The 137,500-nt window shown below is 38.4% G+C and overlaps 4 protein-coding genes across 13 annotated transcripts in view; all 4 read right to left on the bottom strand.

Moving 5' to 3' along the window:
• Window positions 1-15,084, bottom strand: part of pkp1b (plakophilin 1b) — a 30,975-nt gene extending 15,891 nt beyond the window's left edge. The window contains exons 1-5 of one of the 2 annotated variants that reach the window (XM_067458572.1): window positions 14,668-15,084; window positions 8,891-8,988; window positions 4,423-4,856; window positions 3,316-3,457; window positions 246-450 (exon numbers count right to left, since the gene is read on the bottom strand). In XM_067458572.1, the coding sequence (XP_067314673.1) occupies window positions 246-450; window positions 3,316-3,457; window positions 4,423-4,856; window positions 8,891-8,988; window positions 14,668-14,860 (1,072 nt within the window). In that variant the 5' untranslated portion in view covers window positions 14,861-15,084. The remainder of the gene's footprint in view (window positions 1-245; window positions 451-3,315; window positions 3,458-4,422; window positions 4,857-8,890; window positions 8,989-14,667) is intronic. The other variant, XM_067458573.1, reaches the window with a different exon arrangement.
• A 5,270-nt stretch (window positions 15,085-20,354) lies between these two features.
• Window positions 20,355-44,908, bottom strand: smpd2b (sphingomyelin phosphodiesterase 2b). The gene is made up of 11 exons (XM_067458571.1): window positions 44,621-44,908; window positions 41,483-41,550; window positions 36,217-36,313; window positions 33,359-33,435; window positions 33,180-33,273; window positions 33,014-33,103; window positions 27,374-27,456; window positions 27,164-27,296; window positions 23,903-24,007; window positions 22,481-22,649; window positions 20,355-20,842 (listed from the first exon to the last, which is right to left on the bottom strand). Exons 2-11 carry the CDS (start codon window positions 41,530-41,532, stop codon window positions 20,430-20,432), a joined length of 1,311 nt encoding a protein of 436 aa, XP_067314672.1. The 5' UTR covers window positions 41,533-41,550; window positions 44,621-44,908; the 3' UTR covers window positions 20,355-20,429.
• Window positions 44,909-48,438: 3,530 nt separating this feature from the next.
• On the bottom strand, window positions 48,439-124,236 carry tead3b (TEA domain family member 3 b). 9 transcript variants are annotated; one of them, XM_067460483.1, is made up of 15 exons: window positions 124,084-124,236; window positions 123,657-123,723; window positions 89,668-89,919; window positions 72,889-72,953; window positions 71,118-71,180; window positions 64,814-64,825; window positions 60,680-60,808; window positions 60,549-60,592; window positions 60,410-60,466; window positions 56,297-56,361; window positions 56,045-56,181; window positions 55,319-55,492; window positions 52,698-52,841; window positions 52,465-52,617; window positions 48,439-49,259 (listed from the first exon to the last, which is right to left on the bottom strand). In XM_067460483.1, exons 3-15 carry the CDS (start codon window positions 89,789-89,791, stop codon window positions 49,146-49,148), a joined length of 1,281 nt encoding a protein of 426 aa, XP_067316584.1. In that variant the 5' UTR covers window positions 89,792-89,919; window positions 123,657-123,723; window positions 124,084-124,236; the 3' UTR covers window positions 48,439-49,145. The 9 variants fall into 9 exon arrangements, with proteins under 9 accessions (XP_067316584.1, XP_067316585.1, XP_067316590.1 ...); XM_067460484.1 differs by lacking the exon at window positions 71,118-71,180 and adding an exon at window positions 70,942-71,004; XM_067460489.1 differs by lacking the exon at window positions 60,410-60,466.
• Window positions 124,237-131,782: 7,546 nt separating this feature from the next.
• LOC137094639 (tubby-related protein 1-like) overlaps window positions 131,783-137,500 on the bottom strand; it is a 28,067-nt gene continuing 22,349 nt past the window's right edge. Inside the window, exons 14-15 of the mRNA XM_067460497.1 lie at window positions 135,775-135,946; window positions 131,783-132,703 (exon numbers count right to left, since the gene is read on the bottom strand). Of these exons, the coding sequence (XP_067316598.1) occupies window positions 132,570-132,703; window positions 135,775-135,946 (306 nt within the window). The 3' untranslated portion in view covers window positions 131,783-132,569. The remainder of the gene's footprint in view (window positions 132,704-135,774; window positions 135,947-137,500) is intronic.

Genomic DNA, 137,500 nt, shown 5'->3' with positions numbered 1-137,500 from the left:
CGTAAAGCGAGCATTCCGCACCCGTCAGGTGTTTCTGTGTCTCAGAGTTGGTGTGTGTGTGTGTGTGTGAGACGTAAAGTGTTCGCTCCGCACCCGTCAGGTGTTTCTGTGTCTCAGAGTTTGTGTGTGCGCGTGTGTGTGTGTGAGACGTAAAGCGAGCGCTCCGCACCCGTCAGGTGTTTCTGTGTCTCAGAGTTTGTGTGTGCGCGTGTGTGTGTGTGAGACGTAAAGCGAGCGCTCCGCACCCGTCAGGTGTTTCTGTGTCTCAGAGTTGGTGTTGCTGAGCAGCTGCACGGCCTGAGTGATTCCTCCACAGCGCTGCACTTCTTCTTTATTTGCCTGGTTTTTGAAGACCGCGTTCCTCAGAGCCGCAGCCACCGTCTCCAAAACCTGAGGGCTGGAGCTGCTCAACAGGCCGACCAGCGGAGGAATGCCCTTCAGGGTCAGAACCTGCGACGGAACCAGAACCAGAGGGTCAGACTCGGAGAGCCCGTATTCATCGAGCATCTTAGAATTACTCTGCTAAGAATTGACTTGAGTAAAGAAATGATTGCCTCAAAGCTGCACTTAAAGGGATAGTTCGCCCAAAAATAAAAATGTGATGTTGATCTGCTGACCCCCCCCCAGGGCATCCAACATGTAGGTGTGTTTGTTTCTTCAGGAGAACACATATGAAGATGTTTAACTCAACCGCTGCTGTGTCGGTCATATAATGGGGTGAATGGGGAACAAGTCTATGAGAGTAAAACAACATGCTTAGACAACATGCAGAAAGAGCCCTGCGGCTCATGACGACACACTGATATCTTAAGACACAAAACGATCAGTTTGTGTGAGAAATCGAGCCGTATTTATATCATTTTTTACCTCAAATATAACGCTATATCCAACAGGCTGGAACGCGCTTCAATTCCAGTAAGGTCAAAAAATACACGGATATACGAATATATATACGATATAAGATATTTGGATATACGAGCCAGATCGTGTATATTGACCTTACCGGAAGTGAAGCGCGTTCCAGGCTGTTGGATATAGCGTTATGTTTGAGGTAAAAAATGATATAAATACGGCTCGATTTCTCACACAAACTGATCGTTTTGTGTCTTAAGATATCAGTGTGTCGTCATGAGCCGCAGGGCTCTTTGTTCATGTTGTCTAAGCATGTTTTTTTTTTTTTATCTCATTGAATTGTTACCCGTTCACCCCATTATATGACCTTCACACAGCAACGGTTGAGTTAAAAATCTTAATTTGTGTTCTGCTGTCAAGAAACAAACACATCTACATGTTGGACACACTGGGGGTCAGCAGATAAACATCACAGGCTCATTTTTGGGTGAACTATCCCTTTAATTCAATTCAACAACTTTATTTGTCCCCAAGGGGGGAATTAAGAAGGCCTCGTAGAGTAACACACTACTAAACATAAAATCATACAATAAACAAATAACACAATGTGCACAAGTGCAGATATATTAAAACAAGTTCAATCATATATAAGAAAGAATAAATACACTAATATATACATATAAAAAAAAAAAAGATTAAAAAAAATAAAATAAAAATCACTGCAATGTGAAATTGATGGTACTTAAGGACGGCTGTGAATTTAAAAGCAGCACTGATTTTGGAACAAAGGTTGCCCTCCTCCTTTGTGTCCTACAGCCCGGACAAACGAAGACGTCGCCCCGAGGGGAGCCACTCAAAGACAGAAAAAAGGACATGTGACCGATCTTGTAAAATCCTACAGGACAACCTCAATGTTTGCTGATCACTTATGATAGAAAGAGTCCTCATTGCAAGTCCAATAATTTTAGAACAGACTTAAACGTTAGTTATCAAGCATCCCAATCATCCTTTAAGTAAAGTGTAGGACTAAGTCTTAAGTGTCAGTCTTAGAGTTGATCACGACTCTGCTGTGCCACAAACAGGATTTTGGATGATGTCATAGGCATGAACCAATCACTGAAGAGATGTCCTTATTTAAGAATATTCTCAGATAAATTCACACTGAATGGTGAAATTTCTAAGAGGAGTTTACAATCAACACACATTTGACAATACATCATAATATACACATTTGAAATGAAAGATAATCACGATTTTCATCCATGTCTTAATTCCTTTTTTTAAACTGGTGTGCTGTTAGCGGACCTGCCTATATATAGCCTAGATCTCATGATATAATCAGCCACCATGGGCTCCAAAAGAAAACCAAACTGGAGGAAGAAGCGATCAGTGTTGGCTGAATTACTCGAACGGCAGAATGTTATAAAAGGCAAGTTCAGTCCAACATTATCCAGCACTGATAAAGATGATGCCTGCTCTGTCCAAACAATACCGTCTGATGAACTGCTCATCGTCAAACATTTCACAAACATTCTTCCTCTTCTAAAAATGTGCGCACGTCTCAGTCTCCTCAGTCTATCACAAGCCCCTACTGGACACTCCTGACCACTCTCAAACTCTTAAATAACTGGGAGAGTAAGAGTGAATCTTAGCTTTAAGAAATTTGATAACTTGCTTTTATACTTAAGTTTGAAATTAGGAGTACATTTCATGAATTCTCAGCACTTAAAGGGTTAGTTCACCCAAAAATGAAATGTCTGTCATTAACTCCTCTCCCTAATGTCGCTCCACACCCGTAAGACCTCCGTTCATCTTCACACACAGTTTAAGATATTTTATATTTAGTCTGAGAGCGTATGCAAGTGTATGCACACTATACTGTCCATGTCCAGAAAGGGAATAAAAACATCATCACAGTAGTCCATATGAGACATCAGTGGGTTAATTAGAGTCTCTTGAAGCATCCAAAATACATTTGGGTCCAAAAATAACAAAAACTACGACTTTATTCAGCATTGGCTTCTCTTCCGCGTTTGTGTTCAATCCTCAAATAAAGATTCAAACGGTTATGAGTCAGTGAATTGATTCATGATTCGGATCTCGTGTCAAACTGCTGAAATCACGTGACATTGGCGATCCGAATCATTGATCGATTCGCTGATTCATAACCGTTTGAATCTTTATTTGAGGATTGAAAACAAACGCGGAAGAGAAGCCAATGCTGAATAAAGTCGTAGTTTTTGTTATTTTTGGACCCAAATGTATTTTGGATGCTTCAAGAGACTCTAATTAACCCACTGATGTCTCATATGGACTACTGTGATGATGTTTTTATTCCCTTTCTGGACATGGACAGTATAGTGTGCATACACTTGCATACGCTCTCGGACTAAATATAAAATATCTTATCTTAATGGCACTTTAAGAAACTTGATAAAAACGGGTCCAGGTTCTGGTTCTGACCTCTTGCTTGGCCTTGTCATCAGTGAAGGTGCTGTGCTGAATGTAGGCAGCTCCACGTTGTTGGACACTCTCATCCGTGCTGTACAGACTGTCCACCGCCTCTCGCATCGTCATATCGGACAAAAGCTTCTCGGCGTTCAACCTGTGAGACCGGTCATAAATCAGCACATCAGAATCAAAACACTACTGAAGTATTAGCATCATCGCTATATCTAGTATTATTATTTCTGTTGGTATTATTATTATTGATACAAATGTTGTTAATATTATTATGGATTTTATTTTTATTTTTTATTTTTTTATTAGTGCCACTACTGTTATCATCATCATTATTATTAATGTTATCTATCATTGATATTACTATTGCCGTTAATATAACTGGTCACCATCTTTAGTATCATTATTGCTATTGTCATTATTATTACTGATATTATTGTTGCGTCATCACAAAAAGGAGGGAAGAAGCAAGGAAGAGAAGGGAAAGAAAAAAAAGAAGTAAATAATTCAAAATTATCATAATATTTATTATACATGCTATCACTATTTAAATACTTCTCCTATTACTACACTGTAAAAATGATTTAAAAAATAAGTTGCCTGGTTGCCTTAAAATTTTGAGTTCATTGAAATTAAAAATGTGAGTTAATGCAATGAACCTTTTTGAGAATCGACAACCTTTATTAAAATATTATTAAAAGATTTTGTAAGCATATTGGGTAATTGTGTGTGTTTTATTTGTGATGACGCAGCCAAATTGTGCTATTTTCATGATTTATCAAATGTTTTATGTGGTTCAGATACAATAATATTTCGAGTTTCTATTTAATAAACCAATTTCCTTCATTGCATCAACAACTTTTTTATTTCAATAAACTCAATTTTAAGGCAACCAGGTTACTTACTTTTTAAGTTAAACCAACAAAAATTAGTTTACAGTGTACAATTATTTGTAATTTCTGCTTATTTTTGTTTTATTGCTGTTATTATTATTGCGGTTTTATTGTTGTGTTTGTGTTTTGTTGTTGTGTTCTTTGTTTACTCTGTTGTAAGTTGTGCACTCCTAATAAAAAAAGAGGAAAAAAAGGAATTAAACGGCACACAACTCACCCAGATATATTCTGGACCTGTCCAGTCCGGATCACAGACATCCTGGAGTCTCCGTTGGACTGCAGGGAGGACGGGCGTCTGCTGACCGCCTGAAAGTTGCCGACCGGATAGCTGTTGGTCATTCTGCCGAGAGTGCCGTTGCCCAGAACCGGGTTTGGCTGGCTGATGGTCCGGTCTATCCCGATGGTCTTCCGGCCGGTTTGGCTGCGTTGAGTATTGCCGGCTCCGTTGGCGAAGGGCTGGAAGCCGAGGTCTGGAGCGCTGCGAGTGGCTTTATTGTTGTACAGCTGATTAGCGGGCCGAGGCTGGGTCGGCAAAGTGTTGGTCGGGGAGAACATGGACCGGTCCAAACGGCTGTAGCTGCTGGTCACTCGCTGACCGCTCGAGCCGCGGGAGTTACTCGGATTGCGCATTACATTCTGCCTTTGCATGTTCTGCACAAGGAAACAATGGTGTCAAAGGGTTAGTTGATCCAAAAGTGAAAATCTGTTTATTACTATTACTTCCGTCTGGTAAGGTCAAACCGACGCGATCATAGATATACCTTATGTAGATGCCTCATTCGACCGATCCGCGCAGGCACTAATGAGGTATATATATATATATATATGATCGTGTCAGTTTGACCTTACCAGACGAAAGTTACAGCCGATGGGAACACTAGATGAGATTCGTCTGATATGAGGTAAAAAAATAACAAATACTGTTGTGTTTCTCACAGAAACCGATCGGTTCGTGTATTAACAAACCAATGTGTCGTCAGGAGCAGCAGGGTTTTTGTGCATGCATGTTTTTTTTGTTTGTATGTTTTGCTCTCATAGACTTGTTCCCCATTCACGACATTATATGACTGGCACACAGCAACGGTTGAGTTAAAAATCTTCTACTGAAGAAACAAACACGCCTACATCTGCACTGGGGGTCAGCAGATAAACATCTAATTTTTGGGTGAACTATCCCTTTAAAGTCAGCTCTTCTCATTACAGTTTTAAAGTTTTGTTTCTTATTACAAATTTAAATGCAAAAAGTCAATTCTTCACTTAAATTATTTATTATGATGCACAAAAATGCTATGCAAAGAAATCATGTGCAACAATATGCACATGTTTTATTTATAATTAAATGCAAAATAGAGCATTTTAACTGGTGCTATAATTCACTGTTTAAAGTCAATTCTTCACTCAAAATATCATTTATTATGAAAAATGTAAATGCAAAAAACAATAATGCACAAAAATGCAATACAAAGAAATGACATGCAACAAAATGCATGTTTTAATTTATGATTTAATGCAAAAAAAGCATTTTAAACTGGTGCTTTAATTCACAGTTTAAAGTCAATTCTTCACTCAGAATATCAAGGGGGTGTCATAATTTATCATTTTAAAAAAATATGCAAAGAAATCACATGCAAACAATGCACATTTTAATTTATGATTAAATGCAAAATATAGCATTTTAACTAGTAATTTACTATACGTGTTAAAGTCAATTTCACTGACATTTACTAGGAGCTGATGCCATCATTTCTAATTAAAACATTTAAATGCAAAAAAAAAACGAATGCAAAGAAATCACTTGCAAAATGCAAATTTATGATTAAATGCAAAATAGAGCATTTTAACTAGTGCTAGTTAATCTAGTTGTCGTGGCTTCAGTGCCGTTTGACAGAAGATAACACGAGTATGTTCATGCAGAACTGACAGTTTTACACCGTCTGCCGCGGTCGCTTGGGCTTGCCTAGTAATCAGTGATGGAAAGAGAACTGAAAAAGCATACTCAAGGAGAAGTACTGTAGTAGTAGAGTAAAAGTACCTGTCCTAAATACTACTCAAAGTAGCAGTAAAAAGTAGCCCTCGAGAGTATTACGCTATGAATGTTCTTCCTCCTTATACCCTGCTAATTAAAAACACAGCTTACTGTTTTATGGAGGATTCTCAGTAAGAACAAAAAACATCTCCAACAGTATTTCAATATTTCTTTGACTATTTATTTGTATTTTTTGACTGCTAGCATTAAAAATACAGCCATGTAATATTTGAGAAAGCAACCAATAATCTGTTAACATTCATGACAACCATTCTGTAGAGGCTTTCTTGCGGTTAATTTTAAAAGGTTGCAAAGCGTTGTACATAATTAAAAAAGAAGAGCTCTTTCTTTTCAAGACACATTCATTGTACTGCTTTAATTTCAATGGATTTCTCTTTTAAAAAAATACACTTAAGAAATCAGAATCGAGTAACTTTCACCACTGATTATTTGCTTGCAATGAAAAAAATAACCTGATTTAAATATTAATCTGGTGTTTTATTAAAGTTATTTGCTATATACATGGACTACAATTTTAAATCGCCATGTGAGAAGACATTACATTAAAATATGCACTTCAATAAGCTGACAGAAAGCAGGTTAACGCATTAACATGTTAAACGAACTCGAAGAAAGGCACAGCAACCCCATTTCCTAAAGCACGCGCGTGCCTCACTTTAGGCTGCTCGCTATCATGGGTGATTTGACGAGTCACGCATGGAGACGCAGGACTGATTATTCGTCTTAGCCAATCACGTTCAACGGAAACCTACCACGGAAAAATAAATAAACATAATTTAGCGACGGCAGATTTAAGGAAAATATCGCAGTAAAATGACCGATACATCACTTAAAATGTACTCAAGGAAAAGTGCACTGTTTTTAAACTAATTAAAAAAGTACAATTCCTGAGAAAAACTACTCAATTACAGTAATTAGAGGATTTGTGATTCGTTACTTTACACCACTGCACTTAATATTCATCTTTATTATTGATTTGACTGAGACCACTGCACTTAATATTCATCTTTATTATTGATTTGACTGAGACGTGAGCTGAGCTGGTTATTGAGCCGAACTGAAGTATATTAGAGCGGCTCATTGATCGTGACGTCTTTGCTTTGACACCGTCTGTAGTGTATAAAGCTCTCTAGATTGGACTGGATGTCAAAACACGGTTTATGCACACACAAAAACGACAACACGGCTGTATTACACACTCCATTATAGCCAAACACGAGGGCTTTAGGAGTCCTGCGGAGACGCCCAAATGCAAAGAAATGTTGGCAGAATACCCAGAAAACAACACTGAGATGAGTCATGAAGGAGAGGAGTGGCGTCCCTTTCTCCCTTGCATAACTCACTAGAAAACGTGAATTGAGTAGCATTTACATTTAATCATTTAGCAGACACTTTTATCCAAAAGAGGAGAGCGATAGAAGCAACGAAACAAACAAGTGCAACCGCCTGCAAGAGCTGTGAGAAGTCTCCGTTAATCGAGCACACCACACACATTTATTTAATTTTTTTAACTATTTGTTAGTAGCAAATGTTACGTTTTTTAATGGGAGTAGAAGTGAATGTGTGGATATACAGACACTGTTTTCCCCGTTCTCATGTCCGGCTGTTTGTGTAATAATATCAGGGAGATACAGTACAGGCCAAAAGTTTGGACCATAGACCGTAAAAAAATATGGACGACTCGACATCATCCGTTTCCGCTTGTCATATTTGAAGCTTTCAGGCGGCCTTGCACGGCGCGGACATCTTGGGACCGAGTCTGCGCAGTAGCGATTTCGGGACCGGCGTTGCGCAGTAGAGCGCAGGAAGTACAGCAGGAAGTACAGTCGCGATATCAAAAGCCCGCCCACACTCTCGCAGATGCAGAACAATTAATTATGTTGGTGTGAAATAAACAGTTATGGAAATGTAGAAATTAAAGCTAAAGCTCTAATCTGCTCCCAAAAATGTCGAAAAAAGTCCGTTAGTGCCTCAGTGACAACTTCACTCAGAGAAGCCGTCAGTCTCAGCTGTCAATCATGACGTCACACCCCCCGTTTTTATAGCATCAAATAACTAACTCAAAGTAAACTTATTTTTAAAACGAACACCTGAAATGAAATCATCGTGATGATAACTGCCTTCAGTGACATAAACTAACTTTGGGGAAACATTTTTGAAGAGTAATTTTATTATTTAGTTTGCCTCGCGTCCATTAGAAAACACAGAGGGGCGGCTATACTGGGACCGGTCACCGGGGGGCGATCGAGGCGCGAAAGCTTCAGTAAATGAGAGGGAGACTGCAGGCTTGGTTTGGACACACTACTATCTGTAATGTTTTTTTTTAAAAAAAAAGAAGTTTCTTCTGCTCATCAAGCCTGCTTTTATTTGATCAAAAATACAGAAAAAAAATGTAATATTGTGATATATTATTACAATGTAAAATAATAGTTTTTCAGTGTATTCTCCTTTAAATGCTGATTTATTCATGTGATCCTGCATAACCAGGCTATTAGTTACAAACTGAAGAGCGTTTGACATTTCACAAGTTTCCATAGTTATGTTGAATAGCTGACTCAAAGAGAAGTGTGTGTTTAACTGTGGGAAACTGAGCACTCGGCATTAATAACACAATGACGGATTAATAACATAACTTTACCCCGTTGGTCATGGTTCCTCCTCTGCTGAACGGCACACTGGGAGAGAACTTGAAGTCGTAAAACACGCCGTCACTTTCAGGGCCTGCCATTGAAGAAACTGTTTTTAGGTTAACAACAATAATAACACACATTGCAGTATTAAAATATACATATAAAACCTGTAACTACTAATGTATTATAGTAAGGTACATTACATTCTTAAGATCAACATATCTTCACTGTAAAAAAATTGTTTAATTGTGTGTGTGTTTTATTTGTGATGACGCAGCCAAATAGTGCTATTTTCATGATTTATCGCTTTTTTATATTCTTACGATACAATAATATTTTGAGTTTCTATTTTTTAAACCAATTTCCTTCATTGTATCAACTCAAATTTTTTATTTCAATAAACTCAACATTTTAAGGCAATCAGATTACTTACTTTTTAAGTTAAACCAACAATATTTTTTTTTGCAGTGTATAGTAACTACATTTAAATATGTAATGGACACTGTAAAATGAAGTGTAACCTAATGTTCTTAAGATCTTTTGGTTTTAATAATAATAATAATATGCCATTTAAGTTAAGGTTTTATGCATCTCAATATCAGAAAGCCAAAAGTAAATATTTCTCAAAGCAATGTGAAACATTTTTACTTAAATTATCTGAGAGATAAAAATCTAAGTAATTAATTATTATAAAACACATTTGTAAGTAAATTATGAAAGGACTGTTTTAAATGCAAGCGTAACATTCAGGAACAGGCATCGACATCTCCATTCAAATATTGATCAGGATGAGTTTCAGTATCTACACTGTAAAACATTATTAAAAAAATAAGTTGCCTTAAATAAGAAAGTTGCCTAACAATGGTTGCCTTAATTTTGAGTTCATTGAAATTAAAATTTTTAGTTAATACAATGAACATTTTTGAGAATCGACAACCTTTATTCAAATATTATTAAAAGATTTTGTCAGCATATTGGTTAATTGTGTGTGTTTTATTTCTGACGACGCAGCCAAATTGTGCTATTTTCATGATTTATCACATTTTTTATGTGGTTCAGATACAATAATATTTTGAGTTTCTATTTATTAAACCAATTTCCTTCATTGCATCAACTCAAAGTTTTTATTTAAATAAACTCAAAATTTAAGGCAACCAGGATACTTACTTTAGAAGTTAAACCAACAATTTTTTTTACAGTGTGGGAACAATATATATTTTTTATTTAGAATATGCATGAATAAAATAATATGAAAGTGATTTTTTTAAGAGAAAGAAAATTTTCAGTTATACAGTATTGGATTGTCTGACACACACTGTAACTTAGTTACCTGGTTGCCTTAAAATTTTGAGTTCATGAAATTAAACATTTAAGTTAATACAATAAAGGAAATTGGTTTAATAAATAGAAAGGCAAAATATTGTGTTATCTGAAGCACGTTATGTAAGTTGAATAGACAAAAGATCAAATGTTGGGTAACACTTTTTTTTACAGTCTTATTGTTACACACGTTACTATCCGGTTGTTAAAGCTGACGTCACGCGGCGGCGCTTCCGGGTCCAAAGGCTCAATCTTATACCACGAGAAAAACTACAAACGGTGCTAATATACACACACAATGTGGTGTAAGAATACAAAAAAGTTATAATCATAACCTTATTCTCCATACAAAATTCATTGTGATTCATCTTCTATAAATCGTTAAAATATTAATGTCTGTGAGCACAGAGACTGTTGTGTAGACTGTAAGTATTTAAAATGTTTAACTTTTTTAAAGGTTTGATGTTTAATATGAATAAACAGCGCTCATAAACGGGCGTCAATGGCATTCTCAAGTGAAATGAGTTGAGGCTTGGAACCAGAAACGGCGTTCCTTACGTCACGACTTACCAAGCGGATAGTAATAATTATATTATAATAATAACTCACCCTAAACCAATCCCGATAGTAATTACATGCAGTTACTTAATATTACTCAGAGCTTAAGTGTGTAATTACTGTGTAACAGAGACACCTTAAAATAAAGTGTATCCAAAGTTGTGATGATAAATCATGAAAATAAATGTTTACAGCCGGACCTTTATATATATATATATATATATATATATATATATATATATATATATATATATATATATATATATATATATATATATATATATATATATTAGTGCTGTCAAATCAATAAATCACATCTAACATAAAACACAAAAGTACACACATGTTGTGTAAACACAAACTAATACAATTTATTTATTGATTGATTTGACAGCACTATTTATATTGGGAAAACGCTTTAGAAAACACAAAAATAGGGCATATTTTACATTGAGTGTCTTGAAAAACACCAGAATTTTACTTTATAGGTTTTTGGTTATGGAAACATTATTATGGCACCTTATATACAACAAAGAAATCCTTCTAAGAACACCATGTCAATATTTTGTAAGAGCGCCTACCATAAAAATTAGGTAATAGAAAAAATATGGTAATATTTTAACAAAACCCATTTTTACCCCTATGTAGGTGCCTTGGATGTCTTATTGACCTTAAATATATACTATATTATATATATATATATAAAAACTGAATATGCAAACATTTACTGGGGGAACAGTTGCACTGCCTGTAAAATATATTAGTGCTGTCAAATCAATAAATCACATCTTACATTAAAGGAAAATGTACACACGCATATACTATATATACACAAACGTATGTGATTAATCGATCATATATATAGGCTATTTATGGTGATGAAGCGCTTTATAAAACACTAAAACAGGGCATTTTTTACATTGAGTGTCTAGCAGAACACCCCGAAACATTACTTTATAAATTTTGGTTATAGAAACATTATTATGGCACCTTACATAAAACAAAAAAATCCTTCTAAGAACACCATGTCATTATTTCGTGAGGGCGCCCCAATAAAATATCACAGAAAAAATGTGACAATAGAATACAACTCATTTCGTCTTATTGAGCTATCAAAGACCTTAAATATATACTTTTGAATATATAAAATAGTATAAATGTGTCTGAATACACCTGGGGGAACAGTTGCACTGGCTAGAAAATATACAGTGCTGTCAAATCAATAAATCACATCTGACAAAAGTACACACACATATATTATATAAACACAAACTTATGTGATTAATTGATCATATTGAGGCTATTTATGGTGGGGAAATAGGCCAAAATATACAAATATTTTACATTGAGTGTCTTGCAAAATTCCCCAAAACATAACTTTATAAATTTTGGTTATGGAAACATTATTATGGCCCCTTACACAAAACCAAAAAACCCTTCTAAGAACAGCATGACACTATTTTGCGGAGGAGCCTACCTTAAAATATCAACGAAAAAATGTGCCAATTGAAAAATTGCGTTTGAATGCCCCTTTAAATGCCAAATACATTAAATATATATATATATATATATATATATATATATATATATATATATATATATATATATATATATATATATATATATATATATATATATATATATATATATATATATATATATATATATAAACAGTATAAATGTGCCTGGATATACCTGGGGGAACAGTTACACTGGCTATAAAATATATAGTGCTTTCAAATCAATAAATCATATCTGACAAAAGTACACACACATTTATTATATAAACAACTTATGTGATTAATCATAGGCCATTTATTGTGGTGAAACACTAAAATAGGGCTAAATATAAGAATATTTTACATTGCGTTTCTTGCAAAACACCCCGAACATTACTTTATAAGTTTTGATTATGGAAACATTATTATGACGACACACATACAACAACAAAAAAATCCTTATAAGAACACTGTGATGCAATTTTGTAAGCGTGCCTACCATAAAATATCACAGAAAAAAAATGTGGCAATAGGGTAATGTGGCAAAATTGGGTAACACTTTATTTTAGGTTCAGTAATTAACAAGTTGCTTATGATCATGGATATTACTAGGATATTGGCTGTTTATTAGTACTTTTAAAGCTCATATTAATGCCTTATTCTGCATGACCTTATTCTACATCCCTTAATCCGACCCAATACCTAAACTTAACCGCTACAGAAACTACCTTACTAACTATTAATTAGCAGTAAATTAGGAGTTTATTGAGGGAGAAGTCGGAGTTAATAGTGAATATGTGTTCCCCATACTAAAGTGTTACCAAAACAAATTTTTGCCCCTTGAATGTCTTATTGAGCAACCAAATACATTAAATATAGATAAAAACAGTATAAATGTGTCTGAATATACGCAGGGGAACAGTTGCACTGGCTATAAAATGTGTTTTTGTTCCAGTCTACACTGTCAGAAAAAAGGTACATTGCTGTCACTGGAGCGATACCATAAGGTACAAAACTGAAAAGGTACTAATACACACTCTTAAAGTACTGATATGTACATTTTTTAAGGTACTAATACACACTCTTAAAGTACTGATATGTACATTTTTTAAGGTACTAATACACACTCTTAAAGTACTGATATGTACATTTTTTAAGGTACTAATACACACTCTTAAAGGTACTAATGCACACTCTTAAAGTACTGATATGTACATTTTTTAAGGTACTAATACACACTCTTAAAGGTACTAATACACACTCTTAAAGGTACTAATACACACTCTTAAAGTACTGATATGTACATTTTTTAAGGTACTAATACACACTCTTAAAGGTACTAATGCACACTCTTAAAGTACTGATATGTCCCTTTAAGGTACTAACACACACTCTTAAAGTACTGATATGTCCCTTTAAGGTACTAACACACACTCTTAAAGTACTGATATGTCCCTTTAAGGTACTAACACACACTCTTAAAGTACTGATATGTCCCTTTAAGGTACTAATACACACTCTTAAAGTACTGATATGTACATTTAAAGGTACTAATACACACTCTTAAAATACTGATATGTACCTTTAAGGTACTAACACACACTCTTAAAGTACTGATATGAACCTTTAAGGTACTAACACACACTCTTAAAGTGCTGATATGTACCTTTAAGGTACTAACACACACTCTTAAAGTACTGATATGAGACTTTAAGAAACTAACACACACTCTTTAAGTGCTGATATGTACCTTTAAGAAACTAACACACACTCTTAAAGTGCTGATATGTACCTTTAAGGTACTAACACACACTCTTAAAGTACTGATATGAGCCTTTAAGGTACTAATACACACTCTTAAAGTACTGATATGAGCCTTTAAGGTACTAATACACACTCTTAAAGTACTGATATGAGCCTTTAAGGTACTAACACACACTCTTAAAGTACTGATATGTACCTTTAAGAAACTAACACACACTCTTAAAGTGCTGTTATGTACCTTTAAGGTACTAACACACACTCTTAAAGTACTGATATGAGCCTTTAAGGTACTAATACGCACTCTTAAAGTACTGATATGAGCCTTTAAGGTACTAATACGCACTCTTAAAGTACTGATATGAGCCTTTAAGGTACTAATACGCACTCTTAAAGTACTGATATGAGCCTTTAAGGTACTAATACACACTCTTAAAGTACAGATATGTACCTTTTAAGGTACTAATATGTACTATGTAGGGGTGAGTAAGGTACAAAGATATACCTTTTCACTTGTGTACCTTAGGGGACTGCCCCAGTGACAGCACTGTACCTCCAAGAGTGTATGACAATACCATGGAAGTTTTGTTATTCAGACTAAAATATCAATGCACTAGAAGTGTAACCGCATGTGTGTGTGTACTCACTGGTGGGCGAGCCGAGGCCGGACACACTCTTGCTGCTGCTGCTGCCGTGTTTGGACTTGCTCCTCTTTATGGTATGGACCTGGTCCAGAACTCTCTGCTGCGCGGACCTCAGGTCGCGGTCTGACGGAACCGCGAGGGACGTGTCTTCCACATGTCCTATCGACAGAGCCGAATATAAAGGTTCGGGCATCATTTTGGCTTTAGTCTCTCCTGGTGAGACAGGTGAGGTCCGATGCGTAAAGCTCCAACTATCTGCTCCGTCGGGCTGTCGTGTGTTTGATTCAGGGTTTGACTCACGGAGAGATCCACCTGGACCAGCCCTCGTCCACGCCCATATGACGGCTATACACAACACCTGCTCCTCCTAATGATAGCACAAAGTGTCACTTTTAATGCGGATAATAGATACGCTTTTAACGCCTGATGTGCTGTGTAGAGGGCGTTGTAGCTATAAGGCTGGGTGCGTTTATTCTCAAAGCAGCCGTTTCTCATTGTGTTTTCGCTTTTACACACTACAGTACATAATTACATTTAAATGCCTCATACACATTTCGAAGAACACACTTTCCGATTAAAAGCATTTTATACACGCAATTAATATAAGTGAAACCCTTCCGCTAGAAAATATAGTCCCTATATGTAAACAATGACAGATCGACTGGTGCTGTAAAACAAGAGGGCCAACAATATTGATCATCAAGTATAAAATAATACAATCTGATGATTTTTTTGTTTAGTGCTGTCACAATTAGCGCTTGTTTTTGCTTTAACATGCCCCCACCCCCAATATGCATTTAATACGGAGATGCTTTATAAGTGTAAGGTTGTGTAAAGGGTGTTGTAATGGGTATTTATTTACAAAACAGCCGTTTCTTATGGCGTTTCGCATTGGTTTTTTTGTTGTTGTTTTTTGCTTTTACACACTATTTAAATAGATATAACTATAGTCAGACATAATTTCCAATTAAAAGCATTTTATACACGCAAATAAGGCTTCCGCTAGAAAATATAGTCCCTATATGTAAACAATGACAGAACGACTGGTGCTGTAAAACAAGAGGGCCGACAATATTGTAATGAACATCCAGTACTATAAAAGTTACAAAATCTGATGATTTTTTTATTTAGTGCTGCCACAATTAGCATTTTTTTTTTTTTACTTTATGTGGGCAGCAGCAGATCTTAAAGTGACAGCAGACTAATAAACCATTCGCTGTGATCTATATTTAATTTATTATTCATGCAGTGCAGACAAACATTTTTTTGATAACTTTATTTGGTATATGTCTAACAGGAAGGCCACAGGTAAATATGGAATGTATTAAAATGGGTTAATATGAAGCCTAATAAATGTTGAAATGTAATGTTGAATGTCTATCATTAATGTTTCACAGACATCAGTATCAGTTTTAGTGTCAGTGATACTGGCCTTCATTCATAAAAAGATGCCATTCCAACAAGTATTTAAAATATACTGTCTTTAAGTTATTTCTACATTAGTTTGGAGAGTAACTGTGGAATTATTACAATATAAAATTATGAAATACTGTGATAAATTAGATAATGTTTTTGAATGGATTGACAGTACCATTTTTCAAATACGAAATCAATTGGTAACACTTTACCATAAGGTCTCATGTGTTAACATTAGAGATCAATTGTTTATTAAGCGAGCAGGGCAACCACCCAGTAGAGCATTATAATAATCTAGGCTTGAGAACATGAACTAATGAACAATATATCAGTTATCAGCTTTCAAATATGAAAAATTATCGGTTATTGGTCAGAATTGTCATATTGGTGCATCCCAACACAGTGCATTAACTAACGCTAACAACCTTTGATTAGGCTACTAATGGATTAGTAAATGTTGGAAATTAACATTATCAAAGACCAATAAACTAATTTCTATATAAAAACCTTATTGTGAAGTGTTACCAATAAATGAAATGCTGCACAAGAGAATTACATTGATTTATATGCAAGAATTACTATAATCAAATCAATTAAATGAATATTTCTCTCATTGGAATCCTGATAACTACAATTTGACAAAACGTGTAACACTTTATATTATGGTCCAATTCTCGCTATTAACTAGTTGCTTTTTATGCATATAACTAGGATATTAGCTGTTTATTAATAATGCATAATGCATAATTCTGCATTTATATTAATAGCCTACCTAAACTTAACAAATACCTTACTAACTATTAATAAGCAGTGATTAGGAGTTTGAGGTCAAAGTTGTGGTTAATAGTGAATGTGTCCTCGTACTAAAGTGTTACCGCACAGGTTGTGTTTTGCCCACACTCGAAAACATACTGGGTTAAAAACAACCCAAGTTGGGTTGAAAATTGGCAAACCCAGAAATTGGGTTGTTTGAACCCATTGAAAGGACCCATTCAAACAACCCAATTACTGGGTTTGTCCATTTTCATCCCAACTTGGGTTGTTTTTAACCCAGCGTTTTCATGGAGGTGTCTTGAATGTCTTAGTGGCCGATTACAGACCTAAAATATCGTTCTGAGTAGTTTTGAGATATTGAACTTCAACGTTTTTTTAAAATTTTAAATATAGGAAAATGTATATATTTACTTTAAATGAAGTTTCTTTCAAACATGAAAATAACAGGGACCCTAAATGTATTCTAAATATACAATATCAAAATCCTCTCAAAATTTTTCGCTTAGAATTATAAGGTTCTATCTGCCAAAACATTATTTAATTAACATTAAATATAAAATGAATGTTGTAACAATGTCTCAACATGTTAGAAAGTAAATTTTGTCCTTTCTATGACATTTATGTCATATTTTTAGCACTTCCATGTAAATAGGACATTTCAAATTAAGCAAGGTAGGCCAAATATTTTGTCCAGTGCAAACCTTTTTCTTTTTTCGATAAGACCCAAAATGTACACAACTTAAAAAAAAAAAAAAAAACATTACATAATGTAAATAAGTTGTCAGAATAAGAATATGTGAATAACTCAATTTTGAAAAAAACGTCACGATAGAACCTTATAATACGAAGAGGACGATAAATACTATTGGGTTCTTAAAAGTTGAACATTTACTATAGGGGAACAGTAGCCAGTCAAGAAGATCTGAGCAGCTCCAAATGTTGAAGAATCAATGCAGAACACACTCTGTATTTGAGATATTATCCTGCTATCGCAGCCATGAGAGCAACTGCTGAGAACCTCGGTGACTAAGGTGGAGACTCATCAATGTCAGCCCGCAGACTGCATTAGTAACAACACAAGTGCAGACAGCAGGTCGGACCACACCCATGCCAGAACAGCCTGGAATCATCTGCATGGGCAGGTCTCGCTCCACAAATGTGTCATCATCAATGTGTCAACAGCAAATGACAGCGTACTCTTTTAGACAATGAGTGCTTGTCCTGAAGAACAAAGCCGAGGAGAGGTCACTTTCTCTTCTTAAGAATAAATAACCATATTAAACACCAATTTAAAAAAAACATGAGGGGAAAAAAGTCAAACAGAACTGCTCCCGATATCTACTAAACACTGAATATTTAGGTAATAACAATAATAGCAACCATGAAACTTTTTCTTCCCTCACCAAAGATTGTGATAACCAACACTGCACTCTTGTGGCAAGCAGATGACATTAAAACCGACATAAAACATGATGAAAAAATATAATCAATGTGTTTCCTTTAACTCATTTTCTTAAGTCAGATTAATGTAATCTAAGTTCAACTTACTTGATTGATAGTACTTCATTTAAGAGAGCAACTTTTGCTGAAGAAATGATCTTTTTTTTTATTATTTTCATAAAATGTGCAACAAAACTGTTATATCAGAGATAGATGAGGTTGTCGACATGGTTAAACAGAAGGACAATAACTTTACAGACAGTTATGGAGTGGTTTGACCGAACAAACATCCAAATGACAGCATCGTTTAATCTTCCTCCGCTTGACTTTCCCACGGACTAAATATGAGTTTGTTTCTATCACAGACATAAGCGTACACAGTGAGAGCAAACTTTAAAAGCAGATGATTGGAAAGATTTGACATATAAAGGACAGAAACACCTGCTCAGCAGGTTAACATATATATTCAATAAGCAAGTGATTATGAGCTGTCTTATGTGATTCATAGTGGTCCATTCTTCTCAACCTACACACACACCACACTCACACACACACACACACACACACACACACACACACACACACACTTACATAATGATTGCAGATGTTTCAAAACGTGATTTCAGTTTATGCTCTAAAGTGCCCCTAATATGCGTTTTCGAATATTATCTTTCATATAGTTGTTTGTGAATGTAAACGTTCTGTTTTGTTATTGTCCCCAAAAAAAGAAAGGATTCACTCTGAACCGCCCAAACGAGTCGACAGGAATTCAGGTCTCACTTCGTTCTTACTCCTTTGAGTAATTGAGCAAGTGTTTATTACATCAGTCATTGCTGGGCTAATGTATGCGCTTTTATTGACTCAGTTCCCGCATGCGCACCGCAGTAAATGAGAAATACACACGTGTTTGTTGATGGATGTGTTCTTGTTAATGCTGATGAGGAATTACAGCTGAAACATCTCATAATGAACCTCAATATGAGTAGCGTATCACTGAGAATCATCCTGCTCGTATTTATATGGTCAAATCAACGCCATCTTTACCGTCTTCACGGTGTGTATAATCATTGAGCTTTAGGAAGCCTCCAGAGCTGAAGTGAGCGTTTCACTTCTGACACGCGATAGACCAATCACAACAGACCGGGCCATTTGACCAATCAGGGCAGAGAGATTAAAAAGGACTAATTTATCCATCGAGTCGTTTGAGAATCATTGAACAGTGTGGTGTTGTGCAGTGTATATAATGAGAAAAAGAAAGCGTATTTTTTTTTCCTTTGACACGTGTAAACCTGTTGTAGGAGACTCTAAAGCAACATTAGGAACCTTTAAAATAGCATAACAGGGGCACTTTAATGTTGTTTTGTTTTTGTTTGTTTTTTTGGGGGGGTAATTGTTATATAATTAATGTACATAAAAATTATCATTAATGATATTCCTATTTTTATTGGCCTCATTTGAAGTTCGCTGAGGTTCGGTTGAGAACAACTGAAGTAGATCTGTTATGGAATCAATGATTTTATTAGCTAATCTTCTGGTTTCTTTTTTCCCAGAAGAACTATCCTCAATCTCTAGTCACAAAAGAATGATAATAATAACTAATCAGTGTGAAAAAGCGAATAAAAGCGGTTGTGATGAGTTCAGTTAAGACATTATAAAAGAGTGACCCAGTGTCCTTCTCAGATCAGGGTTTCATCCAAAAATAAAATGTCAGTCATTAACTCCTCCCCCTAATGTCGCTCCACACCCGTAAGACCTCCGTTCATCTTCACACACAGTTTAAGATATTTTATATTTAGTCTGAGAGCGTATGCAAGTGTATGCACACTATACTGTCCATGTCCAGAAAGGGAATAAAAACATCATCACAGTAGTCCATATGAGACATCAGTGGGTTAATTAGAGTCTCTTGAAGCGTCCGAAATACATTTGGGTCCAAAAATAATGTTTTTATTCCCTTTCTGGACATGGACAGTATAGTGTGCATACACTTGCATACGCTCTCAGACTAAATATAAAATATCTTAAACTGTGTGTGAAGATGAGCGGAGGTCTTACGGGTGTGGAGCGACATTAGGGAGAGGAGTTAATGACAGACATTTCATTTTTGGGTGAACTAACCCTTTGATTCAGTCTGGCTACAAACGCACAGAATCCTCGCCCTCTAGAGGATTTGGCAAATGGTCCGAGGACAGAGCCTTGGGGAACTCCTTAATCCGCTCCTGAAGGCTGCTCAGAGCCAGCCTCATCTGGTCCTCAGTGCCTTGCAGAGCCTTGACCTCCATGCTGTAGAAGATGTAGAGCATCAGCGTCGAGAGCAGGACGGCGAAGCACAGCGCCCCCAGCAGGTAGAACGAGGCTTTAGGAAAGGGCTGCTCCGCTCCCAGAGCAAACAACGGGACCGCGGCGATGGCTACCTCGAGCACTAGCAGGACGAGACCCATGATGCCCGTACGGGCCGCGGTGTGCCGCATGCGCTCAGAGCAGTGCAGACCCACCTTTACTTCAGTTCGAGCTTCATTCACTGTGTTGACCAGCTCAGGAAGCTTATCTGACAGAGAAACACAGTGACAGAATGGAAATATCTTTAAAAAGTTTTTCCATTTTAAATAAATACTGTTCTTTTCAACATATAAAAAAAAAAAAATCAACATATTATAATGATTAGTGAAGGATCATGCGAGACTGAAGACTGGAGTAATGATGATAAATTCAGCTTTGATCACAGGAATAAATTACACTATGCATCAATCAGGCATAAGATTATGACTGGTGAACTCTTAATCGAAAAAAAAAAAAGAAAAAAAAAATGGGCAAGCGTAAGGATTTGAGCGAGTTTGGCCAGATTGTGACGGCTAGACGACTGGGTCAGAGCATCTCCAAAACTGCAGCTCTTGTGGGCTGTTCCCGGTCTGCAGTGGTCAGTATCTATCAAAAGTGCTCCAAGGAAGGACCAGTGGAGAACCGGCCACAGGGTCATGGGCGGCCAAGGCTCATTGATGCACGTGGGGAGCGAAGGCTGGCCCGTGGGGTCCGATCAAACAGACGAGCTACTGGAGCTCAAACTGCTCCAGAAGTTAATGCTGCTTCTGATAGATAGCGGTCAGAATACACAGAGCAGCTCAGTTTGTATGGGGCGGCATAGGTGACCAGTCAGGGTGACCTCTGACCCCGCCGAAAGCACCAACAGTGGCACGTGAGCATCAGAACTGGACCACGGAGCGATGGAAGAAGGTGGCCTGGTCTGAGGAATCACGTGTTCTTCTACATCACGTGGATGGCCGTGTGTGTGTGTGTGTGTGTGGCTTACCTGAGGAACACATGGCCCCAGGATGCACTATGGGAAGAAGGCGAGCCGGTGGAGGCAGTGTGATGCTTTGGCCAATGTTCTGCTGGGAAACCTTGGGTCCTCCATCCATGTGGATGTTACTTTGACACGCTCCACCTACCTAAGCATTGCTGAGACCATGTTCAGCCTTTCATGGAAACGGTATTCTGGCGGCTGTGGCTCTTCCAGCAGGATAATGCTCCTGACACAAAGCACAAATGCTTCAGGAATGGTTTGAGGAGCACAACAACCAGTTTGAGGCGTCGACTCGGCCTCCAGATTCCCCAGATCTCAATCCAATCGGAGGCTCCACCTCGCAACTTACAGGACTTAAATGATCTGCTGCTAACGTCTTGCTGCCAGATACCACAGCACACCTTCAGCGGTCTAGTGTAGTCCATGCCTCGACGGGTCAGCAAAAGGGGGACCGACACAATATGTTATGCTTGATCAATCGTGTATATTCACATAGAAACCGGTTATTTTAAAATGCAATATTTCAACATTTTTGATTAAATGAATGCAGCCTTGGTGAGCAGAAGAGACTCTTTCAGAAACATCTTTTTAAAAACATCTCACGGTCTCCAACTAGTTCACCCTAAAAGGAAAATGATTCACTCACACATCTAATCTGTTATTTTCTCCAATAAAACACACCTTCTCAGAGAAATTACTTCTTTATACTTTTCACAGAAAAATGTTTGGAGTTTGGAACAATATGAGTGCGAGTACATGAATATTTTTGGGTCAACTGTGTGATATCCCCCCTCAAAAGAAACAGTCAATTTCCCATCTCTATTATGAACAATGGCAAGATGTTTATTAGTCTATTTCAAGAGTTAAAAACTGAAGCGCAAGTACCTGAAACACAGCCAGATTCTCTCTCTGAGCATCCGTTTCCCTTTTTAGTTGGTGTAAACAGGAAGTGGGCAGTGAGGGCTTCGTGGTCAGAGTAAGGAAAGGGCTGACCAGGAACTGGACCTTTAGTGGTGGATAAAGACTCGCAGCTCACATCTACTTCCCCTGATCCCTGCGGAGAAACAGCACTGTCAGCAGAAGCTAAAGCTCACTACGAGACCCGTATCTCATGTGTCATTAGGGACTTTAAGCAACAGCCACTGATGGAACGGCAACAGCGACCGGAAATAAACTTTTAACTGCCGTAGCCAAAGAACGCAAAAATCACTAAGCAACAATAAAGAGACGGCGTAATGGTTCATTTAACATAATTTGACCAAATATAAAGAAACATGTAACTTAAAAAGCAAGGAAATGGTTGCTTTTGGCATTAAATTATAAACAGATACAATTAAAATGCCACATAACTATATTTACTTATCTAATCTGTCACGTATTAATGACTACGGCAAATCAGCTGTTCTCCCGTAGTAGACGGTTACAGTAGAACGTCACGAAGTAGCAGTTAAAGTCGCGCATGCGCAATAGAACGCCAGAACGCCGTTGCCGTTCCATCAGTGGCTGTTGCTTAAAGTCCCTATTAAAGAGGAGTTATGTGTCAGTTTGCTCAGATCATTACACCAGAGAGAAAACAACTCTTAAAGGGACAGTTGACCCAAAAATGAGCTTGTGATGTTTATCCGCTGACCCCCAGGTCATCCGAGATGTAGGTGTGTAAGAATAAACTGGTATAATTATAGTTTATTAGTTTTGAGTTTATTTGATAGGAACGATGTACAAGTACAGCAAATCCTGATCTGATAAGACCCAGAAGATGCTTAACAATATTATATATACATATATATATATATATACACAATACTCACAATATTATATTATATATATGTGTATGTATGTATGTGATCATAGATATATTATATATATATATATACACAGAATCCTCATTAATGCCTATGCCGATCCGTCGAATGAGGCATCTACAGTAATATATCTATGATCACACCGGTATTTTGACCTTCTCCGGCAGAAGTAATGGCGTTGGGAACACTAGATGAGATTCGTCTGATATGAGGTAAAAATAACACAAATACTGTTGTGTTTCCGGCAGAAAGCGATCGTTTCGTGTCTTAAGACATCAGTGTGTCGTCACGAGCCTCAGGGTTTAATATGGATTCGTATGTCTGTGTGTTTTACTCTCATAGAAATACACCCCATTGACATGCATTATACAAGCAACGGCTGAGTTAAAATCTTCATTTGTGTTATCCTGAAGAAACACACACACCTATGATGCCCTGGGGGTCAGCAGATCAACATCACAGGCTCATTTTTGGGTCAACTATCCCTTTAAAATCTAACGTTTACCTTAAACAGGATGTAGTCGATCCGGATTCCTCCTCCAAAGGGAGCGAGACCGTCGGTGTGTGTGTACGGGTTTTCAGATATATGGGTGAATCCTTCCTCACACCCCTGGGTATTAATAACAGCAGGTCATTATAAATCATATCATTAAATCATAACTGTTTTGCTATCAGTGTTGGGTTATGGTGATTTATATGCATGGAAACCTATCTTTACTTAAAAAGTTGGACTGTATATATCATGCTGTAATCATGGCAAGCCTTTCTGATTTTTATCAATTCCCAGAATTTGAATGATTGATATCAACAATTAAACTTTCAATCGCAGAAATTCAATTCTTGATATCAGGAGTTAAATTTCCACTAGTAAAAACTATAATTCTTGAGATCTGTAATTGTTTTTTCTCTAGATAGTGTCACTATAGGCTGCCATTCAAATTTCTATTGATATCAAGAATTATGATTTCTTACTAGTTGAAATTCCAATTACACACATCAGAAATACAAGTCTTACTAATAAACTTTATACATCTTCACGCCCTGATGAAACTTACAAATTCACAAGATTAAGGGAATGCATAGCTGACATAAAAAATTGGACGACCAGTAATTTCCTGCAACTTAATTGAGAAAAATCAGAATTTTTAATTATTGGACAAAAAAACTCCACAAGAAGTAACCTAGAATACTGTCTAGATTTACAATCTGATGACTGCTCTGTCAAGCCCCCGTCAGTGAGGAAACATGATGTGCTCTTTGATACCAATCTCTCATTTGAAAGCCCCGTTTCTAGCATCAGTAAAACCGCATTCTACCATCTTAAAAATATGTCTAAATTACGGCACATGCTTTCAATGCAAAATGCTGAACAGTTAGTTCATGCGTTCATGAGCTCAAGGCTAGATTATTGTAATGCTCTACTGGGTGGTTGCCCTGCTCGCTTAATAAACAAACTCCAGCTGGTCCAAAACAGATGATGGATGGATGGATGGATGGATGGATGTATGGATGGATGGATGGATGGATGGATGGATGGATGGATGGATGGATGGATGGATTATTGTAGTGCTCTACTGGGTGGTTGCCCTGCTCGCTTAATAAACAAACTCCAGCTGGTCCAAAACAGATGATGGATGGATGGATGGATGGATGGATGGATGGATGGATGGATGGATGGATGGATGGATGGATTATTGTAGTGCTCTACTGGGTGGTTGCCCTGCTCGCTTAATAAACAAACTCCAGCTGGTCCAAAACAGATGATGGATGGATGGATGGATGGATGGATGGATGGATGGATGGATGGATGGATGGATAGATTATTGTAGTGCTCTACTGGGTGGTTGCCCTGCTCGCTTAATAAACAAACTCCAGCTAGTCCAAAACGCCGCAGCTCTAAGTAGGAAGTATGATCATCATAGTCCAGTTCTGTCAACACTGCACTTGCTCCTATTAAACATTGCTGTGGCAAGCAGCGGGGCGAGGTACCGTGAGAGCGGGCCAGTGACGAGTGGTAATGAGTACCAGCTGCGTGACACACCGGTCTCGTCTCGCGGCCAAGGGACGGGAGCATAAAAGGAGGGGACTAAAATCTAGACTAAAAACACATCTCTTTACTATGGCATACACACAGAACATTATCAACTTCTATTATTCGAATCAGATAAATGATTGTTGGGAACCGGGAACACTTCCCAAAGCACCTGATGTACTCGTTACATCATTAAAGTAGCAGAGGCTGGGGCAGATTTTAAGTATCACCTCAAGATGTGATCTAATCCTGTTTACATGAAATAAGATGCTCCAAGCAGGTTTAAGCTTATGGAGCTGTTACTATGACAGCAAGTCCAGAATTGTGCGTCGACGAACTAAACAATCCAAGACCATGCCAAATCGTCAACAATCAGCTAACTGAGTTAGCGATGTACGAAAAATGGGCTCCAGGTGTGTGTTGGTCAGTGGTTTTCAGTTCCTCACAATAGCAACACTCCAACAATGCTTCTGAACACACCTGGTTTAGACCAGACACCCATGGGGGAACACACACACACACACACACACACACACACACACACACACACACACACACACACACACACACACTCTCTGATGGGGGAACAGATGCGGCAGTGCATTTGATATTTAAAGGTCCCGTTCTTCGCGTGTTTTCGAAGCTTTGATTATGTTTACAGTGTGCAATATAACATGAGTTCATGTTTCGCGTGTAAAAAAAACAGTATTTTTCACACAATTGACTTATCTGTACAGCGCTGTTTCCTCTGTCCTAAAAGCGGCCTGATGATTTCCTTATTCTATGAAGTCCCTCCTTCAGAAACACGTAACGAGTTCTGATTGGGCCAGCTCTTCCCGTGTTGTGATTGGACAGCAGCTTAGCGCACTTTGCCTGAAAAGGTCCCGCCTCTTACCATAACGGGGAGATGCAAGCGCTGAATGCGTGCTCTTCTCCACATGGGAGAGCAACGAGACCACGCCCCCTATTTTGCATATTCCTGTGGGCGGAGCGTTAGTCAGCAAACAGTTCCAGTGACGTCATCACAGCAGGAAGTGCAGCGCTGTAGTCCAGACCGGCCGCTCGCTGTCGGCTTCGAAAGGGAACTTCTGTTAAATAAAATATCTCGCTTGGCATTGAACTTTGAGCTTTATAATTTTACAGGTATTATTTATGCTCTAACAGCAACATTACACACTAACTAAAGTTTGAAAGATGGAATCGCGAAGAACGGGATCTTTAAATAACGTGGAGCTGACCGTGAACATGAGAACTGAACCTAGCAGAACAAACTTGCATCGCTTCTGCGGCCGGGACTGTGACAGGACCCTTAAACTGCAATAAATCAGTTATCTCAAAAAAATGAGCTTTCAGTCAGAGTTTGTTTGGGCGCAGAGGACATTCATTCTTTTAACCATGAGGAACACGTGACTTTGAATCATGTCCATGATTTTTTTGCCAGTCACAAAACATTTTTTGAAGGGTTAGATAACTTTTAATTGTTCCTAGAGCAATCGCTATTTCCTCTGGAATGAAACGCAGAGTAGTTTGATGTTAGAAACACTCCTATCTTTAAATATTTCTACCTTATATAATTTTCATATGACGTTCCCCCTTTGCTGTGTTATGCAATCTGTTTATGTGAAGATTTTGTGCTGGCCTTTTGTCCAGGACTCCCCGATAGAAGAGTTTCATATCTCTGGGATTTTTCCTGGTAAAGTAAAGGATGAATGAAGGTGAGGCTGCGGTACGAACGTCGAAGTGTGCGGCCTCGCTGAAGCTGTCCAGGAGTCCGGTGTAGTTTCTCAGCAGTCGGGTCCCAAGATCCTCCGGATGCATGTTCAGATCTCCGGCCAGGATCACCACATCTGCTCCAGCACTGGTGTGTCTGTGTTCACACACATTCATGAGCACTGACAGCAGAAACATCTGAGCGGATAACGTTTCAATGGCACATTTAATGACCTTATGAACTGTAGCAGCTCCCAGGCCTGAACCACTCGGTGCGGCAGATACGAATCCTTCTCTCGGGAATATTCTGCGTGAAGCTGTGAGGAAAACACACAGTGTTGGGCAAGGTACTGAAAATTAGTAATTAGTTACAGTTACTAGTTACTTCTTTTAAAAGTAATTGAATTACTTTACCAATTACTGTATATCAAAAGTAATTAGTTACTAGGGAAAGTAACTTTTAAGTTACTTTTATGTTTGCTTTTTAAATGTAAATATGAACGGTACTGAACAATCAAGCACAATAAACATAATTTTTAGACCTATTTATTGTGATCAACAGGGCAACAGGCCTTCAAATCAAGCAGTAGTGCGGAGAGTTATGGCCGTTTTATACCTGGTCACTTTATTCGTTTTCTCTGACCAGATATCTCTCAGATTGTGAACAGACCAGAAGTATTTGGTTGTTTAAACCATATTTGTAAATTTTACTCCTGGCAAATTGTTAAAAAATAAACGTGTGAGCATATTACATGTTGTAGTCAGATATGGCACGCTACTGCAACACGCATCGCCGCAAATAAGTAAAGCCAACACGCAAACGACCGCGAGGAAAACTGAAAGTAAGTGTTAGATGCTCAAAAACACAATCATCTTCATTAATAATGACACTCAATGATCTTACCGGTGCTTAGGTCGCTCTCTCACGTTGTGGTGTTTGATCTTGAGCTGATGATAAGATGCAGCTCGAATCTTTTGCTTTATTTCGTTGACGTGAACTCCATTATATATTATATTAATTAAATGTTATATTATGTTATATTATAAATGTTACATTATATATATTAAATGTGCATATAGCGTGGGATCTGAAGATCTGATTTATATTCATTTTGCGGAGAAGTGTAGCACAAGGTAAGAGAACCTGCATGTTTTTATTAGTTTAGATTGTGTAGAGCGTTTCATTTGCAATCGCCTATACGATCAGCCTAACCTCAACTTATTAAAAATGCCTTTTTACTGTGGTGGTGGTGGTGGTGGTGGTGGTAATAGGCTAAACTCTTAAACTAAATTTGTGATGAAAAGTGTTTTACTTTTTTTTAAATATATTTTTATTTCAGGCAAGACGAGTCCAGTGTTGATTTGAGAGACTAAAGTTGGGCTATTCAATTACAAAATCAGCTGGGCCAGTTATTTCAGCGGCGAAGCAACTCGTAAAGACACATTTTAAAACCAGCACAAACAAATTTATTGAATACATGTAATGTTTATTCATTGTTTCTCTTTTAACTTTGGTCAGTTTGCACATCAAAAGGTGCATAAAAATACTATAAAAGAGCTTACTGAACAGAATCTGAGGTAGCCCCTAATTTTTCCAAAAAACTGACCTAGGCACGTCTTGCCTAAGCCTACCTAGGCAACATATCTCACTTATCTGATCACAAAGTGCATAAACAAAATAGTGCACAGTAGTAGATAAGCAATAACATTAAGTTTCCTTTTGAAACAAAATAAACATTTTGCTCAAATTTGACCCAGGAACATCTCAAAGTGCATAAAAAAGTGCACAGTATTCACAACTAACACATGAATACAACGTGGACTACTGCACATATTGCACAAACTGAGGGAACATATTTGAAATCACCACATTTGTGATTAGGCATGCCTCTGTTACACATCCAACATTATACTGATGTAGGCTACAGTTATTCAGCTAATTTAGTGGGAGAAGTGGGATTTTTTGTTTTGAACGAGAGCAGTGACTTTAGGCTCATAAGTTGTCAATGCAATCCGAAGGCATTGGTGGAGAGTACGGTCTGTCAGGGAGCAACGAGAGTTGCTTTTTATGGAGTTCATGTGTGAAAAGCTTGACTCACATGTGTAAGTTGAACCAAACATACTGAGCATGACGATCGCTACTTTCTTAATGTTAGGGAACTGATGTACGTTGACATCAGTCCAAAACATTGTAGGTTGGTTAGTGCGAAGCTCCTGTGCCATGGTTACAGATGACGGCATGTCAACGAGTGTGAATTTCCCCTCGTCAATGGAAGGAACCACTTGCTTTGCTCTGGCGGATAAGTCCCCTTCTATTGCAACAGTGAACGGGTCTCTGACAAAAACGGCCACCTCTGTGGGCAGAACAAGTCCATCCAATCGGCCAGCAAAGTTAATTTTCAACCTCGCAATAAAATCTGTCATCACATCCGTGATTTGTGCGGGGGATGAGATGCATTTGCGGAGTGTCGGAAAATGCAGCATTCGGCCTGTGCTCAAATCAGTTGCGAAAAGGTCCAGTTTAACTGGGAATGCACGCATATGTTCCACAAGGTCGATGACAGTTTTGTCTCTGCCTTGTAGTGCCAAATTGAGATCATTCAGGTGTTTGAATATGTCGCACAGAAAGAAGGCATCAGCCATGAAGTTGTCCACTCAAGTGCGTTTCTGCCTTTTTTTTGCTTGCTGCTGTGGAGGAAAGTTATGATCTCCTCTCTGAGACCACAGAACCGCTCCAGTGCTTTGCCTTTGGACAGCCACCTCACGTCATTATGCAAAAGCAGGTCGTGGTGCTCAGCAGACAGTTCTGACAGCAGCATGCGGAACAAGCGGTGTTGGAGGCTTGATGTGGAGCGAATAAAGTTAATTGTAGCCATCACGTTGTCCATGGTCGTTTTGAGCGCCCCACTTAGTTTTGCGCACAACACCGCCTGATGCACAATGCAGTGTAAGGAGATCAACAGCGGACCAACGTGCTGCCAAACCATTCACTTTACCTGTCATGGATGGAGCCTCATCTGTCACAAGCATGCACACACGCGTCATATCCAGACCATTGTCTTTAAAAAAAGAGGAAATTTTCCCAAAGACTATATCGCCCGTTGTGTGTCCTTCTAACGGCAGAGCAGCTCCTCTCTGAAGCATTTGCTATCAAAAAAACGGACATATATGCACAACTGAGCAGTATCAGTTTTGTCTGTGGACTCATCTACTGCTATAGACATAGTATCAGCTTTCATCAGGTCTCCTAACAGTGTTTCATACACATCTGCAGCAAGAATTTCAACCCTACGAATGTTGGAAGTATCTGACAAGGGTACGCTTTTTATAGCAGATGGCACGCTTGTTTTAATTTTATCGTCATTTATCACCTCATCCACGAAAGGCCAGCATAGAGCCCGGCACGGGCCTCAAATCTAGGCCCTAGCCCGGCCCTGGCCCGAGACGCTGAGGCCCTAGCCCGGCCCTGGCCCGAGACGCTGAGGCCCTAGCCCGGCCCTGGCCCGAGACGCTGAGGCCCTAGCCCGGCCCTGGCCCGAGACGCTGAGGCCCTAGCCCGGCCCTGACCCGAGACGCTGAGGCCCTAGCCCGGCCCTGGCCCGAGACACTGAGGCCCTAGCCCGGCCCTGGCCCGAGACGCTGAGGCCCTAGCCCGGCCCTGGCCCGAGACGCTGAGGCCCTAGCCCGGCCCTGACCCGAGACGCTGAGGCCCTAGCCCGGCCCTGGCCCGAGACACTGAGGCCCTAGCCCGGCCCTGGCCCGAGACGCTGAGGCCCTAGCCCGGCCCTGGCCCGAGACGCTGAGGCCCTAGCCCGGCCCTGACCCGAGACGCTGAGGCCCTAGCCCGGCCCTGGCCCGAGACACTGAGGCCCTAGCCCGGCCCTGGCCCGAGACGCTGAGGCCCTAGCCCGGCCCTGGCCCGAGACACTGAGGCCCTAGCCCGGCCCTGACCCGAGACGCTGAGGCCCTAGCCCGGCCCTGGCCCGAGACACTGAGGCCCTAGCCCGGCCCTGACCCGAGACGCTGAGGCCCTAGCCCGGCCCTGACCCGAGACACTGAGGCCCTAGCCCGGCCCTGACCCGAGACACTGAGGCCCTAGCCCGGCCCTGACCCGAGACGCTGAGGCCCTAGCCCGGCCCTGGCCCGAGACACTGAGGCCCTAGCCCGGCCCTGGCCCGAGACGCTGAGGCCCTAGCCCGGCCCTGGCCCGAGACACTGAGGCCCTAGCCCGGCCCTGGCCCGAGACGCTGAGGCCCTAGCCCGGCCCTGGCCCGAGACGCTGAGGCCCTAGCCCGGCCCTGGCCCGAGACACTGAGGCCCTAGCCCGGCCCTGGCCCGAGACGCTGAGGCCCTAGCCCGGCCCTGGCCCGAGACGCTGAGGCCCTAGCCCGGCCCTGGCCCGAGACGCTGAGGCCCTAGCCCGGCCCTGGCCCGAGACGCTGAGGCCCTAGCCCGGCCCTGGCCCGAGACGCTGAGGCCCTAGCCCGGCCCTGGCCCGAGACGCTGAGGCCCTAGCCCGGCCCGTGTCCGACAGCATATCAAAAATCTCGGCCCGAGTCCGACTGGAGCCCGTTTTTTTTTTTTTTTTTTTTTTACATTATTGCAGCCATTAAAATAGTTCTGTTTTGTTTTTAATGTCAAAGTAGTTATATTTTTTCGTTTCGTTTCTTTATTAAGTTAATTTAGAAAAATGTTTAGAGCATTTTTTTGTTTGTTAAATTAAAGTTTTAATTTTTTTAAGTGACGACCAAAAGCGGCCAGCGGCCGACAGTGAGTTAACCGCATATTTAATCGATTTAGTCTTAGATTTATTTTTGACGAGCTGAGGCAGGCTGATTCTGCTCGCGGCTCTCGCAAACGGAGCCAAACAAATAAAATAAAAAAAGCACATGCAGGTTGTCTTATAGCCTACCTTACACCTACGCAAATGAATATAAATCCCATCTTCAATTCCCGTGGTATATGCTCATTTAACGGAGTTTACAGCAACGGAAGCAAAAGATTCAAGATGCGTTTTATTCAGCAGCTCATTTCAAATTCAAAGACCACATAAGAAAGCGCGCACTGGTAAGCTCATAAGTCTCATTCATTTTTATTGAAGATGATTGTGTTTTTGACCATCTTAGACTTATTTTAAGTTTCATTTACGGCCATTTGTGTTGGCTTGCATTAGTCATTTGCGGCGATGCGTGTTGCAGCGTCATCATATCTATCTGACTCATATATAGCCCATAACACATTGTGACACATAATGACATTTTCATGTTTGAAAGTCTGTAACATAAATGCAGATAGGCCTAATTGTAATAATAAAGAACAACATAATTATCGACTTTGAAATATTAAACCAGTCAATACAGAACGAAATATTCTGTAGCCTTTTGCCGTCAATACCATGGATATGGCATGGGCCGGCTACTGCCGACGTTGTCTTTGCTGTATCAATAGGCAATATATTTATATTTAACATGAAGTATAGGGCTTCCCTGTACATTAATAGCAGCAGACGCCCCGCGGATGACACGCAACAGAAACGCCACGCTCACACCACGCTTGCAGTGTGTCTCCGGCCTTAACTCTAGCTGCGCTGAAGAAACGCGCGCTGCTGCTGGCGCGGACTCTGAACCCATCTTGACAGTTGCGTTAGCTATTATGGTCTCGTGTTGTTTCCACCAGCGCAGAACTCATTTTTCCTTTTAATTGATAAAAATATAAAACGAAGGAGATGCCTAAAATGCACGGGTGACGTCATGGACACTACGTCCATATTTTTTTTACAGTCTATGGTTACTCCCAACACTGGAAAACACACAGGCCATGATCACATGACATGGATAACCATACTGAAATCAGACACACACTTCATAAACTCACATGAGTTACAAACACATGAACCGTCAGCCCGCTGATGTTGAGCAAAACCTTCCCCACGGCCTTGCCTCCGAACCAGTCGCCATGTTGAGCCTGACACAAGATTACATCATTATCATCTTTATTAGACCAGCCAATCAGCTCTGAGACTGAAACGGGTTGAAGTTACCATGTACGGGTATCCGTTTAATGAGTATCGGTACAGAAAGGTATCGTGGATTCGATGTCTGGAAAACACGGCCAGTCCGCTCCCTATAAAGCCACTGAGGGCAGAAGAAAATGCATTCATAACTGTGTCCATGTGCATTTATTCCCACAGAACGTCACGCTTTAAAGATCATGACTTACCTTTTAAAGTAATGGGAAAACGGATAGACGCTCACAAGCTTCTTCTTTAAAGACAGGAAGTCTTTCTCACACCAGACCTGCAATCAGCCCCAGAAACACATCAAACAAAGACAACACGCACGCACGCACGGACACACACGCGCGCGCACGCACACACACACACACACACACACACACACACACACACACACACACACACACATCCATCCTGTGTTATAACAATCAGCTCACACACGTCACTCAGTTTAACACTCATATGGTCCAATCAGAGCCCATTTGAGGTTACCCTCATTAAGAACAATTCATCTCTCTTTATCTCAGTGGTATAAGCTTTTGTGATTTTGGGAAGGTATTTAAAAAAACGAATTAAAAAGAAGTGATCGGGGTCTTCGAGGTTGAATGGAACCCACATTGAAAATGAATGGGAAAGACGGAAAAAAATTTGTTTTTGTATTTTTCAATAAATTAAAAAATCCATTATAAACAGAAATAAAGGCCTGGTACAAACACGCTCTCTCTCTCTCTCTCTCACACACACACACACACACACACATGCTCACACACATATGCATGCACACACACTCACACACACACGCACATGCACACACACACACACACACACACACAAACATTTGGTCAAACACATTCCCCCAGGTTTCACAGACTAGACTTAAAGGGTTAGTTCACCCAAAAATGAAACTTAAACCATGATTTACTCACTGCTCCACACGGCTCTGGGGGTTAATAGAGGCATATCCATATTTAAAACTACGCAGACTAAAATAACTAGCTTCCAGCGGTCAGTGGTACGCATGTCGACTTGTGCTACATACGTTTGCGCCGTGTGGAGCAGTTTTATGATGAATAGATGCACTTTTATGGACTTCAAAAATGACAACCATTCACTTGCATTATAAAGCTTGGAAGAGCCAGGACATTTTTACTATAGCCCCGTTTCCACCGCAGGAACTTTACCCAGGAACTTTGGGTGGTACTCGATGTGTTTCGACCGCATGGTCTAAATGAAGTTCCGGGTAAATATTTCCCCCTCCAAACGGCCCTGCTCGCGAGGTAGTACTTTTTCAAAGTTCAGGAACTTTCGAGGGCGGGACTTGGGCGCTGAACATGCTGATTGGTTGAGCTCAGGCAGCATTTTATTTCAACCGGCATTTTAAAAGTCTTTTGCGAGGTTCGTTCTGCGTTCAGTAAATATCAGTCTTGCTCTCTGTCTGGTGGCGCGCGGTCGTCTCAGCCAGCTCACGTTCAATGTCCGTAATAGCTGATAATAATATACATTGTCATTTTAAATCTAGCTTTACAAGCTTTCTGAATATGCTGCTGAATCTGCATATTAGTGCTCTTTTCTGTCATTGTTAATTACCTCTTTAGTAAACCGATACATAACCAGCAAAAGTGGCACAGCTTGAATCTCTTCCACACTCGTTATTTTTTTTTTTCACCATGTAAACGACCTGACCGATTACTTTTAAGTGTGTGTCCTTACATGACGTGACAGCGCGCCGCGCTTATGTTGACAAGAGAGGAAAGTACATTTTTCTGAGGGGTAACGTTAAACTTTTTATTTCGTAAGTTATGAAGATAATGTTGGAGTAATGACACAGCGTATATTGCCCCAGGCAGTTTTTACTTTAACTGCACCTGACAGAAGATTTTTTTTTTTCTGAGATGATTATTACACTTTACAACAGATAAATATCTTATAATACTGTATTAGTCCTGGTGGCCGTTAAGAGTTGCTATGGCTACAGTTAACACACTCCAGCTGCTGGAGAAAACAGCGGCGACATTTCTGATGCATCAGACAAACTGCATGTGACAAAATGATTGCGATTGAAAGTCATCACATGCAAACACCAGATCGGTTTAGATAACGTCTCATGTAAACAGTTCACTAAATCTTTCAATCGGTACACACAAAAATGATTACTGTCCATCACTGACTTGAGGAGCAGTCGCGCGCAGTCCTACATCACCGGACTAATCTGCCTAATCTTCTCGGTACTTTAGATCGCGGTCGAAACGCAGACAGCTGCAGGTCTGGGGGGAGAAAAGTTCCTGTAAAAAAGTTCCTGGTACAAATTGTTCAGGGTAATTTTGGTGGAAACGGGGCTTATAATTTAGATTTTATTGGTCTGAAAGAAGAATGTCATAAAGGATGACTTGAGGGTGAGTAAATCATGGGGTTTAGGGTGAACTATCCCACCCATAAATGAGCCTGTGATGTTGATCTGCTGACCCCCAGGCCATCATAGGTGTGTGTGTTTCTTCAGGAGAACACAAATGAAGATTTTAACTCAACCGTTGCTCGTATAATGCCGTCATTTTGACTTTTTTTGACGGAAGTAATGGCGTTGGGAACACTAGATGAGATTCGTCTGATATGAGGTAAAATAACACAAATACTGTTGTGTTTCTGTCAGAAAGCGATCGTTTCGTGTCTTAAGACATCAGTGTGTCGTCACGAGCCTCAGGGTTTAATATGGATTCGTATGTCTGTGTGTTTTACTCTCATAGAAATACACCCCATTACACCTATGGAATGTCCCTACTTTTCACAAAAACAAACGTGTGTGTGTGTGTGTGTGTGTGTGTGTGTGTGTGTGTGTGTGTGTGTGTGTGTGTGTGTGTGTGTGTGTGTGTGTGTGTGTGTGTGATGGGTAGGTTTAGGGGCAGTGTAAGGGGATAGAAAATACGGTTTGTAAATTATAAAAACCATTACAGCTATGGAATGTAATGTGACATTTCACAAAAACAACCGTGTGTGTGTGTGTGTGTGTGTGTGTGTGTGTGTGTGTGTGTGTGTGTGTGTGTGTGTGTGTGTGTGTGTGTGTGTTCACCTCCTGCAGTAACACTATATCCAGCTGTTCCTGGGTCAGCAGGTCTCCGATCAGAACGAAGCGCTCGCTGCAGTTTTTACTGAGGTATCTGATCCCCCTAAAACAATCACAGCACACACAATTGTATTAATTTATTAGTTATTATATTTATTCATACATGGTTACCAACAGTTTTAGTTCTAATTACTAAAGTTCTATCATTAAATAGTGCTTGATTATCATAATATCATAACATAATCTAATGCTTGATTGACTGATGTTAAAGGGGGGGTGAAACACTCAGTTTCAGTCAGTGTCATGTCAATCTTGAGTACCTATAGAGTAGCATTGCATCCTGCATATCTCCGAAAAGTCTTTATTTTTTTATAATTATATAAGAAAGATGCGCTGTTCCGAGTCTTTCCGAAAAAAGCCGAGCGGGTGGGGGCGTGTCGTGTGGGCGGAGCTAAATAATGACGTGTGCGCGCCGCTGTTATTGTGTTGAGTCGAGTGCGTCGTAAAGCTGTGTCATCCCTAACAGCGGGAAAAAAACTTTATTCAAAATAAAAATATGGCTTTTAATCAGATACAGCCATACATCTATGATCCGGAATCAGACCCAGAGGCTGCAGTTGAACAGGAGCAGCAGCAAAAACGACTAGAGCAGGACGTCTCTATGTGGTACAAGTTATACACTAACTATATAATATGCTTAGCGGCTTGTGTTATTTACATATTTATACTTGAATTATATCGTCGTATTTTTGTCTTTGAAGGTGTACATGTGGGAAGTGCAGTTGTGCACGTGTGTGTGTGTGTTTACGCGTGGTTTGTGTAGACAGTAAGCGGACCGGTTTTGCACAGCAGGATTAGTTAGTGTTTACATAGAAAGACACGGAATAGCAGCGCATTTGAATGAAGAAGCGTGCTTATTTAGTTCAACATATTTCCCCCCTCTTTGTGTATTGTTGTTTGGAGTGCTTTTACAATGCACAAACATAAAGTTACACATATAGTGGCCAGCTAAACAAATGTACACGCACTACACATCGCATGCTCCATTGATCAATTTCTATATATAGTAATATATATAGTAACTATACGTGATCATGTTTGGGCTACTTGATGAGCATAGACACAGACATTTGAAGCAGTCTAGAGCCCCGTTTCCACCACAGGAACTTTACCCAGGAACTAGGAACTTTGGGTGGTACTTCGTGTGTTTAGACCGCAGGAACCAGGGTATAAATGAAGTTCCGGGTAAATATTTCCCCCTCCAAACGGCCCTGCTCGCGAGGTAGTACTTTTTCAAAGTTCAGGAACTTTCGAGGGCGGGACTTGGGCGCTGAACATGCTGATTGGTTGAGCTCAGGCAGCATTTTAGTTCAACCGGCATTTTTAAAAGTCTTTTGCGAGGTTCGTTCTGCGTTCAGTAAATATCAGTCTTGCTCTCTGTCTGGTGGCGCGCGGTCGTCTCAGCCATCTCACGTTCAATGTCCGTAATAGCTGATAATAATATACATTGTCATTTTAAATCTAGCTTTACAAGCTTTCTGAATATGCTGCTGAATCTGCATATTAGTGCTCTTTTCTGTCGTTGTTAATTACCTCTTTAGTAAACCGATACATAACCAGCAAAAGTGGCACAGCTTGAATCTCTTCCATACTCGTTTTTTTTTTTTTTCACCATGACCTGACCGATTACTTTTAAGTGTGTGTCCTTACATGACGTGACGGCGCGCGCCGCGCTTATGTTGACAAGAGAGGAAAGTACATTTTTCTGAGGGGTAAACTTTTTATTTCGTAAGTTATGAAGATAATGTTGGAGTAATGACACAGCGTATATTGCCCCAGGCAGTTTTTACTTTAACTGCGCCTGACAGAAGATTTTTTTTTTCTGCGATGATTATTACACTTTACAACAGATAAATATCTTATAATACTGTATTAGTCCTGGTGGCCGTTAAGAGTTGCTATGGCTACAGTTAACACACTCCAGCTGCTGGAGAAAACAGCGGCGACATTTTTGGTGCGGCAGACAAACTGCATGTGACAAAATGATTGCGATTGAAAGTCATCACATGTAAACACCAGATCGGTTTAGATAACGTCTCATGTAAACAGTTCACTAAATCTTTCAGTCGGTACACTTAAAAATTATTACTGTCCTTCACTGATTTGGAGGAACAGTCGCGCGCAGTCCTACATCACCGGACTAATTTGCCTAATCTTCTCGGAACTTTATCGCGGTCGAAACGCAGACAGCTGCAGGTCTGGGGGGAGAAAAGTTCCTGTAAAAAAGTTCCTGGTACAAATTGTTCCGGGTAATTTTGGTGGAAACGGGGCTTAACTCACCGCCCGCGGTTCTAACGTTGGGACCTTTATCGTTGGGACTGCTCCATCCTTCAGCATTAGGCGATCGGAAAATCCGGCGTCGAGCTGGGCCTTGTTTATGAAACAGTCGGCACCGAAATGCAGCGAACAGATATAAACATTCGCGCAACTCAGTTGCTGATCCGGAAAAGCAAATTCCATCCACTGTTGCCTTACCGCGGGGTTTTTGGGGAATCTGTGCAGGACTGTCTTGGTCTGGCAACCAAAAACGCACTTTTTGATGTCATTGTTAATTGTGCACATCACCTGTGCAGCGCAGCCTACGAGCGCTTTGATGGGCGTAGCCTGTTGCTTTCGCTCTCTCCCTTTCTCTCTCTCTCTCTCTCTCTCTCTCTCTCCCTTTCTCTCTCTCCCTCTCTCTCTCTCTCTCTCTCTCTCACGCGCTTCCGGTAGAATTGTCCGTAAGGCCCATACAAGGAAATTCCGCCCCCATTAACGTCAAAGGGGACGCATGATCTCAAAAAACTTGCCGAAACTTATGACTAACCGGAAGTAGTATTTTTGACAAAGAAATACTCCCATCAAACGTCCACCTTAACTTTTGAAACTTTGTCTATGTTTAGTATGGGATTCCAAGTCTTTAACAGTGTAAAAAGATCAGTATGCATGAAACAGCATTTCACCCCCCCTTTAAGAGTGTACATTCAGAAATGTAAAAAGCTGGCAACTCTTCTGTTCGCGCATTCACAAATTCAAGGCAGCATTTAAAGGGGTACTTCAGCGCTGGGAAGATGAATCTGTATTTAAACTGGGTCATTAATGTAGTAGAAATGTGAAATTATTTTTGAATTTGGTGCTTTCTAGACTGAGAAAAGACAGAAAATGTATTTTTGTCTCATGGGGATGAAAGACTACAATTCCCAGAATGCTTCGCTGCCCTGTGAGGCCATTCCCAAATTACTGTGACTGAGTTGGAGAAGACACAATTAAATACTGAATGTGTGTGTTCAATATAATGAGTGAGTCGCCGCGTGAGTATCACAGCCAGGGCCGGCGTTTGCCTAGGGCGACAATTGTGTTTGGGGCGCGAGCGCGCTCTAGTGCCGCCCATTACTTCCCATTAAGCATAGAATCGGAACAAGCGAAATACAACATAATGTTTATTAAACATGATCATCATAGGGCGCCCCCTCAGCCACACGTTTAATTACTTATCAACCTGATTATTAGATTGAATTGATGGTGATTATTGATTATTAGTTCAGGCGTTAGGTCAGGCAAGGGCTCATCTTGTGCGTTCATCAAAAATGAGGCGCCTAAACCACGCACAGGGACGGAAAAAGAGAAAGAAGGAAAGAAAGAAAGGAAGAAAATCGAAAGAAAGCCCAGTATAGAGGTTAGTCTTCTTATCTCAGCCAATAAGTTGTCAAACAAAATAAAATTACTTAGTATTATCAATATTATCAACTAATATTTATTTTATAAATATTATTAATATGGTCACTAAGCTATCACTTGCTAGTTTTCTACATAATTACTATACGTATTGCAAACATAACTTCACTGACAACAATCTACAATAACCTACATGGGTGTCATTTAAATATCAAAAGTCCAGTTCGTTATAAATATGGATAACGTATGCACGTTAGTTATGAAAAGTATGCAATCTACATGGGCGTCGGGAGCAAATAAAAAGTGGGGCCTCTCGTTTTTTTATATAACGATAGATGCCATATTATTGACATTAAACACAAATATGATGTGTTTTAGGCTACTTAAAGATTGATGGGGCTAGACAAAATTACGGAAATCACCGAACTCTCTACAGTGGCTGTAGTCTAGGGGTACGACGCATGTCTTGACACATATCGATCAGAGGTTCGAATCCGGCTTTTGCCACACTCGCTCTATTCCCTTTTCCCATCACATATCAGTGCAGAAAGGCATTTATTTTCAATAAAAATTGAGAAAATATTAAAAAAGTGGAAATAAAGCGTCTAACGTGTTTAATAATAAGTGCTTCTCGGTTAGGGGTAGGCCTAGGTAAACAGACGTGTGCTGAATTAGAGACGATAAAAGTGAGGGGGGGGGGGGGGGGGGGGGGGGGGGGGGCAAAACTCCATCTCGCCTAGGGCAACCAAAGAGCCGGCCCTGATCACAGCACTGAGCACTGACTGCAGGAGTCAGATAAATGAGCTGATGAGCTCTCGTGATGAGAGCTGAGGTAATCACGACTACACTCACAGCATTCATTCACAACGCCAGTTCAGTCTGGCGCGTTTCAGTTCATGCCTTTGCAAGCTTAACTTTCATAGAAATTAATTTGAGAAGTTAGAAGACTTCCATTGCTCACCATAGCTCCGTTTAAATGAGTGCCTGTAGCTGAGCTGAGCTGTGAGTGTGATCTCCATCCCCGCGGGTTAAACATGCGGAAATGGCGCCCTCTGCTGGCTGTAGTCTTTAGCCTTTGGGCAAACATTCCTCCTATTATGCAAAAATCGTCAATTTGCATCATAGGAGGAATTTTTCCAGAAATAAAATGCATAAATCTCTTGTCTCAGGGGGATATGAGGTGGGGAAGCACAATCATTTGAATATACTCCAGGGTTTCTACTGATACAAAGCCATATGCTAATCGCTGAAGTAACCCTTTAAGAGCTGTCAATATAAATCACCATGCGATGTATTTTCTTGTTTTCACTTGAAGAATGACCACAGTGCTGACATGATCTTATCGCTTTAGCACTCCTTGGACACGTGAGTTATTGCAGGCGCATATCAACACGTTATCATATCGGCAAGGCATATCGGCATAATTTTTTCATATCGGGCCGATGCTGATTTTTCTATTTTAAGTGTTTATCGGTGGATTCCGATGTCATACCGATAATATTATCCATCTCTAAATTTAACATGAGGAAAGGTGTATCGATGTAGAGAGTGAACCTACCAGCAGTTGAGAGAGAAAACACGCAATCTGATTGGTGCTGAGGTTGTCATGGCGATTCGTCTTTTGGTCTGTAAGGATAAATAAGAGGATTCAGTTTGAGCTCAAACTCGTTTAACACACCAAACATTCAGTTTCTCAGAGCGAGCGTTACGGTACGCTTGAAATGTTTACACAAAATAGTGCAGTACAAGCTTACGGTACTGGTTTGCCTTCATCAATGTTTTGAAACAGAAATATAAAAATAATAATAATCAAATACATTCATATATATTTTAACTCCCAGTCACCTCAACTCAACATCTAAAATAAAGTATATTTCATATTTACCTGACCTGGCTAACATCTGCAGTAAACCAAGACTTTCTAACAGGAATTGAGCAGCTGGACAAGACGTTTAAAAACGTTTTGACTGAGAGTAAATCCACGGCTCAGACACTCAGCGCTCATAAATCATAAACCTGGCGCCCATGCTGGATATCATTATGGCTCCACCTCAATCCTGAGGGTCAAAGGTCCACTTACTGTGTTGTCATGGTGAGACATATACACACCGACCAGGCATAACATTATGAGCACTAACACTGATGATCTCTTCATCACGGCTCCTGTTAGTGGGTGGGATATATTAGGCAGCAAGTGAACATTTTGTCCTCAGAGTTGATGTGTGTGAAGCAGGAGAAATGGGCAAGCGTAAGGATTTGAGCGAGTTTGGCCAGATTGTGACGGCTAGACGACTGGGTCAGAGCATCTCCAAAACTGCAGCTCTTGTGGGCTGTTCCCGGTCTGCAGTGGTCAGTATCTATCAAAAGTGCTCCAAGGAAGGACCAGTGGAGAACCGGCCACAGGGTCATGGGCGGCCAAGGCTCATTGATGCACGTGGGGAGCGAAGGCTGGCCCGTGGGGTCCGATCAAACAGACGAGCTACTGGAGCTCAAACTGCTCCAGAAGTTAATGCTGCTTCTGATAGAAAGCTGGCAGAATTGTTACCAACACTTCTTTCTGAGGGACGGCACTGTAATGGCATCACACTATAGCAGATCATTCACTACTGAAATGAATGCACTCGGTATTCAAATCCCTTCTAACATAAGCAGCAGTTTTACAGACTCCCTGACCGGACTCGTAACGGTGGTGTGTGTGTGATGACAGTAAATCAGTCTGTGTTCATATTACCGCAGTAAACTCCAGCGTTATGATGATCCAGGGACAGTAAAAAAAGTAAAAAAACAGATACAGCTGCTCCACACGAGCACTGACGGCGCCAGGAGGATCTGTGTTTACTGACCGGCTCTAGCGCAAGACATGAGACACACACACACACACACACACACGTCTGGTGCGCTATCTTTCTGGGTACTTAACATAGACGTAATGGTTTTTATACTGTACAAACCATATATTCTGTCCCCCTACACTGCCCCTAAACCTAAACCTACCCATCTCGCACGCACGCACGCACGCACACACACACACACACACACACACACACACACACACACACACACACACACACACACACACACACACCCTAAACCTACCCATCACAGGAAACTTTCTGCATTTTTACATTTTCAAAATAACTCATTATGTATGATTTATAAGCTTTTGTACCCATGGGGACCTCAGTTTAGGTCCCCAGAGTGACACGAGCCCCCATGAGTCCCCACCAGGCTAGAAAAACATGCACACACACACGTTTGTTTTTGTGAACTGTGGGGAAATTCCATAGGCATAACAGTTTTTATACTGTACAAACCGTATTTTTTAACCCCGTACATTGCCCCTAAACCTACCCATCTCACACACACACACACACACACACACACACACGCACACGTGCACACACACACACACACACACACACACACACACACACACCCATCACAGGAAACATTCTGCATTTTTACTTTCTCATAAAAACTCCTCCTGTGTGATTTATAAGCCTTTTGTAAAGTGGGGCCATGGGTAATGTCCTCATATTTCACCCTCTCCTGTAATACCTGTGTCATACCCATGGCATTATACACATTTGTGTCCTCATATGTCACAAAAACATGCCCACACACACACACACTGCATTTTTACTTTCTCATAAAAACTCCTCCTGTGTGATTTATAAGCCTTTTGTAAAGTGGGGCCATGGGTAATGTCCTCATATTTCACCCTCTCCTGTAATACCTGTGTCATACCCATGGCATTATACACATTTGTGTCCTCATATGTCACAAAAACATGCCCACACACACACACACGCATGGTTTTCTGTTTTAATATACTTTTAAAAGTAGGCTATTGTATTCCAATGATCAAAGCTGATTTTACAGCACCGAGTGTTACACGATCCTTCATAAATCACTCTAATATTCTGATTTATTATCAATGTTGGAAACAGTTGTGCTGATTAATATTGTTTATAACCTGTGTGATACTTTTGTCTTTGATGAATAGTTAAAAAAAGAACAACATTTATTTAATATAGAATTTAATACTTTTATTCAGCAAGGATGCATGACTTGATAAAACGTGAAGTGCTAGAAAATATTTATAGTTTGAATGTTTCCAACGTTGATAATAAATCTTAATAAATCATAATCCTTTTGAAGGATCATGTGATACTGAAGACTGGAGTAATGATGATAAATTCAGCTTTGATCACAGGAATAAATTACACTTTAAAGTAGATTAAAAGAGAAAACCATTATTTAAAATTGTAATGATATTTCACAATATTACTGTTTTTACTGTGATCAAATAAACGCAGCCTTGGTGAGCCGAAGAGACTCTTTCAAAAACATTAAAAATAGTAAACTTTTGACTGGTACACACATTAATAAGTGACATTTTTAATGTTTTTGCAAAGAGTCTCTTATGTTCAGCAAGGCTTGCATTTCTTTGATCACAGTAAAAAAAACACAACAGTGACGATATTATTGCAATTTAAAATATTTTTTTTTATTATATGTGAACGAGAAATGTATTTATATATGGGTTTACTAAATAAATGAGCATGTGTACTGTGCATTACTACTATAACAGCATTTTAATGCTTTTAAAAGATCCTGCATCATTTGAACACATGATACTATATCACACACATCCTATCAAACGTATTGGCGCGTGCTGGAGATCCGATCTTACCTTTATTCCTGATAATGTTTCACTCGCTCAATCATTAGTTTCCGGCGTTATAATCTCTGTTATAACATTTTCCTGAGCAGTGAGTCTCATATCCTGTGCATTTCCTCAGACCGCTACTTCCTCATCTGACACTGGCCTGATGTCGTCTGTAGAAGAGTCTTTCGGCTTCATCAGACGCGTTTCTGCGACATTATACATTTAACTTTAAACTTTTAATCTAAGTAAACGCTAGTTTGCAGCAAATGCATTAAAGTTGGGCATACGCGTGACGTCAGCACGCCGACCTTTGACGTAACGGCGTCGTCATGAACAGCGCCGCGGTGACTGGAATGCTGGGAAAATGAGTTTTCTTTGGGAAACGTTCACTTATTATAATGGTCCTATTTTAACTATTCACTGCCTGATTTTATTTAAACAACTATTAAATCATTATTCGGGTTTAAATTATTGTCATATTAATCACATGCGTTGGCTCATGATATTTCTAATCACATGATATATCTAAATATATCAATTCCAAGCATTCTTATTTTCCCAAATACATTTTAAATGATCATTAACGGCATTAAACGGCCATTATTCGCCAACGCATGTGATTAATATGAGCTATAATATATATCTATATCTATCTATATATCTATATCTATATATATATATTTTTTTTTTATTATTATTTTTATTTTATTTTATGAAACGCCCTTTGGAGGAAAAACATCAGCTACTTGGACATTTACCACAGTATTACTTAACATTACCTACCTATAAATATATCAAAACACCGAAGTACTTTTTTTGTGAGAGGAATGCTATATCTTCATTATGCACTGCCCACTTACAATTAAACAGCGATTAAATCATTATTCTTGTGCGGTCATGTTCATACAAATACGCTGTTTCTTTTCTCAACGTTTTCCTAGATTGACCAATCACATGCGTTGGTGAATAACGGCCGGTGGGTGTGGAACATTTTAAATGTATTTGGGCGCGATAAATAATAACGAATGGAATTGGTATAGCTACTGACACAAAAGTACTATCTACAGTAAAAATAATAACATTTTTCCTTAAGCTCCCTCTGAACAAAGAACTTCCACAACCCGTATTAAAGTTTTTGGACATGTCTTGAAGTACTATGATGAGTATACATTAAAATACCATAGTACTTTTTTGTGTGTGTGAGAGGAATGATATAGCTTCCTCAGCCAGTTAAGCTGTAGTTGGTGAGAATGTATAACAAAACACCAAACACGAACCTTCTCGCATGCTTTCATTACAGGCACGCACTATGTAGTTTTTCGCCGCTAGAGGTCAGGCGTAGTTTGATGACGGCGAGATTGGGCGCGGAATCCTGGGAGTTGTAGTCTTCACCTCACAGCCGATGGAAAAGAATCAGACTGCAACCTCCCGCGATCTTCATTTTTTTACAGTCTATGGACGGGACGGAGGATGGATGAGTTTATTCAATTACTGTAGTATAAAGTAAAGCAGGACCGAGTGGTGTGAAGCGATTGCTAATGAGAGATGAGCAGCTCGAGAGCTTTTATTAGCTCTCTTTTTAGCCATATAGGCATGGTAAAACACGGTGATCTATGCGGTAAATCAACAACAGCAGATTTAAACAATAAAATTAACTGTTGAGCTGGAGAACAATCATTCGTTTCTGTCGATCAATGATCCAAGGAAGGACCAGTGGAGAACCGGCCACAGGGTCATGGGCGGCCAAGTGCATTGATGCACGTGGGGAGCGAAGGCTGGCCCGTGGGGTCCGATCAAACAGACGAGCTACTGGAGCTCAAACTGCTCCAGAAGTTAATGCTCACCGTCTAATAAAACACATCAGATATTAAAGTTGTTTCCATGGTTACTACACAATAACATCGGAGGCTAACGCTGGTATGACGTCACTGATGGGCCACGCACACACACGGCCCGTGTCACGGTTAAAATCACTTATTTCTCTGGATTTAAATATTCTAGCAAACATTTGGGATAATGCACATACGTCAACAAAATATATAACACTGTTCTAGTGGTTTTTGGATATTTTAAACCCAAAAATCATGCCTTTAAGATCGTCCACCTCGTTGATGTGACAGAGAATAAGACACCATTATAAAGTTGTGTTTTAAGAAATACGGTCCAAGGAGACCCATGCCATTTTATTGGTATTGCTATACATGGTTTTGATTATATCATACAAACCCCTAACATTGAAGATATTCGATACATAACTGCAATGCACAACCAACAAAAGGAACTGTTAAAAACGGGGAAAGCTTTTGCCAACACCACTTAGATTATGGCATAAAATAACAGAACACACAGAATTGTTCAATGTATAGGATCAATCAATAGGAGAAAACATACAATTAATAATCATAACAATAATTATAAAAAAAAGCCTGTAAGGAAAAAAAAATACAATTGAGGAAACTCTCGTCAAACATGAAAACGAAGGTTAAGATTGTACCAATATACATTAAGGTGTACCCAAGAATTAGCAGTACCTTCACAACTGATCAAAATACATAAAACTGCTCTCAGCGAGTGCCAACTCATGACTAAAAACCATCCCAAGGACATCTGTCATATAGAAACCGTGCCATCTCTCAATTTAAAGGGCGAGTGGGACGAAACTGCTACGTGGCTTCATTAAGTACGGCATTAAAACATCAAATCAGATCTGAAATTCAAGTTCTCCGAGGGGAAAATAAACATGGTTCCATTTTCAGTAGTAGCAAAAGATACCCATGATCTGTAAAAAACGGTGCATTCGTGACGTAATCGTGACTTTACACATAAAGGGAGTAAAAAAAAAGAAAAGATGCACAAACATTAGGAACTCTAACACACAGTTGTGTCGACGTATATGGAGAAATCAACGACTTTCCCTTTGACGCAACAGGAATACTAGAAAAGAAATCTGATGCTTGGGTAAATGCGCTTGTTACCCTCGTTCGATTTCTGAGGCTTCAAAGCACCAGAAAGTACGACAGCAACTCTATCGAGGTATTGTTCCAGGATTAAAACCTCGAAAGCCGTTCCTCGGTTCACACATCTCCGATGAACAGCAGAGTCCAATACTTTGTCACGTAAGGAAATTGATCGCGTTATCTAATCCTAGAGAGGTAGTCAAAAGGCACTTCAGAGTATCAATCAACTCGTGTTCTTTGAAGAAAGGCACTCACATCTGGGTCAGCTACTCGAAATCCTTTCGTACCCGCAAAACGCTTTCTGACGCCTCTTGTGTCGTTCGAACATTTCTAACATCTGCAGAGCTGAAGTCTTGTGTTATTCGGTTGAAGGCCAGGAAAAGAAAATCTAACTGCAGCGTTCGGTCTGTCCTTGATTAAAATCAACGCAAACCCTCCGCTGTCCGAACCTGGTCCTCGTTTACAAATCGGGCGAATCTCATGTCAGGTTTCACCCTAAAATCAAATAAAAAAATTAAATAATAATAATAATAAAAAAAGTTTTGTTGCATTATGACATCAATCAATTCTGAGTAATATAATGCTAGTAATAATAGTGTTCTTGTATGCCAATTAAACAAATATTTGCATTCATGATTTCTTTCTTAGTTATGAAAATAACTGTTGCATGATAAGAATTTAGGAAGGCAACGTGCATAATGAAAATCCAATAATACCATGTGCATTATAAACCATATGCACCATACATAAGGTTTATAATGCATATGGTACATATTTTATACCATATATTCAATGCATATGCATATTTTATATGCATTATAAACCATATATTTGCATCTAAAGGGAAACAAAAGAGGGGGGGGGGAAGAGCAAACATACTATAAGCCATACATAAGGTTTATAATGCATATGGTAAACATCTTAGACCATATATTACATGCATATGCATTTTGGTATTTTTTATGCATTATAAACCATACATTTGCATCTAAAGGGAATTTAAAAAAAGATGAAAATAAAAAAAGAGCAAGCTTATACCATAAATAAGGTTTATAATGCATATGGTAAACATCTTATACCATATATTACATGCATATGCATATGGTATTTATATTTTTCTTTTGATTTTAGAGTAAAATGAGATTCTTCATGAGATTCACCCTTCTTATAATCACTGTAAAATGCTGCATGCACCACTTATAAACGGCACACATTGTCTTCCATGACATTCTTTCCCATCCACACATTCACAACATTCCCTCCATGGAGACACAACCACGCTTAAAAGGCATCTATGATCTGTATAAGCAACAAAACCAACGTGACCCATTTTGTATTTAAGGCATTTAAAAACAATTACAAAAACTTTTTTTTCTTTAAAACAGAGTAATACTATATATTTTTTATGTCCTCAAAGGCTCTTAATTAAATTCTGCACCAGGATCAGAACAGAAGCAAAACATTTTTGGTTCTGTGTAACATTTTGGCGTATTCCTCCGATGTTTGGACATTTTGGCGTATTCCTCCGTGTGTGTGACGGAGGGACTGTGCAAAGCAACAGAAGTCTGTTGACCAAACAGCTCGTGGCCGTGCTAGTCCTTAATGAGCCTATAGACGTGGTACTGAGCCCCATGTTCACTCGTAGACACTTCAAATACAAACGCTATACACAGTAGAGTCTCCTGGGTTTCCCTGTTGGTCACCACCTGACAAGACAAAAGTGCAGAGAATTACCATCACAGAAAACACTGATTTAAAAATAACAATAATGTCTTAAAATGATCAAATCATCATCATCATCATCATCATCATTATCAACTTTATTCCAGACTCATGGTCCATTTAGAGACAGACATAACAAACTACTGAGAGTTAGTTTAACAAAGAGTTAGTTTACCCCAAAATGAATTATGTCATTAATGACTCTTAAGACCTCTGTTCATCTTCAGACACAGTTTAACCTCTTAATCCTCGCCCCTTTTTTTGAGAATTAAAAAAAACGACATACCCCAAAAAAAAAAAATGTCTGCAGCTCTTAAACCCTATGGTCTATATCCATAAATTCGGCCTTATTTCAAACTAGACACCTGAAATTATGTTACCCAAAAGTCATAATAACTTAAAGTAGTATAGGGACAGATTAAAACAAGGGGAAATATGCATGTAAGTGACTCACGTTTTTATTTTTTTATTATTCCCTTATGGGGAAAAAATATGAGATTTAAAATAAATATAAAACTGAATGTCTGATCATGTTTTGCTTCAAATTTGAGGACGATTCTCTCAAAAATGTAGCTTCTGTAAGCTTTTATGTCATAAAAAGACTAGGCGTCCTTTCAAAAAAGGCCAATTATATATGAACATTTGTAATAGTAAAGAGTAGTTTTTATTCAAATAAATCTGCAATAAACTGCTAATTATAATGCATTTGCAGTCCCTGAAAACTAAAGCAACTATTTACAGAATTTACAAGTGTAAAAAAACTCATTTAGTTGATAAAAACAGTCTGTCATTTAGTCTACGCGTGTTTATTAGTGTGTGTGCTTACACTGGCAGGCCGCGCTGGATACTAATGGATACTATGGAGACGTTAAGCACGAGGTATTTATCAATGCTTCTTACAAACACTGCGCAAAATAATGTCTTTTGATTCGTTACTACATCCATCAATCAAATCTATGCTGGCTATGCATTGGCTAGGCATTGACTGGCTTATCCAACTAAAAGCATGGGCGCATTTGACTGACAGCTTTAGCAGCCAGTGACGAGCTCCCTTCCTATCATGTGTCCTCAGAGAGCCTGTGATTGAAGGAGAGAGACCTGGGAGGGTTTAATATGACCGGAACAGTCCACAGTACAGGGGAGATTGTCAAAATAATGATTATAATCGCTATTTCATTTAAAATGGACATGATTGACTACTGTAACGCAAAACGCTCATGCAAACAACGGAGGATTTTTAGTTTTTTCCCATTATTTTTTTATTGTTTTGGATTAAAAAGTGAGATGCATTTTGAAGAGTGGACTCTTACACAGACATGTATGCTGTTGTTTCGTGGATTCGTCCGATCTGATCTGAACGTCAGGAGATGAAAGATGAGATTTTGATTTTGGTCCAAATATAACAAAAACTACGACTTTATTCAGCATTGGCTTCTCTTCCGTTTGTTTTCAATCCTCAAATAAAGATTCAAACGGTTATGAATCAGCGAATTGATTCATGATTCGGATCGCGTGTCAAACTGCTGAAATCACGTGACATTGCCGATACGAATAATGAATCAATACACTGATTCATAACCATTTGAATCTTTATTTGAGGACTTAAACCAACCCGGAAGAGAAGCCAATGCTGAATAAAGTCGTAGTTTTTGTTATTTTTGGACCCAAATGTATTTTGGATGCTTCAAGAGACTCTAATTAACCCACTGATGTCTCATATGGACTACTGTGATGATGTTTTTATTCCCTTTCTGGACATGGACAGTATAGTGTGCACACACTTGCATACGCTCTCGGACTAAATATAAAATATCTTAAACTGTGTGTGAAGATGAACGGAGGTCTGACGGGTGTGGAGCGACATTAGGGAGAGGAGTTAATGACAGACATTTCATTTTTGGGTGAACTAACCCTTTAAACGCCGCCGTCCCTCCCCAAACCTGCATAGCTCATCTTACATTTCATAAAGCTGATGGTGACAAACATGAAGCAGGGTAACAAATCGCTATAGAATACAGCTAGAATGACCCTAAAATTCAAGATATTGAGTCAAAAATGCCCCTGTATGAGTTTGTCTCATTTATATCATATGATACAGCAATATCACACGAGTTACAAGCTCAATATCACACGAGTGCTGTTTTTGTCCTGAATTTTGCAAATGTGAAATTGATTGTTTTTTGTTTATACAACAGTTCAATAAATAAGAAGCTAATATTGTGTTATATTTTAGACACAATATTGACTTTTGCTCAATTTTACCAATGAAAATATAACTTATAAAGCCAGAACAGAACTGTTGTGTCTCTGAGCAACAGCGGTGTGAATGAATCAGCATTGTGAGCGAATCAATCAGATGAACCAATGATTCAATGACTCATTCAGAGAGTCATTCGCTTCAATCCTGAGTGAATCAGCTGTTTGAATGAATCAAATGAATGAATGACTCAATTAGACATTTATGGCACCTACTGGCAATTTTCATTTCTTGTTTAGAGTATCATATTTATTTTTTTCTTCATATTTCTATATTAATAAGAAAACCTATTAGAGGTATAGTTCACTCAAAAATGTACATTCCATCATCATTTACTCACCCTCATGCCTAAACGTTTGTGTAATAAATTATATGATGAATCAAATCAAATAAAAAATTATTCTCTAAAGCTACTTTTTGTAATGTCCATTTTATTATTTTCTCATTTATAACAATAAAGACTTCAAATAATCTGTTTGGAATAATTTCTCAGCCAAATTTGATATGTGATTAATTTGCGATTAATTAGATTAAATATTTCACTCGCTTGACAGCCTAAATAAAAATAAAACACTGTATAGTCTTCACTTAATTAGTGAATTCAATCATATACATGTAATTAATTTTTGTTTTGTAAATTAAATCATATATATATATATATATATATATATATATATATATATATATATAAATATATATATACACACACGTTTCACATAAATTATAGAAAAAAATATCTACAAACTATATTTTTTCTCACTATTATCTCACTATAAACTATTTCTTCTCAGTTATTAATTCTAGACCACTGAAATGCCTATATTTGTATATACTTATTTCCTTAGGTGGAAATGAAACCTATAAAACAACACAGATGAATATGAAAGCTTAACTGTTATCAATCAACTATGAAATATTCTTGGTCATTTTACCTGTAAGATGGTGAAGTTTTCTAATACGCTGTTCATCATGTATTTCTCAGGCAGATGCTTGAGCTTGTGGATGAAGTTGATCATATATTCGCACATGGGAGAGCGATGGATTCGATACAAACACTTTCCTCCCTCAACTCGAGCGTACTCCGTCTGTAAATCAACACAGGGTTTTTAGAAGAGAAGCACTGGCACTTTTCAGTCATTTTAATCCTGTTGGCGATCAGACTCACCTCCACTTTTTCCACCACTTGCTTCCCGAAGGAGCAGACTTTGGTTGAGACGGTGATGGTCATATTCTCTGAGCTGCTGTACTGACTGCTGACTCCGTAGAAGGAGCCCGGTCCATCCTGGACGCCACTGTTATTCAGATCCGCCTGAGAGAAGAAATAAACTCAGTACTGCAGTGCATGAGATGCTCAACCAACTAGATTTAATGAGGAATCCTTCATGTCCTCAGAAATAACACAAAAACAAAACAAGGCAGGTATGGGTCATGCAAAAATCATGCTGCCACCAAAGTAGTTTTCTGTGAAAGTTATGTGATTATTCACATAATCATTAATCATTAAAGATCTCGATTCCAACACCCACATGATCGCACTGCTAAATGACAATGAAAATGCTAAGTCTATTAAATAGAGATGCACTGATGTATCTGCAAAAATATCGGTATCAGCCGATAAAAGCAATTATTTAAACTAAAAACACAGCTGATGATCAAGGGAGATATTCTGAAAAAACAGTTATCAGAATCAACAGGTATCATTCTGAATAATCGGCTATCATATCGGCAGATTTTCTGAAAAACAGCTATCAGTATTGGCAGATATCATTCTGAATTATCGGCTTTCAGTATCAGCAGATATAATTCAGAATAATCGGCTACCATATCGGCAAATATTCTGAACAACCAGCTATCGTTATAGGCAGATATTCTGAATAACCAGTTATCGGTAGACATCATTCTGAATAATCATCTACAGGTATCCGTAGATATAATTCTGAATAACCAGCTATCGGTATTGGTAGATATTCTTCTGAATAATCAGCTATCAGTATCGGCAGATATTCTTCTGAATAATCAGCTATCAGTATCGGCAGATATTCTGAATAACCAGCTATCGGTATTGGTAGATATTCTTCTGAATAATCAGCTATCAGTATCGGCAGATATTCTGAATAACCAGTTATCGGTATTGGTAGATATTCTTCTGAATAATCAGCTATCAGTATCGGCAGATATTCTGAATAACCAGCTATCGGTATCAACAGGTATCATTCTGAATAATCGGTTATCATATCGGCAGATATTCTGAATAAACAGCTATCAGTATATGCAGATATCATTCTGAATAATCAAATATCTTATCGGCAGATATTCTGAATAAACAGCTATCGGTATATGCAGATATCATTCTGAATAATCGGTTATATCGGCAGATATTCTGAATAAACAGCTATCAGTATATGCAGATATCATTCTGAATAATCAAATATCTTATCGGCAGATATTCTGAATAAACAGCTATCGGTATCAACAGGTATCATTCTGAATAATCGGTTATCATATCGGCAGATATTCTGAATAAACAGCTATCAGTATAAGCAGATATCATTCTGAATAATCAAATATCTTATCGGCAGATATTCTGAATAAACAGCTATCGGTATATGCAGATATCATTCTGAATAATCGGTTATCATATCGGCAGATATTCTGAATAAACAGCTATCAGTATATGCAGATATCATTCTGAATAATCAAATATCTTATCGGCAGATATTCTGAATAAACAGCTATCGGTATATGCAGATATCATTCTGAATAATCGGATATCATATCGGCAGATATTCTGAAAAACCAGCTATCGGTAGCTATTCTTATGAATAACCAGCTATCGGTAGATATTATTCTGAATAACCAGCAATCGGTAGATATTATTCTGAATAACCAGCAATCGGTAGATATTATTCTGAATAACCAGCTATCGGTAGATATTATTCTGAATAACCAGCTATCGGTAGATATTATTCTGAATAACCAGCTATCGGTAGATATTATTCTGAATAACCAGCTATCGGTATCGACAGGTATCATTCTGAATAATCGGTTATCATATCAGCAGATATTCTGAATAAATAGCTATCTGTATATGCAGATATCATTCTGAATAATCGGTTATCATATCGGCAGATATTCTGAATAAACAGCTATCGGTATAAGCAGATATCATTCTGAATAATCAAATATCTTATCGGCAGATATTCTGAATAAACAGCTATCTGTATATGCAGATATCATTCTGAATAATCGGTTATCATATCGGCAGATATTCTGAATAAACAGCTATCAGTATAAGCAGATATCATTCTGAATAATCAAATATCTTATCGGCAGATATTCTGAATAAACAGCTATCGGTATATGCAGATATCATTCTGAATAATCGGATATCATATCGGCAGATATTCTGAAAAACCAGCTATCGGTAGCTATTCTTATGAATAATCAGCTATCAATAGATACTATTCTGAATAACCAGCTATTGGTAGATATTATTCTGAATAACCAGCTATCGGTAGATATTATTCTGATTAACCAGCTATCGGTAGATATTATTCTGAATAACCAGCTATCGGTAGATATTATTCTGAATAACCAGCTATCGGAATCGACAGATATTCTGAAAATTTAATTCAGTGATTAACATTTTGTCAAAACCTCTAGTAATTTTCTTTAGTTGTCTATTGAGAATCGTGTAAGAATAGTGATCTAGATTTTTTTTATAGTCATGCTTCTAAATGCATCCAGAATTTTGTAATATAATGAGATATAGCTGATGTGACGCACCCAAAATTTGACGAGGAAGAACGCGTTTTGAGGGCCCTTCTCATACAGCTCCTTGAGTCCTCCCTTCTTCTCAGGAAACTTGTCGTAGATCTGACGGATGTCCACAGCCTCCAGCAGAGGGTCACTGTAGGAGGGGTTGGTCTGGCCAATGTGAACAAACAGGTGTTTGCTGTACTGTAAAGAGAAATGTGAATATATTGTTATTAAAATTAATTAAATTTAGGAGCCGTCCGAATTTCTGTATGCAACTTCACAACAGGTTTTAATAAAAGTGTTAAACTAATCACCCCATCTGCTTTATCTGTCATAACCGTTCAAATCTTTGTTTTGAAATCGGCCCATCACTATATAAGTCGATATTTAGTTTTTTTGCACACAAAAACTATTCTCGTCGCTTCATAAAATGATTGTACAGCCGCTGTAGTGAGATGGGCTTTGTAACGACGTCTTTAGTGCCTTTATGGGTCTTGAGAGAGGAAATGACATTGGTGTCAATGAAGGCCTTTCTGAGCCATCGGATTTCAACACTAATATCTTCATCTGTGTTCCGAAGATGAATGGAGGTCTTAGGGGTGTCCAACAACATAAGGGCAAGTAATTATTGAGAAAATGTTCATTTTTGGGTGAACTAACCCTTTAATTGTAATCTAGATAAAACGCTCCAATTAATCAAGGTTTTTATTTTTGGTGAAATCGTTACAGCCTTAAGGGCTCTTCTCTACTCACAGAGTCCTGGTCCTGCGGGACCTCCATGAATGCGGAGTACTCCAGAAGACGCAGTTTGGAGGAGGCGATGGTGCGATCCTGCCACACAGGCACTGCAGTGGCAACCGGCGGAGGAGGCGGAGCCAGAGGCTCATAAGCTGGACAAACACAAGAGGGCGCTAGTTAGACTCAACCACAGACATAAACAGAGAAGAAATGGTGGCAGACGTGAGCTGTGCCCAAAACGGGCTACTAGTGTACTAGTACACTTACATGATAAGGGGGGTTGAACAGGTCCTGATAGGTTTGGGTAAGGAGGTTGTGCAAATGGCTTGATGCTGAAAAAGTGTTTAGGATTTGTTAGAATCAAATTCAAGTTATTATTTAAAGTTATTTACTTGGGTTAGACATTCTCTTATTAGGGTTCCAACACTTTTTGACCATTTCCAATAATTTGTGACAATTTTTGTTAACTCTTTCCTTGCCAATGATGAGTTGTCTTGTCTTTTATGAGAAAGACACCGATTTCATTGTTATATGATAGGGGGCGCTATTACGCATCTTCTAAAATTGTACAGATTCTCCTGGTCCAAGAAGACGCAAAAACAAAAACAATATCAAATGTAAGCAGACGTATATAAACTATATTGCCAAAAGTTTTGGGACACACATCCAAATCACTGAATTCAGGTGTTCAATCACTTTCATGGCCACAAGTGTATAAAATCAAGCACCTAGGCATGTAGACGCTTCTACACACAGTTGTGAAACAATAGGTCAGTAGAGTAAAGCAGCCGCCACTGGACTCTAGAGCAGCGAGACGTGTTCTCTGGAGTGACCAATCACGCTTCTCTGTCTGACAATCCCATGGATGAATTTAGGTTTGATAGTTCCCAGGAGAACGGGACTTGCCTAATTGCATTGTGCGATTTTACTAAAATTTTGCTTTTTTACCCACTTTTAGAAACTTACCCACATTCAAGTATTGAAAAAAAAGAATGCATGAAGCTAGAATAAAACGTGTGCATAAAATGCATAAGTGTAAAGTTTGGTGGAGGGGGATTATGGGGTGAGGTTGTTTTGAAAGGAACTCATACTGCTTCAGCATACCAAGACATTTTGGAAAATTTCATGATCCCAGCTTTGTGGGACCAGTTTGTGGACGGCCCCTTCCTGTCCCAGCATGACTGCGCTCCAGTGCACAAAGCGTCGGTCCATAAAGACATGGCTGAGGAGTTTGGTGTGGAGGAACTGGACTGGCCTGCACAGAGTCCTGAGCTCAACCCGATAGAATAGCTTTGGGATGAATTAGAGCGGAGACTGAGAGCCAGGCCTTCTCGTCCAACATCAGTTCCTGACCTCACAAATGAGCTTCTAGAAGAATGGGCAAAAATCCCCATAAACACACTCCTAAACCTTGAGGAAAGCCTTCCCAGAAGAGCTGGAGCTGTTAGAGAGGGTGGGCCGACTCCAGATTAAACCCCACGGATTAACAATGGGATGGCATTAAAGTTCATGTGCATGTAAAGGCAGGCGTCCCGAAACGTTTGGCAATATAGTGTAAAATAACGCGATCATCAAACATTAAACAGCATCTGCCCAGGACGAGCTATAGGACTGTGAAGCTTCGGCGGTGTTGACGAACTCGATCTACTCCATCTGTGTTTTGATCTTTGTTCTGAATCGGATCTGGATGTAGTATTTGACAAAAATGCGATTTTATCAAAATGGTACTTTTTTTAAATGAAACTTACCCACACTCAAGTGTTGAGAAAAAGGGGGGGAAAAAGATTGGATGAAGCTAGAATAAAAAAAATAAATAATGTGTTGTTGTTTTGGTTACGCCATGCAACAACATATTCTAGGGGCAATTACATTTTTGTGAAAGCGATCAAAAATGCTGGCGGGAAAGAGTTGGTACAGCCTATATTTCCTTTATAAATTTAATAAAACTAAAGACTTTTCGGAGATATGAAGGATGCAATACTACTCTACAGGTACTCAAGATTGACATGAGATTGACTGAAACTGAGTGTTTCACCCCCCCTTTAAGCACAGAGATTGTTTTTGGTTGGTATATTTCACACCTTGACATTTCACAACTGTTTGTTTCGTCCGTATCAGCCAAGCGTAAGTTCACCTACTTCAGTGCGGGAATGCAATGTGACAAAACAAGTAATGTGTGCTAGCTCACGTCTGATAACACACACGCTCCAGAGATCTCAACAAAGGCTGAGACAACAGAGAGTTTAGCATGTTGCCAATGTTTTTATGGACATATTTCATATACTCTAGTCCTCTAAACATTAACCAGCAGCATGTATGGGCACATATTTCAACACATCATCTTCAACTGAAATATATATGATGTGCGCATGTATGTTCAGCAGGTGTAGAGATCCGCGGCATTTAACATATTTCAACATCATATGACTAAAATTCACATTAGATCACGATCGGAAGTTAATACAAACACCTAATGGTGGTTTAAAGTGAGTTTTGAGTAAAAGTGTAATATTAATCTTTTAAATTGTGTAGCTTGATGCTAATCGTAGCTTTAAAACACCTGTCGTGCCAGGAGTTATTCTATTCCATAAACTAACTTCACATAAGGTCCCAAGAATACCACATTTAAAAACACTTCAGATAACAGGAGGATTAATGTACAGTGGGATGAAAGTGGTGTCGATGGGCAAGCCATAATGCCAGAATAAAGGCTAATAATGGCTGAACACAAACTGAAGAATAATGAAGATTAAGATCATACCGGCAGAGATATGAAAGGTTTATCGAGTGAGAACAATAGAAACGTATATTGAGCAGTTCTCCTCGCCAGACTTTAGATAATAGACTGCAAATGGGTGTTTACAGGGCAAGAAAATATGACTAGCATCTCATTAGCCTTCTGTAAAAACTCACGTGACACGATCTTATAAAAATGTTTTATAAAATGCATAGTTTAGAGACTTCATCCTCAGATTTGAAAGGAAGCATCAGCAGATCTGTGGCTTCACCTTCATTGAGTGCCTACGTTTCTACGAAAGACGCATCATATTTATACATTTAACAAATATATTCTTAATTGTTTTTATGTTTGAGCTTATACATCTCCATATTAATAACAATCTGAGTCATGAACTGTAAACATGTGTTGGCTTTCTAAATAGATGTTGGTTAAGTGTTTATTCAGAATGACTTTATATTTTGGGTTTGTTATTTGCATCCCACTTGGGAAATGGGGTTGTGCAGTAAGGAGTTATAATCCATCAAGGTGCTCTCAACTCTGCTTTTGTGCTTTTAGATTAGATTAGATTAGATTAGATTAGATTAGATAGAAGTTTATTGTGGTTACAAATGTGCAAGTACACTGCAACGAAATTAGTTTTTCCTCAGCTCATATTTTTAATATTAAAGGGATAGTTCACCCAAAAATGAAAATTAGCCCATGATTTACTCCCCCTCAAGTCATCCTAGGTGTGTATGACATTGTTCTTTCAGACGAATAAAAGTTGCGTTATATTAAAAAAGTCCTGGCTAATCCGAGCTTTATAATGGCAGGGATTGTTGCTCCGTTTCTGAAGTCCATAAAAATGCATCTGTCCGTCATATAACTGCTCCACACGGCTCTGGGAGGTTAATAAAGGCCTTCTGAAGGAAACCATTGCGTTTGTGTAAGAAAAATATCCATATTTAAAACTTTTTGAATTAAAGTGTCGGCCGATCGCCATCCGTGGAAAAGTGTTGACAGTGCTTCTTAGAGTTCAAGATGCGTACGTGACGTCTGACGAGCGTAACTGGTCACGCAAACCTTTGAACTGCAGAGGCACTTTCAACACTTTTCCAACTGAATACAGAAGGCGATCGGCCGAAACTTTACTTTATAAAGTTTTAAATATTGGATGAATTGGGTATCAATTCAATTCTAAAGGCATTTATTAACCTCCCGGATCTGTGTGGAGCAGTTATATGACGGACAGATGCATCTTCAAAAACAGAGCAACAACCCCTGCCATTATAAAGCTCGGATTAGCCAGGACTTATGTAATATAACTCAACTTTTATTTGTCTGAAAGAAGAATGTCATACACACCTAGGATGACTCGAGGGTGAGTAAATCATGGGCTAATTTTCATTTTTGGGTGAACTATCCCTTTAATGTGTCTGAATTATGTGTTACAGGTCTGTTTTATTGGTTGTTTTCCCACCTTCTACTCTCCCACTTTTCCACAGCTCTACACACCCATTTCGTGAAACTTTTTAGGCTCTGTAATGTGAACGACACTTTAAGTATAGCTTGAATCTGAATTGTTACGATTGCCATCTCTAGCAGTGAGGCATCGCTAGCGCTAGCTAAATATCAGTTCAGGCTCTGTAGAGAGAACTTACGCGTAGCTGTTGCGGCCAAGCCCAGGACTTCTCCCTGGGTTGTGCTTAAGAACCAGCCTGATGCATAAAAACGTGATCCATTAAATGTGCCAGAAACACAAACACACCGAGAAACAAAACGTATGAATGAGTTACTCACTCCTGAGAGGGTCCAGGTTGACCTGGGATGGGGGTCGGCCAGAACTGGAAAACAAAATAAAAGCAATCAAATCAGTTCATAATGTTTTGAAATAGTTGCATTTGATCTGGAAGTAACCGTCTAAAGCGTACTCGTGCAGATGGAGGGTAAGGCGACTGCGGGAGAGGCGGAAGCGAGGTCTTGATTAGACTCGGAGACACGATCTGAGCGGAAGAGAGAGCCGCCATGTTCTGGAGAGCCTTGTCTTTGGATGCTTGATCCTGAGGAGAGGGAGAGCCAGGTGAGCCGGACAATTCGGGAGAAAATACAGACACAATCATGGCAAGAAATACTGCACTGCAAAAAATGTTCTTACTCAGTATTTTTGTCTTGTTTCTAGTCGAAATATAAAAAACATCTTAGATTAAGAAACATTTACAAGACAAGTAACAATGATTGTTTTGGGAAAAAATAACATAAATAAAAGAGTTTTTGCTTAAAATAAGATAAATAATCTGCCAATGGGGTGAGATAAATAATCTTGTTTTCTGTTTGAATTAAGATTATTTTCCTCCCCCCATTGGCAGATTATTGATCTTATTTTAAGCAAAAACTCTCTTCATTTAGAGTTATTTTCCCCCCAAAACAAGACGATTACTTTTGCTTGTCTAGAGAATACTTCTTGTTTTTAGATGTTCGGACTAGAAACAAGACAAAAATACTAAGTAAGGAAAGCTTTTTTTTGTAGTGTGTTAATTCTAATGCGAAGCAGCCTGCTGATTTATGATAAAGCAAGATAAAAGCATTAGAAGAAGGGGAAATAATAGGAAATCAGAGATCACCAATTGATTTGCATTATGACTGTTTGCAAGACAGCAAAGAAAATGTGTTAAAGTTTCAGGTAAGTTGATGTTTTAGGCTTCACATGTTAGGGCTGTCAAGTTATAATTCAATTGTCAAATTAAAAAACGGTGCATTCGAGTGTTAGGTGTGTGTGTGTGCGCGTCAGTCAGCGCATCAGTGGCGCACAAGCTCTCTAATGCTGCTTTCACACCAGATGCGAATGAAGCGATAAACGCAAGTGATTTACATGTTAAGACATTGCAAAGACGCAAATAGACATTCTGCGGTGCGAATGACGCGGATTGAGCGTTTGACGTGTGATTCGTGCGAGTTGAGCGTTTGTAAATTACAGACAACTGTAAAAATCTGAACTTTGGTTGATATTCGCGCTGTGTTAACCAATCAGGAGCTTGCTCTAGTAGTGACAACAATAAGGACAAAATCATATGTGGAGACCCGGAGCTGTACGATACATCATCATACTTTATAGAAACGGGAATAAAAAGGATCTTACTTGAAAGAATGTGAGTGAGGAGGTCGGACAATCTGGTAAATTGTAAAAAACACTCTTCACTCAATTTGAGTGACTTGAAAAAGTGTCCCAATCACCCTGAATTTACCATATTGAGACTACAAGCTAGCTAAAGCTGGCAAATTTATATATATAGTTTTATTCGCTTCATTTGTGTCTGGTGTGAACGCCATAATGCTTTTGTGAGCCTGTCCAGTTGAACCACCACTTGATGCGCCGCTGCTCCATCGTTTATCCAAAACAATAAATGCAGAGATGATCTTGGTAACATCAAAACCGTAACCAAACTGTGCACACAAAATGCATTTTCTATGCTAATGCTGCACTCGTGAGCACATGGTTAGAAAGATGTATAAAGTTCAACTTCTAAAAAACCTTGTGGGGATTTTCCCCCAAAAGTAGTGTGTGATTGCCGCTTCTGCCATTTGTATTAAAGGGGTCATGCGCTGCATTGTTTTATTGTTTTACGATGTTTCCTGGGGTCTGACATTTTTGCATATGCAATAGCTAGTATTATATGTGGAACTCTCTCGATAACTTTTAGCACCTTGTTACTATTACAGCTCTCATGATTTAATTGTAAAAAGTGTTGATTATAGCATTATATTTAGATCTTTTTAGTCCAGTGATCCTGTATCGCTCTTCTCTCCTCGTCATCTCACTAACACTCCAGTGGGCGGAGCCAAAGCTGCGATGATGAAGTGGGCGTTGATCTTATTCTGCTTTCACCGATCTATAATGTCATAAATAGGCACATTCAACAACGAGTCGTTCTCTGAGATTGGTTACAATAAAATCTGCTTTTGGACTAACAAGGACATTTTCAGATCTGAATCCTATAGTACGTCGAAGGCTCAAGGAAAATGTTATTTCTCAGTTCATGACCCCTTTTAAACTATGCATAACTACAAGATGCTGTTTTGATTATGTATATGCGTATTTGAATCATAAATGTTGTTTTAAACGCTATGCAGTTTAATGCAGTGCATTAATATTGTGCTCACTGCGCCCTCTTGTGGCCATTTTTTGACAGCCCTATCACGTCTTGTTTTGTTTCGGCTGTACACAAAAAAAATCAACACACATCTCTGAATCTCTGAAGCATAAAGGCGGATATAGATGATTAAATAGATGCAAGAATGAGGGGGAAAAAATCCCAAGTATGCAAACATATCAGAAAGAAGACCAAGTAAATCAGCTCGTAAATAATACGATGATGTTGGTTAGATTTTAGAACATCCTAACAATGCAAGTCAGGTCTATAAAAATGTCCTTATACAGCGCATCTAAGGCTGAAACTATCGTAAAAAGGATTAATTCACTTCCCTTCTCACCCCCCATCTCATCCCAGATGTTCACGTCTGAACATAGTTTCCTCATCCCATCTCATCCCAGATGTTCACGTCTTTCTTTCTTCAGTGGAAAAGAAATGAAGTTTTTTGAGGAAAACATTCCAGGATTTTTCTCCACATGATGGACTTCAATGGGAACCAACGGCTGAAGGTCCAAATCAATGAGGAAGAGCTTCAGAGACTCTGATGATCCCAGAGGAGTAGAGTCTGATCCAGACAAACCAAAAGACATTTACTAGAAAATAAACATTTATAGACTTTGGTGTTCTTCTTTTGCATGATGTATGATGACATCACGTAGGAAAGGTCACATGACGTAGGTGGAAGTGCCGACCCGGTGTTCAAACGAATGTGCAATCAGACGCTCTTTACACAAATAAAGGGAAAACAACGATGACGGACGATTTTAAAGTTGGAGGAGAACATGACATGGAGTTTTTCGGCACTGGGTCGGCTCTTCCACCTGCGTCACATGACCTTTCTGACGTGATGACATCACACGCATGAAGAAGCACAACACCGAAGTCGAGCATTTGAGGTTAAAAAGTTCATGAATGTTTATTTTCTTGTAAATGTCTTTTGGTTTGTCTGGATCAGACTCTACTCCTCCGGGATCATCAGAGTCTCTGAAGCTCTTCCTCATTGATTTGGACCTTCAGCCGTTGGTTCCCATTGAAGTCCATCATGAGGAGAAAAATCCTGGAATGCTTTCCACAAAAAAACGTCCTTTCTTTTCCACTGAAGAAAGAAATACGTGAACATCTGGGATGAGATGGGATGAGGAAACTATTAGGACATTTTCATTTTGAAATGAACTAATCCTTTAAGCTGTTCAGGTTTAATTAAGCCTGAAAGTTTAATAACAAGTTTAGAACAAACCCTAATAATGTTTAAATAATATCAATTCAGTGCTGCCTTTAAAAAAACACTAACTATGTCGCTATTTCAATAAGCAGTCCTTATAAATGTATATTGAACATGGAGTTTTTCCATTAAGCCGGTTTAATTAGCATCTCTGAAAAATGCAAAAACAATACTGACATATTATATTAATTATAGTACAGCCAACACACGTTTTTGAACCAATTTCTAGTTTTTTCTTCAAGCTCACAGTCATTCACCTAAATCATCCTGGTCAAGCTCCTTAATCCCGGATATTAAACAAGCCTTACGAATGAAAGCAGAATTTAACTATACGTTTGGCATAAAACTCCCGTTTTCCAGAGGCTGAGCGTGAAGCACGTCACTTTGCATCACGATGAATGAACGAGGATAATAAAAAGACTCGGAAGCATGACCACAATAAGTGGTGGGATTATAATTAAGTGTCTTGAATTTAAAAAGCCTGCAATACATCATAAAACGGAGGGGGCGACATGGAAATTTCAGAGAGCAAAATGGCCAGGCACATTATTTACACAGGAATTATGAGCAAATCTATGCAGACCGCAGGGCCAGAGAAGTGCTGGATGTAAGCTGAACCTGTGCAGGACAGCCAAGCAAAGCCAAGCAAAAATAAAGAGTCAACAATAATGCGCACAATTCAAATCCACACTTACCAAGTTCATGGCCTGAATCAAGAAAGAAAAAAAGACCATTAGTACAATATTTTGAGAGCAACTTTACTAAACCTAAGTCTCTAACAGAAAATCTTTGGATGTATGTATGTACAAACTAGTCAGTCAATTATATTCTAGAACGTATATATATATATATATAAGCTTGCCAGGCAGAAATGGCTGTACTTTACAGGAAAACAAACGCACCACATACTGAAAGGCCAATCTTTTTCATAATCTATCTGAACAAAAACAAACTAATACGCACTCATAATAAAAATATGCATCTCTGAAAAGATTTCAACTGCTGTCTTGTAGTTCATACATACACTGGCAGGTGGAGCTAAACGCATCTAAAATGTAATTAGAATAAAACATTAAAAAAGAAATACTGCAAAATACTGCATGGCTATTAATGCAAATTGTGCACATTAATGTTTAGTATTTATTATGTTTGTGAAAATTATGAACAATTATATCCTCAGTGTAAGGCGGCAACAAACAAAAAAAACTGTGTTTAAACTTTGTTTTTTTCAATTGAATTAAACATGGCTCTATTAATATTAACAGGATTTCTTTTATTTTAAAGTCATTTAAAGACCTGTGCACAAACTGCAAAAAATGCTTTTATTACTTAGTATTTTTGCCTTGTTTCTCACTTTTCCTTTTGCCAAAATTTCAAAAAAGTCTTACACTAAGAAACATGTACAACTGTAAAAATTATTGTCTTGTTTTGGGGAAAAAATAACTTAAAATTAAGAGTTTTTGCTTAAAATAATGTTGTTTTAAGATTATTTAACTCATTTTAAGCAAAATAACTAAATTTTTGAGTTATAAAAGTAATAACTCTATTACTTTTGCTTGTCTAGTTAATACTTCTTGTTTTAATAATTTTTAGATGTTTGGACTAGAAACAACACTGCAAAAAAATGCTTTTCTTACTCAGTATTTTTGTCTTGTTTCTAGTCAAAGTATCTAAAAATTCTTAAAACAAGAAGTATTTACTAGACAAGCAAAAGTAATTGTCTTGTTTTGGGAAAAAACTCAAAATGAAGAGAGTTTTTGCTTAAAATAAGATAAATAATCTGCCAATGGGGTGAGAAAAATAATCTTAATTCAAACAGAAAACAAGATTATTTTTCTCACTCCATTAGCAGATTATTTATCTTATTTTAAGCAAAAACTGAGTTTTTCTTCACTCATTTTGATTTTATTTTCAACAAAACAAGAAAAAATATCTAATTTAGTTTTACTTATCTAGTAAATGCATCATGATTTAAGAATTTTTAGATATTTAGACTGGAAACAAGACAAAAATACTAAGTATTTTTTTGCAGTGCACCAGGACGATTATCACGCCCGCGTGAGTTTATCGGCAGCGTTTTTCGGCACGTCTGTGTATTCACACCCAAGCAATTTTCACTGGCCGAATAAATGTGTAAATTCAGTAGATGGCTCTCCCGCTACACAAGGTGGTGCTGCGCCAGTTTACTCCTCTGACACTCGCTTGTCACACAGAAGAAGAAGAGACAGCATTTACATGAAACCATTCACACACACACTGGCTGAGTCCGAAATCGCCCCCTAAACCCTCATTCATGTGTGCTTGGCAAGACCGTTTTGTAGAGATGCACTGAATATTCGCCCAGCGAAAATGGCCCAAAAGTGGCCCAGAAGACTTTCATCAATGAAACAAAACGGCGACATTTTTGTGATGACGCAAACAGAAACCGCGACCTGCACGTGCTTGTCTGAAGCAGCATGTATGCGGTGTGGATGTATGTGGTTCATCTCATATCTGATGACGCTAGGGTAACCAGACGTCCAGAAATCTGGCCCTAATTGTCCCGAAAATTATACTAAAGCAAAATCTTGAGTAGTTATTGTCTGATAAACATTAATTTTGCAGGAGTGGTCCTGCAGCCCCCGCCGGCTGTAGCATCTTTTTTCTAAGTTCTAAAAAATATACCGTATAGGCCGCTTGGTGCGAATTTAGATACGCTTTGTAAAGCTAATTTTTATTCATTCATTCCATTGGCATGGCTGGTGTACCAGAACCCCAACACGCTGCTAAAAACCAAAAATGACTCTGCTCTAATACGCAGCAGTTCGAATCGATTCACTGATTCATAACGGCTCCGAAGCTTCAGGAAGACGTGTTTTGAAATCGGCCATCACTATATAAGTCGTTATTTAGGGTTTTTTTGCGCACTAACTCTATTCTGGCCTCTTCATCAATGATTGTCGAGCCGCTGTAGTGAGATGGGCTTGGTAACGACGTCTTTAGTGCCTTTATGGGTCTTGAGAGAGGAAATGACATTGGTGTCAATGAAGGCCTTTCTGAGCCATCGGATTTCAACACTAATATCTTCATCTGTGTTCCGAAGATGAATGGAGGTCTTAGGGGTGTCCAACAAATAAGGGCAAGTAATTATTGAGAAATTGTTCATTTTTGGGTGAACTAACCCTTTAATTATAATCTAGGTAAAACGTTCCAATTAATCAAGGTTTTTATTTTTGGTGAAATCGTTACAGCCGTAAGGGCTCTTCTCTACTCACAGAGTCCTGGTCCTTCATCTGTGTGTGAAGATGAGCGGAGGTCTGACGGCTGGCCAACCACAGGAGGAATTAATCACACAATGCACATTACAGGGTTAACTAACCCTTTAAGTCTCAGGCACCCTGCTCACAAAATAATCTGCACAAAGCATTTAGTTCAAGCGCTAATACGCAGTACGTCATGTTTATATAGTAATTTGATTTAGACGCTTGTAGCGATGCATATTTCATCTCCTCACCTGAACTGCAATAGTGAGGCATTTCAAAATAAGAGTCCTGGTGTATTTCCAGCTTGATTATAAATAAAGTTACGCATTATATAAACGCTTATGGATACACAATAAACTGTTTAATTTATTTACCATTTAATTCATAGTCAGGAGAAAAGACTAAGAACAGGATTTGATACATTATTCAATAAAGTATTAGAGTTATAATAGTTCACTAAAATAATTAAAACATATTCATTACTGAAATTAAATAAATAAACAAAGTTATCTGAAGCTTTAAATTAACCTGATATACTAACTAAAACAGAAATTCAACATTATAAAAACTATAAAGATGCTTTAAAAAAGCTCATTCGTTTATTTTTAATGTCAAAAACTCAATTATGTCCAAATATCAGTTTTGTCATGTATTCAGTAACAGTCGGTTATGTAATGCTGAAATTCTCAAGTAATGCATTACAATTGAACTAAACTAGATTTTAGTCGACTTAATCTAGACTAAAACTTAAAACAATTCAGGCGACTAAAATATGACTAAAAATAAATCAAACTGCTTAAAATTAAACTAGTGGGAAAAGATCAGTAGAAAATCTGAAGATTAGGGCTGCACGATTTGGGGTGGGGGGAGGGGGCGTGGCTACATTTTAGAATTGCAATTTAAAATGTGAATTTAAATTTATTTTACAAATTCAATATATATAAATATATGTGTGTGTGTGTGTGTAAGAGAGAGAGAGAGAGAGAGAGAGAGAGAGAGAGAGAGAGAGAGTGAGAGAGTATGTGTGTTTGACAGATAAAGAGTGTGTGTGTGTGTGTGTGTGTGTGTGTGTGTGTGTGTGTGTGTGTGTGTGAGTGTGAGTGTGAGTGTGTGTGTGTAAGAGAGGGAGAGAGAGAGACAGAGTGAGAGAGTATGTGTGTTTGACAGAGAAAGTGTGTGTGTGTGTGTGTGTGTGTAAAAGAGAGAGAGAGAAAGAGACAGAGTGAGAGAGTATGTGTGTTTGACAGAGAAAGAGTGTGTGTGTGTGTGTGTGTGTGAGAGAGAGAGAGAGAGAGAGAGAGAGAGAGAGACAGAGTGAGAGAGTATGTGTTTGGCAGATAAAGAGAGTGTGTGTGTGTGTGTGTGTGTGTGTGTGTGTGTGTGTGTGTGTGTGTGTGTGTGTGTGTGTGTGTGTGTGTGTGTATATGTGTGAGTGTGTGTGTGTGTGTGTGTGTGTACCAAGAATAACTGGTTTGTTGTGCTTGTTTGTAAGGTTGCACAATTTTGTGCTTATATATTAATATGTCTAATCATTATTATTATGATTATTATTGCTAAATAAAATAAAACAAATTTTTATTGCAAATAACACTTTCATTATTTAAAATAAAGAGTATTCAAGAATAAGTATAACAATATAATAAGAAAATAATAATAATAACATTTATATTTTACATAAAACTTATTTTATTCATTATTTTTAACATGACTATAAATCATTAGAAAGCTCTACGGATTTATTATAAAATATTATATTATTACAATAAAATCTGTGACAATAATGTCTTAATTTTTGTCAGGGGGTATGAAAAATCAAAAACTGAGTCTGTCTTTAATATGAAATATGAGAGCATCTACCGTTGGGAAAAAAACTTCTGTACATTGGATAAAAACATATGGATTATTATATACATTTCTTTACAGAGAAGTAAAATGTCTCCAAATTTTTACAGCAAAATAGAATTACTGAGCGTTAAACACACGTGTCATTCCTACTGGACGCCAGAGGGCGCCCTCGCACAGAAACTCCCAGTATGCCTCAGACAAGTGATATATCCCTAATACAGCCATCACTGAATAAAAAGAGTGAATGAAAACAGGTGAGTGAACTCGGACATCCGTTGTGTGTTCATCAGCTGTACACTCGTTATTGCAGTGCATTGTGGGATTGAATGAGTGCACTAAATCACGTCCACAATGGTTTCGGACACCACTACAAATGGCTGTCCTCTCAAATAATGCCATATTTAAAGGGATAGTTCACCCAAAAATGAAATGTCTGTCATTAACTCCTCTCCCTAATGTCGCTCCACACCCGTAAGACCTCCGTTCATCTTCACACACAGTTTAAGATATTTTATATTTAGTCTGAGAGCGTATGCAAGTGTATGCACACTATACTGTCCATGTCCAGAAAGGGAATAAAAACATCATCACAGTAGTCCATATGAGACATCAGTGGGTTAATTAGAGTCTCTTGAAGCGTCCAAAATACATTTGGGTCCAAAAATAACAAAAACTACGACTTTATTCAGCATTGGCTTCTCTTCCCCGTTTGTTTTCAGTTCGTTTACAAACCCGGAAGAGAAGCCAATGCTGAATAAAGTCGTAGTTTTTGTTATTTTTGGACCCAAATGTATTTTGGATGCTTTAAGAGACTCTAATTAACCCACTGATGTCTCATATGGACTACTGTGATGATGTTTTTATTCCCTTTCTGGACATGGACAGTATAGTGTGCATACACTTTCATACGCTCTCAGACTAAATATAAAATATCTTAAACTGTGTGTGAAGATGAGCGGAGGTTTTACGGGTGTGGAGCGACATTAGGGAGAGGAGTTAATGACAGACATTTCATTTTTGGGTGAACTAACCCTTTAAGGGTACAGGGGGCGATTTCAGATTCAGCCCCTGAACGCTTTGACTGATTAAACATGAAAACAATAAACACACGACTGCAACAATATATTAGAATACTTATACTTCAATGCTAATCAACATAGCCTTTATCACTACTATAAAATAATATTCTGTGATGAGAAGCCACATCAGCTCACAAAAGGACATTTCAAACACTCGACTGACGATATGAAATGGAAAAAAACATTTTATAAAGAACTTTCTTAAGAATTAAAAGCTTAAAGTCATTTGAAATCGTGTATGCCTATTTACATCATTATTGTGCTGACATATGATTATGTATTCAGTGGCATAAAATGGTTTTAAAATGTCAATTATAAAGTTTACCAGCCTAGATTTTACAGGTGGAAACTGTATTGGTGACAGACATGGAGTCCGGATGCAAGGAAAGGAAGGGTTGAGAAAACAGTGAGCCTCAGGAAAGCCAACAGGCGAAGATCTCAGCCAATCATGCACCTACGACATTCAGCCGCACCAAACGCAAAGCACTATGCTAATGAACACACTAGCCTCCGTAGCTCAAATACTGATGCAAACACTCATTCTCAACTCAGGATTGCATTCAGCCATCAGTCTCCTGGAACTTATAGCAGTCTCTCATTGGTTTGTGCAAAGGCAAATGCCATTAAGCCCCGCCCCGCCCGCAGGAAAGCGCATACCTTCAGCTTTGACTGTATCTCGCGAGATTTTCTCCGGGCAAGAACCTGCAAATGGCTAGAAACCTGCAGAACAGAAAAGCCAAAGAAAAGAAAAAGAGGAGGTAGAAGAGGAGAAGGAGAGAGAGAGAAAGAGAGACGCCGTAACCAAAGAGGGAAACGATGCGTTTCAAACCTACCTTTATACCTGCTTGATACTCTCGAACTTTCTTCCGTGCTAACACCTGTATGTGACTAGATACCTGAAGAATTTCCAGAAAGTTTAAAAAAAAAAAACACATCACAACACACCATTTCTCCTACAACAGAAAACAAAAATGACCCCATGATTTACTCCCCCTCAAGTCATCTTAGTTGTGTATGACATTCTTCTTTCAGAACAAGTTATAATAAAATATCCAGCTCTTCCAAGCTTTATAATGGAAGTGAATGGGGTTTGAGATTTTGAATCCCAAAAATAAAATTAAAGTGCATCTATCCATCATAAAAGTGCATCTATCCATCCTAAAAGTGCATCTATCCATCATAAAAGTGCATCTATCATCATAAAAGTGCATCTATCCATCATAAAAGTGCATCTATCATCATAAAAGTGCATCTATCCATCATAAAAGTGCATCTATCATCATAAAAGTGCATCTGTCCATCATAAAAGTGCATCTATCCATCATAAAAGTGCATCTATCCATCATAAAAGTGCATCTGTCCATCATAAAAGTGCATCTATCCATCATAAAAGTGCATCTATCCATCATAAAAGTGCATCTATCCATCATAAAAGTGCATCTATCCATCATAAAAGTGCATCTATCTATCATAAAAGTGCATCTATCATCATAAAAGTGTATCTTTCCATCATAAAAGTGCATCTTTCCATCATAAAAGTGCATCTATCATCATAAAAGCGCATCTATCCATCATAAAAGTGCATCTATCCATCATAAAAGTGCATCTATCTATCATAAAAGTGCATCTATCATCATAAAAGTGTATCTTTCCATCATAAAAGTGCATCTTTCCATCATAAAAGTGCATCTATCCATCATAAAAGCGCATCTATCCATCATAAAAGTGCATCTATCATCATAAAAGTGCATCTATCTATCATAAAAGTGCATCTATCATCATAAAAGTGTATCTTTCCATCATAAAAGTGCATCTTTCCATCATAAAAGTGCATCTATCCATCATAAAAGCGCATCTATCCATCATAAAAGTGTATCTTTCCATCATAAAAGTGTATCTTTCCATCATAAAAGTGTATCTTTCCATCATAAAAGTGCATCTTTCCATCATAAAAGTGCATCTATCATCATAAAAGCGCATCTATCCATCATAAAAGTGCATCTATCCATCATAAAAGTGCATCTATCTATCATAAAAGTGCATCTATCATCATAAAAGTGTATCTTTCCATCATAAAAGTGCATCTTTCCATCATAAAAGTGCATCTATCCATCATAAAAGCGCATCTATCCATCATAAAAGTGCATCTATCATCATAAAAGTGTATCTTTCCATCATAAAAGTGCATCTTTCCATCATAAAAGTGCATCTATCCATCATAAAAGTGCATCTTTCCATCATAAAAGTGCATCTTTCCATCATAAAAGCGCATCTATCCATCATAAAAGTGTATCTTTCCATCATAAAAGTGCATCTTTCCATCATAAAAGTGCATCTATCCATCATAAAAGTGCATAAATCTCATCTCCCATTCACTCCCATTTTAAAGCTTGGAAGAGCCAGGATATTATTAATATAATTAGATTGTGTTTCGCTATAAGAAAAAAGTAATTTACACCTAGGACGAGTAAATCATGGGATAATTTTTATTTATGGGTGAACTATCCCTTTAAATCCCACTATTTGTTTTATGCAAACAAATATTTAATAAGATCAGTTGTGTATATTTATATATAAAGGTCATATTGCAAGAACACTGAATACCTGTTTTCGTGTGCGGGTTTTGCCTGTTCTCAGCTTGATGTATCTGGCAATAAGTTCATTACGACCTGAGAAAGAAAAAAAAGTTTCAATGACCAAAAGGTGGCGACAAAAGCAATGAAAGAGACGCACATATCTCTCAACAACACTTGCAGACTTCATGAGACTGAAAACCACACATTTAAATAAATGACAACTACTACTGTGTAAAAATGATTATATTTCAACAAGGAATTGGAGTAAAAACATAAAAAAAAAATTATTACATAGATTTAGAAGTTAACGCAAAAACTGTTAACGCAAAAAAAATGTGAAGTAGACATGTTTGCACACAATGTGATATTTGAGTGTTGATTATTATATCTGAACATGAATATCAAATGAATTTATGGTAATAGTCTGTGCTCTGTCCTTTAATATTACAGTAATGTGTGAAGTAAGCAAGTTTTTTTTTAAACTCTGAGGCGGAAACAGGCTTCCACGGCACAGATTTGAGTTTGGTGTCTGCACACCCTTCCCAGACACACCCTCTCTCTCTCTCTCTCTCTCTCTCTCTCTCTCTCTCGCTCTCTCTCTCTCTTTTTCCTTCTCTTGCTCGCTCTTTGTCTCTCTCTCTCTCTCTCTCCCCTCTCTCTCTCTCTCTCCCTCTCTCTCTCTGAGCCTCCGCATTCCTCACATTCCACTGTGCCTGTGACATCTGCCCCACACAACTCGATTTGATGAGGGCAACAGCCTGGAGCATGCGTTCAGAGAGCGAGAGAAACAAAGAGCCCTGCTGTCTCTGCCAACAACTGGCAGCAGAAGATCGTCCCGTCCCCCAAACGGACTCCCACACCTGCCTCGGACCATCCCAAAGAATAACACAGACCCCCTGTGTCCCGTATCCTCTCATTCGCTCATCGGGTTTCATCTCAACCTTTGCTCTTAGAGTGTGTGTGTAGAGGAAGCTCTTAAAGTGTGTGTAGAGGAAGATCAAGCAGGAGTATTTAGTGTAGAAGCCTAAATGCAATTAATAAATTAGTTTTTATTTTACATAGTTAAATAGTAATTTACCTTTTTATATGTGGAGGAAATTGAAAGGGATATTTACATTAGGTTGACGCAGTTAATGTTTACAGTAATGCAAGGAGCTAATTGCGTAATTATTAGGGCCGGGACTTTAACGTGTTAATTAAGATGAATTAGCTACGGGATTTTAAGGAGTTAATTAATTACGCAAAAAAAAACCTAACAATTTTAACCACACTTATTTTTGCACCGCCGAACGTTTTTAATAAATGAGTTTCGACGGACCGATTATACTGGAACACCAACTAGCGCTCACGACGAGTCACGACAACAACAAACCATAGTAAACATGAGCAGAGAAGCGGATGAGAACGCTTTGCTCGGCCCCTTGGATGGGACATTTTGTTTTAAAAAACGAGAGGATGGAAGCGTCGACAAGAGCACGGTTGTGCAAGCGATACAACAAGGAGTTAGCGTATCACCGCAGCACATCGAGACTCAAATATCACAAATATGCTTTTGCTACACTTAATGGCAAACATTGCACTGCTGGACTGAAATAAAGAAACTATATTTTGTTGATTAAGCTTATGTATCAGGGATGGAAATTAGCACCCGCCACCAGCCAAATGCGGGTGATTTTGAGTTGTGGCGGGTAAACTCGCTTCACCTACCGGCCACCGTGGCGGGTAAATAAAAATAGCATACTGTTTCCCCTCTTTATAAACTGTGTTCAGTGCATGCGAGTGCGGCCGTATGTCCGAATATGACCAGTCGTTTTCGCCGTCATTACCCGGATGTAGTGCCAGAAGACGCGAATAAGAACTCGCGCTCGCGCTGAGAGAAGGTCCGTCACTGTCATCCGGAAGCGCGCACTCGTCCCACAGCGCGCAAATATAGAGTTATCTTTCGAGTCTTGTGCTTAAACGGACCAACTCACACAAAAAGTATGCCAACACGTCCATCTTGATGAGTATTCTAGCAGACATAGTCTGAATATGCCTTAAGAGGACTTTATACAGTCGAGAAAGAAGAGCATATCCTTCTATTAGGTCTTAAAGGGGAAGTCGCCTTTACTCTGTTTAATGTCAAACAAAAGGACATCACTCACTGCTCTTGATTGAATAGCTTTTGTAAGTTTATTAAGGATTAATCTTTCATTTAAACAGTTTAAATATGCAGTTATTTTACATTTGATTACTTTATTCAATTTCTGTACCTTTCTGCAGGTCAGTAGACCTGTACATTATTATTTAATACACACATGAGTGAGGTCAAGTTAAACATTTTAGTTTGAATTTTATTTTATACTGTGGGTTGTTGCAATGTGCTAAATAAATATTTGCATAATTTGTAATTGTAACTTTACTAAAAATCAAGGCATTGCAATTGCATTAATTAATATTAAAGTTTCAAATAATGAATCACAGTCATAGCATTAGCCATAAATGCAATGGATAATTGGCATAATTTCTTTTAGTGTTTCGGTTTCAGCCAATAATTTTTATTTCTGTGCATCCCTACTGACAATGTTCTGCTCGGTGTGTCTTCAACACGCTTCAGGAGATGCCAAAACTAGTAGTTTCATTGTTGGGACTAAAAACCTAAAACTGGAAGCCATAAAAGACCACAAATCATCCAAATGCCACATCCAGGTAAAAAAAAAAAAACAAGAGCACACAGAGCCCTACTCATTTAATGAAATGTATATCAGTTCATGGTTTGTGTGTGTATTAGAGTGAAAGAAAAACATTTCAGTATTTCATTGAGATTTGAGATTAAATAAACAGCTTAAGTATTGTAGAGCTTGTAGTATTAATTTTTCACGTGAAGTTACACATTGTCGGTTATAAACAAGAAAGTGGCTGGTAAAAACATGGAGTGGCTGGTAGATTTTGAAATCCACCAGCCACTGTGGCCGGTGGACAAAAAAGTTAATTTCCATCCCTGTTATGTATTCAGTCATTATTCAGTGGTATACTAAAAATACATGTGAAAAATTACTTCTCATTGTTCTCAGGTCAAATATTTATATGCAAATAAAATGTTATTAATTTCGATTAATTAATTACAAAGCCTCTAATTAATTAGATTAATTTTTTTAATCGAGTCCCAGCCCTAGTAATTATCTAAAATGTGTGTATAATTTAGGCCGTGTGTCCACCAAAGCGTTTTTAGCCGGCTGAAAACGACTCGCTGGGAGCGCTTGAGAGCGTTTTGGCAGGCAGCGTTTTTTCTCCTCAGTTGAGACTCTGCTTGTTGTTATGATACGGGAAATCCGCGGAGGTCTTTCTAATTTCACAGGTAGTTTGTTCCTGTATTGATTCTATATAAAATTGCAGATCCAATGTAAAGTATTTGCTCTGGCTCTTGTTTTAAATCATTTTGTTCAGTTATTATTGATTGTTGTCATCTGAGGACGACACGCAGAATGTGGCGGTTGGTCTGTGTGGTGTTTGTCCCGCCCCTTCTCCACTGTGATTGGACGGTTGGGTGAAGAGTGACAGTGATGAATGCATGATGGAAATGCATAAATTATATCTGTTTATTAAAATATATGGTTGACTAACTACAAGGGAAGAGAAGTCCCATATATAGACTCAAAGTCACAGTTCATCAGTTAGCACAGCGTTCGTGGCTCGACTCTTCGAGACTGTTTTCCAAGATGGCTGCCGTCTGTAATCGCGTAATGCACTGTCTTTATAAAGTATCTTCTTATTAAACTGTTTGTACTCTTACAAAGTTCTCAATGCTTCGGTTTGCATGTGGGGACCCTCATTATGCTGCCGTGTTAGTGTGAGGCTATTTTGAGCCTTGTTAGTGGTATTAACTAGCGGTTTAATTGTACTTATTCTGTGCCCCATAAACTACCGTTATAAGCTAATCTGTTTTTAGAGATAAAACTCTTTACATTAGATTTTCATGAAAAAGCATGAAAACGTAGCCATGTGTTAATTACCCCTAGGTTCATTATTCACCAGAGTGTTCCTTTAAAGCTCTTGGGGGCATTTCCTGCTGGAGGGATGACAAAATGACATTTCATTCAAGGCATGACAACTCATAAAAGTTGTCTCAGTGCGACGCACTCATGTCCACCCATCAATGTTAGTGGAATTAAACAAAAAGATAAAAAAAAGAAGTGGTAATGTACTGCAGGCTTCTCATGGCTGAAGCATACGCGTTCCCGAGGCCTCACATCAGCAGGGGTATTATGAGCACTGATGTCAGGCTCCTCGTGAGTGGGCTTCTTCAGTGGCAGATGACTGCATGTAAATGGATAAGGTGTTTACAGTCGCTCTTTCCTGGACATGGCGAGAGCAAGGAGTGTCAATGGATACGTTTACAACTTGATTTATTAATAAATCCAATCTGTGGAACTTCACATTACTGGCACAATGACTGAGGCTAGAGGACTTGCTTAAACAGGGGCCTTATTTACACTGTTAAAGAATTGATTCTCATGATGAACAAAGTTTTAAAACACAAGTTGGACGCATGACGGAGTATTTCTGTGCCGTATACACTCACCAGGCCATATTCGAAAACAACTTTATGACGTCAGAAAGGGCGGGATTGCTTGTATGGACACTTCTCCTGGATGAGCGCACACACACACACACACACACACACACACACACACACACACACACACACACACACACACACACACTAGGGATGTCAATTTTCACAAATTCCCATGATCGATCGTCGTTTAAATTAACAATCAATTAATCGATTAATCGTTAACCATAATACTGAAATATGCGTCTACAGCATGACAGTAAGCCTATGTGCAATGCTGCTCAAAACGCCATGTTCTTCACCAAATGAATGAGAAGGATTTTTTTTATCTAAACAAAGGGCTATGGGATTGTAAAATTAGTCGATGTTATTTATAATTTAATTTAATTACTTATTTAATAACCGAATATAACATGTAATACAACACGAACGCCGCCTCAGATCTGTTATTCAGAATTTGTGGACGCACTTGCAAGAGCAACGTGCCGAAACGTCACCTAAACCCAGTTAATTCAAAACGATTTATTAAAATATTGTTTTCATTAATGTTATGTAATGTGACAGTCCCAATCATAGTTATTATTAGTCGTGCGTTGCTGTTTGAACAGCGCGAGCTGAAGCTGATAGCGCTGAATCAACACTGGTAAGTTACATTGAAACTTTGCTAGCGCGTTATTTAACTCAACAAAAAGCTTCCTATATGAGATTAATCAGATTTATATAAAGTTAACAAAATGTTACAAATTATATATCTTCACAAAATGATGCGAATGGACAAGTGAACTTGAATTGAGTTGCTGATATTCATATTCAGAATGGGAGACGCGTGGTGTTCACGCGCTCTAGGAACAACGCTCTGAACACGGCACCTAAACCCAATGACTTTACAACCATTTATTAAAATAGTGTTCTCATTTCTGTTATATAATATGACCGTCCCAATCATCGTTATTATGCATTGCTCTGTATGCGCTAAAGCCGAAGCACTGAATGAAAACCAGCCATCACTGACTGAAGCCATTTGTTAGTGCGTTTTATTTCGCTGAAAGAAACGCATCCTATATGATTGATCACATATATAACGTTACAAAATAAATGTAATATTACAAATTACTTCTGCACAATCTGACGCGAATGCACAAGTGAACTTGAACTAAGTTGCTTGCGCGAGTCAGAATGCGTGACTCATGTGCACGCGCTCTTCCTGGATCAACGTAATGAAACACGGCAAATAAACCCAAATACTTAACAATCACAATGTTTTATTACAATAGTGTTCTCATTAATGTTGTGTAATATGACCGTCCCAATCAGTCATTATTAGTGCTGTTGGAGCTGCACGCTGAAGCTGATCACCGCCACGCTTTTACTACCGCTCACCTCTAACGTAATTATTAACCAAATGCATCCTTATGAGATAAATCAGCTAAAGATAGGCCTGAACAAAATAAACACAATATTACAACTTACATTTGCACAAAACAAAAGGCTGCGAATGCACATGCAAGCTTGCAGTCATGATGAAGGTGTGACTCCAGCTGTAAAATGGTTCCAAATAGAACTCGGGCGCGCTCGCATCATTTTTCCTCCCGTTTCCTCACGCACGCGCATGACCCTGCTTAATCGATGATCGATAAGTCTTATCGATCAAATGTCTTATCGACAATTAATCGATCATCGATTAATCGTTGACATCCCTAACACACACCCACACAAACTTGGTTCGGGTTACAAGAGCCGTCGACGGCACTGGCGTTGCGTTGCTGTGTGTGTGTGTGTGTGTGTGTGTGTTGGGTAGGTTTAGGGGCAGTGTAGGGGGATAGAAAATACAGTTTGTACAGTATAAAAACCATTATGCCTATGGGATGTCCCCACATTTCACAAAAACAAACGTGTGTGTGTGTGTCTCTCTCTTTAGCTCCGCCCATTGCCGCCTCCACAGACTCGGCTGTTTTCAGAAAGAATCGGTTCAGTGTATCTGCCTTTTATAAATATGATAAACTAAAGACTCTTGTGAGATATGAAGGATTAACACGAGACTGGCACAAACTGTGTGTTATGAGCCTTTAAACAGCAAGGCCTCAAAATCAACTCCCACATCAGTTTTCCCATTTGAAATACACCACTAAACCTGCGGCGTACGAGTCAAACACACCGTGACTGACGACAGCAAACAGCACCAAGGATGCCAACATAAGGCCACACGGTTTCAAAGGAATCCCTCAACAATAAGAGACAGATATAAAACAGATACTATGCATAGGCTTTCAGAAAATGCTAACAATGTCAATATTTCAGTATTTTCTTATCAACCTGCACCACACAGTGCAATGTCCTTCATAGTGAGTCAGTATATGTTTACCGGCGAGAGGAGGATAAAGCCTGGATGATGAAATCCCAGACTGAAGAGGAGACTCTGGAGGCAAGATTTAGCACAATGTGTCTTCGTCTAGTCAGCACAAGCGGCTCTGCATCTTCTAAGGCACGCTAAGAAACCGATTGACTTGCTCTACAAAAGGCAGGAGCTTTGTTGACAATCACTCACATAAATGAAGAGACAATTAATTCTGATAGTTAAAGCAATACTAAAAGGGTTAGTTCACCCAAAAATGTATCTCTTGAAGCATCCAAAATACATTTTGCTCCAAAAAATAACAAAAACTACGACTTTATTCAGCATTGTCTTCTCTTCCGGGTTTGTTTCCAATCCTCAAATAAAGATTCAAACGGTTATGAATCAGCGAATTGATTCATGATTCGGATCGCCAATGTCACGTGATTTCCCCAAATGACCCAAATGTATTTTGGATGCTTCAAGAGACTCTAATTAACCCACTGATGTCTCATATGGACTACTGTGATGATGTTTTTATTCCCTTTCTGGACATGGACAGTATAGTGTGCATACACTTGCATACGCTCTCAGACTAAATATAAAATATCTTAAACTGTGTGTGAAGATGAACGGAGGTCTTACGGGTGTGGAGCGACATTAGGGAGAGGAGTTAATGACAGACATTTCATTTTTGGGTGAACTAACCCTTTAATTACTCACCCTCATGTCTTTACTAGAAGATATATATGGTTTGTTTAACCCTCTGAGGGTCTTCGGGTTGTTTTTGACCCCAAGTGACTTTCGCTTAAATTAAACCTTAAATGCATGACTCGCCAAACATTCTTACACATTCGGGTCTTTAGCGACCCGGATCTATACCTAACACTGGATCTCTACCTGTCGTGATAATATATAAAACTACTGACATTAGAGTAACAATTACAGAAGAATAAAATTAGGCATATTTCGTGACCTTTTGGAGCTTGTAAGGGTTCGGTTTGAGATATTTTACACAAAAATCATCATCATCAAAACTCATTTCCCAGTACATTCAGCATCTGCATCATATTCGGCATCTCACGCATATTCTCAAAACTCCTTTTCAACGTCTTTAAAATCAATATTTTGATCGCTGACAGCTTCCACACCAGATCCATCATCAGGTGACAGTGACTCTAATATCTGAATGTGTTCAGTTCTTGCTCTGCTGTAAATCGCTGAGCCATTTTAAGTTTGGCAGATTATATTCATTATAGTTACGTTTTCTGTCTGAGGTGACCATGAATGAAACGTCACTTCATCATTGCGTATCAGACATCGCCACCTTGTGGAATAAAGGTGAATTGCACTTATTTCGTCATTCTAGATTCATTTATTTTTGTGCAGAAAAAAAAAAAACATACACTCTTACACACCTCGGATTGATAGCGACCCTATACAATTTTGTGGAAAAACAGGCATTCAATTATAATTTTATGAAAAAAAAAAATATTGTTATATTGTTTAAAATGGATTGATTGAGGAATACTAAGAAGGTTGATGTCTAACTTAAAAAAATGAATGAGGAGGATGAGGAGGAGGGTAGTGAATGACGTCCCGGGTCGCTAAAGACCCGAGGTATGCATTTAAGAGTCAAAAAAAAAAAAAAAATCTGTCCAAATGGCATTAGACGTTTTCAAGAGAATCAACTGAACTACATTCGTAAAAACAACTGTAAATCTCAACTCATCTTCATTTATTTCTTTAGACTGAAACCACAACTAGAAAATATAAAGGTGCAATTCTGCGATATAGTCGACATTACAAGAGTTAAAAATAAAGTTGCTATTAGGCGATAATTTGGAAAAAAACTAGTGCTGCACGATTATGACAAAAACCCTAATAGTCGATTATTCTCTTGAAATTGCGATTATCATTACAATTATCACAATACGTGTACCGTTACACCCCTAGTAGCCAAACATAAATGTTTTGCATTAAAAACAACTTTGTTTGAGTAATGCACGAGAAATGAGAATGAATATCATCACAAGAGTTGCGTTTAAAGCTCCACTGTGTGATATTTTTCCCCATCTAGCGGTGTAAAGGTATCCAGTGAATATTAGTTTCTGTTCCTCTCAATACTGATTTCGTTTTAACTCCTACGGTGGCCGATTTAGTCCAAGATTAACATGGCTTCCAGTTCGACCTCATCCATGAGTACCATCGAGTGTTAAAACGCGAAAGGCGAAGCTTGAATTTACGGGTATGTCCCTCTTTGGCTACTGTACTTTCAAGATGGAGGAGCAACATGGCGACCGGCATTCGAACCCCTCACCCGTATGTGTTTTCAATGGCATATTATAAACTTACCAGAATACTTTATTACTAGAAAGAAGTAAATATACATTAATGAGCACATATATTGTTGAAAGAACTAAGTGTTTTTAGCTAAGAATAAACTAAAAGAGTTACACAGTGTAGCTTTAACGTCGGGTTCTCCAAGGAAACACAACCAGCAACCCTTGAAGAAAGTTAGCAACACTGGGTTGTGTTCAGGACGCGTCCTGTCAGTTTGCCATGCTCTCTCGCGGTCTGGTTTGTATCGAGGCTTGTCTTGCTAATTCAAACCAGCGCTTGGGTTTTGTCTTGTCTGTTTCTCTGAGGAGAAGAAAGGAGAGCAGACAGTTTGAGGAGGAGGGGACCAACACCAAACACCTGGACTCTCCCAATTCCAGCCAAATTCGAGCGTCCATCTGCCATTATGAACACACAACCGAATAAGAGACGTATCCCTCAAGACAACAGTTTACCAAACCGATTAGGTCACTCAACAACTTGAAGCAACTAGTCCTGTCCCGCTAACTTTCTGATATAGCCATTTTATAATCAGTAAACCAATTGATTCTAATGAGCAGATTTAGACAAGAAACAGGAGGCCATCTATAGTTTAACAAACTTGCTAAGCCAGATTATCTTTGAACTGTTGCCCAACAATGAGAGAAAACTCACAGTAGTAGAGCACTATGAAATCCGTTTCATTTTATTTTCCAAATTCTGTTTTTTTCTGTTTACATTTTTTTAACAATTTGAATGGTTAAATAAATAGTTTTAGTAATCAAAAAGCTTTTCTAATTGAAATCATTAAACTAAATAAACATTCGGTTTTATTTTTACCAAATTCTGTGTTTTCTATTTTAAGTTTTCTGGATTTAAATTAAAATGGTTTTCAACCATTTTAATGGTTGCATTAAATATTACAAATCAAAAAGCATGTCTAATTAATTGAAATCATGAAAATTATATAATTTAACAACAGTTTATTAAAAGTTTAACAAAAATTACATTTATAATTTTTTTTTTCAAATTCCGTTGCAAATTTTTTTTCTTCCAGATTCTATGTTTTTAATTTTAAGTTTTCTGGATTCAATTTTAATGGTTTAAATCAATTTTTAAAAAAAAAAAATCAAAAAACATGTCTAAATTAAATTCATAAAACAACAGAATGTACTTATTTTCCATAAAATAAAACATTTAAAAAAAATTTTTTTAAACATTTATTTTACATATATATATATATATATATATATATATATATATATATATATATATATATATATATATATATATATTATAATTATTTTTATTTTTTTTATTATTATGTTGTGTATTTAAATTTTCTGGCATTCAAATAAAGGCCTAAAACATTAATTTATCCTTTAATCATATGAAATTAAGCAAACTTTTTGGTCAAACAAAGTGCTGCACAATAGAGCTTTAATGTTAAAATTAAAACATGGGAAAAAAATGTTTATCATTTCTTTTTTATTATTATTAGTGTTATTATAACATTGAGGCATCTCTAACTTCTACTGTACAACAGTGATATATTTCTGTCATAGTTTCTTCAAGTCAAGCCAAACTTTTATTTTGACGGGTTGCCGTAAAGAGCTTTGAGTGTGTGTGTTTCTGATATTATGCTGATAGTTTTTGAAAACGGTAAAATCTGCTGAAATGACTCTGGAGATAAAGTTCATGCGTTCATGTCCTCATTTAGAGGCTGAAAACACAGCGAGTGTCACGTGTGTGTGTGTGTGTGTAATTGTAGATGGAGTTCATCTTCTCATATAGAGGCTGAAAACACCGCAAGTGTCGTGTGTGTGTGTGTGTGTGTGTGTGTGTTTGTGTGTGTGTGTTTGTGTGTGTGTGTGTGTAGATGAAGTTCATGTCCTCATATAGAGCTGAAAACACCACGAGCGTCATGTGTGCTTCAGTGTGTGTGTGGGAAATCAAACCGACAGACAGACAGACAGACAGACAGACAGACAGACAGACAGACAGACAGACAGACAGACAGACAGACACACAGACAGACACACAGACAGACAGACAGACAGACACACACACACACACACACAGACAGACAGACAGACAGACAGACAGACACACACACAGACACACACAGACAGACACACAGACAGACACACACACAGACACACACACAGACACACACACAGACAGACACACAGACAGACACACAGACAGACACACACACAGACACACACACAGACACACACACAGACACACACACATATTTAAATATGCGCTTTAATATTCCAAAGAAATCATAGGGCCCTTTAGTCGGCAATGTTGAGAATGCGTCACATACCTGGTCTGTGATATTTTGGAAGATTACACCTCTAGAAATGTTTGCTTTCACATACTTGAACAAATTCAAGTCTAATGAGAGTTTAACGCTTTAACACTGGAAATACTACTTTGCACCTGGAGTCATTAAAGGCTCTGCCTCGGGGGAAGTCCTACCTTGTTTAGGAGGAAGAACTAGAGGGGAAAAAAGAGGAGTAAAAGAAAATGGAAGAGGGAGGAAGGGTGAGATCTTGTGGGGGAAGAAACCTTTGATTGAGCAAGACAAACAGAGCTGGTTCTGCCACTTTATAAACTGGGTGAGAGGGAAATAAACGACAGCTCTCTCATAGTGCTGGGGGAAAAAAAGAGTTTGATCGGATATGATAAATAAAACCAGTTTGAAGGCGAACGAAGGAGTTGAAAGACACAAAAACGAGAGGAGGGGACAATTAAGCAAGCAGTGACAGAGCCAACAGAAAGAGAGATCTGTTCTGGAGAAACCGGTCTGATTCTGGGCCTGTAGTCCACAGCACCGCTCCTGGACAAGTGCAGGCCTGTTTAATGAGCTCTGAAAACACACAACCGCTGGCGGAGACATGCACAGACCGCGTGTGTGTGTGTGTAAGATGCGTGGGTGTGCTCGTGAATGAGAACCTGTGCCGATTGTACGATTTTTAATGTTTTTCGAAGTCTCTTCTGCTCACCAAGGCTGCATTTATGTTATTAAAAATACCAAAAAATATAGTAATATTGTCAGATAATATTAAAATGTAAAATAACTGCTTTCTATTTGAATAAGTAAAAAAATATATATATATTTCTGTGAAGCAAAGCTAAATTGTTTTTGTTTTCAGTGTCACATGATCCTTCAGAAATCATTTTCATATGATTTGAGGCTAAACAAACATTTATGATTATTATCAGTGTATTTTTGAGGATTCTTTGATGTATAGAAAGTTCAAAAGAATAGCGTTTATTTTAAGGCAGCAGCTATTAGGGTTGGGTACCGAACTCAACCCTTAAGAGTACCGGTCAGTGTCCAGTACTTTTAAGGGCACTGACCGAATTTCGTCGGTACTACGATTCACATTAAATCAATCAGTTTAATGAGCTCTGAAAACACACAACCGCTGGCGGAGACATGCACAGACCGCGCGCACATGTGTGTGTGTGTGTGTGTGTGTGTGGTTGTGAGATGCGTGGGTGTGCTTGTGAACGAGAACCTGTGCTTATCAAACAAAACTGCTGTTCAAAAGGTTTTGATCTGTAAGATTTATTTATTTTATTTTTTTATTAAGTTGTCTCACCAATATGGAAGCCCATTTCCACCACTAAATTAAAAAATAGAGTAACTGGAACTTTTTAATCGCACAATTCTGACTTTTTTTTCCCACAATTGTGAGTTATAAAGTCAGAAATCTGAGATATAAACTTGCATCTGTGAGAAAAAAAGTCAGAATTGTGACTTTATATATTGTTAGATAAAAAGTTGCAATTACTCTTTTTATTTTTTTATTTAGTGGCAGAAACGGGCTTCCATACACGAAGGCTGCAAAAAATAAAAAAAATAAAAACTTTAATATTGTGAAATATTATTAAAAATGTAAAATAACTTTTCCATTTTAATACGTATTAAAAAAATCATTTAATCCTGTGATGCAAAGATAATTTTTTTTGGCTTCAGTGTCACATGATCCTTTAGAAATTATTCTCATATGAGGATCTGATGCTCAACAAACATTTATGATTATTATCAGTGTATTTGAGGATTCATTGATGTATAGAAAGTTCAAAAGAACCGTGTTTATCTGATAATATATAGTTATATCCACCTAAATCTTAACATCAAGAACATCCAGGTAAACAAAGACTCCTGAACCAGGGGTGGACAACTTCCGCGCACGTTCCGCGCAAATGTGTGTGTCAGACAACGCGAGACTGCAAGGAGTTTTTTCGCAATTTTTGCGTTTAGTAACTATTTTTAACGTGAAATAAATCACATAAGAAACAGTCAAGTGCCCTGTGGATTCTCTGCTATATGCGTTAGTGTTGGGCGATATGCCTAATTTTCCAATCGTCATATCGTCAGCCTGTGAGATCGCCGATACACGATCTTATCGCGTCGGGGCGGAGCAATCAGTGGCATAACTTTGTTTTAAAAAGTGGGTGGGACAGTCTCACGAAAATGCTTAAAAATAGTACGAGTGTGCAATCTGGTGGAATGTATACGTCAAAATGAGCTTTGGCTTACAAATGGTAGGCTACGCAGTTTTTTGTGTGCATATGATACACACTTTATGGCGTATTATAAGGGGATGCATTTAAACACAATATAGCGTTAGTGTCCAGATTTTTCACGTGAATAAAGGCATAGATTTGCACCCTTTAAATCCTCGTATTTTTTTCTCATTAAAACCGAATATCATCAGTGATTTACATCAAGAGCAGGGACAGTTTTTGTGCATTTTGTTTCGTGATTTTACCGGAACGAATAAAAAAGTTAGATTAAAGTGCTCTGCACATGCACGAGCCACGAGAGAAATCTGCAGCACTGAAAACGGCTACGAGCGCCAGATCGCCTCTTATTTAACAAACGAAATTATGCTCTTCTAGTTAACCAGATGTGTTGTGTTTGTATTAGTTAGGTTCATCCGTGAAGCAATCCGTGTGCAACTGGTCCGCTGTTGCATACCACAAACAGCATTTATTCATTATTTTTTATTGAAAATCCAAAAGTTTTTACTGAACATGGCTCGTCAGAATTGCAATTCTCTTTGTTTACTCTTCTAAGTCAGGTTAACGTACTAGCCTGCATAAACAGCATTTTATTAAAATCATTTATTCATATTTAGATTTAGCTCACACAAGTGGCAAAACATTTAAACATAGGTTATAGCCTAAATCACAAACATTTTAAATTAGAAACTTACAATAGTCTATTCAAAAACAGCCGACTCTCGTCTTTTCTTTCGTTTTTAAACCTTTTAAAGGAAATCCTGCAGTCTAGTTTCCTTGCTTAACTTGAGAAAAAAAGCCATGTGTTGACTTTGAAACAAGAGTAGGCCTATATTTTAAATTATATGCATCTGTGGTTAAATTACTAGATTTTCGCGTCAGTACATGTTTATTTTAATGCGAACAATGTTCTGTTCTTTAATGCAGCAACGCAGCGCAGCAAAAAATAGACTCGGTATGAAAACGATCTGTGCACTGCTGCAGATGCAATGCACCTGGAACGGACTGACGGACCGCATCCGCGTGCAGTGAAAGCTGTCACCCGTTAAAATGGGTACGAAAAAAATACGCACTGCAGACGGAGTATGTGTGAAACGGGCTCCATCGGAACGCGTGTTCAGTGCAGCGGGCAACAATTTCCCACCGCAACCTTCTCAAACCCGAGAGAGTAAACCAGCTGGTTTTCTTTATACAAAACATTTTTGGGAATAGATACCTGAATTGCATAACAATAATTGTTGTCTTTAATTGTTTCTGGCCTTGTGTTTGTTTTAGCAATAAGATCATTTGAGTAGCCATATACATTTGAGGTGATTTAATTGTTTTGCCGTTTTATTTGAGTTATTTCATTGTGTTTTTTATTTATTAAAGCCTATTTCGTTATTTATTATTTTTAGGCTACCGTCAACCTCGTGTCGCAGCCTGTCTATTTTAACGGACTATTTATTTCTGTAGCCCATACAGCGGGCAAGGGCTAAAACAAATTATTAGAAAATACATTGTCTGCTGACATTTAAGTATTTCACTGCACTTTAACAAGAAATCTTAGCTTAACGGCCAGTGCAATATTTTTTGTTCATTGTTGTTCAGTCGTTAAGTCGTTTGAAATCAAGCTGCTTTTACTTTTTGACTGATTGCTCTGTTCAAATTTATAGGCTATAGCCTATAATTATAATATAGCAATTTGTTATTGTATTATTATAAGTATAAAATAAATGTACATTTATGAAAAAAAAATGCTTTAGCCTGATGATGATGCCGTTTTCGCCGTGGCTTATGTGAATTTGTGAATAGGGCCGCTAGGTTGATCACCTTGCAATTAAATTCTGAAACTACGTAGTTTTTTAGTCTTTAAAAAAAACATTTTTTCACTGAAGAGTAACTCATTTTTACATTTTAAAAGCGTGTGGTGTTGCACTCGCAGTAGCCTATATATGCGGCACAGCCTGTGAGTGCAACACCACACGCTGTGATGTTGATGTGAATAGTAGGCTAAGCAGAATAAGTACAATTAATGTAATGATGATAATAATAATAATAACTATGATCATAATATTTTCATTTAATAATGATTTTTTTTTTTTATTATATTCATGGGGAGCGAGCCAAATATCGCCTTGAAATCGCCAACACTTTCAGCTTTCGGCGATCTCTCTGCCTATCGTCGATACACGATACTATCGTCTATCGGCACAACCCTAATATGCGTCAACCTAAAATGTACACTTTTCACAATGTTAAAGTACCTATTAAAATTATTCAGATATTGCGTGCCATTGCAATATGCATATTGCGATATTTCGATAATTTCAATATATTGCACAGCCCTATCTCAGTCCATCAGTGACTAAATACAGTTCCTTCAAAATACTCATTGGGCGGCACAAATTACAAAAGCCAATTATTACATCCCTCAAAATCACTTTAGTTAAAATCACAAAGACTTGACAACAGGTAAGAGCACAACGGCAGGTTTTCATTTTAAACGAGCATTTATGAATTTATAAAACTGGTAATAAAATGCATATCATGGCCGATGTTCTTACATTTATATTATGATGGGTTGCCGTGAAAAGCTTTAAGTGTGTGTGTTTCTGAGATTATGCCGATAGTTTTTCTCAGATGAAACGGTAAAATCTGCGTAAGTGACTCTGGAGATGAAGTTCATGCGTTCATGTCCTTATATAGAGCCTGAAAACACAGCGTGTCACACGTGCTTCAATGTGTGTGTGTGTGTGTGTGTGGATGAATTTTACACGTTCATGTCCTTATATAGAGCCTGAAAACACCACAAGAATCACGTGTGCTTCAGTGTGTGTGTGGGAAATCAAACCATTCATTCACACTGACACCACATGAGGATTCATATTTAAATATGAGGTTTAATATTGACACACACTAGTGTATATCGCCGTCTGATGTACGTGTGTCGACCTGCTTTTGATTTATTCATCAAACATTGGACAAGTTCCATGAATGTCCAAAAATAATGGCCCCATGTCCGAAAAACCATGTGAACTTTCCTTTCCACATTAACGCATTGCAAGCTCACTTACCGTACATCTTCCCCTCGTCCGACAGGATAATCTTGCGGCGTCCGCAGGGTGGATATATAGCCAGAGCCTCCTGAAAACTCTGCTCGATGTCTGGGCTCCACACGCCCTCTGCGTCTCCATCCATGGCCTTGTCCAGCTCATCACCCCCATCCTCCAGCCCCTGCTCCGGGCTGCCGTTGGCACTCCACTTGTTGGACGCAATGGTGCCGGCTCCGACCGGGCCCTTCCACGAGCCCCCACGCTACACAAGTACTGAGAGAAGGAGAGAGGGGGGGAGATCGTTACTTTATTGTAGGAATAAAGAAGATGGGGGGAGATGAGTTGAAAAACATGAGTTGGAGTTTTTCTGTGCCAAATACACTCCTTCAGGATTCAAACAAGTTTTGGAAAGTTTTTTTTAGAGTATGGCACTGTATGATGTCATAAAGGGCGGGATTCCTTATATGGGCATTTCTCCTGGATGACACACACACACATACACACATGCACACACACACACAACCGCATCCACGTACGCAAGCTTGGGGTTACGGGAGACGTCGGCTGTATTGGCGTTGTGTTTTTAGACACAAGATCAACATTGAGCAGGTTTACATGCACAAATATCAGCTTATTAAAATGACATGTTTTCCCCGTTTACATGCAAACCAGTAAACTGACAACGCAAGTAAACCGCGTTGACATGACTTTATTAATAAACCGGGTTATTTCCATGCAGTGACGTCAAAAGTAATAAAGTCTGCATCTGACTCGGAGTACTCCAAATGTAACGTCAGTTGTGATGTTAATAAAGAGTGTCAGCGTCAGATTTATGGCTGATATTAATGCATTTAGATGCCGCAAGAAATCGAGGGTAAGAGGCAAAAAACTCCCTATTCCGACAGTTTTATGCTCACGCCGTTTATGACCTTACTCCGATAAAAGAAAACGGGTTGCCGCGTTTACATGGCCATGATCATTGTCGGATTATTAGGCATAATCGGCTTAAGAACGTGCATGTAAAAGCACTCAATGTCACTAAAGAAGTTGTTTCTGCTGTGAGGGAAAGATCACCTTGTTCAGCTTTACAAATAACCCAGCTTTAAGGGAACAGTGGATGCAGTTTGTGTTTCTGGAGTTCTGCGTGTGTGTGTGTGTGTGTGTGTGTGTGTGTGTGTGTGTGTGTGTGTGTGTGTGTGTGTGTGTGTGTGTGTGTGTGTGTGTGTGTGTGTGATTCCACGGACTCGGCTGTTTTCAGAAAGAATCGGTTCAGTGCATCTGTCTTTTATAAATATGATAAACTAAATACTTTTGTGAGATATGAAGGATCAACACTACTCTATAGATACTCAAGATTAACCCCAGACTGTGTGTGTGTGTTCCCGGTCATGAGTGGAAACCGCAGGCGGTGAGTGAAACTGCATCAGATGTGTGTGTGCGCATGTGTTCTGTTGGCAATCATCGCATAAGTACATATAATGTGAACAACACCAACGTATAGTGTGTGTGTGTGTGTGTGTGTGTGTGTGTGTGTGTGTGTGTGTGTGTGTGTGTGTGTGTGTGTGTCTTTAGCTCCGCCCACTGCATGCCTCCACGGACTCGGCTGTTTTCAGAAAGAATCGGTTCACTGTATCTTTCTTTTATAAATCTGATAAACTAAAGACTCTTGTGAGATATGAAGGATCAACACGACTCTATAGATACTCAAGATTAACACCAGACTGTGTGTGCGTGCGTGCGTGCGTGCGTGCATGTGTGTGTGTGTGCTTGTCTCTTTAGCTCCGCCCACTGCACGCCTCCACGGACTCGGCTGTTTTCAGAAAGAATCGGTTCAGTGTATCTGTCTTTTATAAATCTGATAAACTAAAGACTCTTGTGAGATATGAAGGTTCAGCACGACTCTATAGATACTCAAGATTAACACCAGACTGGCACAAACTGTGTGTGTTATGAGCCTTTAAGAGAAAACCCTTTCAAAGTCGCTCCCTTTAGTCGGGCTTATTCCAACACCTTTACATAGTTGTCTTCGACTGATGAAGACAACAGCAGCTGTGACTCTTATTGCCATTTCCTCTCATCAAAAGCTCCCAAAATGACAAATGAATTTTTAAACATTATATAAAGCCCCATTTAAAAGGATTAGATAATTAGGACTAGCCTGCAAAAATGCTTGTGGTGGGGAGCACGCGGTCCAGTGTGGCTGTCTAAACGTCTGAAAATGGTTAAAGGATCTTAAGCGTTTTTCAGGCTGCCTCTTTTCCGCATGGTATTGTTCATGAGGATCGGGTCCCGAGAGTCACTCGTGTGCCCACATATTTCATTCTTTTATTCCACTTTCTGCTGATGTTGACGAAAAAGCGCGGCTTGGGTAAATACGGCCGACTCCGATTGAGAGCTTCCTTAGGGGATACTCAAACGCTCTGGTTACACGCACGCTGAAAGAATAAGCTCGACTTGGCAGGCCGGAGACACAGAATGAGCAAAACAACGGGACGGAGAGCATTGGAATAAGCAAGCGGCCTAATTACTTTTCGACGTTGCAGACCTTAGCACAGCGAGGACAATTAGCAACACATTTCTAAAGCACATTTGCCACTTAGACGACAAGCAACAATGCTCATCCTGTGCAATCTGGACGGTTGTAGTCACTGGATGTCCCACTGAAGTGTCTAATCCTGCAGGAAAGCCAACGTTTGACACAATTAGGCATCGGTTTACAAAAGTCAAAAGTGAACTATAAAAGACTACGATCTGGGATTTAATCTAAATACAGGGCCCTATAATTCCCGCGATCACGGAATTGCGGAATTGGCATATTAATGCGGAATTTGCATATTAACACGGAATCTGGTGTTCACGCAGATTTTCCCGAAATTTTACATATTTGTAATGAAATTCTGTTTTGTGTGGGAGCAGAACGTATGTCTGAGGAAAGTGCAGACTGGGGAAAGCAAATCTAGGCAACACAACCTCTCCTGTCATTTCAGCTCGCTCTTCGAAACGATGAAAGTATGGCGAAGTTGGTCTCCACGGCTCTGCTTTCGTCACCGAAAAAGTCACACTATATTACAGCTCTTAAAGGGGTCACACTATATTCTAGCTCTTAAAGGGGCCACACTATATTCCAGCTCTTAAAGGGGCCACACTATATTACAGCTCTTAAAGGGGTCACACTACATTCCAGCTCTTAAAGGGGCCACACTATATTACAGCTCTTAAAGGGGTCACACTACATTCCAGCTCTTAAAGGGGCCACGCTATATTCCAGCTCTTAAAGGGGCCACGCTATATTCCAGCTCTTAAAGGGGTCACGCTATATTCCAGCTCTTAAAGGGGCCACGCTATATTCCAGCTCATAAAGGGGCCACACTATATTCCAGCTCTTAAAGGGGTCACACTATATTACAGCTCTTAAAGGGGTCACACTATATTCCAGCTCTTAAAGGGGCCACACTATATTCCAGCTCTTAAAGGGGCCACGCTATATTCCAGCTCTTAAAGGGGCCACGCTATATTCCAGCTCTTAAAGGGGCCACACTATATTCCGCCACACTATATTCCAGCTCTTAAAGGGGTCACACTATATTCCAGCTCTTAAAGGGGCCGCACTATATTCCGCCACACTATATTCCAGCTCTTAAAGGGGTCACACTATATTCCAGCTCTTAAAGGGGCTGTACTATATTCCGCCGCACTATATTCCAGCTCTTAAAGGGGCCACACTATATCCCAGCTCTTAAAGGGGCCGCACTATATCCCAGCTCTTAAAGGGGCCACACTATATTCCAGCTCTTAAAGGGGCCACACTATATCCCAGCTCTTAAAGGGGCCGCACTATATTCCAGCTGTTAAAGGGGTCACACTATATTCCAGCTCTTAAAGGGGCTGCACTATATTCCAGCTCTTAAAGGGGCAGCACTATATTCCGCCGCACTATATTCCAGCTTTTACAGGGGCCGCACTATATTTCTGCTCTTAAAGGGGCCGCACTATATTCCAGCTCTTAAAGGGGCTGCACTATATTCCAGCTCTTAAAGGTGCCACACTATATTCCAGCTCTTAAAGGGGCCGCACTATATTCCAGCTCTTAAAGGGGCCACACTATATTCCAGCTCTTAAAGGGGCCACACTATATTCCAGCTCTTAAAGGGGCCACGCTATATTCCAGCTCTTAAAGGGGTCACGCTATATTCCAGCTCTTAAAGGGGTCACGCTATATTCCAGCTCTTAAAGGGGTCACACTATATTCCAGCTCTTTTCAAAAACAAAACTTTTGAACGGTAGTACAATGTTGAAAAAGCTTTATATTTCAGATAAATACTGATAAATACATCTTTTGAACTCTCTATTCGTCAAAGAATATGATAATTATCATAAATGTGTGTTGAGCATCAAATCCTCATATGAGAATGATTAGTGAAGGATCACATGAGACTGAAGACTGAGTAATGATGAAATAAATTCAGCTTTGATCACAGGAATAAATTACATTTTACTATATATTCACATAGAAAACAGCCGATTTACATTGGAATAATATCTCACAATATTAAATTTTTTTTTGGTATTTTTAATAAAATAAATGCAGTCTTGGTGAGCAACATTAAAAACTGATGAAAAACTTTTGAATGGCGATGTAGACGCAAGGATTTGACCAAATAAAGTCACACAATGCAAGGTAACACAAACGAGCAAACTTTTCTATTAAAAAAGCCATGGCTACACGCTCTGAAAAAAAATAAAACTGTTCATTTAGTGTGTGTGTGTGTGTGTGTGTGTGTGTGTGTGTGTGTGTGTGTGTGTGTGGAGTAGGGGAGAGGGTGAGAGACGAGTGTGAGCATGGGGAGCTCGGAGAAGACGTTCTATTGGAGAGTTAGGCTTAAATTCCAGACATGTCCTTATTAAGGAAGTGCGGCGCGAGTCTCTCTCTCTCTCGCTCTCTCTCTCTCTCTCTCCCCTTCTCTCTCTCTCTCCCTTATGTCAACCGAGCCCCCTCTCACTCCACACTCCTCCCCACCCTTCGCTCCCACACACTCTGCCCAAATAAGGAGAGGAGCAAAGGATGAGGGGAGGGGAGGTGGGAGAGGGAGGAGTGTGGGAGTAGAGGGGTGTCGGCGGTGAGGGGGGGGGGGACTGACCAATTTAGACATCCACTTCGGAGTCTGAAAAACAGTGGGATTGTTTTGGACAAAGCGCAATATCAGCATGTCTGAGGACCCGAGCATTCTCCACACTCCTGATAAAGAGGAGTTAGCTAGGACTGCTAACAGCGGGAAACTGACATGGCTTATTCATACCGAAACTAAAACAGATAATATATTCATACACCATGGGACACTGAGGAAATGTTCTGTAGGAGAGAACACTGTACTCTACGGGGGCTGTTTGAACGCTTGAATCTGATTGGTTGACGAACATTCTAAGGTGTGCAATTATTTCCACGCGGCTAAAGTAGTTCCGGCAGGTTTTGACCGCATTACAGTTCCGTATCACTCCGCCAAATTATTATTTTTTAAAGGTCCTTACAGAAGACAACAGCAAAAGAACCAAAATAAGGATAATAGGATAAAAACGAACAAATTAGTCCTGTATTTTGCCACAAAATTAGGTTTTATTATGTATGGAAAGCACAAACTCTCTTTCTCCCACCCAAACACACACACACATTTAATCTATTTGTTTATGATTTAATGCCATATCAGCCGCAATAGCTATATATTTATGGCAATCAGCAGTATCACTTTAATACATTGTTTATAATAATTTAACAATTTTGTCTTAAAAACAATCACTACACAAAATCATATAATATATATATATATATATATATAAACAACAATAGTCATAATAACAATTACACAGAATCTTTCAATCGAATATTTGACCAAAAAAAATCAAAAATTACTCCAGGAGAAACCTTTAAAAAAAAAATCCATTAATGTGTTTTCTGAATAAAACCGTTTTCTAATATTATTTAGAAAAGGACATTATATTAAAATATGTTTTACACTCGTGAAATTCTTACACAAATCCCAAACCGGTTTCTCTTCCCTCTTCAATAAATATGAATGAGTAAGTCTTGAATGTCCAGCAGTAAAATAGTTTAGCAACATGACATTTGTCACTAGCGCGGTAAAAACGGCACTGTTTTTGATGCAGATAAACGTACAGTTTCGCTATTAGTCGAGACACTGATGTTGAGGCTCCGATTATAAACACACACTTAATCTCTCTCTCTCGCTCTTTAATAACTGCATTAGGGCGTGTTCACACTTGACGTCTTTTTTGAAGCTGCCAGTGTCTGTTTTACATTATAATCCAGGGTTTTTCCCACATTGAATTTTTTTTGGCGGCCGCCAAAGCCTTATTTGATGAATTATTGTGATTTATAGATTGATGTAAATTACTAATGCACGTGACAGGGCGCACGTTAACTGAGTGACAGAGCACGAGCAGAGAGCCCGCGCGCGCACACTCTGTCTTCAAAACGATCACCATCTGAGCTCTCACTCGCAGATATCAATCCAAATCAACAGAACTGACACAATGGTAAAAGGTCGGAAGACGGACTCCATGTTCCGTGTGGTGCGGTCGCACACTATTTTCCCTGAATTAGCTTACTGCTGGATGTGAATTGTGTTCAAAAAACGCACTTCTTTTGACAGACGTTTTGCACACGCAGCTGACATAAACCATACTTTCAAATAAACTTAAAAATATCCTTATGTAATGTTTTCTGTGTTGACAAATCTTTAGCGTTGTTTTAACCATCTGGGTTCACATATAACACGTACGCTTTTGTCCGATTCGCAAACTAATGACTCATTTGAACCGATTCATTTGAATGAACTGATCTGTCCAACACTGAACTCACGAATCGGTGTGAAATCATTTACTCACAACAGCTCTGAAATGAGAATTAAGTGTGCTTACCCCATTAAACAAAAGGGGTTAGTAAGAATTCGTCTTAATAATCCACAGTATTTTCATGTATTTATTTTGAGCATTTATATTGATAATGTGAAGAAAATTACCAAAACAACGCAAGTTGTTGATAGCCAATAGTTTTATTAAATTGTATATGGTAGAGAATTAGACTATTTATTACATTTTTAATGCTACTTTTTAATAATTGTTGCCAAAATAATTAATCGGTAAACCATGCAAACTTTGTAAAAAGAGGAACTAAAGAAACAAACATCAAGACATCATTATGAGATATCAAAAATAGGTCAGCATCTAATTCAGCAAAATGAAAAAAAAAATGCATTTATTTTTACATTTATTATCAGTATTGGGCTCACAGATCACACGGGTAGGTATTTTTACTGTTGGTGTGTGTGTGCGCACATAGATGTGTGTGGATGACCATGCCACCACCGAAGACCATTTCTGACCCAAGAAAAACCCTGTAATCCTATGGAGTAAACCGCGTTTTCAAACAAGTCGTGAGCGCTTATTTTAAACGCCAATACGGACGTCTTTTTCTGCAGCTCAGTGCGTCTTTTCAAGTTGAAAAAAGTTGATAAAAACGCCCAACGTCAAGCGGACAGTAAAAAAAACACGAATTAAATCAAAAACACATTTCTGTAATTAAATCGCAATTAAAAATCGTTTTTTATATTGTAATAATTTCACAGTTACTCTAGAAATTAACGTAGAAACAACTTAAAGACAGTATATTTTAAATACTTGTTATAATGGCATGTTTTTATGAATGAAGACCAGTATCACTGATACTAATACTGATATCTCTATGAAACATTAATGGTTCCCATTCAACATTACAGTAGAATTGAAAACGATTAATATTTCTACATTTATAAGGCTTTAAAAAACATCAACTTTTAATTTAAGTGGACTTAAAACAATCTTCATATAAACCCATTATAATAAATGTCATATTTACCAGTGACCTTCTTACCTGTTAGACAGAAATTTAATAAAGTTATCAAACACTTTACAGTCTTAACTGCATAAATGATCAATTAAATATAGATTAATCCTATTAAAGCTACACTTTTCTCTGTTTCCTTTGTTGTTTAATGAACATAAACGACGCGGCACGAATTGAGCATTTCGGGCATTTGACGCGTGATTCACGCGAGTTGAAAAATATGAACTTTGGTGGATATTCGTGCCGTGTTAACGTTCTAGTAGTGACAAAAATGAGGACAAAATCATATGTGGAGACCCGGAGCTGTAGATACATCTTCGTACTTTATAGAAACAGGAATAAAACGGATCTTGCTTGGAAGAAAGTTTGATTTGAATATACTCGCGGGTTTTTACTGATACAAAGCCATATGCTAAATAGCTGAAGTAACCCTTTAACGTGCTATTTGTAACGCGCTATTTTTAACAGCACTAATATACACACATACACCATGGTGTTGAATTACATGTATATGTCCAAAAAAAGCCATGTTTGTAACATGGTATTTTCTAAGTCGGACAACCCCACAAACCAGCAGTTGCAAAACACACTGATACAACGCCTTGCCAAAAAAGAACAAAGAAAAACAAGTTTATTTTTAATAGGCAACTAACATCTGGCAGTGCGTTCTCTCTATCTTACCCTTTCATCTTGAAGCAACGTTTTGAACATGAACTTTCAGCTTCTTTCAAAAAGAGCCATTGCACGTGAGCAAGAACAGGTCAGATGGACACAACTGCAAAACATCTGTTGCAAAACAAACACGCTCATCGTCGGAACACTGAAGGCCATTCGGCTTAATGTGATGCAGTCGGTGCAAACCCAAAAACTTCATTTTCCCATAAAGCAGCCGGGACTTTGAATGACATGGTACACATATTTAGTGCGCACTTTCCCGCCTCCTCGTGCTCCCTCCCAACCCAAACAGAGCTCTTAGTCAGTATATAATGCAGAAGAATTTCCATGTGGTCCAGGAATGTAAATAATGCAGTAAAAGCCATGCACACATTCATTGAGACGCCCATTGAATGAACACAAGCCCTCCCTGCCCACTATCTCTCAGAGCTCAACACAGCTCGCATTGTTGTCGGCTGAAGTGTTGAATTGGCTCCAGCACTGAATCCTCGCAATCTCTGTAGGAGAAAGTCCAGGGAAACTGACTTCAACAAACAGTATGATCCAATACAAGGCCGTAACCATGTCTTGAACATTGGGGGGGCAATTTTTCATAAGAAATAGAACCGTGAAAGTCTAATTGTAGTTCAGAAATGATCATTTTTCAGGGCTTGACACTAGCTTTTTTCCCAAGGGGCACTTAAGTTGAAATATTAGGAGCGCATTTAGAAACATAGTGGTGCAATTATCAATTTCTGCCTTTAGATAGATAGATAGATAGATAGATAGATAGATAGATAGATAGATAGATAGATAGATAGATAGATAGATAGATAGATAGATAGATAGATAGATAGATAGATAGATAGATAGATAGATAGATAGCATATAGTTCAATTTAATGATCTTTCATTTAAATTTTAGTTGAACGTTTTAATATTTTTTTTTATTTTTAAAAGTGTCTGTATAGTTTTTGATCCGTTTCAGTTTTATACATCAGATTAAAGGGATAGTTCACCCAAAAATTTAAATTAGCCCATGATTTACTCACCCTCGAGTCATCCTAGGTGTGTATGACATTCTTCTTTCAGACAAATAAAAGTTGAGTTATATAAAAAAAGTCCTGGCTAATCCGAGCTTTATAATGGCAGGGGTTGTTGCTCTGTTTCTGAAGTCCATTAAAATGCATCTGTCCGTCATATAACTGCTCCACACGGCTCTGGGAGGTTAATAACGGCCTTCTGAAGGAAATCGTTGCGTTTGTGTAAGAAAAATATCCATATTTAAAACTTTTTGAATTAAAGTGTCGGCTGATCGCCATCCGTGGAAAAGTGTTGAAAGTGCTTCTTAGAGTTCAAGATGCGTACGTGACGTCTGACGAGCGTAACTTGTCACGCAAGCCTTTGAACTGCAGAGGCACTTTCAACACTTTTCCTCGGACGGCGAAGTCGCGGCTGGAACAACAACACAAAACATGGCAATGATAATCTCAGGTAGTGTTTATGTGCTTTATTTAATGTTAAAAGTGTGCAATGTGACTTTGAATATCATGTAGTGCTCCCAGCTGTGTAACAGTCTTACTAAAAGCAACAATGGATAATTCACCTCATATCTTGAAATTGATTGTGTTCAAACTGTGAACAAACATTATATGAAAAAGATTGGTTTAGTAACTCAATATGTATTTAAGTAATGATTAAATGGTGTGAATTTGTGAATATTTGAGAGTGCCATCAAGATTAATCTCTAGTGGCATGCACTTGCCACGAGAGCCCGCCCACATGCTGCTCTGATTGGCTGTGATTTTTGAATGATGAATGATTGGCCCTGGCTACTATGATCTGATTTGGCCACGCCTACTATGATTTGATTGGCCATCTATCTGATTGGCCCTGCCTTCTATGATCTGATTGGCCATCTATTAGCCTAGAAATCTAGACGCATCCTAGCGGCAGCAAATTTAATCTGCCCGTCGTCTAGCAACTCTCAATACCCTTCTGAGCTGTATTCGCCTAACTCTTGCCGGGCCAATCACATTGTGTATAGAGTCAGTGGGCGGGGCCGTAATGACGACGGCCGAGTTGTGTTTGCGTGCTTCTAGTAAACACAGAAACTGGCGAACGGCGGTCTTTCGAATCATCTTTGACCGCGACTCTGCTGACCGCATACAGCGAATGTTTAATCTGTCAGCGAGCTCCGCTTCACCTTCGTTGCTCTGGTTGGTTGTAGCGCTATCCTATCGCGTGCAGAGGGAGTTTGAAAGACAACCGTTTATCCCGCCCCTAGGATTGAGCCGTCAATGGAGTTAGCCATCTATCTGATTGGCCATCTATTTGATTGGCCCCACCTACTATGATCTGATTGGCCAGTGACAAGCGCTGTTGGACCGCTGAAGCACACCAGAATGTAAGTTTTAAACCTTTTTGTCATCATAACATACAGAGCTCTGTGTAATATAGCAGTTGAAGGATTTTAAGTAGTGTGAGAGGGCCAATTTGGCCATTGTCATGTCCCCCACAACGTCTATGATGTCACGCCCCTGATCTAATATCAATTACAAAACACTAATTTGTATTGAGTTTTTCCCAGAGCTGACACTTCCAACCAATGCGCTCCGGCATGGAATAAGGGAGTAGTTTGGGGGGGACTGAAGTTGCCAGACTATTCTTACCAGAATCATAAAGACTTAGTCATACGGCCGTTCCAGGAAAGGGGCAATGATTGAGGTTTCCTCGCTGGCTTCTTTGGATTTTCCTCTCAGAGCGGTTGTTTATGACTCAAGTTAGACTCTGTGGTCACACTGCACATGGACAGGCATTAACTGAACGGTGTGCTCATGACGTAGCACATCAAATCACAGCTGATTCGCTAAAGTTATGGTTTACTGCTGAAACGATCTAGTGGTTACCAGACACGTTTTACAGAATACAGGCTTGAGCTGCAGACGTGTCAATTAAATGATGGAAACAAAATACAAAATCAATTATTATTTAGTATTTTCTGTACTGTTGATGAAGATTCACAATAGAGAAACCAAACTACATGTCCCATTGTTCTCTGTGACAGCATAAAAACCTCAAACTTACGCTCAGCTTTTCATCATGTCGCATTAGCACTAAAAAAAGCATCCTGTCTTTGTCAGGAAGTGAAAGAAAGCCAATATTGGTTATCAGCTTCAAAATATTACCATTTATACTTTGCCTCATAGATCTAATGCATCGGTTATCTGCTTGAGACTAATCTAAACCCTACACAAAGTCATTTTTGTTCATTTTAATAAATTGTTAAAATTGTATACGTTTCATGATTTCAATTATACATGATTTTGATGAGTAAAATATTATTTAACCATTAAAATAGTCCAAAAACAAAAAATGAATAACAATAAAATATTTATAATATCTATCTGCTTCACATTATAAAAATCATAGACAGCAGAAAACTGCTTTTAAATTTAAAACAGAGTACAAATACAGAAAAAGAAGAAAAATCTCTTATCCCGCAATAATTCAACAAACGATTAGGCCTGTTATTAATTACCGGGCCTACTATTATAACAAAAAAAGATTAAACTTTTAAAAATAAAATATAATTAAATACAAAATATAAATACAAATATTTTTCAAGTAAGGGAATAACAAAATGACTGTACCATGGATTTAAAAAAAATTATATTATTAATATATATATATATTTATTTAAACCCTAAATATATATATTTATAATATTAAAAATACATAAACTTTTAAAAAATAAACTATAATTAAATATAAAATAAATATATTTTAATATTTTATATAAATATAAAAAAATAATTTAAATAAACTAATATAATATAAAAAATATACACTTTAAAAAAAATTAACTAATTAAAAAAAATAAAGGAATAACAAAACGACTGTGCCATGGATTTTAAATGTATGCGCGGGCACGCGCACGCGCACACGCACGCGCACACGCACACACACACACACACAAAAGTTTCAATAGGCATGCTAACTAGAAATGTGATTATATGGCTATGATTTGTCAGCTCAAACATATCCTATTTTACTTATTGCCCAATACAGATAACATTATTTATACAGATAACACATTTATTGGCCAATATCAAGATGCTGTAGTGGAGTTTCAGCAGAAATCAAGTTTTTAGGTCATCAGAAAAGAGCGAATCACGAATCGATCATGTGATTTAATCCAAATCTGGACTTTCCTACATCTTAAAACAATCTTACGAGAAGTCACACCGTTATGATCTTATTCATGAACATGTACCGTGTTTCTAAAGGATCTTTTGCTTCTTATAAAGTGTCTTCCACTCTCTTGTAATAAACCTCATTACATGTCAGGGTCTCCGCTGACTGTCGAAGGAACGGAGGGACTTTCCAGTGCAGAGAGCGAGCGTCCATCTGCCTTAGTCATCCCAGCCGGACAATTTTTGGCGGGAAACGAGCGAGTTTAGGATCTTCACACCATCCTGCCAGCGAAAGAAGGGACGCGGGGGAAGGTAATGTGGGCTCGGCAGGGAGCCAAACCTAATGACCAAATCCTACCTTTTGTTGTCCATCAGCTGGACTTATCATCATATAACGCAAGACATACAGAAACGCAGCAATATTCAAATTCTGGCTGATGATTATTTTCATGTTACGGCTATTAATGGTTATAGACTAGTGTGTGTGACTATTAAAGCGCATATTTAAATATGAATCCTCATGTTGTGTGTGTGTGTGTGTGTGTGTGTGTGTGTGTGTGTGTGTGTGTGTGTGTTTGTGCGCATGCGTGCGTGCTTGCTTGTGGTGTTTTCAGCCTCTATATGAAGACATGAACGCATGAACTTCATCTACACACACTCACACACGATGCTCGTGGTGTTTTCAGCCTCTATGAGGACATGAACTCATGAACTTTATCTACACACACACACACACACACACACACACGACGCTCGTGGTGTTTTCAGCCTCTATATGAGGACATGAACGCATGAACTTCATCTACACACACACACACACACACACACACACACACACACGATGCTCGTGGTGTTTTCAGCCTCTATATGAGGACATGAACGCATGAACTTCATCTACACACACACACACACACACACACACACACACACACACACACACGATGCTCGTGGTGTTTTCAGCCTCTATATGAGGACATGAATGCATGAACTTCATCTACACACACACACACACACACACGCGCACACGCGCACACACAACGCTTGTGGTGTTTTCAGCCTCTATATGAGGACATGAACGCATGAACTTCATCTACACACACACACACACACACACACACACACACACACACGATGCTCGTGGTGTTTTCAGCCTCTATATGAGGACATGAACGCATGAACTTCATCCACACACACACGCGCACACAGCCTCTTTTCAGCCTCTATATGAGGACTTGAACGGATGAACTTTATCTACACACACACACACACACACACACACACACACACACACACACACACACAACACAACATGAAACGAAACGACACGAGGAATGGATGAGGGCTAATATACAGTTAGACCCCGCTGAAAAAAATCTCTCTTTATTCTATTGCATTTATTTGTGCTGTTGTTTGCAATTTGTTTATTAATTTGTTTTTTTATGAAAGTAAAATTTAGCATTGAAGAAAAGTAGATTTTTGTTTGCCATCAATTATAGCTCTTTTAAAGATAAACAAAACAAAAAAATCCAAATGTGCAATCTCTATTTTTTCCATCATGACATTATGACTGCGTAAAAATACACGGCACTTTCTAAAGCCAAGTGGTGTGTTATATCTGTACTAATTTTTTAGCTATCCACGTGTATGTTTACGGCGTGTGATTCCGCGTGAATGTCCCCACATTTCACAAAAACAAATGTGTGTGTGTGTGTCCACAATGTAAATGGATTTATAAACATAGTAAATTATGTTTTTTTGAAAATCTAAAAATGCAGAATGTTTCTTGTGATGGGTAGATTTAGGGGTAGGGTGTGTGTGTGTGTGTGTGTGTGTGTGTGTGTGTGTGTGTGTGTGTGTGTGTGTGTGTGTGTGTGTGTGTGTGTGTGTGTGTGTGTGTGTGTGTGTGCGTGTGTGTGTGTGGGGTAGGTTTAGGGGTAGGGGCAGTGTAGGGGGATAGAATGAACGGTCATTGATAAACACACTTAAAAGCGAGCCATTATGTGTCTTGATAGCACGCCAAAATGGCATCCGAATTGGCGTATCATAAATATGCCATTTCATGAGATCAGTCAGATTTTTTAGTATTGAAATTAATGCACAAAGCTCATTCAACAAACAGTTTTTCCCGTCTAACGCAGCTCAGAACGTGAGATCTGTTAGGAAACTGTTGCAGCTGGAACACTTGTTGGCAATAAGTGCCTCCGGGGAGCTTTTCCCTCCGGACTGCCTCCACAACACACCCGCCCTTCACTCACGCACAGAATCCTCTTCCCAAACACACACACACACACACGTTTGTTTTTGTGAAATGTGGGGACATTTTTATACCGTACAAACCGTATATCCTTTCCCCTACACTGCCCCTAAACCTACCCATCACACACACACACTGCCCCTAAACCTACCCATCACAGGAAACATTCTGCATTTTTACTTTCTCATAAAAACTCCTCCTGTGTGATTTATAAGCCTTTTGAAAAGTGGGGACATGGGTAATGTCCTCATATTTCACCCTCTCCTGTAATACCTGTGTCATACCCATGGCAATATACATTATACACATTTGTGTCCGGTTATTTCACAAAAACAAGCACACACACACACACACAGTCAGCAGCGAGAGAACAACAGGGCCGGACAAGTGTAGCAGCAGCTGCTGGTTTGGTTCAGATTACAGATAAAGATGTTTAGAGAGTCTCCTCTTTTCCTCACGGTCCGGCCCAGCTACGGCTGTCACTCACACCACGAGACTCTTCTACTTCCTACTGGAGAGCAAACTCTTTTTAGACCATCCCTTAGTGGTATGATTCATGAAAACAGAAGATAACCTCTTAAACTATCATGGCTCAATCTATTCTAGGGAAGTTGTTTCTTCTTCCCAGCATCACTTTCACCTTTTGTGGCTGGGAATGAGGATCATGAAAGCACTAGCGTGATTTATTTGCCAGAGCATAATAATACAAATCGGATGGGTGGGTTAATTAAAACCAGAGACTGTGATTCGTTCAAGCTTTTTTTTTTCTTCACATGATCGTTGCGGCAGTTCAAGTCTAAACATGTCTGTATGGATATACCCAAAAGCGACAAACCTGCCTGATCTATTTCTCTTTTTTTAACTCGTTGGCTTTGATGGTCTACACACCGTTTATGGCCCTCGGACCCAAGGCCACACACCAGGAACCGACCATCATAAAACCTATGGGTGGCCAACTAGATTAACTACATACAGTCACTGTTTTACCACTAAAAAACCAGGAGAAATAATTATGTAAAAGACATCAACATGCAGATCATGTACAAAGACATGTGTCATTAGTCTCACGGGCATATCTGTGGCGATAATAGCCAACAATACATCGTATGGGTCAAAATTATAGATTTTTCTTTTATGCCAAAAATCATTAGAATATTAAAGATGTTTTGTAAATTTCCTACCGTAAATATCAGAAATGTATTATTAGTAGTAATATGCATTGCTAAGGACTTCATTTGGACAACTTTAAAGGAGATTTTCTCAATATTTAGATTTTTTTTGCTCCCTCCAGATTTTAAAATTGTTCGGCCAAATATTGTCCTAATTAACCACACATCAATGAAGCTTATTTAAAAATCTCAATTAAAAAAAATGCACCCTTATGACTGGTTTTGTGGTCCAGAGTCACATATTAAGGTTTAAAATGTGATAAAATATCCTAGCTAAGCCCTATTCGGGTGGTAATTGTTTCTCGTGGGGTCGTAAGGTATTTTCATCACTTGTCTGTGATTTTATTGCCGTCCGAATTAAGAACGTCCGTGTTTTTCTCCCACCACCCACGTAAAAATCCCCGGCCGAAATACTGAGTGTTTTTAGACAAACACTAAGGTCGTGTGGTGATTTAATTAACTTCTGAATCCACATCTCTGAGTTTTCAAGAAGAGATCGCTTCAAAATTAACTGTTTATTTCCTTTTTGACCCCTGCGGAGCACCGTATCGCTGTGTTTCCCTGTAATTTGGATGCATTTTAAAGATCTAGCCACACTTTTATCACTATAATAAGAATAAGCTTTCATAACCGCTCAAAAGAGAAAGAGAAGAAAACACCTAAATTACGTACAAAATTTAAATGAGGCGTTATTACGGCAGTAATTAACGCTATAGGTTAAAAGGTTACCCCCAGTGCATTCAACATGTAGGTGTGTTTGTTTCTTCAGTAGAACACATATGAAGATGTTTAACTCAACCGTTGCTGTGTGCCAGTCATATAATGGCGTGAACAAGTCTATGAGAGCAAAACAAACAAACAAAAAAAACATGCTTAGGCAACGTGCACAAAAACCCTGCTGCTCCTGACGACACATTAGTTTGTTAAGACACAAACTGATTGGTTTCTGTGAGAAACACAACAGTATTTATGTTTTTTTTAACCTCATATCCAGACGAGTCTCATCAAGTTTTCCCATCGGCTGTAACTTCCGTTAGGTGAGGTCAAAAACCGGCATGATCATAGATATAAAGATAGATTCCTCATTAGTGCCTGCGCGGATCGGTTGAATGAGGATCTACATCATGTATGAGTCTATGATCACGCAGCTATTTGACCTCACCTAACGGAGGTTACAGCCGATCACTTTAACTCCCTTCCCGTACTATTAGCCTGTCTGACAGAGTAAACGATTCATCTCTCTAGCATTTTCTCTCTTTCTTCAGTTCTCCCTGTCACGCTCACGTTCTTTCCTTCTCTGCATTTAGCTCTAATAAATTCTACCCTTCTTCTCCAACAACTTCCTCTTACTTCCTCTCTGGCTCGGCATTCAGGAAACAATCACTGTAGAGTCTGAGAGAGAGAGAGAGAGAGAGAGAGAGAGAGAGAGAGAGAGAGAGAGAGAGAGAGAGAGAGAGAGAGAGAGAGAGAGAGAGAGAGAGAGTGTGAGAGAGAGTGTGTGTAAGAGAGAGTGAGTGTGAGAGAGAGTGAGTGTGAGAGAGAGTGAGTGTGAGAGAGAGAGTGTGAGAGATAGAGAGAGAGTGAGTGTGAGAGAGAGTGAGTGTGAGAGAGAGAGTGAGTGTGAGAGAGAGAGTGAGTGTGAGAGAGAGAGTGTGAGAGATAGAGAGAGAGTGTGAGTGTGTGTGTGTGGGCATGTTTTTGTGACATATGAGGACACAAATGTGTATAATGCCATGGGTATGACACAGGTATTACAGGAGAGGGTGAAATATGAGGACATTACCCATGTCCCCACTTTACAAAAGGCTTATAAATCACACAGGAGGAGTTTTTATGAGAAAGAAAAAATGTAGAATGTTTCCTGTGATGGGTAGGGGTGTGTGTGTGTGTGTGTGTGTGTGTGTGTGTGTGTGTGTGTGTAAGAGAGGGGTAGGTTTAGGGACAGGGACAGGGGCAGTGTATGTGTGTGTGTGTGTGTGTGTGTGTGATGAGTAGGGTTAGTGTGTGTGTGTGTGTGTGTGTGTGTGTGCGTGTGTGTAGGCTTAGGGCTAGTGTAACGGGATAGAAAATACAGTTTGTACAGTATAAAAACCATTACGCCTATGGAATGTCCCCATATTTCACAAAAAAAACGTGTGTGTGTGTGTGAGAGACAGAGAGAGCTGCTTAACAGATGAGAAAAGTGTACAATTACTTAAGAGTGAATTAAGAGCACTAAAATGACTCCTTACATGCACACAGGCCCCTTGTGGAAATAACCCCTGATGCATCGAGACATGAATCTGCAATATATCGACTCCAGCTAAATCGGCGCCCGATTCCTGACTTTCCGCGTTATCCATGGGGGTTGACTTTCCTGCTCTCAGATCTCTCCATATGGTTTACTCGAGTACTGATTCAGTCAGCAGAGGAAAGACTGACACAAAGAGGGCCGCGAGTGCCAGAAGACTCGCGAGAACGTCTGATTCAGCACTTTCCGAGGAAAAGCGTCAGGCGGATTTGTGAAGGAGTGCTCTTGCCTGACTTGGTCATTTAGTGGCTGAGGCGGGGGCTCATGCCAAACCCCACGAAAAAACTGAAAAGACATGCATAAAGGAGACAAACGCTCACAGGACTCTCGGGATGGCAGAAAGAAAGATCTTGGAGTCACTTCTACGCCAATCCTCCACAGTGTAAATCACTTATGATTTACATCAGAGGTCTCAAACTCAATTTACCTGTTGGAGGTCAGACCCAGGCCCGTCCACACGAAGCCAGAGCTTTTCGTATCCGATCTTTTTTTCCCCTCGTTTCAAGAAATATCTGCGTCCACATGAGAGCTATGAAAATGACTCAGAACGATGTAGTATGTACACTGTAAAAAAAATGTCAGTTTAACTTAAAAAAGTAAGTAACCTGGTTGCTTAAAATGTTGAGTTTATTGAAATTCAAAATTTGAGTTGATACAATGAAGGAAATTTGTTTAATAAATAGAAACTCAAAATGTTTTTGTATCTGAACCACATAGAAATTTTTATCAATCATGAAAATAGCACTTTTTGGCTGCGTCATCACAAATAAAACACACACAATTACCCAATATGCTTACAAAATCTGTTAATAATATTTTAAAATAGGTTGTCGAATCTCAAAAAAAATTGTATTGCATTAATTCTGTAATAATTTTTTACAGTGCATGCCAGGCTGTACAGACGAAAACCCAAGATTGACTTTTTCAGATTTATCCACTTTGGGATCCGATTTCAAAAAATATCGGATTCATGCTTCTTGATGTAAAGTAAGGGGGCACAAAATCAGGCCGCGAGTTTCAGACCCATGAATTACATACACATTAGGGCTGGGCGATATGACGAAATATATCGTCTGGACGATAGAAAATGTCTATCGTTTTATATAAGGCTCTATCGCTTATGCCACGATAAGTGTCAAGATATGACAAGATGCACCTCACGCCACGGCATGCCCATGCACGCTGCAATACATAAACAACAAACATGGAGTAGTAGACGCGGTTCAGACCAGGGTAATACTCAGAGTAATTAGCCTATGCCAGAGTGGTGGCATAAGAGCTCAAAACAAACTTCAGACACAAGGTGTTTCTCAATGTCAAGGATGCTTCCTTGGAAGGACTGATCCTTCCAAGTCACTTCCTTCAGAGGCTAGGCGAGGCTCCTCTTTAGCATTCGGAGAACACGTAAATGGAACAGGCTAGCAAGTGCACGTCATTGCGTCATTACGTCAGTGAAAAGGTCCGTTGGCCATCAATAACATTATGTGTAACGTTATTTGTATATATTTTTATATCAATACAGTAGTAATTTGTACTGGCATTTAAACGTTAAACTGTACGTATATTTACTACGGTTATAACAAATGTTTGGTAACGTAAATAAAAGCATTGTGGCAATCAGCGAGGTGAGAGCCGGCCGATGGAGTGATAATGAGCGGCAGCTGATCGCCGCCACACCGGTCTCGGCTCACAGCAAAGTGATTGGAGTATAAATGGTGGAGCGTGGAAGACGAGAGAGGACTAGGCCTGGAGTTTATGTTATGGTTTGTTTATGGTTTATTATGTGTGTGCGGGCAGTCGCCCGTGAGGGTTTTCCCCGTGTTACTTTCGTTTTGTTTATTATTTATAATAAAGTTGTTGAACGTTCGCCGGTTCCCGCCTCCTTCCTTCCCATCTACAAACTCCGATACAAGCATATATGCCCCGTTCACGCTCCGACTCCGCGAACGTCTGAAGATAGCGAAGCTGCGCGCATAGGATTGTGGGTGATTTGAGAACGCGAAGTGCGCGAAGGCTACTCGTATGCATCCTTTTCTGTATATGACATATTTTTCGAACGAAGGACTCAGTCCTTGGTTGAATTCCGAGGATCCTCGACATTGGAACAGTCCTTCGTCGGATGTCGATGACGTGGCATCCTTAGAATTCTGGCTTCCGAGGATCCTTCCTTGACATTGAGAAACGCCTACAGACGCTGCAACGGGCTTATAGACCATTTCAGAATGTTTGTAAACAATCGCCTCAAGATACTTCCGGGTGGCAGAACGCGAGCGGCTTCTACTGACAAACTGAAGAGATCAGCCGGCTACTGTAAATAGTAACATAGTTAAGAACATTGCTGTTGTTTAAAGTTGAAACTATGACGAAAACGTGTTGTGTTTGGGGTTGCGCCATCAGATATACAGGAAAAGGTGGATTTTATCGATTTCATTCAGAAAGAAGTAAATATATGCAGCAAAACCTGTGGGTGAGGAGGCTAAAGCGAGTGGACGTCGTCAAAAGTGGCGCTACAGAGAAGTATTCTCAAAATGGTCCATCTACAAAATCATAGCAGAGCATAATTATCTTCAGCTGGGGAATTTCGAGACTAATATTAGTAAACTTTAGATCTCTTTTAACCCCTTACGATTCAAAGATCATACGGCCTCAGATTATTGTTCAACATTCACTGCTCATCACACATTATCTGGACAAACTCAGTATCATCAGAAAGATTAAAGACTCCAGCTTTGATATTTGAACACTGTTTATGATAAAACTGGGTTGCAGTGACATTCAATTCTTAATTTATGTCAGGAGTGCATTATTATCGATCCGTTATGAACGATATTTTGAATAGATTATCAGACGCACTTTATTCTCTCGTCTTCACTGGCTCATTTGTGTTCACAGAGATCGCAAAGAACAGCTTTCAGTTTAGCTCTTAGTTTAAAAGTCCTCATATTTGGAGAAATATTGACATATCACGTTTGCAAAATATTTCGTCATACAGAATACCATTTCTATTCATTTCTCACGGAATTATTCGATATAAAAGAGTTAAAACATGCGCAGACCTCTCTCCTACTGTCTCGGACATTTCCTCATTGTGATTTCGGCTATTTTATATCAATAATGGATGTTTACATGACTGCTAACAGGTGTAGTGATTAGTTCCATATAAAATTATAAATATAACATATTTTAACATCGGGAGTTTGTGAGATATTGCAGATGCCACGAGTCATTAAAGTGGATCATTGCATCAAATCAGCTGGGAAACAGCATGACTGCACCGCGAGCCGGCCGCAATCACACAAGGTTTCGTGTTAAACACAGACACCGGAACTTTCAATGTTGCTGCTATAGCTTCAGATACAAAAAATAAAGAAAAAATGTGTGCAAAGGATTTGTTGAAAAGCAGAGAACAGGGAAATAGACTATCTACGATAGCCTAACATATTGTAATTCAAACAGCAACAGTCACTAAAATAACTACTCAATGGTAGGCTGAAGCTCATTTAAAAATTGTGGTATTAGACTAGCACTACATCTACTAGACCAAGGTTAGGCATTTCATGTATTGCTATCTCCTGAATTAATTAATCGGTCCCTCAATAATCATGTGTTAACTATGTCTGAATACTAGCGTTGCCATAGGAACGCTTCGGCTTTTGCCACCCGGAAGAACGTTTATTACTGTTGTGACGTCATGGTGAATTGTCGTATACGCGTGGCACACCAGCCATATATTTAAATATTTTAATGGCAGGTGTAGGGATGGCGAAAACTAAACATTTTCTTGACCGACCACCGAGCCTCATTAGCCGGTTGAAACCAGTTAACCGATTAGTTTAAAATATGCTGCACTATTTGAAATAACAGCCGCGAGCCGCTCTCCTGCTCTCTCTCTCTCTCACACACACACACACACACACACACACACACACACACACACACACACACACACACACACACACACACACACACACACACACACACACACACACTGTCCTAGCGCTGCCGCCTCCCTTCCACTCGAGTGGAAGCACGAGTCCCGCAAACGTGCCGCCGAGGAGCTTGTTTGTAATCTGAGGACAATGGCTCCTTAGTTTCGAAATGGTTTGGGTACGAGGTGATCGTTGAAAATAAAGGCGTTTGTCTAGCATTAGAAGCTCATTTGTAACATTGCCGCGGCTCATTTAAGAAAATGACAGCTCCGAAGAGACGCCGCTTTAGTTCGAGTTAGAGCTAACAATAATAAAGAAAGACGATCAACACCTTATGTGTTACCACTGAAATGAAGATGTAATATATTTCCGAATGTAAGCCCATCTTAAGCGAAATGCACGCTTCATACTGTCGTCTGCCCCGGCTCTAACCTCGAGTGTTTAGCCTGTTTAATTTTTGCAAACCTTGTGAGCGCGCAAACCCAAACGCTGTGACCTCACGCCAAATGTTTTTATTGGTTTATTAAGTACAAACAGGAGAGTTATGAAAAATTGAAAAAGAGTGCGAGGGATTTGTTCACTTCACACAAAAAGATTTTGGAATGAGACGGCTAACTGTAGTAGCGTTTAGTCCACTGTCTATAATAGCCTAATTTAGAGATCACTTTTTTTTTCAACCGACAACTTTGATCGGTTAGCGTTGATACGGTCAACCATCGGTCAAACAGTCATCGGTTAACATCCCTAGGCAAGTGTTAACTTTACCAACAGTCTTGCTTGAAAAGAGGTTCTAAGTCAAATAAAAATGTAGTCCATACTACCTTTATTTGTTTTGTATATCATTTCAAACTGCATTTCCACATTGCAATTTTGTACAGACTATTCATAAACTGAATTAACAGAAAAAATGCTATATCGTTATGCATATCGTTATCGGGATATCAAATTAGCTATATCGGGATATGACATTTTGGCCATATCGCCCAGCCCTAATACACATGCGACTAAATCTTCACTCTGGGTGACTAAATAATGTCTATCTGATTTTTTTTTTTTTTTTCCAGAACTGATTAGATACCAAAAATTCTGAGTATCGGCCGACACCAGTGCAGTTTTGTTTAAAAATTCAATGTAGAATGTCTATACCTCAGTGTGTTGAACTGATAAATCACTAATCACTATTTAGTAGATGTTGTTTAACACACAACAATAAAAGAGACGCAGAACATGCAGAAGTACTATTTAAATATTATTTTGTAGTTTAATATTCACGTACACTCGTATATATTCGCTACAGTCTGGAGCCCTGCGCGTAGATAAACACGGAAGCGGCTGAACACAGCTGCGTGTAGGGCTATATATTTTTTGTACACATCGATCCTCTGGCACCAAGTTTCGATAACGTCCCACGGCCGGAAATATCGCGATAAATCGGCATATTGATTTCTTTGTCCCACCCCTACTGGTGATCTACTTGCTCAAAATTAATTTTGGATTATTTTTAACCCCCCCAAAAAAGTAACGGACTGCAGCTTTAATAAGCCAACAATGCATGTCATCATGTAAACGTGTTAACCATTTTCTCTTTATCAGAGTAACGTCATAAACCAATCATCACAGCTATATTTTAGCCCCTTACGCCCATTTCTCCTAGCATGTTAATTCTGTCGTCTTATTGAACTGCTCATGTGTGATATCCTTACTGTGGATTTAAACACATCCACACAGAGCGAGCGTTTTGCAATAAGAGACGAGGATATATTGCAAACTCAGACTTTTTCCTGACCCAAGACATTATGAAAGTGCTCTCTTATAAAAAGTGGTTTCAGTCAAAATGCTGGATCTGTAACTGCGTGAGAGGAGCATGTATGAGCCATGTTTCCCGCTGACATGTCGCAATGCCCTTTTAATGCTTTATTTAACATCACAACCAACATTACAAATGAAATGCTCTGAGTGGGATACGCAAATTATTACATTTTGACTTCACTACTAAGTTTTGCGTTATTGGTTTGCATGTAAACGGGACTGATTTTTGTGAGTTATCAGCGTATTGTAAACATGCTCACTCATAACGATCACATAAGAAGATCTCCTTAGCAAACGATGTCAAACAAAAGGCCAAAAATAAATCAACTTGCCTTCCTTTTTCCATTTCACATTATTAGATTAGATGCAGCTCAGGTGCATATGTGCGTGGAGCGTAGCTGACTGCCGCGTGAACCCTTCTGCACTGCCACAAACAGTTGGTTTCAAGAACAACTGGAAAGTTTAGCAACTTCAGACAGACAGAAACAAAGGCTATACTGTTCTAACCCGCAGCTCGCCCCTCCCTCAATCCGAAAACGGCCACGGAGAAGCCAGAAAAGCTTATCTGCCGCTGTGTCGCGAAGGAAATGTATGTAAACAAGTGTCCCGAGAGCAGGCATTAATTTTCAGTGCAATGTAAACACGCTTTCATGGGCCGCCTCTCCATCATAATTAATAAAGCATAGCGACACATTCTGTATGCTTTGGCTCGGGTCTCGCCACGGGCTCCGCGACTTTAATTTGAAAGGGAAAAATTAAATCTTGGGGAACTGAAGAGCATATAAAATGTTTCCTTCTGCAAACACAGGGCGGTGAGGAGGCCAAAGATGTTCTCTTTCTCTCAGATGCTTGAAAACACACACACACACACACACACACACACACACACACACACACACAGCTAAATATTTGTTCAGAGCTCTGTTGACAGACAGGTAAGTGGTCACCATTTGGAGAGCCACTTCTTCAGGGAGTGCTAAAAGGCCGCTTCAGTCTGCACAAATGGAGAGAGGCTCATTACGCTCTCAGCTGGGCCCTTAACACAAAGCAGCTAAAGGAACTGTCAACTGGCCAGCAACATAAACACATATGGCACAAACAATCTGCTCCAATCGCACACGCTCCATCCGTTTGGGAGGATACGTGCAGCTCTGAGAACCATTAGAAATGCTATGGAGATGATTGCAAACTTCAGGACTGGTTTGGGCACTGGTTTGAGAGCTCAGAGCAAGAACAAACAAATCATTAAAACTGATTTGTTAGCTTATTAAACAGTAAAGCTCTATTTAGCACCGAGGAGCAAAGGCAGCGTTGAAATGCAAAGCCTGACAGTGGAAGGAGTTCGGGGTGAGTTTGTGATGTCTGAGAAAAAATGAGCAAACAGAAAATTTGCAACAAATGTGGCCTGTCGCAGAAGCCATAAAAGGCAACGTGCGGCATCTGTTTAAATCCCCCCCACCACAAGAAAAGGCATGCCTGCTTAAAATGCAACGCACAAATGTGTTACTTTAAAACAATCGGGAAAAACCTACAATTGTGCATATACTAATATAGAAAATCACAGCAAAAACAGGTCAATTACAAAATTCTGAATGAATTCTGTGTAAATACTAGGGGTGCAACGGTTTAAATGACTCACGGTTCGGTTTATATCACGGTTTTAGGGTCACGGTTTCGGTAGGGTTATGTTCAGGGAAATTAGGACATCAAATATAAATAAAGAAAATAAGAACAAGAAAAAAATATAACTACAGCCGACAGCACAAATACATACAATAGAGCAAAGATGCATATTAAATAACAACGGTCATAGACACGGTGCAAGTCTTGAAATTATGCAATTTACTTTAAAACTGTGCATGCTACATGTGTGTAGCATCTTCGTTTGCACTGCTTAAAATGCCTCTAATTTCAAATGGATACAGATTTTTTTTAAGGCCAGTTTAGCATGTTATATAGCAAATAAACAACAAATAAATTTGCTTAAAAATAAATAAAAACAGCAGCCGGTATTGGAATTGGGAAGAAACAAAACTTAATCGCTACCACTTTTTTTCTCGAAAAATGTGACTGTTCTTTTTTAAATCTTTTAACATATATAAATTGTAGTTGTGGTGCACCTTTATTTTGGGTGGGTAATTATTATTATTTTTTAGAGCACTGATTGGTAGTATACACTAGTGTTGTCACGATACCAAAATTATGACTTCGATACGATACCAGACTAAAATATCGATATATCGATACTAAATCGATACCACAGTAAAAAAATAAATAAGATGCTTAATATGACAACAGAACTTGTTATTATTCATTGTTATTTTTTACTAAAAAATCATGTGGTCAGCATGTTCCTTAGGGTTGGGCATCGGTTTGATTTGAACAATTATTGATCAATTACTATTAAAATTATCTCAATGTATTTTTTACAATGGGGTAATTGTGTTGCAATAGCTTACACAGCACAAGAAAGCTTGATTTCGAATGGTAAATTGAATTTAAAAAGACGAGTAAACAGTAATAAAATAAGAACAAATAAACAGATTACAAACAATAGCACAAATAAATGCAATAGAATAGAAGATACAAATGAAATAGACTGCTTTATTTTTTCAGGTAGGTCTAACATTCAGATAAGAAACTGAATTAAAAAAATGCATAGTAATTACATTTAAAACAACATTGGATAATGTTCTTTGTAAAAAAATCAATAGCGTACAGATGAATCTATTAAAGTTACACAAGTTGATCAGTCGAGAGCAGTTGACCGTTTGTCTTTTTGTAGTTTGAATAACAAATGACTGCGGTCCCTTTAAGACTAACGGACGCGTGGATCCTAAACACTGCTCCTGTTACTCGTTCTTCCTGAACTGTTTGCGACTGTGTTTGCGTTAATACTCTTCCAGATGTGCACTGATAATTCTTTGAGTGTATGTGACTAATAATAAGCTAGAAAAAGAAGCAAATAGCCCCGTTTCCACCACAGGAACTTTACCCAGGAACTAGGAACTTTGGGTGGTACTTCGTGTGTTTAGACCGCAGGAACCAGGGTATAAATGAAGTTCCGGGTAAATATTTCCCCCTCCAAACGGCCCTGCTCGCGGGGTAGTACTTTTTCAAAGTTCAGGAACTTTCGAGGGCGGGACTTGGGCGCTGAACATGCTGATTGGTTGAGCAGCATTTAGGTCCAACTCGGCATTTTTAAAAGTCTTACACGCCGCGCTCATGTTGACAAGAGAGGAAAGTTAATTTTTCTGAGGGGTTAACTTTTTATTTCGTAAGTTATAAGATAATGAAGATAATGTTGGAGTAATGACACAGCGTATATTGCCCCAGGCAGTTTTTTACTTGCGCGCCTGACAGAAGAATTATTATTTTTTCTGAGATGATTATTTAAACAAATAAATAGCTTATAATAACTAAATCCACTAAATCTTTCAATCGGTACACACAAAAATGATTACTGTCCGCTAGGGCTGTCATTTTTGAAAAAAATCTAATTCGAACGGATATCAAATATCAAGCAAGGCATTCGAATATATTCAATTATCTACAACGCCGTCATCTCCAGCGCCTGGAATGTGTTTACGGATGCCATAGCAACTCTCAACGGCCACCAGGACTTTACGGTTTTATAAAAGCTATTCATTTGTTGTAAAGTGTAATAATCATCTCAGAAAAAAATAATTCTAATGTCAGGCGCAGTTGAAGAAGTTGATTGTTTGCTTACATAGGCTTAGGGACAGTGTCATTATGCCAACATTATCTTCATAACTTCTTATGAAATAAAAAGATTACCGGTATCCCTCAGAAAAATGTATTTTCCTCTCTTGTCAACATGCTTGGTGCATGAGCGCGACGTGTGCTCTTCAGTGGGGCGCGCGCTGTTATCACATAAGGACGCAAACTCAAAAGTAATCCGGTCAGGTCATTTACATGGTGAAATGTTTCGTTTGATCGATTCATGAAAAGATTTATCCACCCATCTCAAAACGATTACAATTTCATTCAGTTTGGGCATTTTTATTACGATTGAGGTGTTTATATGGAGCATTTTCCTTCAGATTGGACTTTTAAACTGATTACAGTGCTCCATGTAAACGCACCGACAGTAAAAAAATAAAAATAAATTGCGCTACATGGCACTTTAAAAACCGGATAGTTTATTTATAGTTCGATTACGGATATTTCACGTCATCTTCGAATGCATATTCGAATATCGAATAAAAAGTGACAGCCCTTGTCCGTCACTGGCTTGGAGGAACAGTCGCGTGCAGTCCTACATCACCGAATAATTTGCCTAATCTTCTCGGAACTTTATCGCGGTGGAAACGCAGACAGCTGCAGGTCTGGGGGGGAGAAAAGTTCCTGTAAAAAAGTTCCTGGTACAAATTGTTCCGGGTAATTTTGGTGGAAACGGGGCTAATGTTTGCACTTATATCATGTCAGAGGCGGCTTTATTACGGTAGGCTATTTGTGCGCTTCAGATGTGAGCACGAAATCTGCGGGGATTAGTAGAATTCATTTATGTGCAGTCCCGCGCGAAATTCAGACCGATCACACACTAACACTAACACACTGTCATAAGGAAAAAGTCCAGCAGAACGCGCGTTCGCCGTGCTCAGAGGCTAACCGGGCTGAGGGAGAAAATGCCAGTGTGTGTCAACTCGCTTTCGGTCGGAGAGGAGAGCGCAGCTGGTATCGATACTCTAAAAACTGAGAATCGTATCCTTTCAGATATTCCAGTATCGACACATATCGAAATATCAATATTTTTGACAACACTAGTACACACACACACTGCAAACCGTGGACACACACATCTAGGGCGCTACTTTACCGATCTGAGTCTAAAAGTGCAATAAACCAATCAGTCTCATCTCCCTTTCCCTTTAAAAGCCAGTTGTGCTTAAACCATAAGCGGATTAAGTATTTACATGCAAGCGGAAAGACTGAACTCTTCCCCAGAGAGGAATACTTTTTTTTTTCATATTTAAAAATGTGTGTGATGCTGTGCGTCCCTGTGTGTGTAATAATCAGTGTGTTTTGTGCACTGTCTTTAGGCTCTTATTACTAACACACCCTTTAAATAACACAGAAATCCTGCACTATTGACTTTGGAGCAGGTGTGTGTTGGTCAGTGGTCGATGGTTTTCAGTTCCTCACAATAGCAACGCTCGAACAATGCTCTGAACACACCTGGTTTAGACAGAGCTGGACAGTAACTCTACTTGAGTACTGTACTTGAGTACACTTTTTGACGGTACTGAGTATTGTATCATACTTTTTACTCCACTACATTTCTATCAATGTCCTCAAAGTCGAAAGTCGTTTCTGTAGCAGCTTTGAAAGTCAGGCGATGATTTTGTTTTTTGGGAGGTTTGGGGGTTGCAGAAAGCCTATTAGGAATCACCTTTTGTAGAGTCACGTGAAGTTCAATGATTTTCCAGCATTTTTTGAACATTGATTTATAGTTTATAGCAAAATGGAAGAAGACGGATGTCAAAATGCTCATTTTGGCAAGTATTCACATAAACAGTGTATTGGATCTGTGCATTCGGTCTTAAAGTGACAGCAGCTTTGTAACTTTTCTACAAGTATTTAAATGAGTTTAAGTTAGTCGTATGCTAGTATGTCAGATGGAGCGTCACTGACTGGCTTAAACCATGAGGGCATAATGTGCATTTATACAACTATAATACAATAATGCAGCGACATAAAAAAGGAAATTTACTTTTGATACTTGAGTACTTTTGAAAACAAATACTTCTGTACTGTTACTTAAGTACAAATCTGTTTTTACTTGTAACAGAGTTATTTTTGACCAGTAGTACTTTTACTTCTACTCGAAGTTGTGTAGTTTGTCCACCTCTGGGTTTAGACCAGACGCCCATGGGGGAACAGATGCACCAGTGCATTTGATATTAAAACATTGAGGAGCTGAACAGGAACATGAGAACTGAAACTAGCAGAACACACTTGCATAGCGCTTGGCATCGGGATAGGACCCCTAGAGATTTGGTGTCATTTCCTGTCGGCATTGAGGATCGAAACCCAGGTTACCATTTTACCTCTGTAACCATTAGGCCACGACTCCATGTGTTTGTGATCTGCATAAGGGACAACAAACCTTAACACTGGAGCACATGAGCTTACATATTTACCCAAAGGAATTTTTCAACACACATTTCCGTACCACAGCAGTCAGGGTATATGCAGGAATCCTGAAGTTAATTTCAATACCTTTTTAAGACTTTTTAAAGACCTTCTCAAAATATTTTAAGACCCCATCGCACTTCAAGTTCTAATCGGCAACAAACCTTTAACTTAATAAACAGTTGTAGTCGAATGTAGACTTTAAATCTCTTTAAATCGTTTATATTGCATATCTGTTTCGCAACATAAGGAGGGCGACACATTCCCTAACTGCGTATTTTGCAAAATACATGACGTCACCCGTAGACGGCGCGCACAAGGGATGGAAATTAACTTTTTTTAAAGTCTACCACTCAATGTTTTTACAGCCACTTTTTTGTTTTTAACTGACAATGTGTAACTGCATGTGAAAATTAATGCTACAAACTCTACAATACTTAAGCAGTTTATTTAATCTCAAGTCTCAATGAAATACTGACATTTTCTCTTTCTCGCTTATACACACACAAAACATGAACTGATATACATTTCATTAAATAAGTAGGGCTCTGTGCGCTCTTTTTTTACCTGGATGTGGCATTTGGAAGATTTGCGGTCTTTTATGGCTTCCAGTTTTATGGTTTTTAGTCCCAACGAAGAAAGCGTGTTGACAACATACCGAGCAGAACATTGTCAGTAGGGATGCACCAAAATAAAATATCTTGGCCGAAACCAAAGCCAAAAACCGGAAAATAAAATTCAAACTAAAATGTTTAACTCGACCTCACTCATGTGTTCATTAAATAATAATGCACATGCCTACTGGCCTGCAGAGAAGGACAGAAATTGAATAATGTAATCAAATGTAAAAACTGCATATTTAACTGTTTAAATGAAAGATTAATCCTTATTAAACATATAAAAGCTATTCAATCAAGAGCATTGTTTAATGTCAAACTAAATATAAGGACTTCACTCAGGCAGCAGTAAAGGCTACTGCGCCTTTAAGAGCTGAAGCAGGGATATGCTCGTCTTTCTCGACTGTGCATACTATACAGTTCACTTAAGGCATATTCAGACTATGTCTGCTAGGATACTCATCAAGATGGACATGTTGACATACTTCTTGTGTGAGTTTGTCCATTTAAGTGCAAGACATGAAAGAGAACTCAATATTTGCGCGCTGTGAGACGAGATGCGCTCTCTCGGATGATGCGCGAGTCTCTCAGCGCGTCTCCACGCGAGTGATGACGGAGAAAACGACTGGTCATATGCGCACATACGGCAGCACTTGCATGCATTGAACAAAGTTTACAAAGAGGTGAAACAGCTCGGTAGGTGAAGCGAGTTTACCCGCCACAACTCAAAATCAGCCGCATTTGGCTGGTGGCGGTGCTAATTTCCACCCCTGGTGCGCGTGCTCCGAGCCGATATCAGACTGAGCACACTATTGTTTTTTAATACTTACGGGGATGAAAATAAATATATTCATAAATACTTTTTGGAGTCAAACTCTTTTGACAAAGCTTGAACAAAATTCTTTCAAAATTTAAGACTTTATAAAGCCGTGATAAGACTTTTTAATACTTTATAAGGGTCTTAAATTTCCCAAAATTGATTTATCACCTTTTAAGACTTTTCAAGACCCCGCGGATACCCTGGCAGTGACTTACAGTAAAGTGCACATATCACTTCAGTGGCAAATACCAGGACAGGTTCCCTAAAGCGCACGTCACAAGCTAAACTAGACTAAACTTTAAACACGCTCAGTGTAAATCTCTCAGGAAATTTCAGAAATTCAAATATGCACAAATTTAGATTTGGCTTTGGACAAAACAAATGTAGTTACTTCCACTGACTAAACAAAAAGCCCCACAACATCTGGTGTACATACAGTCTCTTTACAGAGAAACAAACACAGAAAAGAATCTCAAACAACAACAATCACTTCTTCTAGGCAAACCTTAACACCACTTGACCTATATCTAAATGGATTTCAACCTTTTTTCAAGAAGCCTAATCTTTCTAACAGGAGGGAAAACATAAGACAACCCAACCAAGCAGCAGAACTTGAAGAGGCAGTTTGGGCTGAACTGACTAAGACGAACCTGAAGTGCCACATTTCTGCTCAACGAAACCTGTCCATTAATAGTAAGCCAGAGGAACATCTGAATGTGGAGAGCATCGTTAAACACACTTGCATATGTGTGGGAGAGCTAAAAACAAAAGTGCATATTTATTTACTTCGGTTTCACCCAGAAAAAAATAACAGTAAAATGAAATCAATACCCTGATGAGATGGAAGTGTTATCAATAAGATGAGCATTCATGAGCAAGAAATGGCATCTGTGATTCGTGTCACATTAAAAATAATCACATTGATGTAGAACAAGGTGTTTAATCTGGTCGCAAATGATATGATGTTTAACAATGACGGCACCGATTTCTCCAAATCGGCTGTATAGATAAATAAAAAATAAATTAATAACTATTTTAAAACAGAAATGAACCATCACTGAACTTACTTAACTATGGACTATGACACCGTTTTATTCTAGATCTGCTGTGCAGCCAAAACAAACTTTGTTGCATTATTTTGCTGTTGTTTTACAGTAAAGCTGCTTTGAAACAATCTGTATTGTAAAAAGCGCTACATAAATAACGGCTTGACATTATATATATATATATATATATATATATATATATATATATATATATATATATATATATATATATACACACATATTTAATGTTGTATAACATGTTGAAAGGCCAGGATTGGTTTTCCCACAAAATTTGACCATTAAAAAAATTACTTCTATTAAACAAAAATTTTACAAAACTGATTAACTGATTTTATTTTTTGATCAAATATTATTAAAAATGTCACAAATTCGGGTTCAGACACCAGGAAAGGGTCAAAATTATCCTAAAACATAGAAGCGTTAATATCGAAACCTTCAATTTGAGGAAAGATAGCTAGTTTGGGCGGGAAGAAGATCACTCAACGTCACTGTTTTACCTGAGGTAAAATAATCGGAAATTATTTATTAATTTTTTTCGCCAAAAGTTTTTTTTAATAGGCAAAACAGTTTTTAATACTATGATAATAGTCATTATAACACAAACAATATATTACAGACATTAATACATCAAGCCCCATTGAAAAATATTAAAATTATTTAATTATTTACCACATGAAAACAGTGCCTGAAGGCAAATACGACCTTTTCCACAGAAATCAGTTGACGTTATGATATTAACCAGTTTAACAACTCGTCTTAATACTATAAAAAAGAATCATTATAGCACAAACAATAGATAAAAGATATAACATCAAGCCTCATACAAAAATATTAAAATTATTTAATTATTTAAGTTACCACATGAAGGTAAATACGGCCATTTAACATACACAGAAATCAGTTGACGTTATGATATCAACTAGGTTAAAAAATTATCGTTTTAAAAGGTTAAATAATATATAAACAAACTATTTAACTTAAATAGAATGTTTCCAATTTGTTTTCACATGTTATGAAGAAAAAGGTTTTGTAAATAAACATAACAACATAACGTTTGAAGCATACATCTCTCTGCTCTTAAAAACACATATCACCGAAATCGTTAAATATTAAATATTATACACTGTCAAGTGAAACAAACGGTCACGCTTACCTGATAACGCAGAAAAAGGGGCGAACGATCTCTCCAAACACTTCTGTCTTGTCTCTCTGACAATTCTCTGGAATAACAAAACCTTTTTGCTTATTTTCAAGTACAAGAGTTTGGGAAACCCTGCAAGTTGTAGGGCCCTGTGCAAACGAGCTTGACATTTTCGCCTCAACTTCTACTGGAAGCGTCAGTTGAAATAATGTTTCTAACTTAAAAGTATAATTCTGAGGTAAAAGTTCCCGGTTATCTCACTAAAAACGGTTCCTCGCTCTCACACACACACATTTACAGCATATCCACACGGAATTGTGTCCCTCATCCCACCCAACGCAGGGAGTTCCGAGGAAAAATGCAAAATATGACAAAGATCTGAAAACTTCGGCATGAAAAACGCGATCAGACAAAGGGAACGAGTGAATCTAAAACTCACCTTTATTAGGAAACACCTCAACCGATAGAACAGGACGAGGTTTATTTCTCTAAACTTATATTTATCTTGGTGCTCTATTGTTTTCAGTAATATTTCTCCCGGTTTGACAGTAAAGGTGGAATGCGAAGTATGGGTTTGGTATGAAATTCACGCACTTCAGTGGAAAACGAAGGAGGGAAAAAAAGTTTAAGGAGGGGCCACTGTTGCGCGTCAATCAACACGGCGGGGGGCGGAGACTTCTCCAGGCCACGCCCACTTTGGGCCACATGAAGAAAAGAAGCCGTAGGCCTTGAGCTACTGTACTGTGAGTTACAAATGAAAAAAACAAGTTTAGCTTAATGTAATTACTTTTTTTCCTTTCTCTTAGTGGCAGAAAGCGTTGGGTGGATAATATCTGAAATGTAATGTTGCATAAAAACTGCTTTATTTTTTTTCTTTCAGACTGGTCATAACTTTTTTAAGCCAGTTGGGGGAAAATTAAATTCAAACTAGTCCTTAAGACTTCTTGGTTGCTAGCCATGATTATTTATTTAATCTGAAATACGAGAATAATCTTGACCAAAAAACAAAACAACAAACACATTCCTTAAATTGTACCATAACTAGCACAAGGTTTCTTTTTTATTGCACATTTTTGCTCAAAGAAACTGATTAGTTACTGAAATTTTTGTTAATTAAACACTAGTTTGAGTTAAAAAGAGTAACTAGTAATTCAGAGTCTTTTGCTTTTGTAGATCCGGAAGGAATTTCATTGTACTAATTTTTAAATGTAGTCACAATTACCAACTTTTGTTCATTAACCATTGGTTTATACATGTGCTAATTAAAATAAGTTGTTACATACTCACAGTCTTAAGAAAATTCTGAATAATTTATATAATCTGCCTAAGATCATTGCATTAAAGGCACAATGTGTAAGATTTTTTGATTAAAATATCCAAAAACCACTATATATTTTTTTGAAATATGTCAAAAAAATGTTCCCAAGAATATTTAAATCCAGAAAAATCAGTGATTTTAACCAGGACACGGACCGTGTGTGTGTGTGTGTGTGTGTGTGAGTGTGTGTGTGTGTGTGTGTGTGTGTCGACTTTCAGTGACATCATACCCGCGTTATCCTCTGGTGTTAGTGTGTAGTAACCATGGCAACACTATCGCCGCTTTAATATCTGATGTGTTTTATTAGACACTGTTTGGATCACTGATGGACAGAAACTAATGATTGTTCTCCAGCTCAACACAGTTAGTCTTATTGTTTAAATCTGGTGTTGGTGATTTACCGCACAGAGTGCCGTGTTTTACCGCCTAATATGATCTCGCTCACTGCAGTGTGAACAAGTGGCTCATAGTAGCATTATAACATCACTTTAACACACTCAGATGTGTGTGATATGATAAAACAGCGCTGCCTTACCACACACACACACACACACACACACACACACACACACACACACACACACACACGGGCGGAAGAAGAGGAAGCGCTCGCGGCAGAATAAAAGCTCTGCCCAATCAAGGACTCAAGACACGCCTTTGTTTTGAATAAGCAGCCGAAAAATTACATAGTGTTTTTAAATAGCACACAAACAGCTATTTTCCTAAAATATTCAAAAAACAGATTTGTTACTATAACTAAAAGTAACTAGCTACTAATTCAAAGTCTTTTGCTTTTAAAGAAATGGAAGAAATTTCATTGTAAAGGGATGTATATTTTAAAATTTATGTGCACACAACTTTTGTTCACACTGTAAAAAAAATGTGTGACTGATGTGACTGATCACATCAATTCACAGAATTGCAATTCGGCTAACTGAAAAATTTAGATGTGATCAGTCACTAGAATATTTTCAATTAAAACACTTTTTTTTTTTACAGTGCATCAACCATTGCTTTACACATGTGCTGATTAAAATAAGTAAACTCACAGGCAATAATTCATAAAAATAATCCCAAAATCACTGCATTATCTTTGCAGGTCAAATGCTGCCTGTTTCCCAGACCCTTTTTAGAAGGCCATCATCATCATCTTCATCCTCTTCTTCATTCTCCAGGAATTCTAATAGAATCCATGCAGCATTCCAGAGCGATGAGTGTGATCAGCAAAACCTCTTCGCCACAACCACCGTCTCTGGGGAGCATGCAGTCAAACTCAGTGATGTAATATCCTAGAAGGAAGCCTAGGATTATAACGCGTGTTCGCCGCTTCAACACACATCTCAGCGGGCGTAGAGCTCCGTCTGTAGGTCAGAACGGAGACATGTGCACATACAGTCCCAAAGTAAAGATCAGCTAAGAAAAGTTAACATTTCACAAAGGTTACAGAAGCCACAGGGACAAGATGAGGAAGTATTAGAGCGACTCTATAGACCTGCATGTTTGGACAGCCAACCCACCAAAGCCACACACTGTAAAAAAATATTTTTGGTTTAACTTAAAAAAGTAAGTAACCTGGTTGCCTTAAAATTTTGAGTTCATTGAAATTAAAAATTTGAGTTGATACAATGAAGGACATTGGTTTAATAAATAGAAAATCTAAATATTATTGTATCTGAACCACATACAAATTTGATAAATCTTTAAAATAGCTCAATTTGGCTGTTTCACTGCTTCATCGAAAATTAAACACACAAAATTACCCAATATGCTCATAAAATCTTTTAATAAAATTTGAATAAAGGTTGTTAATTCTCAAAAATTTCGAGAAAAAAAGTCGAGATACAATCTCGAGAATAAACTCATTAAATATCGAGAATAAAGTCGTTCTGTTTCGAGAAAAAAATCGTGATATTTCAAGAAAAAAGTCGAGATACAATCTCGAGAATAAACTCATTAAATATCGAGAATAAAATCGTTGTGTTTCGAGAAAAAACTTGTTATATTTTGAGAAAAAAAGTCGAAATAAAATCTTGAGAATAACGCATTGGATCAGTGTTCATTGCAGAGCATACTGATAGAGGACATGGCAGAGTTGGATCACTTAAGCCCTATTCGGACTGGATTAGATTAACATGGGGACATGGGGGTAAAGTCATTTTACCTCAGGACATCTGTAATATTAATGGCCAATTCGCACGGGATAAGACATCTCAGTAAAACTAGCAGAAGTGGGAGGAGTAACTCGCTTTACGCACCTCCTTGACGTCATGTGCGTATGACGTTACCGTTATAGCGTGAGCAAACACAACCTGAGCGCCAGTCTGAACTCCGTCTCCAATAGGCCTATATATGTGCGTTTTAATAAACAGTTAGGTCCAGTCTAACGATTCAGATTGGATTATGTTGGTAATAGACACTTTCCTACAGCTAAAATGTGTTGTGCCTCTAATAAGTGCTTTTGATCTTCTTTTTGCTTTAAATGATATGCGGAAAATACTGGGCATTTTCCACAGATTTGTCCCAACACCTACAACGCAACCGAATGCTTCAAGCGCCTCCATGGTCGCAAAAAGTGCTTTTTTAAAAAACTTTTAAACAGGAAATGACTGAATTTTACCATACATTTTTACAGTAGGTCTATTCGAACGGGATTAGTATTACCCGAGGTCATTTTTCCAGACCTTTTTCCAGAAGGTAAAAGTCTCGGTAATCTTTACTGACATTGTCCGTAATGATTACCTAGATGGCACATTCGGACGGGACTAAAATCACAGAGAACCTCTTGTTATAATTACTTCACCCCCACGTCCCCATGTTTAACTAATCCAGTCCGAATAGGGCTAAAGTCAAGCTATACTTCAGACTTTCTTTCAGTAACAAAAAAAATAATATCAACTTTAGCTAATTATGACAAAATTATATTAATGTCCTCTATCAGTATGCTCTGCAATGAACACTGATCGAATGCGTTATTCTCAAGATTTTATTTCGACGTTTTTTCTCGAAATATAACGATTTTTTTCTCGATATTCAATGAGTTTATTCTCAAGATTTTATTTTGACTTTTCTTCTCGAAACAGAACGACTTTATTCTCGATATTCAATGAGTTTATTCTCAAGATTTTATTTCGACTTTTTTCTCGAAATATAACGATTTTTTTCTCGAAACAGAACGACTTTATTCTCAATATTTAATGAGTTTATTCTCGAGATTGTATCTCGACTTTTTTTCTCGAAATTTAACGAGTTTAATCTCGAGGTGCTTTTTTTTTTTTTTTTGCTTGGCCCTAATCCTCTTCCGTAGGGACAAGATGAGGAAGTAGTACACTGCAAAAAATGCTCTTCTTATTTAGTATTTTTTTCTTGTTTCTAGTCAAAAGTTGTTCCTAGATATTTTTGCTTGTTTTCTGGGGGGAAATATTTTTGCTTAAAAAAGCAAAATGATCTTCCAATGAGGTGAGAAAAATAATCTTATTCCTGAACATGAAACAAGATTTCAATCAGAAATAAGATTATTTTTCTCACCCCATTGGCAGATCGTTTTAAGAAAAAACACTTCATTTTGACCTTATTTTTATGAAAACAAGGAAAAATGTCTCATGTCATTTTACTTAATCTAGTAAATGATTCTTGATTCAAGAATTGTTAGATATTTAGACTAGAATCAAGACGAAATGACTGAGTAAGAAGAGCATTTTTTGCAGTGTAGAAACTATCAGAGGGACTCTATAGACCTACGTGTTTGGACAGGTCGTCTGGGGTGGCCTGAGGCTGAAGGTTTACAGAGAGATCCTCGGTGTAACATCACAGCTAAAGTCATAATAGAGACGTGCATCTGTAGCCTAGATCAGGGGTTTTCAAACTTCATGCCATGGACCCCCAAATATGAGGAACCTTTATGGGGGACCCCCTTCCTAAAATACATCTATATATTTGTATGTATATATAAAAAAAGTTAGATAAATAATAAGTATGATATAAATACAACACATTGTTTCCTAACTTAAATTGGCTATACTTAATGTTGTTTTACCTGAAGAAAAACATTTTCAATGAAAATGTACGTGTTTAAGCAACTTTTATAATGTAGATCTATGTAAGCAACCCAACCCAAGTGTTAAGAACCCCAGTGAGCAAAATAAGGAGGACTATAGTGAGAAAAACTCGCTAGAAAGATATACGAAGCAAACATATACAAATCTTGAAAGTATGTATACGGCAAACAAGGAGTTAAACCATTAGAAATGAAACCATTAGACTGTTCGGACTCCATTTTTGCTTTGTCTTTTAATGCTCTGAAATTTTCTGGGGACCCCTTAGAACCTTCTGGAGGACCCCTGGGGGTCCACGGACCCCAGTTTGAAAACCCCTGACCTAGATCATTCAATCGGCCCCATGCAATGACTTACCTAATCTTCAAGACTTATATTTTTACTTTACAAGCTTTAGAAAGGCATTTAAAGTCAGCATTCACAATCCACTGCACTTACAAACAAAATTAAATCTATTGTAAATGTGTTATTATACCTTCATCATGAACACTTACAAACTCAAAAACAAATCACCCTCTGAAAACCATTTTGAAATTGGACATTGCGTTACCATGGAAACGGTATTTTAAATTCTTTTAGCAGGCTCCTCCCCCCTTGTGGGCGGTGTCAGGTTTCATATTACGACTTACGGGAATGAAAGGATATGAAGCTAACATCTTGGTACCAGATACCACAGCACACCTTCAGGGGTCTAGTGGAGTCCATGCCTCGACAGGTCAGGGCAGTTTGGGCAGCAAAAGTGGGACCAACACAACATTATAATGTTATGCCAGTGTATATTTCAAAGCATTTTTTAATTACAACCATTTAAGTTTGGATAGTGCATTTTCACATCTATTCCCAAAAAGGGGAGTGACAGTTAAGGGGTTACATGAACATTAAACATTTAATATTAAAAAAGCTATTTGGTTATTGATTAACATAATTTTTTCTGTTAATGCTGCTTATGTAGCATCAAGTGAAAGAGTAAAGATAAAGCGTTTAAAAAATAAAAAAACATGCACAAAAAATACCATTAATGTGCAAGATGGAATACATATTGACACACCAATAAAAGAAAATCTTACACAAAGCACATTTTTAGAAACATTTTATTTGCATTTTGTTTCCTACATTCACATCAAGTAAAAATGAAAGAATATGTCTAATTAGATTTACTTTGTCTGCACGCATGAAGACAGTTATGGGTTTTTATAAAATGCATGCACTCTAAAAAATTCTGGGTAAAAAACAACCCAATGTTGGGTCAAATATGGACTAACCCAGCAATTGGGTTGTTTTAACCCAGCGATTGGGTTGTCTTAAGCAAATATTTAACCCAGCCGTAGGGTTAAAACAACCCAATCGCTGGGTTAAAACAACCCAATCGCTGGGTTAGTCCATATTTGACCCAACATTGGGTTAAAACAACCCAGCATTTTTTAGTGTGTGTAATTATAAACTACAATGACATGTAAAAGGCAAAACAAAATACATTACAAACGATGGTTTTCGCATCAGGTGGAATTATCTCGCATATTATTCCAGATCATTTTTGCCTGAGTAAGCAAGAAACTGCATGAGCGCTTGAGATGTTAGGCATTCTTCAAGCGTCAGTCATGCCAATGAGATTGCATGTGCACAAATCTGAAATTCACCATCAGCTCTGATAAATATGGACCTTGCTTTAATCTCAAGCTTTCGGCACAGTTGAACACACATCTCTTTTTTTACACAGTTACACAAAACATAGTACGATTAAACATACAATAAAACATTCAAATGGTGCTTTGTCTATTTATGTTATATAACACAGTTTTAAACCCAGTTTGCTCAAATGTGAAGGTTACAATATTAGCCCCTTATCTGTCTATTGAGAATAGGCGTGAAAATGCAAACTTAAATGGTTGTAATTCAAGAATGCTTTGAAATGTAGACTTGGTCATTGATGAAGTGAAAGTAATAAAAAGGAGGAGTCAAAAAATTAACGTAGGAAAAAGTTATGGAAGTTTACATTTGATGTAAATCAAATGTACTGTACTAAGCATTTTATACATTTTGACTATAAAATCAAAGCCATATGTGACCCTGGACCACAAAACCAGTCAAAAGGGTCATTTTTTCCCCCTGAAATTGCGATTAATGCATAATCTGAAAGCTGAATAAATAATCTTTCCATTGATGTATGGTTTATTAGGACAATATTTGGCCGAGATACAACTATTAACTAAAATCTGGAATCTGAGGGTGCAAAAAATCTAAATATTGAGAAAATCTCCTTTAAAGTTGTCCAAATGAAGTCCTTAGCAATGCATATTACTACTAATAATCATGTTTTATATATTTACGGTAGTAAATTTACTAAATATCATCATGGACCATGATCTTAATATCCTAATGATTTTTGGCATAAAAGAAAAATCGGACCCACTTTATATTAGGTGGCTTTAACTACTATGTACTAACATTGTAATTAATAATTTGATACAATGCACTTATTGTGTACATACATGTTTTGACATTGTACTTACATTTTAAAAAATACCTGCATGTAATTACTTTCTGTAGTTACATTTGTAATTACACAGTTGACACTTCCCTTACACCTAACCCTACCCTTAAACTTACCCATAAACCACCACACCTGTCCCTAACTCTACCCATATCCCACCTCAATATCAGCAAAGGGGTTTTGCAATACAATTTGAGCACAGTAAGTACATTGTACTTATTTTTTGATGTAAGTACATAGTACTTAAGGCCACCTAATATAAAGTGGGGCCGAAAAGTCTATAGTTTTGACCCATACGATGTATTGTTGGCTATCGCCACAGATATACCCGTGAGACGCAGGATTGGTTTTGTGCTCCAGGGTCACATTTGTCTAGCCAAGATGTGTTCCAAATGTGAAGTTGATATCACAAAAAATAAAGTTCCTTTGAGATTTTGTTTAGGCGCTGTACCAAAAATAGCCACCGGGATTCACACAAAAAATATTCTCCTGTAACAAATGAATCCCTTCTATCAAAAAATAGTCGCTAAAGATGGAACCTGGAGACTCAGACCTTTCCGGCGATATGCATTTTGATTATAAAGTAGTTAAAATAAATGTTGTAATTTAAAAACCTGACACTGCCTTCTAGGGGGAGGGGTCCGCAAAAAATAATGGTAACGCAACATATTTCAAAATGTTTTTTGGAGTTTGTAAGCTTTCGAATGATTCCTAAATTTATGGTGATTACTAAAATATGTTATAAGGCGATAAACAAAGGATGCTACGATGACAGTTAAGGGGTTAAAATACAGTCTTCCTAATTACATTGTATACAACCAAAAAATACAGCACGGTTCCACGTTCCCTTTTCAAGTGCATCTCAAATCAAACATCTCAGCACTATTTGACGTTAGCCCATATAAGAGGATATGACCAGACGCACAAGCAATGCTGGCTTTATTTGACAGATTGATGGGTTTCGTCTTCGTCTAGAGAATTGAGCTGATGCTGAGCGAGAACGTTTCCCGTTTGATGCATGTGATAAAGTCACAGGGAGAGACCAGCTTTCGTTCTTTGCACCGTTACTCGCAGGCGATTTTGCCGTCGAAGCTGGAGAGGGCGATGGCAAAGGCTTGAACGGCACACAGAGGATACCTGTAGTCCAGAGTGAAAGCATCGTCTGCAACTCTCCCAAACTGCATCACGATATAGTCCTCTGTGAGAACAGCACAAAAAAGGATGTTTTATTTACTTAGGTAACGCATTAATAAGAAATGCATTTATTAAGTATTAATCACATCTGGAAAAGTATGCAATATGGAACAATAAACTTTTCAAAATATATCTGCAAGCAGCCAAGAAGACATGGATGGGAGCGTCAGACTAACTGCAACAATTAGACATTTTAGACCTATTAATATCATTTAAGGCAAAATACCTGTACAATTATAAATACAGTCAATAATAATGATTTTATCACTTTTATCCAATAGGTGGCAGAGTTATGAAATTGATGTGGTGAGGTCAGAATAAGGGAACAATGACATGTAAAGTTTGATGTCAATATGTCAAAGCATTGCAGAGAAACAGCCTCAAGAGTCGTTTTGGCTTTATGCCTCAAATTTGTTGCTGAGGTATACGGAAAAAATTTGTCTATCGACGCGAAATTCATAACTTAACATGGCTTAATCCAAAAATGTGTGGACTGATTCTGGCAGTGTCGCTTGCACTAAGTGCTTTATGGTCTGGTCTATAACCAGTTCACACCTAATCTGCAATATGTGTTCTTCATATTTGTGTATATGTGTGTGTGCTGTGTCAGTGTGTTGTGTTAACCACGTGAGTAGGCATGTGCCGATATCAAATTTTCATGCTGCGATTAATTGATGAAGTTTTATCACGATATACGATATTATCACGTATTGAAATAAGTTGCAAAAAAAAAGTGTTGCCATAGCATAACAGCTTTAAGAACTATTTTTGTAATAACAAAAATAACTGAATGTTTAAATACAATAATGCACCAAAAATATATACAGCTCTGGAAAAAATTAAGAGACCACTTAACATTGAGAAATTAATGAGAAATCAATGTTAAGTGGTCTCTTGATTTTTTCCAGAGCTGTAAAAGTAACATTTTCAAACAGATTAAATTGCAAAAGAATAAGGCTATAAAGAACGACAGGTAACAAATTACAATAAGGTGTCATTATTTAATGCATTAACTAAGATTGAGCAATAGCTACATTTGGTACAGAAAGCCATTAAAAGATCCATTAAAAAGTTATTTTGATTTTAATGTTATTAAACAGTAACTAAGAAATTAACATTACTTAGAATAATTAATTCTTTATAAGTATTTTTCATTGTCAGTTTGGTAATAATGAATTAACATGTTAACTAATGAAGTCGTATGTCTCAAAGTTTTACTGAACAATAACAAATAATCAGAACAGTCCTAATCATTAGGGCATGTTGTAGTCCAGATTAAAACATACAAATGTTTAAGTTTGAAAATAAATAGCTTATTAAGTCTTTAATTATTAAGTATTTGGTGCTGTGATGAACAACATTGAGATTACAAAAAAACGAATGGCTGTTTTAAAAACTTTACTAGCGCGGTTGCTTTTGTTTGCTGGTTTCCGTGGTAATCGCTGCATTCTGCAGTTCATCAGCGCCCTCTGCTGTCACTGAGCGGCACTTCAGCAGCGCGTCTCCTTCACACGTTCATGTGCTTCTCATTTACACCTGAGCGTTGATGGGCAAAGTATTCTTGAGTGCATTATAAAAAAATTATTAATTGTTAATAAATTATTATTTACGATATTTTAACGTGCCCACGATAACAATATCGTGCATATTCATTATCGTGATAAATCGCATTATCGAAAATCAGCACATGTCTATATGTGAGCATACCAAGACATTTAGCATACTAAATAAACTTGAACTTGAACCTCTAACGTTTTGTCGGCACGGTCTGAAGATGCTATGATTCGATTTTAGTGATAATCGGACAAATAGTCTAGAGCCCCATTCGCACGGGACTAGTATTATCTGGGGACCTCTGGTGATTTGTAATAATTGCAGAGAATGTCTGTAATCTTAATCCCGTGCGAATCGGCCATGTCTGTAATTTGTAAAGTAAAAATTCCCCGGCAAATGACCTACCATATTTCGCTGAACACCGAGGTCCTGTGATAATATTAGTCCCGTGCGAATCGACATCTCTGTGATTTGGCCAGGATTAGGCGGATTGTATATCATCTTTGCACGTTTTTTTCTTACAGTGAGCATTTCTATCTTTATCTTTCATGAAGAATAAAGTCTGCATTCATAATGCGCACCGTTATGAATTCCTGTGCAGCCGCAGGGATTATACTTTCACTTTAGAATGAGTAAATCAGTTTGGGGGTAAACTGATTGAATGGTGTGTTTAATATTAACATCAATACTGCTCTTAATGAAAAACATAACAGTACAGTACAACGACAAGCTCGCTTAAATAGGCGCTTTTACATTTAGCTTTGAAACTGAATCTTCCGCCAGATATCGTCAGCTTCTCACTCGTGATGAATGAAATCTGACTCCTGCCGCTGATCTGAGCTCAGTTCATGGCGTCTGTTATCTAACTGAACGAAATTAATAATCAAAGCGATATCGATGCCTGTTTATGATTTCATACAGCTATATCTATAACGAAGTCTTGACATCATATCCGGGACATAAGTCAGTAAATTTGAGTAAAATCACAGGCTTTTGCTTATCCCGTGCGAATGCGCCGCGCAAAACTCAGATGTGGGAGAGTGATTTCTTAATCACAGAGGTCCTTAGATAACACTAATCCCCTGCGGATAGGGCTTATGATGAGTTTGATAAATAACAAGATGGCGGATAGGAAGTTTGGCAAAATTGGTATGTTCTCGGCATGACCCGAGGAATCTATTATGGACAGTTTCATTACAATAGGCTAATTTAATCAAAAGTTATTCGCATTTTTGTAAATTTTTAACCCCAAGGTGGCGCTGCCCCGAAACTTTTTTAGTTACTTCAGGGTATGGTGCCAAAGACACATGACAAAAGTACTAAAACAGGGTAAAATTGAAATGAAAATATAAAAATAAAAGCTAATTAAAATAAATAAATACTATAAAAGTGTATTTTAATAATCCTAAAATAAGATGTGGTTGTATACTTCAGATTCTGCAGTAGCTGTGATGATCTGCATGATGTGAGTGTGTGTGTTAGGAGTAACATCAGCAGACACACATTATCTCGGATACTTACGGTCTTTGTTATGCACAATCTGGAAGTTTTTGATGGAGGCCTGTGTGACTCTGCCGTTGAAGTTCAACACGTGTGACGCCGTGTCTTCATTCCACACTGGCGTCTTATTGCGCAGCTCTATCAAGTTTTCCATATTTCTGTTCTGATGTCTCATGAGGAGGCCATCATTGTCCTGTTGGCAAGCAGTATACTCAGTCATCATTTATATATATAAAAAACAAAAAACAATATATATATAAATTATAAATCAGTCATTATTTATAAAAATAATAAAACTAAAATTATATATATATATATATATATATATATATATATATATATATATATATATATATATATATATATATATATATATATATATATATATATATATATATATATATATATATATATATATATATTAGGGGTGTAACGATACGCGTATTCGTATTGAACCGTTCGGTACGAGGCTTTCGGTTCGGTACGCGGTACGCATTATGTACCGAACGGTTCTTGGACTAATTAATTAGATTTGGAAAATTAAAAAGTGTGTGAAATATAATAATATGCGTTCAACAAGGTAGCCCAATAACCAAAACGACATAACAGGCAATGCCCCTGACACCGCCGAAGTGAAAGAAAAAAAAAACACCAAATATGTTTTAGGCTGCTCAGTCAGGTGCTCGCTTACTCAGTAGGCTACGCGCTGAATGCTCGTGGCAAAATGGCAATTGCGTTTAACAAACCAGAAATAGAAGATCCTCCAATAACCAACAGGTCTGGTGTTTGGGTGAACTTTGGATTCTTGGTAAGCTATGATGGTGTTGGCAAGATTGATGGATTAAAAAACAACGGTAGGCCTATGTCGCATTTGCTGATGGTACAGCAGCGGGAATAATTCATGTCATGTCAATCAAAGCCGACAACAAGACGATAAAAAGGAGAAACAGCCACAAACTATCCCGCAGCATTTAGACTGACATTTCCAACTTATTCAAATGGCAAAAGACATCACCGCGGCGAGTGGCCCATTTATAGCCGCGGATATGAGACCTAACGCCCCTTTCACACACACTCCGTCTGCAGTGCGTGTGCGGTGCGTATTTTTTTCCGTACCCATGTTAACGGATGACAGCTTTCAATCTGCACGCGGGTGCTGTCCGTCAGTCCGTTCCAGGAGCGTTGCGTCTGCAGCAGTGCACGGATCGTTTTCGTACCGAGTCTATTTTTTGCTGCGCTGCGTTGCTGCATTAAAGTGACAGAACATTGTTCGCATTAAAATAAACGTACTGACGCGAAAATCTAGTAATTTCACCACAGATGCATCTCATTTAAAATATACTCTTGTTTCAAAGTCAACAAATGGCTTTTTTTTCTCAAGTAAAGCAACAAAACGACACCTTACCTGGCATTTAGGTTAAAAAAAATGTGCCATAATGGATAGCACTCGTACTTTCTTGGAGGTGAAACGCAAAGTTCTTTTTGACCTGCAGGATTTCTTTTAAAAGGGTGTAAAAACGAAAGTAAAGACGAGAGTCGGCTGTTTTTGAATAGACTATTGTAAGTTTCTAATTTAAAATGTTTGTGATTTAAGGCTATAAACTATGTTTAAATGTTTTGCCACTTGTGTGAGCTAAATCTAAAGTATATAAATATGAATAAATGAATTTAATAAAATGTTGTTTAAATGTAGTAGGCTACGTAACCTGACTTATATTAAAGAGTAAAGAAAGAGAATTGGAATTCT

This window comes from Pseudorasbora parva, chromosome 12 (genome assembly GCF_024679245.1).
Source record: "Pseudorasbora parva isolate DD20220531a chromosome 12, ASM2467924v1, whole genome shotgun sequence".
Lineage (NCBI taxonomy): Eukaryota > Metazoa > Chordata > Actinopteri > Cypriniformes > Gobionidae > Pseudorasbora > Pseudorasbora parva.
The sequence above is the reverse complement of the archived record's forward strand: the minus strand, read 5'-3'. Positions and strand labels throughout refer to the sequence as shown.

Excerpts from the sequence above, each read along its gene's own strand:
- smpd2b (XM_067458571.1), bottom strand. The coding sequence starts at position 41,532 with ATGACAACCTCAGCACCAATCAGATTGCGTGTTTTCTCTCTCAACTGC. Across the intron at positions 33,436-36,216 it reads ATATAGTGTTACTGCAGGAG|GTCTGGTGTGAGAAAGACTT; the intron begins GTGAACACACAC and ends GGCTGATTGCAG. Across the intron at positions 24,008-27,163 it reads GCGAGGCCGCACACTTCGAC|GGGTGTGAGGAAGGATTCAC; the intron begins GTTCGTACCGCA and ends ATTAATACCCAG.
- tead3b (XM_067460483.1), bottom strand. The coding sequence starts at position 89,791 with ATGGATGGAGACGCAGAGGGCGTGTGGAGCCCAGACATCGAGCAGAGT. Across the intron at positions 71,181-72,888 it reads AAACCCGCACACGAAAACAG|GTATCTAGTCACATACAGGT; the intron begins GTATTCAGTGTT and ends GAAATTCTTCAG. Across the intron at positions 60,467-60,548 it reads CAACCTGGACCCTCTCAGGA|GCTGGTTCTTAAGCACAACC; the intron begins GTGAGTAACTCA and ends TTTATGCATCAG.